This window comes from Poecilia mexicana, unplaced genomic scaffold (genome assembly GCF_051168715.1).
Source record: "Poecilia mexicana isolate PSO_F unplaced genomic scaffold, ASM5116871v1 scaffold_22, whole genome shotgun sequence".
NCBI classification, from domain to species: domain Eukaryota; kingdom Metazoa; phylum Chordata; class Actinopteri; order Cyprinodontiformes; family Poeciliidae; genus Poecilia; species Poecilia mexicana.
The window spans coordinates 16034401-16142260 of record NW_028263391.1 but is presented as its reverse complement, the minus strand read 5'-3'; the positions used below and the strand labels follow the sequence as shown (position 1 = coordinate 16142260).

Sequence of the window (107860 nt, the reverse complement as noted above, 5' to 3'; positions counted from 1 at the left end):
TTGCTTAAGATGAAGACATTAAGATGTAACCAAACGTTTCAGGCCACGGGACAAGAAAACTGGTCAAACTGAAATTGAAAACAAAACATTTTGCTTGTCTGCTGCAGGACGCAGTTAGTCCTAACTGGCCACCCGTATTGTCAAAAAAGAAAAACGATATCGTGCATATTTGAATTTTCTTATTTTGTTATTGTCCATTCATTTATAATTTACAACCAAGTGTACACTGACAGTATAGGAGAGCTTGGATTTCTGCTGGAATTTGATTAAAAACAGGTGACAAGAGAAGAAAAAGCCCTCTGGCCAGAGGTCAGCTATGTCACCAGATGCATCTGTCTGGATGCTTGTTTTTGGGAGGGCAGTTTGTATCTGCAGTTAAATAAGGTGTAAAAACAAAACAGGAAAAGCTCGCTGAGCATATGACAATGACATGTTCCTCTGTAAACACCAAAAACTTATTTAAAGCAATTTTGGCTTGTAGCTTTAAAAAACAGCTAAGAGCTGTGTGCTAGACATTAAGACACTCAATGACGACAGATGCCCATCATGAATCAGTGCGCCTCGATGTTGAAGGTTTTGTTTTGGGTGTGTGCACAATTAATTAAGTCAAAAGAAACCCACGCTAAGGCAAAGGCAAAGTGGATCAATATATTAGCAGGAGGCAAAAAACACGGGGTGGTGGATGATCCTGACCTGCTGCTCTGCGATCACCGGACGTTGGTAAACTCTAACCTCCTGCTCGCTCGTCAGCACAGAGCGCTTAATTACACCAGACATTAAATGGACAAATCAGCTCCCTGTTTAATCACCGCTTGATTCAACACCATTAATCCAACGCTTCAGGTCACTGACGAGAGCATCTGTTTTTCAGGCGTGGTCCTCCTCTTTTATTTATGTATTTTTTTTTTACTTCTGCCCTGTAAAGAGAGATTTTAAGAGCAAATAAAGTTATGTTTGTTTTAGGACATGAACTTGTTTGCAGCTGTTGAAGCTTGCTCCTTAAAGAAGATTACTCTCTTTACAGGCACTTACTGAGGTCTTCAGCAGCCGAGTCCCGACACGGCCCTCATTGTGCTCCTTTGTGTCGAAATGCAAACCATTTAAGGTTGTGCACTCCACCCAACAATGTGAGAATGGCTTCACAGTTTGAAATATAAAGCATCTATTAGCGAGCCTAGATGTCTTCTTTCTATCTGGGTGTGAAACCAGTTTTAATTTGATTCAGGAGCACAATTTACAAACCGCATCTCCAAATTCACACGTTTTCACACCGATGTAGCTTCCATCAAAAAAAAAAAAAAAAAAGTGTTAGTTAGTTTAAAACTGGTCTGATCTGACTGACATTAATGAAAAGAAGCCCTTACGTAACCAAAGTTGCAGATTAATTCTTAATTCTGCTAATTTTAACGAGATTAGGAGAAAGTAGGTTAATCTTTCAAGTAATCTTTGGTGTCGAGGTCGACGCACGTCGCCTTTACGTCTGAGAATTGCAGTCAGAACAATGAAGACATCAAACTAGCCTGGATGTGACCCCTGACTTAAATGCTGACCTCAGTCATCTTGCATGTATTGTGATATGTTAGTAAGTAATCTTTAATTTCTGTGCTGTGTGGGTTTTTTGAGATAATTAGGGTGGGGTGGCATGTATCAAAATCTCACTCAAGTAGCCTTAGCTTTGGAGAGTCAAATATCTAGAGATGTAAAAAATAAAAAATAACTAGAAAAAGCATTTCTAGTGACATTTGTAACATTGATCTTAATTTTGGTTCAAACTATTTAAAAGTAATATAAGGTTTTCTGTAAACACATCAGAAAACATACAGGGATAAGTCTAATTGCCAAGCCTGGTAAAGTGGTAAAGTGACCTTTCTGTTTACATTTTCTGCCCACTGGTTGCTTTTCTTAGCTCTTATTTCCTTCCCCTGTTCAAAGACATGCAACACTGAGGTCAACCTGAACAGGATGTAACAAACTGCTAGCCCTAATGACTTCACTGACTGCAAAAGTTATCAAAATGTACAATGCAGATAAATAAAAAATAGTTACTTTGTGTAAAGCCAAGAGCTGTGAAGTTATATGTTTCAGTAATGTTTTTTTTTTCATTGTACAAAATTATGCTTAAATAACTATGTATCATTCCTGCTGATCTGAAGTCAGACTAGGGCGATACTAAGTAACTTTGGCCAAAAATAACCTGAAATCAGTTATCTATATTTATAAGAACAGTTGGTTTATCTTTTGTAAGATGTGGATGGAAGTTCAACAACAGAAAGAAACTAATAATACAAGACATGAGGTTTGGCCAACAGTGTGCACACAGGGTTTTTTTTTTTTTTTTTTTTTAAAAAGGGTGACATGAACCCCATGAACAACATACGAAGTAAGATGACAGTTTCCAAAGTTGGGGAATTTGGAGATCCTCCTGAAAAATCTAAATAAATAACAATGATATAAAAGTGAAAGAAGATTTGTGCAATAAATGTTGCAAATGGGTAAGACAAACAAAATGCCCACAACCTTGTCAGGTTGCAATAGCAGCTCCAGGAAACCTTGATGAAACACGGCAGGCCAAAAACCAGCGGAGAGCTGTGCCTGATCCACTGAAGCACTGACGCCAGCCACTGTTCACACCTTGTGAATTTCCCACAAACTCTGTAATGGGTTTAACGTGGAAATCCTCTCAATGATGCTATTGCATAAGGACACTTTTTCCCGCCACCTAATTTTCCAATCAAAAGCTTGGCAGCAGCACTCAGTGGAACCAGACTGTTTAGCCAAGACCTTTTGTGACTTATCCTCGCTGTAAAGGACTGTCTGGTAGACTACTGTCTTCCCTAAGCTCATATAAGCTATGACTCAACTTTTATGGATTAAAGTGTTTTTTTGTTTGTTTTTGTTGCTGCTAGTCTCGTGTAGCATTTGAATTATTTGATAAATTAAGTTGTAGGTTTTTACAACTGTAAGCCATAATTAAAAAGAAAAAAAATCCTGGATGTTATCAGACTGTGTGCAATGAATCTCTAATTTTTCAACTGAATTATTATTATTATTTTTTTAAATTACGTTTCTGAATCATATTCCACTTTACTGAACTGCAAACGTTAGGTCTATCATCTTTTTAGAAACACGCGTTTTTGCCACGAGAATAAATCTCCCTTACATTTAATTTACAATTGTACCCTGACATTGTCGTTATCATCCTTAATAGGAGTGAAACAGTTATAGTAAATCTGTTGTGGCCATGACTGGTGCTGCATACCGGGGCGGGGTTCTGCGCGCCTCCCCCACGTCTCTGATGCAAATAAAGGGGCTTTACCCGGATCTACCGCAGCAGACATTGCTGCGGCTGCGGCTCCTCCCTGCGCTTTTATCGCCATATAACAGGATATCTCACTGGCGCGAAAAACGCACAGTGGGGCTCTCTATTGTGAGGCGGGCGGGTCTTGCGTGTGTCGTCTGAGCCCCGGTGGTGTTTTCTCTGCTTTTTAATTTAAAGTCGTATTTCTTTAATTGCAAACTGAAACAGATTTCCAGACAGCGTCCTTTTTCGCCGCCGCTTTACAATCGATGGTGTCAGCTTCTTGTGACTTCATCCGCTGAAACAGGCGGATTTTAATGTGCTGAGTTGCGCTTTTGGAACCTGCAGAGATCCGGTGAGTACTTTTAATTCTTACACGTTGAGTTTCTGGTGAGGAAATGGAGCTCCTTTGATGTGTTTTAACCCGGTCTCTGCTCACTTTTTCCTTTTTTTTTTCCTCTAGTGCTTTAGTTCCGAACAAAGATCTAACTGCATTTCAGGAAATGCTTTACTTTGGCTTTGAGATTTCTCAACGCCATTCTTTATTCACCAAATTAACCGTGATTTGAATTTAAACATAAGATAACGTGAGATATAATACGTGTGTGTGTGTGTGTGTGTTATTATATGCAGTAAGCTTTTTCAATAAAAGCCTGTATCCATTACTGCAAAGAGCGTATCCGCAAGATGGGATTAATAATTAATGTGGTCCCATTTGTTGGAAGTCAGCTGTTCCAGGAATGATGTCCCATTAGATGGATATTTGATCAGTCGGACGGGAGAAACTTTTAGATGTAACGTGATTAATGATATCTTTCTCTGGCCTTCACAGGATCTCCCTCATTTCTGGGATTAACGTGGATTTGTTTTTTGTTTTTGTTTTTTTATCAGCCTAAACATGGAGTTTGATTGTTTCCAGTCTTATTTTTTCCACGATTTCGACACCGAGGAGGATTTTTATAAGTCCACTGCGCCCAGTGAGGATATCTGGAAAAAGTTCGAGCTGCTGCCCACCCCTCCCATGTCCCCCCACAGGACTCTGTGTGACGCTGCCCTGCACTTCTCTCCGGGGGACAAGTTAAACTGGCTGACCAAGGTGCTGGGGCCGGATGAGGTGTGTGAGGGCGCGTTCACGCCCGACCCCACGGAGCTTTTTGATAACCTCAGCGCGCACATCATTCAGGACTGCATGTGGAGTAGTTCCGAGAAAGTGTCGGCGGCTGCGGCGCAGACCCCGGCTCCCCAACAGATCTCAGTCCGGGCCACCAAGACGCAGTGCGCCTCATCGGGTGGTCTCATCTCCGCGGCTATAGACTGCGTGGACCCCGCCGCCGTTCTCACCTTCCCCGCCAGCAGCTGCAGGAAGCCGGCGTCGTCTGGCTCAGAGTCTCGCTCTGATTCCTCCGGTAAGGACGGCCCCACCCTGCCCTGCCTCTGGGCTATATTGTGCCCACCAACAATGGGTTATTTGGAAAAAGCAAGGCGGCACCGAGGCAAAGTGGTTGTACAGATCAACCTCAAATAAGACTTGTTTTCTTTTTTTTTACTCTCTCTTTCTCTTTCTTTGACAAAAAGCGCATTCTGCTTGCGCTGAACGGGTCATGCTTCCTTTTAAAAACCGCGCCCCTATCACTTTAAGGCAAACAGACCTCGGTTCTTTATCTATGGTTGCAGTTGGAGGGGCGGATTTACTCTGTCTTCATAATTTATTGCCATTGCGCACAGGGGCGTCTCCAGGAAGTTTTGTGAGGGATGACCAAATGGGGGCTACTAATGTCACTGGATGGCACACACTACAATCAAAAGCCAAGTTGTTTTGCTGCCATAAACCATGATAACAAAAGAAGAAGAAGAAGAAAACCCTAGATTCTACCTCCATAAATTTATAGTTTCGAGTAGTTTTTTTTAATCAAAATTGATGCTTGCATGTTTTTCCATCCATGTCAATCTTAGTTTATTATTTTAATTTTTTTTTTATCCAAAGTATTTAATCTTGATGTTAGAGTATGGGGCCAGAAAAGTATGATACCTTTTCAAAATAACAGTGTAAAAAATATATTATAAAAAAATCATAATACCCAGTGATTTCCCAGATTTGTATTAATTTTGTACCAATTATCCATTTTGTTTTAGAAATAACATTAGCAAGTACAACTAGATTAAACAAGGTACATTTGTTGCAACAGGAATAAATTTTTACTAAAGGGCATTCTGTGTTATTATCTGAAACTGCTACTTTCACTTAGCTTGGTTTTGATTCCCATTTAGCCTTCTGACTCAGGTCACATAAGTATGAACCCAGATCCACTCAAAAATAATCTCAAGCTCCTGCTGACGGACGCTATTTACTGGATTCATGCAGCCACATTTTCTTGCCTCAGCTCTAAATACGTCAGATGTATCAGTGAGTCGCTTCATTTTTGTTTTCTGGTGTAGCTCAGAAACTGCTGCATCACGAGCTATGAGCCTAGCATAGTTACTACAGAATCACTTTTGATTGGTTGAAGAAATACTTTTGAAATACTGCCAAGAAAGCAGTTGGGTCACAAATCTCTAGGAAAGCCTAACCACCCTCCCCACCACCCCATTTTGGTACCACCCCTGCACCTCCGCTTCCTGAACACCTTGCAGAGTGAAGTTAAACATTTACCAGCTTAATTAATGCCATCTACCTTTGAATCTCATTTAGATTATTGAATAGCCACTGATTGAAGCCTCGTTATTGCGAATGTTTCTTCCTTGTTGCTGTTTTAGTTACACTTTAATCCACTTTGTAGAAACCCGTTGTTTTAGGATGACTGTGCAATGCCCTCAGATAAACCTTCCCACTGGGAATTCATGAGTTATTTTCTTCTGCGATGACAGATGACGAGGAAGAAATCGATGTGGTCACCGTGGAGAGCAAGCAGAACCGCGTGCGGCTGCTGAGTGGAAGGAAACCGGTCACCATCAGGGTCCGTGCGGACCCCTGCCCCAAAAGCTTCCACGTGTCCATCCATCAGCAGCAGCACAACTACGCCGCCCGCTCGCCGGACAGCGACCCAGAAGAGGACGAGGAGGACGACGACGACTACGAAGAGGAGCCCCTGAGCAAGCGTGCCTGCACGACGTCCCACCAGCTGCCGCCCTCCCCCTCAGACACCCCGCTGAACTCGGACGCGGAGGACTCTGACCGCAGGCGAAACCACAACTTTCTGGAGCGGAAGAGGAGGAACGACCTCAGGTCCCGCTTCACCGCCCTGCGGGATCAGATCCCCAGCCTCGAGTCGGCCAAGGCCCCCAAGGTGGCTATCCTGACCCAGGCGACGGATTACCTGGAGGAGCTGCATCTCAGCGAGAGGCGGCACCTGCAGGAGAAGAAGCGCCTCCGATCCAGGCAGCAGCAGCTTCTCCGCAAATTATCTGAACTCAAACGCTCCTGAGACTTAATCACAACTGCCTCATTGACAGCAGATAACTTCTACCCTCACAAAAAAAAAATAATTACTTGTCACTTTCAAAGAAAGCTATTCTTTTATAAGCGCAACTTGCCTCATGTAAATAGCTGTGAAATACTTTCTGAATGAAATCATATGGCTGTGGGCTTCCTGTCAAATCCACTGCCACGCCCTGTGAACCTGCTGTGGGGAGGATCAGTTTGCTATGATGTGCTGTTTGTTGTTGTTTTTTTGTTTTTTTTGCACAGTTTTGAACAATGGGTCATAATTGTTTTGTTTTTTTTTATTATTGCTAATGCAAAGCTATTTCCAGGTATGCTGTGATAAGAAATATTTTATATTTTACAAACGTTTAAAGCAGTGAGGCAGTCAGGACGAGTAAATAAAAAGAAAATCGTGGATTTCATGTTTTCATTTCATCGTTGCACATTGAATATATGTGTGAATGCCTTTCTGTTTGCAAGCGTGAATGAATAATGACTTGATGTATAAATCCTTTTGTAAATAATAGCATATTTCTCCGGGTAAAGGAGACAAAGCCAGGGTTTGTCTTACAACTTTGCTCCTCTGTGCCACCAGACTTCTATTTTTTGTTAAGAAAGTAGGAAAATAATGATAAAAAAGGAAAAAAGTAGCACCGCTGTACTTTATATTCACACGTCACTTTGTGATTTCAATGCTTTTCTGATTGTTGTTGTTTGTTTTTTGTTTTTTTTAAAGCATGATAACCTCAAAGCATCATTAAATTTTTATACCATATTTGCATACAAACAATATTGTCTTATTGTTTTTGTTCCAAACAAGCAAATGCTATGATTTTATTTTGGCCTCACCATGTGATTAGGTTTGCACACATTTCAGCCATTACTAGTTCCCACAGAAACGGCACTCAGCCTGAGCTGGCGTCACTGAAAGCTTATTTCGAATATTTAATGCGTAAGTAGCGAATTACACTGATTTATCATCCTCCCCAAATAGCTTCCACCACACTCTCTACTTCATCTGAGGCAAAACAAATGTATTTGAATAGTGCCCTTTGTACACCAAGTAATTCAGAAAAAATATTTTTTAAAAACTGAAAATTCTTCCCATTATTTAAGACACAATAGCTTAAAATCCCACCCACTTTTCCATATGATCAACTATATGTTATCAACTATGTCAAACGGAGCAACAAGATGCTCTGATATTCAGACCAAATTACAAAGATGTACTGTGTCATTTAAAACTCTCACCAAAGGAGTCCCAGGGTTGTGCTTTGATCACAAACCTGTTGTTTCTTTTTTTAATTATTATTACCAGAAAAGAGTAAATCTTTGACTCATTGACTGTTACGGACTTTAATCATGTGGTAAACATAAAGTTGTGTATCATCAACAAATGAATGGTGACCGGTATTGTAAAGTTACATAATCTGGTTTAAGGAGGTTATAAACACACTAAATGAAAGTGGCCCAAGAATTAGACCCTGAGGAACTCCACATAATATGATATTTGCTCTCTTTTATATTTACTATAAAGGTAAAAAATATATATATAAATAAATAAAATCACAATTCCAGAACATCACCTGCGTTAAATACAGCCCCAAAATCCAAAAATGCCAACACAGACTTTTTTGATACAACCTTTTTTTTCTGTTTCTCTCTTTTTGAAGCATCATTATTATAATGTGTAGCTTTTAAAACTTTATGTCATGCTGTCCAAAATCAGTGTAAATAGCACTGATGCCAGTGTTTTTTTTTATTTATTTATTAATTTTTTTTAAACAATGGATCAATTTGTTGATGGACTGTCTTTTCCCATTCAGAAAACACATTATCATAATTACCCTAAGTATTTTGACGTGTGTCGCCAGCTGCTGCTCCTAAGGAGGTTGAGACTCTGCCCTTCAGATTTGCCCTTGAGGGGAGACCGCATTTGTGTGGCGGTGTTGTGGATCCTCCCCTCTGCAGTGGCTGCTGCATGCTGGCCACCTGATGTGCTCAGGAAGTAGGTCACACTCACATAAATACAATCAGTATCTTCGGAGGAATGCCCCTTGTGTGAAGTGCTACTTGAATCCGTTGCAGGGGAGGAACGCTTCAAATATCCACACCGACAAAACCGAGCACCAAAAAACACTTTTGGGCTTAAATTTGCTGCATGCTGTATCGTCAGCTATTTACTGATCATTAAAATGTAGTTCTGGACATCTACAGGCAGTCCTGCTTGTCACAGCAGCGAATGCAGATCCATACAAAAGTCTGTAACTACACCAGTGTGGTCTGATTTGGCTAAGGTTGTCTGAGACTGTTTCGCCACGCTAAGACAGGATATAGCTGACCCGTAAGCAGGTCATTTCCCAAACAGCCTCCAGATGCCTGGAAGGGAGTCAGTGTATCAGGGAGTGAGCATTCTTGCTATGTTGTGAATAGATGGGAAGACAGAACCGCTTCCTCCCTGCTGCTGTTAACTCACTGTGACCGTGACCCAGACGGTTGTAAACAGCACAAAAGCAGCTCCGTAGATTAATAAACCGGTGAAAAATTGAGCAAACACACAGAAAGCAAAATGAAAGTATTTAGAAAGCACACCGTGTATGTAAACACAAGATAACTAATTATCAGTAACCTTGTGCTGATAAAAATGTTAAACAGCCCGAAGTCCGATTCTGATAATATTTACAATGCTCTTGATTGCAATGATTACAGCAACACCAGATAAAATATTATAAATTATCTGTCGGTTGTGCTCTGAACTTGTTTTTTTTTTTTATTATTATTGTTTTTATTTCGCTCCTTCGTTGTTATCTGTTGCAGTCAATGGGAAGTTGGTGCCCCCACATTTTGAGCAGGTGTCCACTGTCAGCTGCTTACTTTGTTTGGGACCGCACTGGATTATATCCCATTCCAGTATCTCAGATATGTTCTGGATTTTAATTGGTTGGTGGGTGGCAGAAGGAGGTGTCAAGCTGGGTATTTTTCACACACGTCTCTATTTACCCAAACAAAAACAAAAACAAACAAACAAACTGTGAATTATCTGATTTTTGTTGCTGGTGTGCACACATTTTTCAACTCACTTTAAATTATCGGATAAACCAGTGAACACAAAAGGGGTCTTGTGTGGTATTGCATATAAATTTTAAATTCAATATCTTCTGTTAGCTACAACTCCAAACGTTAGTGGATTTCATTTGGATTGTATGGGAAACAAGTAAGAAATAGAAAGTAAATTTAGCATAGTTTTTATAATTTCTTTAAAAGTATATTGTGTTCAGCCCTCCTTATTCTGATACCCTGAAATAAAACACAAAGTGAGGTACTTCTGTTTGAAGATTTGTGGTTTTACCTTATCAGTAGGAACCAAATCTCACGTTTCCACTTGCATTTTCTCTATTAAACCTTCAGCAGAACATCATCTGTTGTTTTTTTTTTCAGGTTGCAGAGTTCAGCATAGCCTTAATTGAATTCCCATTACAGAGTGACTTCATGCGTTTGAGTTTCTGCTGGCTTCACAATGACTTCAGCAATGATGAGCCTCTGCAGGCCTGAATGAGTCATCTCTGATCTCCTGTCATTTCTTTAGTTAACTTGGAGCAGCCATGTGGTGCAGGTAGTCTAGCCTGACAGAGGAGGCCGACACACCCTGAACTCCAACCGTCTTGGGAATGGTTTGTTGTTTTACCCGTTTTGTGTTCACTTTCTCCTTTTGCAACTGTTCTGATGCACAAGATTTCATTCCCCCTGTTTAACTGGCATCTGAACCCAAGGGATTTTGTTGAAAGTAATAAAAGACACTAACAATATCATAAAATCAAGTTCGTAAGCCATTTTTTAGTGTTTCTCTATGGAAAGTCAAATAGAATATCAGATAAAACTAACCTGATGCGCAGCAGTTTTAGTAAGCACCCAGATCCTTCCTAAGATTGTCCTAAACTGCCACTATCGGGAAGTGAAAATGATGCTCAAATGTCAGGTTTTGAAGCAGATAGCAGCAAACCTGTCTAACACATTTCCTGTTGCGAAACAACCACAAAATTCATCCAAATCAAGAAATAATCTGGATGTCAATGCTGGTGACAAAAGTTTTCTACGGTCTCGTCAAGAGATGTGCTTTGCATGTGATGACCTTTTTTAACAAGCAATATGCAAAGTGCTTATTTCACAGTGAGGTGGACGTAGACGAAAATTAATAAAGGTCCGGAGCAAAAGATCACATCTTACTGCATGTGCTTTTTGTTTCTGGAGAAGTGAAAACGAAAAGGTTCCTTTTACGAGGTCCGTTACAAGGAAATGCTTGTGAAAAGGCTTCAGATCAGACGCAAAAATCGAGAAAGCATTTTACTATTCAAGTGGGGGTCTTAGCTCGTCCCATGTGTGCAAATGTTGACAAGAGAAACTCTTGAGTTCCTTTGTCATTGTGTCAAACAGACGTTCTTCTTAGAAAAAGAGGATGGAAGATGATCTCTTTATCCCATCGTTTTTGTGCAGCTTTGACGGTTAACTTGCCAGACCAGATTTTCTGGCCACTCTGAACTGCTGAAGTGAATGGGTGATTGCTTGTGTACATTTTCTCCTGTGCCCTCTCAGAGCACCCTTTCATATTAGGGTGCATACTTCTAGCTAAGAAGTCACCCTAATAGATCACATAGACGGTTGGGAAAAGCACAAACAAGGAGGAGAATGTAGAAAATTGATGATTTGGTAGAGTGGATAGTTCTCCAAGTTAATTCGTACAAATGTTCTAACATATTTTAGGTGATTGGCTTCTGCAATGTACTGAAGAAGCGAATCATGAAAGCATGCACGAACTAAGTAATGAGTACGTCTACTCTGCCTCTGCATTTTGGACCTAAGACCGTTTCAAACCTGTAAATCTGGCTGAAAAACCACAGAAACAGATGAGCACATCATGTTTCTGGCGTGCGTCCAAGACTGGGAAAATTACTCGTTGTTCTCGTCGATCTGGCATTGCTCACAGATAAACCGGTTACAAGATAAACGCAGTGAAAACCTGCAGTCTTTTCCTGTCGCCCGCTATGCAGAGCTTTTCACTGAGAAAATATGTGTATAAAAAAAAAGATTAAAAAAATAAATCAACAACATCGTGTCTTCATTCCTGAAACGTGTGAGATTGTCGTCAACTTTCGCAACTGTTAACATCCTCTTGCTGGTGCAGTGGAGATTCTCCTACCTCTGCAGTTTTGCTTTTTTTTTTTTTTTTTTTTTCGGAGGAATAAGGCAAACACATTGAGCAATATTTGTACCGTCTCTGAGTGGGTGTGTTCAGGTCTGTATGTTATGAGTGTAGTTATTGTGTGTGCTAAGACAGCAGAGCAAAGACGGAAACAGACCATAAACTCTCTGCACGGGTTTATGGGTTTAAGGCGCAGGTACAACTAGTTGCTTATCTCTGACCCACATGCTGACAGTAAACAGGGCGATGTGATAAAGATCAAGGAGAAAAAGGTGAAAGTTTAACCGACAAATGAGCTTTAAAAGGGAATGACTACTAGATTTACAGTTTATCACACAGAGATCTTATTTTTCTTTATAGCAGGGGCATATAAACTGTGGTTCTCAGGCTATTTGTGGCAGGCGGTTCATTCAGACGGATACTTTTATGTACGTTTAAGGAAGTGATTTACATTGAGGCCTTTCTAAGGTGGTGATGAAAAATTTAAATCTTTTAAAACAGAAAAATACTGGGTACCAAACAAAGTGTTGCTTTTACTTTAAATCCCCCACAAGGCACAACCACAAACATCCCGACATGGATGGCATTCATTCATAACATTTGACTAAATACAGGAATCACTTACAAAAAAAAAAAAAGTTTATAGATTAAATTTTGCAATAAAAATCTCTTATCCCACACAGATGATCAGGAATTTTCAAATTGTGATCATTTTTGTGACATTAAAGTGTAATGCTGAAAACGTGAGGTCTAAATGAATGTCAGGATAATGCAAGCTACGTTTTATATGAATTATTTCACTTTACAAATTTAAAACTTAAGATACACCGTAAAGTAATTACAGCAATTGCATAAATGTTAATATCAAATAACGATAATGAGAGTACAAACCAACCACAATTTTAAAATAATTATTTAATTGAAAAAAAAAAGTTAAATTGAATTTATTGTTTTTAAGGAAAAATCTTTCCCGCCTGTCCGTTTGTGAAAAAGATAATTTCACCCCTTGTCAAAGCATGAATTTACAGTGACTAACCACACTTTCTCTTTGATTTTACTCACCACACCCAACCCTGATTACTACCAGACATTTATAATTGAGAAATCACTTAAAAAGAAGCTGACTCCAGCAAACCACATTGAGGCCCATTATCCCCAAATAGGGCAGACACTGAGCAGCAGTGAACCTCCCCCAGGAACAGTCGTCTTAATAAAATCAGCACAAAAGTATCCAGAACGTTAAGGCCTTACGTGCGACAGTTAAGTTCAATGGTGATTCAACGATTACAAAGAGGCTGGGCAAAAATGGTCTTGAAGAGAGTTTCTGTGAAAAAACTACTTCTAAGCAAAAAGGAAAAGGAAGACGTCCTACGTTTACCCTCCAAATTTTTAATGATCCTCAAATCAAACATGGTGGTGGTAGAAGTGGGATGCTTTTGTTTGCCTGTGCTGCCTGGGGACTTGGATTAAAAGCCATTGTTGAAACACACCAGGAGGTCCTCCTCCTCTGAGGATCCCCAACACCCCCCAAAAATCAACCAGTTGCAGGTTTTATAGTGGGCTAATCAAAGTCTGGACCTATTGCAGCATATATTCAGCTGCAATACAGCCTGACTTGAGAAGATCTCAACTGGTTGACACAGTCTTCACTGTCATTGCATATGGCAGAAGAAAAGCAAAGTAGATGCAAATAGATTTTTGTCGCAATGTCACTTTAACCAGCAGAGGCTCAATATTTAAAAGGAGGCATGGCAACAAAAATAAGGTTGAGGTGAATTTATTTAAAATTTGCAGGTCATTATACAGTGACAGCAAAAATTGGCTTTTATGTTGTCAGCAGTTTTAAATCTCAAGGAAAATACCAAGAATCAATGATAATAATAAAACAAGAAATAAACATAATTTGTAAATCAATTAGACACAACATAATATTAATAATCTTATTCCATTAGTGATTAAATCATTTGTCTCAATCGCACAGAACAACAGGAGAAAACATTGGCAAATATCAGGGGCAGGCTGAACAAAGCAGGCTGCGTCGTTCACCTGTCATGGTTCCATCATATAACACCTGACTCTTTCCTTTTTAAAACGTTGTTTGGTGTAACTTATCAAGTTTCTTTAGGTCAAAGGGATCAGATCATACTGAAATTGAGTCATTGGAGCGGAGGTCCAAAGTCTTTAATGATTTTATCAAGCCAAGTATATGGCCATTTAATTTTTAACTCGAGTCCGACTTTAAAGTCATTTGAATTGACTCAACACAGCCACTTTGGTGTACCTGTTAACATGCTTCAGTATCCTCTGTGGATGAATTATCAATAATTCTGCCAAGCATAGTGGGGCAAATTTTGTGTAAAGGACTCATTGCCAGCTATTACAAACACTTGATAGCAGTAGTTAATGCCAAGAGTGATGCAACAACCCATTATGTTTGGAAAATTATTTTTCCACATTTTCCCAATTTTGGTTTTGACAAAGCTTTATACTTAAATGAAATTATTTGAGAACTTCACTTTGTGCTTACTCATGTTATGTTGGTCCCATAAATGTAAAATCAGAAGAACTCTGTGCAGTGCAAATGCTTTTACACTACACAGCAATTCAAAGGGGCTTCTCCATGTTGCAAATCAGTTTGTAGAGCTCTGAACACAGGAGAAGTGGACACAGTCATCCCTCTCTTACTCAATTCAGAACACACACACACACCCTTCCCCTTATTCTATTTTCAAGCAGCTGACCGTCAAGGAAGATGTGGAAAACACAAGCGGGAAAAGACACACAGATGGCCAGGAGTGTGCGCTCCACACATACCCACACCAGCACTTGTAACAAAACTTTCCCCGGCCCGGTCTCAGTTGTCAAATTCTGCTGCCTACTGACCCACATTCCTGCCCGCTTGTGTCACTGTAGCTCACAACCACTCAGATGCTGTTTTCCAGCAAAGCAGAAACCACATGTTGGCATGGAAACTCATCACATTTTTCTTCGTCTTACTTTAATCCGATTCCATGTCTTTCTCTTTAACCCGGCTTTTCCATGTTTGCCTCCCTCTCCTCAGGTACTTATCTCCACCATTTGGTGATCTAGGTCAGTGGTCTGTTTTGGGTTTCACTCCCCTTTCATTCTATATGCCCTCCCCTTGCTAAGGCCCAAGTTACATAACAGTGATGATTCAGACTCTGCATGTTCCTCTCGGATACATCTGGCCCCAGCTGATTACTCTCAAATCTGTGTTTTACTTTAAACCTTAAACAAACAAGTAAATGGATCCACTGTGAAGTCAAATAATCATGAGGGGCACGTGTAGTGTAATATGTCAAACCTTTTATGTTTTTCTGGAGGATTTTTAATTTCTTTAACCTTTTACAGCGTCTCTTGCTTGGAAGGTAAGGTTAGTAGTTTCAGAGTCAAACTCAAGAAGGTAATAATCTAATCTAAAGCTAATCCTAATCCTGTTAGTGCAAACGCTTGTGCCATCTGGGTCCAGACACACTCTAATTATAAAAAAAACCCTTCAAAAGTTCTTCAAGTCATTCCCCTCTGGAGCTCCCAGGGACTTATCTTCATATTCAACTTGAACAAAAAAAAAAAAGGCTTAGGGGTATTTTTTTAGGGATTGTGTGAATCTCCCATACTTTATTACTTTATCCCACATTTTATTTCATTAAGATTTTTTTTTTTTTTTTTTACAAATTTTACATGATAAACTAACTCAAAATAACAATAACTATATCACTTTGAGTTCAAACAACACAGAGGAAGACAAGTGACCCTCTGAAGGCTGCACTGAATCAGATTTTATCTGAGATAAATAAACTCTGATTCAGATAATAGAATTTCTAAAGTGTGTATGAAAAGAAATAAAACTAAATCCTATTAGAACGACACAGAAATATTGATGAATGTAACACTGGCAACCAAATATACTGAACACAAGATGGTTGATGGCTTTCGGAAACAAAAACTGTAAGAACAGAATTACTTTCTTTTGTTCTTGCAGCCATGGGAGTACACACGTGTTGTTTGTTCTTGCAGAGTATGTTTTAGCCCCTGCTCTTGATGGTGCATTAAATTTCTTAGAGCGCCAGAACTCAGCTATTCTGAAAACCACACTTCCGAGAGAGGAGATGGAGTCTTCACAAGGGACTAATCAACCAACCTGAAGCAGAATTAAGGAAACATGAGAGCTACACCCCGTCTTACAGCCCATCATACACACTTTCTTCAGTTGTCTGAGAGACCTCGTATCGTACTTCCCAAGCTGTCCAGAGTCTATCACTTTAGCCATTGCGACATCTCATCACTACGGCTGTTTTTACATTCAACCTGTTTTAGACATTTACTCATTCCGTTAAATAAAAGAGAAGTTTACTTTAAAATTTTAACAGTAGTGATTTACACTTTATTGTAGAATATTTTAAAGTTTCTGGAATCTTAAATTTACCAAAAACAGACAAATCCGTTGATTTGTCTCATATTTGGAATAAATTTTCTATATATTGGGAACTCTCGTATAAACAGGACAGTAACAAGTAAGGTCGTGAGTTCATTCATTGTAAAAAACAAAATAAAAATAAAAAAACACACACTAAGGGACTGAGTGTTTGCTATGATTAAATCTAACGTTGCCTGACGCCATTCAAATTGCTTAGCCTGCTCATGTAGATGAGAGGTCAAATTCAGATGTGTATGTTTTGGTTTGTCTCAACTTGTGTGTGAACTGCAAACACAGCAAAGTTTTCCATTGTAATGGGAAATAAAAACAACTTGTGGTCTGAATAATTTTGCGTACCCTTGTATGAACACCTAATGTGAGATTTAAAATAAAATAAACATGAAAATGTTATGTTAGGACAAGTGAGTAATCTGTTTTTATGGTGCTTTTGGCCCCCAGAGAGGCAGCAGTAACTTTAGTGATTCAGCCATGATGCTGGTTAATGGATACACTACAGGAAACACAGAGGATTGAATCCTAGCAACCCTTTCTTGCCTCCACTTTTCTTAATGTGAGCACTGACTGGAAGCAAAATTAGTAGCAGAAGGTGGAAAACCCTAAGATAAATGTTTGTTTCATTTTATGCTCCAAATTCTTTTTCTTTCCTGTCATCTACTCAATGTAGATAACTGAGGACTTGTGAGTTATGATTCAGTCACAGATTTTGCCTTGGTAGCCTATTTTGCTTAATCTCATGCTCTTTTTCTTTATGTAAATCATTTAAGCAAGTCTGGCGCTCTCAAAGACAGCCTTACAGTTTAACACCTTTCTATTCTATAAGCGGATGAAAATGCAGCAAACTGCAGACACAGTAAGGTTTTAACAGTTTGAATCGTGTCACCCTGTGCAAGAATATTGTGGAGCAGATCTGCATGTACAAAAATATATTCCACATGTGAATTCTAGCACGAAACTTGGCACCAAAAATAAATCTTGTAAAGTTGATACATACATTTTCGTTAATACAGATTGATTTTTATTTGCCTTTTATAACTTATTGTTATCTAATTCTTTCCAACTGAGAAGTACAGTTACTGAGCAAGTTCAAAACGCAGCTTTCAAAAATGTAACCTAGTGTCTTCCATCGACTAGGTTGCGTCATCAGTCCAGAGTGTTTTCTCAAAAGTCTTAGCAATCATCAATAAACTTTTTAACACATATGAAATATCATAGTAAAGCAAAATGTGAACCATTTCATAATATTAATTAGCCATTAAAAGACCTTTAAAGGTTATTTGCTGACTGATTGTCAACGTCTGTGACAACAGTGTTTGTCATCTCTTCTTACATTTCTTTAGATGGAGGCATGATGTAATGTTTTTGTTGACCTTTTCGAGTACTTCATTCAGTCATCCAGGTTTTACTTACCAGTAATTGATATGTTGACACTTTAGGTGTGACAGTAATCAGCCCTGGGTTAAATCTAATCCGTCCATGAATTGTGCTTGAGTCCTGACTTAAAAATGGTAATTATATTTTCAAGGGTTGGCAAATCTCATCTATTTTTTCCCTAATAGATGAATGGAGCATTTGAAACTTAAAAAAGTAAATAAAATTCTGAGGTTGTCTTTCTTTGTCGTAAAAATGTGTTTGATGATGTGAAACATTTAAGTGTGTGTTTTTGTACGTTTTGTACTTTTGGAAAAGATGCTAACCATATTTTACTTTGAATCCTTCACCGCTGGATCCTCATGTCTTTACCAGTCCTCTTTTTTTTTTTTTCCCCACACAGACGGTAACCACAGAGTTACACATCCCACCACATGGTCCTTCTCAGAAATCTTCAGTTTTACTTTCTGTCTCCGCAGTTTGTCTATTCTTGTGAAGAATATTCTGACTTTGTGGGACCAGTTACGTCTTGTCGACACTGCCAGATGCTTTGTGGATGAACAGTTAGATTAAAAGTTTTCAAAGCAAGTTACAGTGCACACGTGTATGATTTGCATACCCAAAATAGCCACGGCAGCTCTGTCAATTTTTCCAAGTAACACCACTTTGAAAATCTTCAAAATAAAGCTCCAAATAAGTTTAAACCTGTTGCCTCTGCTGAAGAGTGACTGTGGCCCTTCAAAACAGAGCTACTGATGCTCTTATGGTGAGTGTTAAACTTTTGTCAAGCGGGCAGATGTTCCTTTTGTTAGGCCCTGCGGTGTAAGGTTGCTTCAGTTGAGTTTAGGACTCTTTCTGCATCTTTTGAATTTAGCCCCTTTCAGTGCTGTCACCCTCTGACCCCCCTCACTCCCCACTTTGAAGACTTTGCCCTTCCCCCTATCCCCTTTCAACCCCTAACAACCCTCTAAGTTGTTGCTCCTCCACCAACCAACACTTCTCTGCTAGTTTTTACATCTTACTCTGTCAGGAGTCCTGTTTATTTGCGTATTACTGCAGCATTGGGGTGTATTTGCATCATTCTGCAGTTAAATGCCTCACTATATCTTGCTGTATCTTATCACATGGGGAATGCAAGTTGTGTTTAATGGCTCTTTTTGTCTCATTTGGCTGCAGATCCTTCTTCCATGAAACTGCTGTTGTTGTCAGGGCCTCTGATAGATCACCTGCTTATGTAACAATCACTGCCTCTGTTTTCCTTCGCTCACCCCACCGAAGGCTGGCATGTGTGAAACACAAGAAAAGACGCAGCGTAATAAGATCTAGGAAATGCACAAGCTTTGCAGGCTTCCTGTTTTTGTGTTAAACTCATTGGAGGCAGGAAGTGAGGAGGAACCGCTGCTTATTTTGCTCTGTAATGGGTGAAATTTGCCACACTGGCTCCCACTCAGGTGATACCTGTTTTACTGGTAAAATGGATTAGGAGGCTGGGGTAACCCTCAATCTCTGAAAGCTAATAACGACAAATCCAATTATGTGACTGCTGATTGCCTGCGCTGCCAGGTCCGCAAATGACGTTTTTTTTATTTTTTATTATTCTTTAGTTTGGAGATTGAAGGCTGTTCTCAGCAGTAAAAAAGATGAAAGACCTTCACTCGACTTTGGTTATGGTGCATTGCTTAAGCAGAATCCCTTTGAGAACAAAGAATCTAGTGGTGGTGAATATGCCCGAGTAGCTGCTTTAAAGGTCTGATTATGGTTATAATAGTCATTTGGCTTGCTTCAAGCCTCCAGGCTATGTGTTAGGGGGGTGGGGCCACGTAAAGAGTAGGGGGGGGGGGGGTTGTCCAGGCTGCTACCCTCTTTGTTCTGGTCTTCTCCTCCCATGCTCAGTTCTTTGTCTCCACCCACAGCTATCTTTATCTGACTTCCAGTTTAAAGCAGAAACAAGAGGTAGAGTTGCTTTCTTTCTTCCTGCTTCTTTTTTCCATTGACCTTTGTTTCCGAGGTATCCTCTAATGTCTGACATGCTTCCAAGGTACAGCACAGGTTTTCTAAAGCCCACCCAAAACCCGCCTATTACCGCTTTTCTTTCCCGCCAGTGTTTCCCGCCACTACAGGGTGCTTCAGCAGGGGCAGGGAGGGAGGAGTGGCTGCACAGCCGGCATGAAGAAAGACGGCCTACCCTCAGCCTCGCGCCAAAAAGCCGGTGCTATTCAAATCAGCTCTGAGGGTGCGGCCCAACTGTCTCGATGCCCTGCTAACCCCATTTGAGCAATGGGCTCCAACACAAAGACAGACAGAAATAAGAGGGTTGCTTTTTAACTCAGAACTCCAACACTTTTAAGTGGTTTTATAAGTGTTGGAGTTAACGCATTGCCTTTTGATTTTATTTTATTTATTTATTTATTTATTTATTTTGCAAAGATATCCAAGAAGTAATTTTATCTCTACTATTACAGTTAAGCTATTTCTTGTAAATCAGGGAATGTACGTAATATGAAACCATAGATTCAGGATCCCCCTTTTTGTTTGACTCAGCATACTAGTTGAATTTTTAAAGATACTCGAACACAAAGTTTTTTGTCAACTTCCTCTGACAGAGTGTTTCTTTCACATCCTCTTTGTCTACGGCCACCCAAAGGTATGAATGAATCTGAAGCATTCATGGAGGAGCTATTGGCCCTCTGCTGCACTCTAGTGGCTCTAACTATCAACTGCAAGAGATGAGTGTTTACAGAATCAGCTTTTTCAAATTCGCCAATCTTATTTCATTCACTGCGCCATACTTCGTAAAGTTTCTAATAAAAATAATCTATGAAATATGTATTATATATACACAAATTCTGGATCTTTTTATCAAATGTATTAAAACTTTATAAAATTCTTTATAAATTTCATTAAATAATGTATAATTTTTAAAATAATAATATAAAAATATTACTAAACCATTTGTATTTATCACTATCTATATCTATATACCGGTAACATATGGATGTGCTTTTTTTTCTAGTAAAATAAATGTATTTCCCTTGTTTCTTTGAAATACACCTCTGATACATTAGGTATTTTAAAGAAACCAATATATTTGAAATAAGTTTACACTTTTTCTGATGTTTTTTAAATTATTTAACTATATCAGAAATTTAGTTTGTATTTTATACATTTAGTTTTGGTCCAGCACAGAAAGTAACATAAATATCAAAATATATACCAGTTCAATGTTTTATTCTAAAAGTGCTATTTGTATAAAGATGATGCTTGTGATGGTCTGCTATCTTTAAAGGTGTGTCTGTTTTATTTTTTTCTTCCTTTAGTTAATCCGTGGTCCTGCTTAGCATCTCCTGCCAGAAACCACCTTGCCTGTCTGGTTTGATAAAAGCTAAATTAACTCTATTAATGATAATTGAATGCTCTTCAAAGCACAGCATGCACTTTCATCTTTTCTCCTTGCCTCACCTGCTTGTTTCTGGCTCCTGGGGTTGGAGGATGATGTATTTCAAATGGAGTCCATGCAGCCAATCAGATGTATAGAACGTATGGGAGTGTCCCATTTGCTTCGACTCCACGCTTGTTGCCTGGAAACTGGGACTGCTGCTTTGTAACTCAGTCCCTGCGACAACCTGGCGAGCTTTCAGGAAGCAATAAACGAGAGAGCCAAGATGGACTGCAGTTCCCACAATGCTATGCAGGATTATGAAATAGTTTATCTTAGAGTATACAGTGCACCTTTTGCTGTAATACTTAACACCTTCTGATGAACAAATTGTGAGTCAGCTGTTACATGAGGGGAGGTGAAAGTATCAGGACACTCAGACGGTTAATGTCCCATAGTGCGCAGCAACCGGTTGTCATCCAGATTAAATCACATGCTCTGCTATGACTCAGGGGAGTCTGACACTGAAAGAGTTAACGGTGGGAGGATGCAGAATGGCTTGAAGTCAGGACAGAGTGTGCAAAAGAGGAGAGCATAGCGCAGCACAGAAGACCCCATCCAGGATTTCCCTCCAAACGATGGTGGACATATCAAACCAAGGTCACAGCTTGAATCTTGTCTGCATCCTCTGTCTTTTCTGCAGCATGTCATATTTTTATATCCGAGTGCCTCAGGAGCTCCAAAATTATTGAGCTCACGTGCTGATGGCTGCAAGACTGCATTCAATTTGGGGAGAGTGAATTTTGTTTGGAGCTTTTGCTATATAAGAGTATTTTAAAGTATATTTAAATAAGAGGGGATCACACTGGGACTCGGTGTGATCCTGAGTGTGAGCTGTGAACTGAAGCAGCACAATGAGTCGAAGCAGCATTCAGACTCTGACAATCAGTGGACAAGATGTGGTGGTCAAGAACGGCAGCCAGAACTCATCGGAAGATGCTAAGGCACTTTTGAAGCCATCCACACCCTCAAAAAAAACGGTGAGTATCTCTCATCATCCCTAATACAGGCTGGGCTACAGCATAAAAAGGTTTGCTGAGGGTAGTTGTTATATGAGGTCAAAATGAAGTCAGACATAGTTCATTGAACTGCGTCGAATAATTTCAGAGTGGCCGTCATTTATTGTAGCTTAGACAAGAGCAACAAAGAGAATATCCAAATTCCATCTAAAATGTATTTTACTGAAAAGTTTGAAACTGGTGTTAGTAGCCAATTAATTATTTAAAGGTTCCAGCTCATTGTAAATAAAATTGCATAGTGATGATGCTATGTGAAACAGGATCGGATGCTCCGTTGTACCAGCTTACAAACGAGCAAGCTGCAGAGGTCGGGTTTCAGATCAGGAGGGTAGATAACGACAAGCGGTGACCTGAGTGTGACCGGCTAAAGCAGCTCACATTCGGGCGCAGACCAGCTTCTGCACCTCAAAGTAAATATTCACATTTAATTGAGATCATTTCCAGGATTACAATTTATAACTGAAAATCCCACTTCTCAATAAAATAAATTAGGTATAGCATAGAAATATCAGCTCAGTTTGTGTAGTGCACAGTATGTGCACCCAATAGTTGCCTGACGGTTACTTTACATGACTTATTACACCAGTGCAGCCCAGAACAAAGGCAATCATAAACTTCTGGGTAAAGCAACATAAGGGAAATTTTGATTTGTTTGGTCATGTGAGCAGGTGTTATGTCATACTGGAAAAATAACACACGTCCATAAAGTTTGTCAGAGGAATGGAAGCATGAAATTGTCTAGAATCTTCTGGAAAATAAAAAAACAAACAAACAAACAAAAAACATTTTATTATGCAGCTTTTTATTTTTATCACAGTTTTTCCTTCCACTCAACCGTCCAATGACATACTTGGATAGAGCGTGCTTAGCACTAACCTTTATTGTCTTAATCTCATCCCTGTGAAAAGTGTCAGTGAGTATCTGCTCGATGACTGTCCAAACCAATATTATTTGTCATAATTGTGTGAAAATGTTATGGTGAATTCCAATAAATGAGCAACATATGCCCCATAAAAAAATTAAAACACAACCCTAAAAAAATGGATGTTTATTACATTTGTTGTCTCATCCAGCAAACATATTAAAGCTGCAGTTGAGACGATATTTTAAAATTCTCATAAAAATGTGTTCAAGTGTAATCAAATGAATGCTACAGTGGGCAGCAGACACTCAAAGAGTTAACGGGTTCAAAACTCTGGTATGTGAAGCAGCATTATCAGCATTGGGAGGCATTTCATGTCACACTCACTTTCAGTCACAGCAGTTCTCTCGCTTTACTTTTGTTCTGTTTGTTCTTCTCAGCGTAGATTTGGATAATTAAGTAGAAGTATCAGGTCCAGTTTAAAATGACGTGTGTTAAACCTGCGACCCTCCAGCCCAAGCCAGAGAACTCTATCACCATCGCGGTGTCGTCCAGAGTCCTGTTCAACATGGATAAGGAGCAGCAGATCTTCGAGCAGCAGGGCATGGAGGAGTACATCAAGTATCAGGTGGCGCATGAAACCGAGCCTTTCAGTCCCGGACCTGCCTTCTCCTTTGTCAAGGTCAGAGGGCCGTCGAATGAAAGTTGATTTTCAAAGCCAGTGTTTGGTGTGTCGTTGTTTTGATTCCCTTTACATCTGATTTGGTTTTATTGCCAGGCCCTGGAGGCAGTCAACACTCAGCTGAGGGACCTTTATCCTGAGAGTGAGGAGCTCTTTGACGTTGTTCTCATCACCAACAACCACGCTTATGTCGGTCTGAGACTCATCAATACCATCAATCATCACCGTAAGTCGTTGATACACAGATCATTCCTAGCATGTGAAACTTTCCCCTCTTTTGACTTAACCTACAGGGCAACTTGATGCTTTTATTCTCCTTTACAACCCTCCAAAACTCCCTTCAACAACCACACAGAGACAGGATACATATTAATTAAAAGATGAGTGAAAGCTAAAAGTACAGTGTCTAAACCTCAATCAAGTATTAAGTGAAAAAAATAAATAAATTAAAAATATTTTCTGGTCTTATATAATAATTTCTAATCCTCCGAGAAACAGAGTTTTGTGTTTTATTAGACACAATCATCAAAAGCAACAGCTTGCAAAATAAATAGCACTCTGTGAAAAAAATTCCTTATATGAGCTTGACTTTTAAACCATATAAGTGAAACAAATATGTTTTTGATAATATTCTAATTTGTCTAGAAAGAAATGCAAAAAAAAAAAAAAAGGATTTGGTTATATTTTTAAATATTTTATGCCATCATCCTGACCAGTGCTGCTTTTCATTAAGATTAAGTTGTTTGTTTTACACTGAGCATGAACACAAGTTTAATTTTTTTACCTACTTCTTTTTGCTAGTGTGAGGTCAGAAAGAAGTCTCAAAATAAATGGCTCTTTGGATTAAATTAAGTAATTTAAATTATTATTATTACTGTTATTTTAAACCTGCTTAATTTTAATCTGTTTGATTAAATTATATTTGAAAGAAAAAATAATTTAGATATAAATTGGTGCATTTAAAAACAAGCAGGTGTGCAGAACGAACAGAAAGTAGGTTGAGATTTCTAAAATAGAGCAAAAACTGATTATCATGTATTGTCCTTTATACATTCCTGTCTCTTGCCATCACTTCAGCCATTATCCTGTCTACTGTGGAGTCAATTAAATATTCATGATGCCTCACTTTATCCTGCTAAGTGTGTTTGCTCAAGTAAGCAGGATCATCCATTTCGCTGCTAAACCTGCTGACCAAAACATTTGAAAGCAACAGAAGCAATTTTAACAGAATCAGATCCTTAAAAAGCAAAACAGTCATGTTTTCACAAACATTCAGAGATTTTTTTTACCTCATTCATAAAGTTATGTACAAATCTGCAAAAAAAAAAAAAAAACCCTCCATAGAGAGATATTATCTCTTTATGTAGCTCTCTTAAAATGTGCTCACAGTAACCTCACTGACTGCTTTTACGTTCTTCGCGCATCACGGAAGTTAGAGTCAAAAATGAAACAGGACAGCAAACAAAAACCTGCAGATGTGTTGGGAGAGCTTGGTGATGAATTGGGTTTTATTCAGGACACTAAGCAGGTGATAAGTGATTTACAAAAGGCTTGGAAACAGATCTGTGACTGAGATTAAACTGCCACAGTTTGACCCGGGTTAGCCCTTCCACTTAGAGATTATTTTCACATTAATCTGAGGGAATGAAAATATTACATTTAGATGGTATGCTTATTTTATTCTTCAGGACTGGCTGTAGCTCTGAGTTAGAATAGTCTCTGGATCCATCTTCCGCTGTATAAAAGCAGAGTGCCTCAGCAGCTGGGTCTTTCTATTCCCTCATAAATTCTCTTCAGATCAGTAATGAAATATTATAAATCAAGTCCAGATGGTGCTGCTGACTAAAGATGACCACAAAAACAGAAATAAACTGACTGTGATTTAAAAATACACTGTGGAACAGCTATTTTTGAACTATTAAATGACTTTTTAAAGCCTCGATTGTTCACAGTCTCCCAGTTCCTGTGTTGACGTGCGTGTGAAATTGTTGTGGTGTTTCCTGCTGGCTGAACTGGGACTGACTGTCGTAACAGTGGGATCTTTCTCATGGTTCACACACCACAATGCAACACAAAGAAATAAATCCTACAAGCTTCGAGAGTGATTTTCTGTCGTGTCTGTGCTAATTTTGATTATAAAGGCAGCATTATGTTGGAGTCTTAGTTATGGAGCCCAACTCAGTTGCTTCAGATGAACAGCAGTGGTATAACTGGACAACTTGAATCTGCATGTTTAAGTTTGCACTGGAATCATACTACTGAGCAAAATTTGACCACAATTGCATTTTTGCATAGTTTTTAGTTTGGCCTGTGTCAAACTGTGGCAGTTTGACCCATGTGTACAAATGCAGATTTGTGCACATTTATTACGTTTCTTCTCTTCCAGAGTTGTTCATTGAGAGATTCTGTATGACTGGAGGAAACAGTCCCATCGGTTACTTAAAGGCCTACAACACTAACCTCTACTTGTCTTCTGACCCAGTCAAAGTTCGCGAGGCTCTGGAACAAGGTATCATGATCACAGAGGGACCTGCACTCTAAGTCTCCAAATACGACATTTGACTTGTTTATGTTTGACGAGTTATGTGTGTGAACCAGGTATAGCAGCGGCCACCATGTTTACCCCGGAGAGGATGACGGAAGTGTCAGAGACTCAGCTCCGCGTTGCTTTTGATGGTGATGCCGTGCTCTTCTCAGATGAATCGGAGCAGATTTATAAGGCTCACGGACTGGACAAGTTCTTTGAGCATGAGAAGGCTCACGAGAACAAGCCTCTGGACCATGTAAAGTACACCAAATGGGGCACTTATCATTGTCATAAACCTGTTTTTGTATAGTTACATAAATGATAAAGCAACACTGATGCTTGTTTTCATTATTCCTAAATTGGTGCATAGTATTATGGAAACAGTGCAAATATTTGAGTATCTACAGAGAGCTTTTATACTCTGAAGAGAGTCTATTAAGTGCATCTCTCTTTCTTTGAAGCTTTTAAAGTCAAATGCAAATGTTTTGGCCAAATGCAGAATTTCAGAGTGAGTAATATACCATCTACTTTCATCTACTCTTCCCTCAGGGACCGTTGAAAGGCTTCCTGGAGGTTTTAGGAAAGCTCCAGAAGAAGTTTTATGCCAAAGGCCAGCGCATGGACTGCCCCGTTAGGACCTACCTGGTGACGGCTCGCAGTGCAGCCAGTTCCGGGGCCAGAGCCCTAAAAACTCTGCGGTCGTGGGGTCTAGAGATCGACGAGGCCCTGTTTCTCGCAGGGGCACCCAAGGGTCCCATCTTAGAGAAGATAAGGCCGCACATCTTCTTTGACGACCAGATGTTTCACGTGGAAGGAGCAGCTGAAATGGGAACAGTGGCATGCCATGTGCCCTATGGGATCGCTCAAAGGGTCCCAGAGAGAAAAGGACTAAATGACAAAGAGGTTTCTTCAATTAAGTAGCAGAAATGCAGCATTTCAGAAGTTCAGGAGTCCATGAGGAACTAATTTTCTGCTGCATGATAAGTGTAATAACTGTTTAAAAGGGGAAAAAAAATCATTTTAAAATCTAACTGATGCACTTTCTTATATGTATCATTACGTCAACCAAAAAATACTTATAGTAATAACCTTACCAGCACCTTGAGTAGATATGTAGTTGATAAATGTTTATTATTAAATGTATTAGATGTATGTCCTAAAGCAACATTAAGCCATTTGACAAAGAAATGTTTGCATATTAATATTAATTCACCAACATTCATTTGTAATCATTTTGCCAATTTGTGGTAAAGAAATTAAACAGATTTTAATACACTTTTTGAAAAGAATAAAAAATTTGCTAATATTGCTAAAATGAGGAAATAAGCTATAGGATTCCTCATTATTTCATTACTGAGTAAAAGCTGACCTGGAAATAATCATTTCCAGGTTAACAAATACATTTCAAGTATTTATTAACAGCCTCAGTGACCACAATAAATGTTTTATAAGGTTATTTTAAATTGGAAATGTGCCTGATATACAAAAAGTATGTATTTTTCTGGCTTTTTATACTTTTCCCCCCATCAAGAGATAAAAAATTTAATAAAAAAAATAAATATAGATGTAGTAAAACTGAAAGATCTATCAATTCCAGTATTTATCGAGAAATAGGAAAAAGGAAATCATGACTATTTTTGTAAGTTCCAGTTTTATGCAAATTAGGAGATTTGTGCAATTCTACTTCATAAAGTGTGCCTTTTATCCCAGTTCTTTCCTTTATGTAATACTGCTTTGCTTTGTGCTTTGTTTGTTTTTGTGCATTATACTTGTTGCAAAAATAATTAATGTTCATGTTTGTTTCAAAACATGAAATCGTGTGCAAATGTCACTTTTGAATTTGTTTGCCCTTGATAAATAGATTATGCAGGCCACAGAAGCTTCAGCGTTTGTTAAAATCAGCGCTACATTCTTCATGTTTGCTGCTTGTTTCTGAATGTTAACCATGTCCAATGCTAAAGCCTGCCTTACGTGACGTTTAAATGTTATGGCACTTATTGTTCTGGCAATGAATCAACACAGGCTTGTGGTGAAGGTAATGTTTGCTGTTAAATGTGGACTTTGTGTCAGTTTCTGTAAAGGAGTGTGCAGTATCTTCTCTTTAAAAACCAAATAAGTTTATTAAACAAATCATTGTAGCCAGTTCTCTCATCAGAAAGCTGATTTTATTTATTTGCTTATTTATTAATTGCTGTGGAAATTAGCTTCACTTCATCTTTATAAGGAAATTATTTAAATAAAGATCAAGAGAGAAACTCCTTGAAAGAGTTTTCACAAATATACCAAAGGGATTTTGTCTAAATATTTGCACTTCTTTTCTATTGTCAGCAGGGGGAGACAGAGCTCTGTTTTTCAAAGGTCATTAATTACGTCAGGCTTCTCTGTAAAACATCTGCAAAAGCCTGAAATGGACATTCAGTGGCCTCAGTGACCACTAAGACCACTTTTCATCCTACTTAATGAGTCTTGAAATCATCAGAGCTGGATATCCACCAGTACTTCACGTTGTTCCCTTGCTTCAACGTCCTATGATGGTGGATCAGAAAATGCTGCTTTTTAAGTTTATCTGGCATAGACAAGACTTAGACCACCGTGGCTCAGTAGAAAGAATGATTTTGTGATCTGTAAGTTGTGATTTCATCTTCCTCCTCTCACATGTACTCCTGAGCAAGGCACTTAACCCCAAGTTGCCTGCAGTTTTTCCTATTGATGTGTGTTTGTATATTTTGAAAAGAGCTTTGGGAGCACTTTATTGAAAAGTGGAGCTAGAAAGGTTCTTCCCTGTTGTTGAATCAGAAACAATGAGCATAAATGAATCAAAATCTGGTTTAGATGTGTTCTGTTTTCTTTTTATATATGTAACAACTGGGTGATCATTTTGGGATGTCAAATCACTCTAGGATAGTTTTCCCCATGTGGATAATGTCTTTCTAACTCTGACCAAACTCTGTTCTTCAATTTCTTTAAGTTTTTTTTTCATTTGTTCTTTAACATCCTTCCTGTTGTCAGACAGGTTCTTTTTAGGTCATGTCTTGAATATGCAAGTCGGATGCTTATCATCCAAAATTCAGCTCAGCTTTAAAGAAAATGAGGTTAATGATAGTTAGATCATGACGTGATTTAACAATTGGTGTAATTATGTTCCCAAATAGGGCAAAATGAATATCTATGTCCTCAGATGACTGAAACTATCATTTGAACTACATTTTGAATTTCAGTATGTTTGCTTAATATTAAAATCTGCTTGATGACACAAAACCTCTAACTGTGACAAAACATAAAAAAATTGAAACGTCTGCTCAAATGCTTTTGTTGCAGCACTGCAGGAAACCACAATTGTGTTGAGTATCAACATGGGAAGTAAAAGCTAAATTTAAACACAATTACCTGCTGACTGTAAGATATACTAGACTTCCTGCTGCCATTCCTCCTCCATTAGCAACAGCATGACATCATCCTGCAGCCTGCTGTTGTTATTGAGGTGTTATGATGTACCATAGTATTTGCACCAGAAATATTATTTTTCTGTACTTATTAGAAAAGTAAGTTAAATAAACAACAACAAAAAACTCACTTGTTTCCAAAGCCATCAGCCATCATTTGTCATGTTGACTAAGAGAAAGTAAAAGCTGTTTTAAATCTTTACCTCCCAGTCAAATTATCTTCACTGTTATAGCAAGTCAAGGTGCTGAGAGTAAGATATAGTAGAGATGAGGTTAACTTGTTTCTGTTATAAAAAAAAAGTTTTTCAAACTGATACACTTAAAAGACTGCAACCACAAAAACTTTCAATAAGACTTTAATTGCTCTTTCATTTTGTAACAGACTGTTTACATTTTGTGAAATAGAGAAAAACTTTGTCTTGTTTCAAATTCCACTCAAGCAACTTTTTTTTAATATATAGGTCATAATGCAAAACAATGCTTCAGGAGTATTAGCACATACCTACACTCCCCTACACATAAACAATATATTTTGTATTTTGTAGGCGATTTTCAGCCGAAGAAGCTGGCCACCCACCCTGCTGCGGCTCCTGCACCGGCTACAGCTGCACTGGCGGCACCTGACAAACCAGCAGCACCTGCAACATTTGACATTGATGTTTGACAAGTAAAAACAGTATCTCAAGCAGCCTCAAACATTTATGGTATATTGTTATAAAGAGAATCTTGCAGCTTTGGCCAAGAACAATAGGAGCAAGCAGGACCTGGAACCAACCTATGTGGAATAAATTCAAACGGAAATATGTCACCACCTCTCATGGCATATACCCTATTGAACTGATAAGGAACGTCAAAACACGCTATTTCATATAGAGGAATATGGCAAGACTTCTCTTTTTACAGATGAAAAATGAACAGGATCTTAACAAAATGCACTTTTAAATAAATATATATTTTTAATAACAGCTTGTATTACTGGTTTTCTGCTATGCCTTTTAAACCAGGCACTGCATTTTCTTAAATTCCTGTTGCTGAAAACATATAATTTACATGGCCATACATTTCTAATGAAGCAATTATGATACAGAAATAGTAATTAAAAATGTTTTAGACACTTTAGCACCCTAGAACAAATGAATTTCTTAAAAACGTAGAACTGTACATTGCCTCGTTGAAATAAAGTTTATTATTATTATTGTCATTATTACTATAAAAAAGGTAGATGTGACACAGTCGTTAAACCATAATTATGCAGTCTAAAGAAAAGGCATGGAAAAGATGATTGAAGTACTGTCACATTGGACACTTGAAACGGCGGTGAAAAAGGTAATTTCTTCATTACTTTGCCAAAAGCAACACATGTTTAGAAGCTAAATGAAGGTCTTACATTTTTTTAACACATGAATTAATAGAACAGAAAAGCTAAATCTGTTCTATCACGACTGGCAAATATGATAACCCATCACATTCCTCATGATTCCTAGAGGCCACTCCCACTTATTCAGGTTTTCATTCATAATATACAGATCTTTACTAGTGACAATAAAATATATATATATATTCCCAGTTTTTAAGGTTTATTGGCTCTAGTGGCCTCAATTTGAAAGTGGTCAGTCAGGAAAGTGGGTAATGGGTGCGGGCGAAGACATGCATCAAGGACATGCATAAGGCATCCAAACACGGGTTGTGCTTTGCCCCTGTGCCACCATCACACCCTCCAGATTTCATATCGAAATATGGCTTTTATGTCATGTCTTTATATCACTTATGCTTATGAGCTCTGTGTGCAGATTGGCTGCTGACATCTGCACCTTCGGGTTTTAACTAAACAGGATCTCAAGTCTCACAGCAATCTGTTGAGAAGAGCCTTCTCACAATTTGACTTGTAAATATTAGTACACCTGTGCTGTTCTTCAGTACAAGACAATGTGAAATTTGTACTCTAATAAGAAATAAATACAGTTGTTTACTTCTAAAGTACTATAAGAGTACTTTAGAAATAAACACTTCTTGGATAAATTAAGTTTTACCTCAACAAAACAGAAGTAGACCGGATCATACCAACTTTTCAGCTCACAATTACAAGGACCTCCCACTGTGGTTTTACTATAAGTTGGACCTTGCTGTCAGTGTTTTAGCAGAACCAGTTAGACCAGCCTCAGGTAAGGAGAAATGTAAAAGCTCTACATAATGCACTTTGAAATTTGTAATTCTGAGTTTGTTAACTGCTATAGGTGTTTTTTAGTGATTGCCAAAATATTTTTAACCCGGCTTTTGAGGTACTGTTTTGATAAAACTGCAATCTGCCTTTTTGCATTGTGAAACATTTAATATCGAGCTTCCTTTTGAAGCTCGATATTAAATCGAGTTAAGATCTTCTGCTGGAAATCACAATACCGTAGATTTCCAACAATGTTAATAGTCTTCAAAAAGAAAGCAACCAAGGGCTAAAGTTGTGAAAATATAAAATTCTGTTTACCAGAAACTACCACAAAAAATATATCCCTGAATGAGATTCCCTGCCATATCTCATATTCTTCAAAAAGAAAAAGGAAAAGATGAAAAACCCAGCATTAATTTCATGTCAAATAGAAAGTTGAATGAATCATTTAAAAAGAGGAGCAGACCTGATGTGAAAGTTCTCCCTCTTCATCCACCATGTTGCTTTCTTGTTAAAATCTGAAACACCTTTATCGTGTTGAACATGTTATCTGAATCACTGAAGGGCTAAATGTGATTTGTATTGGTTTATTAGACTAAGCAAAGAAATGACTGCTTATTTTCAGAGGTTTTAGTTTCTTCCATAGACCTGTGTTGTAAGAGTTTTCTTTAACATTTTAGAGACTACATCCCCTGATGTTACTTTAAAATTCACAATCTGCAGGTAACACAAAACGCAGATATGGACTCTGAAACCATAGAAGAAATGTGTAAGTAATGACGAATGTAAATATTGTTCATTTATATTCATGTCCTCACTTTCTACCATTGTTTTTTGTGTTTTTATCTACTTTTTGTGTTTTGCAAAAAGGTAAGGCCATCATTACGGCATTTTCAGTCGGTAAGTATTTAAACACTTGCAATCCAACCACAACCATAAAGACCCCAGGCTGGGATTCAAACAAAGGACCTGCTTTTGCTCCAATGCCACCAAGTGACCCAATACCACCATTTGCTGAAAAATAAACTGAAATATTTTTTTCCTCTGCTGTGTTCCTGCAGGAGGTGTTGTGATTATGAGTCCTGCTCTTCTGGCTTGGCTTGGCTTCACCTCAACTGGTATAGCAAGAGGCTCCTTTGCTGCATATCTGATGTCACTGTTTGGACCAACCTGGCTGATATCTATGTTACAGTCAGCTGGTAAATTAAATATTGATCTTTTCAAAACAAAAAAATTATTAAAAACATTTCTACATTGTGATGAACTGTATGATAAAGTTCTGCAGCTGAGAGAACTAAAATATATGTTTGTTTTTAGGTGCTGCTGGATTAGGATGGTTTGGCATATCAATTTCTGCTCTGGTTGGAAATACTATGGGGAAGATCATATCAACTGTTTGCAACGTAACTGTAAAAAATGAACTATGATCCCTAATACTGATGTAAGACTGATGGTCTTTTCTCCATAATGTCAAAAAAACGGTTTGTCTTTTTGTTGACATTCTTAGGGAACCACTACAAATAGATGATGCAGTAAATAAAAGATGTTTTTAAGCAACATGTTTGTATCTGCACATTTGGACACCACTTTCAGTCTTAAATAAAAAGAAATGATTTTGATGATTCTCCAGGGTTTTTCTTTTTAAATAAGAGATGAGATTTTGGGATCAATGCGCCTAAACAATAGAAACATTGTAAATCTGAATAAAGTGTAAAGATGTGAGAAGAAAACTAAGGTTTGTATTTAACCTTGAAGCCGCAGTATGTAATTGTAAAATGTATTTTTACATATTTGTTCAAACACCATCTCTTATGACGCAGATAATCTTTGAAAAGATTGAGCTCCTCCATCTTCTCCCAGTGCTACTGTTCCTGGCTACAAAAATGCACCACACCCGGTCAAAAACAGCCAATCAGAGCCAGGACATACTCCTTAGTGCTGTCAATCAAGCTTGTGCACGCACTGTTTAATGTGCTGATGGCTGAGAAACAACTTACCTTTACAGAAAAATTGTTTATCTAGTATTCATGACAGGCTCAATCTACTCAATATGGTTTAAGTTTACACTTAAAAGAGACTTACATAAAGTAAAAAAAAAAGGTTAATATGTAGATGAGCATGACTGAGAGGTTCAGTATCTGAGGCGATTATCTCATTAAACATTTGTTTTGTGTCTGCAGCTAAAACAATGTACAACACGCCTATAAATGGGTAAATTACAGGAAGAGCACACCCCAGGGCACACCTGTTCTTTTTTTGAAACAAAAACATATTGGCAATTAGTGCTGCTAATTAGTTTCATTTATCAAATTTTCAAAAACAAAAGAAAATATGATTACAATCTGACTATTCTGCTAGCAGCTGACCCAGCTTGTTCCTCAGCTGCTATCAGTTACGCTGCGGAAATGTACAGCAGAACAGGCAGACGTCAAAAAAATAAAAAATAAATAAAAACTTCACACACAGTTTGCAGGCAGAAGAACTGCTGTAGACTGTAAAAAGCTAAATATACCAAACATGTTATCAGATGCTACTTTTTTCCACTCTGTGGTCCATGTCTGCTATTGACCCAAAGCAGAAAGAGATTGTTTGAATCCTAACATTCACCATCATTATGATATATTTCAGGTTTTCTTTATGTGCTGCAGCCTTACATGAGCATTGCAAAACCCAGTGCTGACTGCGAACATAATACTCACTCTTACATATACATATTATTTTAAAGCAATAATTAAACTTACACAAGACTGACAGTCATTCTTCAGGCTAGTTTGCCAGAATTTAAAAATGCCTATGCAATTTTTACCTCAGTTCTTTTGGTACTGAGGTAAAAATCTTGTTTAATTTATTTATTTTCTTATTATAAATGTCAAAAGTGCTTTATTTGTTATGACATTTAAAGTAGATAAAATTTAAGAGAAAAAATTCTTTAAAATAAGATTGCTCAACATGCTCATACCAAAAAACCTAGAGCAGTTTTCAATTATATATTTGGTGCCGAGACTATTCAAAAAGGGCAACAAGATGTTCTGGTAAAGTCATTAATAAGAAACAGATAGGTTTTGTGCTTTAAAAAAAAAAAATTCAACAGACATTATCAGATGCTACTTTTTATTTGCATTATTTCCACATGGGATCATTGACTACCAGTATCATCACAAGTTTTCTTAATGTCCTGCTGATCTTCATGTAACCTGTGTAAAAACCACCACAGGCTGTAAACACTCACTGACGCCCTATCTTTACACATTGCCAGGTTTTAAAACTGACTGTAATTTTTACCTCAGTTCTTTTAATTTCACATCTTGTTGCTTGTAAGTTTATTAGGAGTGCCGAATACACTTCACCGCATCTTGACATCACGAACAAAGCAATTGTAGTCAATGAGTGGTGCTTATTTTACTTGTAAGCTACATTTAATTAAAATCAATGAAGCTTGCTCATCAGTTTATACAGCTGAATCCAGAAGAGTACAAACACAATATAAAAAGACACATAATGAATATTTTGAAGTGTCTGAAGTGATGTCAGAATACAGCTCTCTTGTTTTAGGTCAGTTAGTAGAACCACTTTTTTTTTCTACCTGCTAAATGCCAGAATAACGGCATTTAAAGCAAAAACATAATTTATCAATATTGTTGCAGATAAACAGATAACTAAATGCTTGACCCAAGTCATGCAGTTGAAAAGCAGTTCTGCAAAAATAATTAGTAAATGTAGGTAAAATTCTGACTTCGGGAAAAAATAATCACATTTAAAAAATGCTTTAAGATTAAATACTAAAAACATATTTTGATAATGAACTCACTTTAAGCTGCTTGTTTTTTATTGACCTCACAGCTGTAAGTCGCTTTAGGGTTCTTGGAGGAAACTACTTGTATTGATGCACATATTAGGCAGGGGAGCATTGTGACAAAGAAAACCTGAAATATGGCATTCTTCTCAAATCATTGTACACATAAACATCATGAATGCATGTCTTGTTTTTGACATCAACATTTCTTATCTACTGGACTGACATGTTTTTTTACATTCTTTAGGTTTTCTTGATAATCGAAACATAAGCACCGTGTTTACAGGTTGGTGACTCAACGCAACTGACAACACAGCAGAATCCTGCAGAGCCACAATAATGACACATGTACAATATGGCTACATTTTAAGTTCATTTGAAATATAAACTTAAAAAAAGTGGATAAATCTTTACATTGGAGTATAAGTACAAATATTTTTTTCTGTATAAATTTAAAAGCTAAATATACCCAACAGTCAAGATCTCTGTTCCAGTTTGGCGCTGAAAATGTTCAAGAACACAAATGTAAAAGTTATTACTGGGATTTTTTTTTCCTTTACTAAAGCAAATGTTTTGTCACATGTTACTTTTTGAAGTTTTTGGTTCTGTTTCTCATCCAAAGCATAAAACAGTTGGTGCACATTTTATTTTTATAATCAGATTATATCATCATAGCAGCATCCATCATCATAGTATCAGATCAAATATCACAAATTTACTTAGTATCCTTGTCAGGGACCAGACAGTACAAAGTGCAGAACACAGGTGTTGAATTCAAAAAAGGTGGGTTTTTATTTACTCAAAAAATATGAACAAAGGTTAACATAGCAATTATACAGGCATGCCAATAAAAGAGGTCAACATAAATTACTAGACTCAAGACATAACTGACAAAACAACAAACTGACCTAATTGAAATGACACAGAAGGGGATTTAAACACTGGTTTAGCTAAACCCCATGTGGACACAATAGGGGAAAACAAAATGGCTGCCACCTGACAACTAACACAAACAATGAAATAAACCCCAAAAATATCCCCCCAGCACGACACAGGTGGTTCAGTCCAATGAGGCCATCAGCAGTATTTTAAGAACCTCAGCCCTTTGCCACTCCTTTTGTCCACCAGGGAGGGGAGCCAAACACCCAGGTAACAAAGAAAACAAAGAAAACAATATTAATACAACATAACTGAATTTCGACCTTGCATTGTTAATATGTGTGCACTCCATATAAACATTGTAAGGTGGAAGAATATAAATACTTAAACTTACAAAACAAACTAAGGTGAAAGGCAACTTATGAGGTGTGGATCTTACCCTGTGTGGCTTGCCATCACAATCCTGCAGCCTAACATGTGAGCATTATAAAACTATCACTGACAATAAACATGCCCCTCACTGTAAGACTGTAAGACTATCTAACAATTTGAATGCAATGACTCAACCCACAGAAGACTGACAGCCATTCTTCACACTGAGAAAGCAGGTTTTAAAATTGTCTCTGTAATTCGTACCTCAGCTCTTTTTATTTCACGGTCTCTCGTTGCACTTTTATTTTCATTTTCCCGATGTGGGCAGCAAGAAAGGTGCTTTTTGTTGAATCATGAGGAGATCAAATTTAAGTTAAGACGCCCTTTAAAATATATTTGCTGAATACGTTCTACTGCCAAAAGATTCAGGCAGTTTGGCGTCACAAGCGGTAGAAAATGGGTGCAGTTTATTTAACTTTAAATATGTAAGTAAACGTAATGAACTTTACTCTTTACTAGATGTTCCTCTCAACTCAGATTGGAACATTTTAACATGAAGTTTTACAATCCCAGAATGGATCCATTGATAACAATAAGTGAGCATTCATAACGACATTGGATGAATGTCCATAAAAGCTACAAAATGAGTGAAAAATGTCTGCAAATAGAAAAACTTTTATTCAATCAGCACCTTATGTATCTGGTGCTAACGTTTACTTAAACAGCGTTTACTTTTAGTCCATTATATTTTGTACAAGAAAGAAAGAGGCAAACAAATGACAAAAACCCTCAGTAAATACTTCTCGAATGCTTTTATTTAGAATCATTCATTTAACAACATTGTTTGCCTTGAGTTCAAATTGATTTTCATTTGGAAAGTTTTTTTTTATTTTCATATGAATGATGTGCGTCTTAAAAAATGAGGGCCGCAAGTCCTGTAAGCACCCCTCCCGCACCGGCCACCGCAGATGTGGCGGCAGTCCCCATTCCAGCCATTCCTGCAGGGAAACACCACATAAGCATTAGCAAACACACCTAACTCTGATTAGTCACATTTAATTCTTTTTTTTTTTTTTGTGAGACAACTTGCACGGCATAACCCAATTTTAGGCTTTTACCGACTGACTGCAGGACAGCCACCGCGCTCCCTGCTGCCACGCCGCCCCCATTAGCGACCGCGGCCGCTGACATCATCGATGCCGCATACGACCCCGCCGCTATCCCCACGCCGGTGAACCCGATGGCTCCCAGCACCACCGGGGCTGCTATGACCGCCCCACCTTATGAGGGCAAGAGGAAAATGCTTTCGTCATTTTTATTTTAAATACACCGTAAAAACATCATTATAGCGATGAACTGAACACAAGATTTTCAGAAGACTCACCAGCACCGAGAGCCGAAGCTGCTGCGATTGTTACTAAAAATGAAGGAAAGGCAGAAAACACCTTCATCAATCCAAAGCAAAGCAAGTATTTAAAAAAAAAACAAACCAAAAACAATAACAACCAGAAAATATATATATACATATACTCACAGAGACCCATGGTTTGGGATTTCTGAACGTCCGGAGTTTAGTCTGGGCTTTAAATAGGATGCCTACCAAAAAAAAAAAATCCTGGAAATAAAAAACCTCCCTTCTCCCTTCAGAGCCTTCTGCTCCCCCTGCTGTTTAGATCACTCAATTTCCTGAGAAACGAAACCTTATCTATAGAGCCCAGCCTCTTTCCCTTACGTCATCGAAAAAATAGCATTTTAAAAAACCCTGTTTATGCTTATTTAACAGGTAAATATGCCACTAAGGGTGCACCTAATGACCTGACTTTATGTTTTTCTTAAATGACACTTTTTTTTTTTTTAATAACTCGGAAGTCTTACCGGGAAAAATTTTAATTAGTCATGTTTTTTGGGGGCAGGAGGTGTAGCTACTGTAACTCTGACTCTTGTTCTTCTGGCTGCACTCCAGCTGGAATAGCAGCAGGAGGCTCATGTTTTTTTTTTTTTTTTTACTTCACAGCTGTACAATGCTTTAGGATTGTTGGAGGGGAACTTATAGCACAAAACATGCTTTGTTTTTGATGCTATATAAGTCATAAATGGCTGAAGGGAAAGAAAAAAAAAAACAAGTCAGATTTAAATTAAAATGCATTTTAAATTAAGAGTGTTGAATACACTCCACTGCCAAAAACCAGAGCAGCTTAAGGTCACAGTCAGCGCCATTTATTTGACTTATAAGCAAATTTTATAAACAGCTATGCTCATCCTTCTTTGGTCTTATTAACTCAGATTCAATCCTTTTAACATGAACACTAAGAATCCTGACCCTGAACGGACCTATTGATAGGGTGTGCTTTCCTGATGACACTGGATTAATGTTCAAAAAGTAACATGTTCTCTCACTGATACATGTTTAATTTCTACATTTTGTTTATGGCACAAATTCAACACAGCAGTGAACCACTAGCAAAAAAATAAAATAAAAAAATAAATAAATAAAAAGTAACTAAATTAAAAATCAAGGAAAATAGAAACATTTTCTTGAAGGAGTCATTTGGATATTTGTTCCTCTAGCACCGCCCATTGTGTGTCTACTATCACATTGCTCATCATGGAGATAAGATATTAATATGCCACATTCATGCAACAGAAAGTTGAATGAAACCTTTGAACACAGATCTAATATTCATCTTCAGAAATATATTTTAAAAGAGGCAAAAAAAACAAAACAACCTTGACACAATATCACCAGTCAAAACTTGTTAAATCATTTTATTGACTCATTTGATAGGATTGTTTACAATACAACTTGAACTCAATAGAATATTTGTAGATTTTTTTGTCCTCTCTGTAAAATGGCAGAATGGTGTCTGTCTTAAATAATAAGGGCGAGGAGTCCTCCAACAGCTCCGCCGGTACCTGCCACACCGGCAGTTGCAGCTGTCCCTAGACCAGCCATCCCTGCAGGTAAACACGAAGATGATCAGAACTCCATGTCAGTCTTACGGATTTATTTTCTTTTGTAAAATAAGTTTTAAAGGAAAACCCAATTTTCATTCTTTACCGGCTGACTGTAGAATAGCCACCAGGCTTCCAGCTGCAACCCCTCCTCCGTTAGCGATGGCAGCTGAGGACATCATACCGGCTGCGTAGGAACCCGCAGCGATACCGATAGACGTGAAGCCCACGGCGCCCAGAACCACAGGCGCAGCCAGCGCAGCCCCACCTTATGGGCACAAGAGGAACATTTATTTATCACTATCTGAAGAAACAGTTTTGAAAAATTCCTTAAAAATTTTATTGCAGATGAAATTCTATGTAATCTCACCAGCGCCGACCAAAGAACATGCAGCAACTGTAACTAAAATGAAGAAAAGACAGAAAAAATAGCATCAATTTAAAGCAAAGCAAGTATTAAAAAAACAAAAAATAAAACAAAACAAAAAAAACGACAGACTGTAATAACTTGAAAAATACTCACGCAGACCCATGGCTTGTTACGACTCAAATGAAAGTCCAAAGTCAGGTACGGGCAGTAAATAGGACGTTTAAAAAGCTCTTGGAGTTTAAAGATTCTCGCCCTTATTCCGCCTTCTGCTGCCTCCTGCTGTCCCATGTTGGTAATTGCTCCCATTTCCTGATAAATGAAACCTATTAAATCCTCCTAAATCAGACAGAAGAACAGCACATCGACCCAGGAAGAATGGGGGAAGAAATCTGTGAGAATATACATTTTTATATACACGTAGTTGTTGTTGGTATATGTGACTTACTTTGCTGTTTATTTAAATCGATAGGTAAATACATCGTTATAGGTGCAGGTAAGTCACTGCCACGCTATTTTTAAACTATTTTTTTTAATGAATCTCTTAAAATTGCTCTTGGCTTCACCAAGCAAGTGGAATTGAATTGCAGCAGGCTCCATCGCTGCAAAGATGATGCTTGACTAAAACCAGATGGTTTGGTTTGTTCATTCAGTGCAATGTAGCATGTGGTCCTTCTGCTGAATAAACATTTTTTTCAGAATTATGACAATAGCATTCAGTATCAAACTTGATGCTAATTTTAAGGGAAATGATGATCTTTATGACATTTTGTCTTTTCATATATTGGTCTAGGTGCAGATAGGTTTCATAAACATTAACATTAAACCTGGGTTCTGTTTTGAGAATCGAGTTGTTCTTTTTGAAAATGATGCTAAATTTAGGCTAAACTTAAAAGATGTTTGAAGATTTAAAGGTCCAAAGTAAAGGTTGCCTCAAGCTACAAAAGTTAAATGCTGACTTTTTCCTCAAATGTATTGTTTCATTACAGGTATGGCAGGATTAGGATGGCTTGGAGCTGGAACAGCGGCTGGTACTGGAAGTATGGTAGCGTGGATGATATCAAGCATCTGTAATGTAACTGTAAAAGTGCAAGACAGTCCATAGCACAGAGAAGGAATATATTTTTCATCTCCAGTAGAGTTAAAGTCATGTTGCTCTTATCTAATATGTTTTAAAGAGTAGATTCTGAAATTCAAACATGTATAATCTGAGTATGAATGAATTTTTTTTTTGCTGTGAACATGTCTTGGTAAAGGTCATTGGGATTTGTGGATAATGCTGCTGGCATTTTTTAAATTTTGAGGAAATGCTATTTCTACTCATTCTGAGAGCGGAATAAAAAAAAAACTTTGTACATGTGTGCATCAGTTCTAAAACTTCAACCTGTACTAAATATTTGCACTCAATAGATAAATAAGTAAATAATATATCAATAAATCCAGAAAAGGTGTTTCAATATATTGTGGTATTTGTTTCTCTCTTTGCTGATACATTTGGGGAAATAACTGGGGCCCAGGCAACATTAGACCCTTACCAGTCATGCTGTTAAGTCTTGAACTTTTCAGGACTTAGTGGTTACTTTACAAAACTTTCCAAATATTTGTCCAGTGTTTATGGAACTTAATGGCCACTGTTCTTGAACATAGAGGTTTCTTTTGAAACTTTCCATTTATTTTTTCCTCAAACTTACAAGGAACTTTCTTGAAATGTTCATGTAACTTATTAAATACCAAATATTTTTTTATGATATACATTGGCTCTGGAGCATATTTAGAAAGTTCCAAAAACAAATATCCAGTAAGTTTTTAAATTAAAATTTTTAAATTTCATGACCAGTTAGACTGTGATGTAATGTCAGTTCATTTATATAGAAACTGTCAATTAAAAATATATATACAGACCATTAATTCTGAGACAAGGATACAAAACAACCAGACAAGTAAACAAAACAGTGTTATATTAATTCTAATTCTTCCTATTTTTCATTTTTGTCTTTTTCTTCTTTTCCCAACTGATCATTTTTCCTCTCCTCCCTCTTTGGTGTGCTTGTTTTTCCTGCCAGTCGCCCTACAGCAGCTCCAACACCAGCTCCGACACTGGCCACAACAGCAGAGGCTGCACCTGAGAGACCAGCAGCACCTGCAGAAACCCAAACATCAACAGTTTGGTTCAAATGATCAAGTAGTAGATGAGCTCTGACGGGTGCCACTTGAAACAAATGAAACGCAGACTATGGATAGCAGGCTATACAACATTTAAGACTTAACTTACATTTAAGCTGAAAAGGACTAGCCATTTAAAAATATGTTTTTATTTGCCCTTTATTAAAAAAAAGGAATGCCCCAATTTATTTACACACTTTTTAATGATAATAGAAAAGATTTTCACTGCTATTTTGGGTGATGAGCTCCAAGTGTAGCTACAACTCACTGATTTTTCCATCTTTCTCGAGGCTCTGTGAGGTGGTCAGGAAAAGCTTACTGATATTACATTTTTATTTTTGGGGCATAGTAATCTAAAATACAAGACACAATCCTAGAAGTATTTTACTATGTGTCATAAATGTATATGTGAGTTTAACTTTTTTAAATGAATGCCATTGACATTTTTTATGACATTGTAATTTTGAGATGTATTTGTATTTTTTTAGAGATAAAAAGAGAAATGGCAAAGGATTATATAATAGGACAAACTGAAACAAAACCAATTTGCCTGGTCCTGACATTTAGCATAATTATCCCTTAAAATGAAGGATGAATTCTACACTGAATAAGAATTTATTTCTTTACATTTTGTGTTCTAATCAGTATTTATTTTATTGTATTGTATAGTGCAGTTCTAGCTGGAGCTAATTGTTTTGATTATGTAAAACCCCAACTAGAGACAAGAGTTGAAAGTAGGTGTAAGCTCTGTGTACAACGTATATGTTGCACTCTAAGAATTGTCGCTACGTTTATCTGTACTGTTACTATAAAAGGACAATTCTATTATTATGATCAAGTGGCAGCATTTTGGATTCACAGTACATTTTAGCAGATTAATGTGTTCAGAGGTCTCAGTCTTGAAGCGTTAGTAAACACACTGAGCCTTGTTTGTAAGTCATAGCCAAATATGTCACATCAAAAATGGATGTGACAATTTTAATAATGCTCAATTACTGAAAATTATTGAGCATTTTCAAAAATGCTATTGAAAATCCTTTTTCAATAATAGCATTTCATTGATAAAATCCAGGAAGAGGGCTGTTATAGCAACTAAGCAACTATTCAGTTAGCTTCTTAGTCACCATTTGCTTCCTTCGTCTCTGACGTGGTTTGAATTGATGCAGCCTTTTAAACTATCAGAGGAAGCGACTCCTCTCCAAAACTAATTCCAAATTTTTAGGTTTGCCATGTAAATCAAAGTGTAAGAGAGCTCCCAGTTACAGACTTCCTGTATCACCCATAGCACCAACTAAATTAGTGTTACCACTGGACTTTTTTTTTTTTTTTTTAGACCCAAATTTACTTTCATCTTTTGCAACAACATACCTGCAGATTGTAAAACTGCCACCAGGCCTCCTGCTGCCACCCCTCCTCCGTTGGTAATGGCTGCAGCAGACATCATGCTCGCAGCGAAGGAGCTTGCTGCTATCCCAGCTGAGGTGAAACCGATGGCCCCCAAGGCCCCTGGAGCTAGGGCAACTGCACCCACACTTCCTACAACTTATGAACAAGATACAAAATACTTATGAACAATAAACATTTGGTATTAACATGTTAATTTAATTAAACCGAAAAAAAAAACATGGAGATATAATGAGCAGGAGTTTTCTTTAAGCAATATATGAGTCTCACATCACTGTGAATGAATTTTGTCCCACTTTTATTTTTAAAAATTTCGTTTTATCTGCACAACTTTCTTACGGACTCTCAGCAAGATTCCTCGCTGTAGAATTGTGTGCGTCATATCCTTTCCCATTCTAATGGGCAGCGACGCTTGTTGAAGTCATTGCTGATGTCTTTACACCTTGAGGTGCCAGGTATGCTACAAACAAGTGGTCAAAATTGTGAAATGATTTATCTTTTTTCTGAAAACTTGTAGAAGGAGAAATAAAATCATTATTTTTCTATTTGTCAATGAATGACACCATAAAAAAGTTTTGTACTTACAAACTATCCCAACAAAATCAGCATTTCTGATATTTTGTCACACCGTTTATATGTGAATTGTACTGGAGCATGAGCAATTCCTAAAGGCAATAGTCATAATTTTGTGGCCAGTTTACAATTATTCAATAGATCAAAAACAAAACTACACTACAAAAAAATATTTTTTTCCTACTTTCTAAGTAAATAAAAAAGTAATAAAATCTTTTTTGTTTTGTATGCAAAGGCATTGGTGGCCAAGGTGATAGGATCTATTTATTGTCAGACTTAAACATCATGACTCATTGGCATGCAGGAACAGCTGCCTATTTCAAGATAACAAGCATAAAAAAAACAGAAGTCATACCTGCACCTCCTGTAATGACAAGAACCTTTCCTGAAACACAAGCAGATCATTATAAGTTTATTACCTAGCCTTTTTACCAACTGTAATATTTACGACTACAATTACACGAAGCTGAAGTTGTACAATTACCTAATAAAAGCTATGTAAAGAACACTACGGAGAATTTAAAATGATCACGAAGTACGTTCAAAAGGATTTGTCATTCGTTTGTTTTTCTCTTTGTTTAATCTTTAATGCGAACATATTTCAAACCAACGCTTTAAAATCAAGAAACGCATTGCGATGTACTTACTGAGACTCATAGTTTAACCACAGACCTAACTAGAAGTTCAGGTTTGAGACGGAACACTGTATGTTTTGCGTTTAATAGAGATGGAGAGAAAATGAAACTTCCTGTTGGTGCGTTCACTGTCACTCGGAGGTAAAATCAAAACGATCTCACCCTTTATTTCAACAAATAATTATCTCACAATTTTTCCTTCTCTCAATTGACGATATATATTAAAGCATATTTTGGTCCGCATTGTGCGACCTGTTTGCACACTCGTCCGCACCCCTGAAAAAATTTGAAATTCCAGCTGCCCACGAATGCAGCACCGCGTTCTGGGTCAAAGCTACAGTCCAAACCTACAAAAGCACAACAAGCTGAATCTTACGTTGTGGTATGATAAATACCACAATGTAAGAGGGAAAGTTCCAGAAAGTAATCATAAAGTTATGTGAAACACGTTATTTGATGGAGGAATACTATATATTTCATAGATGTTCATTTTAACACTTATATCAAACTTCTGGAAACAGTACAGTTTCCTGAACCTCAGACATTTTTCATGTTGTTCAGTAGACTAAGTAATCGCCTAGGCTTTATAGTCCTACTCAAATGAAACAGAATCTAATCTCTGCTAATGTTGCTGTGTTTTTATGTTGAGTCACACAAGCTGTTGTAAATATCTGGTGAGAAAATAATAAAATACTAAGTTGGGATGTGAATTTAAAAAAAAGTAATTTATCACCACCTGCTTTCCAAGTGCTTACAAGACTGTTAAAATTTTCATCACTAAGCTCAACAATCTGCATTTTCAGATTTTTGAGGAACCACCGAAAAGGTTGATGACCAACTATACATTTTGTTTTTCTTTTAAGACAAACACAGTACTACAAAACCATATTTTAAAAATTACAAGTTTATTACACAAACAATTTAAAAGCAACAAAACAGGATGATTGCTGTAGATTTTGGGATTTTGTCTCAGTTCTTGCTGAAACAAAGTCCAACATGAAGGCAAGAAAACATGTTAATGCAAAACAGTAGTTATTTATATAATGTACTAATAATTTCATAGTTAAATGAGTAACAATTGTGTTTCAACAATATTAGAAGTTGTGTGGTGTGAGGTCTCTTGAATTACATAACCAGTGAGTAGTAAATGTAAAGATGGACTGTCAATACTGAGACAACTTGATGCAGATTAGCAAGTGGGAAAAATATTCATGTGATGACAAGAATAGGAACAACATTTTTCTAGTTCTTGTCGTTTTTCCATCATCCTTTTATCTTATCCTTTTTTCTTCTACTTCTATTTTTTCTTCTTGTTCTCTCCCTCTGACTCCTCTTCTTCCTCACTCTTCTCCTCTTCCTCCTCATTCTTCTCTTCCTTATCCTTGTTCTGCCCCTCATTCTTCTCATCCTTATCCTTCTTATCTTTGTCTTCCTTGTTCACCTCCTCTTGGTTGTTGGTGCTGCCTGCCAGCAGCCCTGCAGTGGCTCCAATACCAGCTCCAACACCAGCTCCAACACCAGCCACAGCTGTAGAGGCGGCCGCTGAGAGACCAACAGCACCTGCAGGAAATGTCAAATGTCAAATGTGGGATGGTCTGATGGGTACAGGATGAACTGACTTCAACAAGTCTCGGGATTGAGCTGTTCACTCCATGCAATTAATGCTCGTCTTGAACCAACACGTTTTTTAACAAGTACTCAAAGTACACCAGCAGACCAACAGCTTCTTTTGTTTCTTGGACCTCTTCATATGTTTACTTCAATCATGTGTTTAATCATGTTTCATCGTATGAACAACCTGGAGTGACTAATTTCTATCAAGGACATTACCTAATCCCATGAGCGATGTTGGAGTGCTACTATTTTGAACAGTACTGTACTTTATCCTGTTTTATTACAGCAAGTAAATTAAGTAGCTACAACTAGAATCAAGTCAAAGCACCTGCAGATTGTAGAATCGCCACCAGGCTTCCTGCTGCCACCCCTCCTCCGTTGGCGACAGCAGCAGTAGACATCATGCTTGCAGCTAAGGAGCCCGCTGCTATTCCAGCTGAGGTGAAACCAACGGCCCCCAGAGCAACAGGAGCCAGCGCCACAGCACCGATTCCCCCCAAGACTTAGAACAAAGATTTGACATAAACATGTTATTAAAGTATAATAAAAGAAGGTTAAGACAACTATATATATTTTGTCTACTCTGTGGTTAAATTACAAACTGTCTAAACAAAATAAAACATTGATTTTAGAAAACAAAAATGTTTCTGCAGCCTAGGTGGCAAGATCTATTTATGGTCAGTGCTAAACTTCATAATTTTTTTGATCACACAATCACTTTACTGAGAACATCTCAGTATGTCAAGATAACAAGCATAAAAGGAAGAAAAAATGTCATACCTGCAGATCCTGCTAGGAATAATTTTCCTGAAACACAACACCAACATAAAATGTTAGTTTTCACCAGAGGCCAGAAATAGATTGACCTGTATTAATCAGCAGCAGTTCTACCTCCATCAGAAATCAGTGCTGACCACAGAAAGTCAGATCAGTGAATCTCTAAACACTGTCTTAATGGTTTTTACCTTAAAGCACCATTAAAAACACAACAAAAATAGGGATTTTTTTTTGTAGAGTTTTATTATCTTCTGTGAGATGTCTTTCTCCTTTCAAAAAATTAAAATAACTTTGTGATTCATTAAAATAATTTTGAAAACTTAATCTAATAGGGTATGAATAATTTTGGGGTTCAGTTTGCATACTTAAATCAGCCAGATTTTATTGTTGCAGTCCGGTCTTTTAAAGTTTCTGACCATCTACATCAAGCATCAGCATTAAAGACATTATCTATCCAGTTTCAACACATTTTCCATCAGTTCTGTTTTAATAAAGAATTATGATAATGTGTCAATGTGAAAATATAAATAAGTAGTAGGAGATAACTTGATCCTGTTACCTTAGTGTAGGACAATATTTGACCAGTTATAGTAAAGGTTTCTCTGAGCAAATTACTTCCTCCTTGAGCAATATTTTTATAGAGATAAGGTCCAGATCGTGCAACTTGTATCTCTACCTGAGAAGAAGTTTCGTTTGCCATTTCCTGATGGTGAACCAGCAGGACTCTGACCCTCCATCTCAGCAGAGCCATGAGCTGGTGGGTCCTGTTGCTTCTGAGGATCTAAAAGAGAAAAAAAGTCTAATTCAGAGGGAGACAATCTTTCAAATACATGTTCCTTTCTGTGATATTACCAATCTTCTGTTTACGGCAGGGGTGTCAAACTCCAGTCCTCAGTCCTGCAGTTTTTAGATTTGCCACAGGTACAAAACACTGGAATGAAATGGCTTAATTGCCTCCTTCTTGTGTAGATCAGTTCTCCACAGCCTTCCTAATGACCTAATTATTCTATTTAGGTGTGGTGCAGCAGAGGCACATTTAAAGGTTGCAGGGCAGTGACCCTTCAGGACTGGAGTTTGACAGAGGAAGAGTTACTTCCTCTGTTCCTGTAAACCACAGGAACAGACCCTGGTTTGTTCCTGTGGTTTATTTTCCTTGGTTTATTTTCAGATAGATAAACAATCTTTATCTGAACACTAGTGAAAAAACATAAATGTAAAAGATATATATTATAAAGAACTTCATTAGAACAAAAATTTCTAATTTCATGTAACTTTTGGAGAGCATTTTCTTTTTGTTAAAGGTGAAAACAGATTTCCTAGTTTTGAAAGTGGGCCACGAAGAAAAGTACAGTAACACCCCATATTTTCACGCAAAATGAAACCATGTTAGTGCTGCCTTGATTGCTGGTTCTGAAGTGTAGGCTGACCAAGGGAACATTTGTACATAAATTGCTTCACGTTACTCGAGTCTCAGAACTATTTTTATATCTGATATGAGTGGAGAAACCTCTCCGGCTAATCAGTGCTCACCTTATAAGTTAACATCTTTTTGAACGTACCAGGGTTTCATTGTCTTAAGGATTGTGTATTTATCAGTTTCAATAAACCTTCATCTATTTGTTTACATAGGTCTCTGTATGACACATCAGAACTAAAATACTGTAAGAGAGACTTGTCCCCCATGAAGCCTAAAGTCTCTGTTTCTGAGGGGAAACAAAGTTGCAGCATTATTTAATCAAAAATAAAAAATCAGGTCACACACTAGAAGAGGGACTCCTCTTACCATTTTCTCTTACTGTAGGTGATTCTGCTGGTGTTGCAGCAGTGGAGGCACTTGCTGAAGAGCCATCCCTGTCCGTCTGGGACATGTGGGTGTGAGTGTCACTGTCCAGGTGCGAAGGTGATTGAGTACTGACATTGTTGGCTGTATGTGTTGGCCTCAAGGGAATGTCTGTATCAGGAGGAGCTGATTCCCGGTCTGAATAGTTGGGCATAGGGGATCCAGACTGACTGGCTGATGCATCATGTGTTCTTAGAGGCGTGGTTGGGTCATCTCCAGCTGCACCATCTTTAGAGGCGAGCAGGTCACTAATCAGGTCATCCAAGAGAAGCAGCTGGGTCATGCCTTCATCCTCCAATGAGCTCAGTTTTTCACTTCTGATGAAGTCAACAATCAGGTTGTACAGTTCTGGAACACTTAAAACATCAACGTTATTTACAGGACCATCATCAATTAAAGACGCAATCACTTGTAGTTGATCTCTACTCAAAGAAAAAAGCTTTTTCTGGAGGCTGAATATCAGTGCTTGCCGTTGAGTGCTGTTGGCCATGTTGACGTCTCACAGATTGCTTCAGGTCACTGGATGATATATTCAATGCAGCCTTTCCTGAAGTTTCATCAACCGTCTCCTATTGTCTCAGTGCCAACCTCTCACAACAGGAGACTCAAAATCCCGGACGAGACCCCAGTTATTACTGCTGCCAAACCTAGGGGATATCTGAACCAGTACCAAGCAGCACAGTGGCAAGAGAGGACTGTGGACTGTGTAGCCAATACACCGAACACACTGTGGATCACAGAGAGAGAGAACTTGTTTATTCTGAGACGCACTCTCTATGCATAGTACACTTGTCACAGAAATACAACCAAACAAGGTCCTGAGTGCTCATTACTTGCAAAAAAGAAAATCTAAACACAAGAAAAAGAAGAAATAATTAAAATTGAAAGTACAACACCTAGTCGCATGATTTTGCAATGGGCTAAAGCCCATCTCCAGCAGCCATTGGGTGACTGCTGGATAAACTATAAACATCAAAATTATATTTTACAAACGAAAATCAGTATCAATTAACCTTAAATTAAAATAATTTAACAGAGAAAGGGTATTACATTTACTATACAAGACTAAATTGCTGGATGATACGAGTTAGGAGATTTAATTACCCTTTGCCATAAAGAAAGTATTTTTGAAGTGAATTAAGTTATGTCAGTATGTAAAATCACCGTGCCTGTGCTAAGCTTGAAAGAATGCTTAGCAGAGGCATTGGAATGACACAAACAGAAGTCTATTAACACTTAGCAGTAAATAGATAAATTCGTTTATGCCTTGGTTAAGTTCACGGGAATAAAATCAGCTTATTTTGGTGCCTTGAGTTGAACCATCTATTCTAAATAAATATCTCAATTCTCTTCTTCACAACACCAACATATAAAACTTACAAAAATGGACCGATCAAACCAGTTATTTAGACAGATTTAGATCTCTTCTAAACTTTAGATGTACTCACCCTCATGAGACAGTTCTTATTTCCGGCTGCAGTCTAATAAGCTGAACGTCAGCTTCTCACAGACATAAATACTCGCACAGTCATATGTGCTGCTACTGACGTTTTATTGTGCTGCTCCCTGCGTGAGAAAACCAAACAAATATGGTTGCTCCATTCACTAAACCTCGAAAGTCGGACTACGACGTGATAAAAGTCCGTTAACCTACAGGAATGTTAAAAACAGGAACTAAAAGAATCGAGCTCTCGATTGCCATTGAACGCATCATAAAGAAGCCAAAGTCTAAAAATTACTGCTACTTCGGTTTGTCTGAGTTTCGATTTCCTGACCCAGAGGTGGAGCGTCCGAAACTAATTCAACATATTTTTATTCAAGAGAAAGTAAAAAGTAGCCGTCCAAGAAATTTTTCAGTCATAAAAAAGTTTTCCGTAAAACTCAAATACTGAATTGAACTAATCATAAGACTTAATGTTTAATGACATAATCATAAGAACTAAACGTATGAAGTTAGCTTTATATTTTTTGTTATCAAATTATCAAATGAAGTTCCTTATAAGAGTAGATTATGTAGAAATTTTTACAAAATTAAAAGTAAGTTTATTAAAATTGCTCCTAAAAGTAAATGTCTTTCAAAAAATTACTCAAGTAAATGTAACTGTTACAACTGATATTAATAGGCATCATTATGAGTATCTGAGCGACAATGACACAAAATTCAATCATATGCCTTGTTTTTTTTAACCAGTTTTATTCAGGAATTTTTTTGCAAATTTTATTGGAAAAGCAAATCCAAATAATGCTGTTTCAAAATTCAGTGGTGCATCAATGTGTTAAATAACTCCTGTTGTGTTTTTGTCCTTTCACTTCCTCTTTTCCCAACCTTTCCTCTACCATCTACTTGAGACACATTCATTAAACTCTGATCAACTTTGAAGTTGATCAGAGTTTAATGAAGGCTGTTGACTTGTAGTGGTGTGGTCGTTTCTAATTCGCAAACACATTAAACATGATTGCTGATTATTGTGACAATTACCAATAAGTAGTGCTGCTTCACAGTCCTTTTAAACTGTAGGCCAGTCAAAATGACATTTCCAAATTTCACATAACCTTTTGCTATTTCAACAGATCAATTTTTAAGTACTCTTTAAATCTGGACTTCCCCATGGGAGGGAGGCCAAACTCCACTTTACACGACACTCCTTACCATTTACCAGAATACATATTTTCTTTATTCAGGTAGTAGGGGATTATTTTCCTTCAAGAATCCATTTACAGTTGAAACCAGAAGTTTACATATTATTTGCTACGTGTAAACTTCTGGTTTCAACTGAAAAAAATCAAAATCAAAATGTAATTTAAAATCTGCAGTGAAAGGCAGTTCAAGAAAAAAAATTACAGACCAAGAGGGGAGTGGATACAAATTTAGTTTTACGGTGTAGCCAATTGGAAATCCATGAATCATGTTTCTTCTATTTCACAACTATGCTTTGTATTGATGTATCACAGGGTATTAATATATTTTAAACCTTCTGTAAAGAATTTAATGAAAGTTGGGTTTTGTCTTATTTTGTTTAACTGGAGCACCAATGAAGCAGAAATGGGATGATGAAGTGGCTCTTTTAGTTCCCCACCACTGAAATGTATAACGTGAGGTCACCGATACTGAGAAAGCAAAAATAATAATTAGCGTTTTGACCACAAAAATAAAGCTCCTGCAGCGATGCCAAACAGAACGGCTCCCATCGCTTCCTCCCTTCTTTTTTGTTCGTTTCGTTTCTGAAAGATGTTTGACAGCCATTCCACTGCAGCTCCAACACAGGTTCCAAGAGCACCTCCAATGCTGGCCAGAACTGTGTTGGCGGACGCTGTAAAACCGGATGCACCTGCAGGAAAAAAGACGCATACACTAACCAAACAGGATTATTGAAGATGTAAGGGGAAAAAACATAAGCTCTAGGGTTTCTTTTTTTTTTTAAGCAGTTTGGGAAGCTGAAGTCAGGTTACAGTAAACATAGTAGTGTGATCAGCCTTATCAATGCCAATGTAAATTTCAAATGTTCCCCTTTTGATGTGAACAAGAAGAAATGTGCTGCTTCCTTATCTTTGGATGCTGGAAAAAAGTGCAATATTAACAAACACATTAAGAGATAAGGGAGTGTTAACAACTGTATAAAGTTTTATGAAATAAATCACTTCTGTTTGCTACTACTACTTGAAAAGTAGCTACTATTTTGAGCAGAACTGTATTTTATCTTTTCTAAAATGGCAAGCAAAACTCTTAAAACTAGAGTCAAGTCAACTAGCGTTGACTACAGCGTTAGGTACCTGCAGATTGTAGAATCGCCACCAGGCTTCCTGCTGCCACCCCGCCTCCGTTAGCAGTGGCAGCAGCCGACATCATGTTTGCAGCGTAGGAGCCCGCTGTTATCCCAGCTGAGGTGAAGCCGATGGCGCTCAAGGCCACAGGGGCCATGAGCACCATACCCACTGCTCCTACTGCATGCAAAAGCACATATTACTGATGTTAGAATATATGCTGATATTCCTGTGAGTTCACCAAGAAAATCATTAGCCACACAGAGTTGATGCTTTATTTCAGGGAAGCTCTAAATGTAACATGTATCCCGAGTGACCTTTGATAGGTCCTCATCTCATCAGGATGAAATATAAAAAAGATTTTGTCGTTGCACCTGTAATCAGACGTTCACACTTTTTTCTTTTAAAAGATGGACAAACTTAAAATTATCAAACTTTTTTTCACAAGGTTGCAAAACTACATATTGCAAATAATATATGCGTAGCCCCATTTGTCTTATGGCATGAAGAAATAGATAAACCAGGGCATCTGAAACCTACCTGCTCCTGTGATGGCAGCAGTTTGTGCTAAAAAAGAAAAAGAAAATAGAAAATGTAATGTGTAGCAAAATAATAATAGATTCATATACAAATTGTATGATAATATAAATTATATAAGGAATCTTTGTATAAACTGTGTAATTGGTTCCCTGGAGATGATAACAAGAAAATTCTGGATAACCCTGACCATCTTCTTCAGAAGACTGTCAATGAAAAACAGTGCCTTCAGTCAGAGGCTTCTTCAAATTCAAAGTAATACAGACAACACAGACATCTACAGGATATCTTTCCTGCCCACAGCCATCAGAATATACAATAACTTCTTAATTATATGAGTTACAACTACATTTAATTTCCCTTTGGGATCAACAAAGTATTTTTTGAATTTGATTGAACTCAATTTGAAATACATAGAAAACAGTCAAGTTCAAATTAAACAAAATTTTATTTGCTACAATTTAATACAATTGTTTTGTCACATGAAAATCCCATAAGTCAAAATTAATGCAATAATAATAAAATACCTTCAGGTAAAATGTTGTACTGAAGGGTTAGTTTACACCTTGAGCATGTGCTCTACAGCAGGAGTTGTATCTTGAGACACAGAACTGCACCTTTATATTGCAATATAATGTACTATAAAATAATCTATTTTTTATATCACAATACAATACAACAGGGCCGTGCAGAGACCACTAAAGGGGCAGGTGTTAAAAAAAGGGCACATCTAACTGCATTTTAGGACAGAATATTAACAAAGTCACAGCTTTCAGAGTTTAATAAACAATGATAAATTACAAATTGTGAGATATACAACTAGATTTATTACACTAATCTGAACCTGAGTACAATACATGTCCTGATCGTCTCACGTCTTCAAAACACTTGGAGCCCCTATTAGTAGTCTAACAACTTCTGACAAATAAATAAGGTATCTATATCGTTGCAAAGAATAAAGTATATTCTACTCAACACACTTACCAACACCCATGACTTGCTCTTAAACAGTTTGTTTGTTCCTAGCAGACAGAGAAACCTGTTCTCGCAACCGACAAATGCTATTTTAGAGACAACTGCTCTAATTCTTGTTGCATTCAATGCAACTCGGAATTCTGAAACAAAGCAAAAACATGTTGCTAGTCGAGGATAAAAGGTCTACATTGATTTTTATTCAGTGTAGAACAATAAACACTTTCTAAAAAAATGTTAAATGTATAACAAAGCCATCTAGCATGAACAGGTAATTTCATTTATTTATTTTAGATTGTTTCCAATGCTCTCAAATACAACTGAAATATTAGTTATCCTAATAAAAAAAAACAGAGGAGACACGCTCTCCTTTGCTAATATAATATCCCATTTTTTTATTCTTATTTCTTTTTTATTGACTGTTTGGCTGCAAAGGAACTTGCGTCAAACTTTTAGCACACATTCAGATTATTTTAAAGTATATGTGTGGTTTTCTGAGGAGCAGGAATTGAACATATATGTTGTTTTACTCATAGATATGAGTAAACAGCAGAAAAAACAAACCTGCTGTTTTCATACGTAAGCCTGATCACATGGTAGATTGTGCGCATGCGCTGCTCGTTGATGGAGTAAATATGGCCACTGGTACCATAAGCTGGTAGCGCAGCAGAGCCCAAAGCTGCCGCTGTTTGCTGCAGAAACCACCGACTGTCAGCTGTCCGTCACCCGCTGCAGCTTGTCAGGACACCCGGGGCTCGATGTCTGTGGCCAATGCAAAACACACCGTTCTGGATCCGGTAAGAGGTTTCGCTTAATGTTGATGTTCACAGCCGTTCCTAATGAACTCCCGTAATTTCTCAGTTTAAGCCGCTGCCATTCTCATTTGATTAATCTGTCTCGCATCTGAGGGATGTTTTAGCTCTCAGATATTAAGCAGAAGCCAGACTGTCAGTGTGGATGGAGAGGTTTTAATCTTACCTTCCCTTTTAGGTGATCCCGTACACTGGTCCCATACCTGGAGGCCTGCATCCAGGGGAGATCATCATCATACAGGGGACTGTGCCACCAGAAGCTGACAGGTGATTTTTCCAGTCAAACCGAGCATATAGCACTTATAGAGCTGTCTGTTGTGTTGCATAAATTAAAAATATATTTGAAAACTTGATTTAGTTAAGAAAAAAGGGGAATTGCAACAAAAGTATGCCAGCCTACTAAAAAGTGTGATGACACTGTGGAGAGTATACACTCTCAATATGAGGCTCCTGTTGCATGAATTACTGCATCAGTGCAGCATGGCACCATCAGCCTGTGGCACTACTGAGAAGTTTAAATATGTATATTCCTGAGCCTGTGTTTATAACTTTAACCTTGACTTGTGTGTTCGTCCTCTCTGCAGGTTTCAGGTGGACCTGTCAAGCGGCTGCAGCACCAAACCACGCTCAGACGTCGCTCTCCACTTCAGCCCTCGCTTCAGTGACTCCCCCTGTGTGGTCTGTAACTCCCTGCTGCAGGAGGAGTGGGGTAACGAGGAGACGCTCCACCAGCTGCCCTACAAACGCGGAGCCCCCTTCGAGACCATCATTCTAGTGCACAAGAATGGCTTTAAGGTGAAGCAGCCCTTCACCAGCCTGTGTGCTGTAGCTGAAGAACATAAACTAACTGAATGTCTGGCTTTACCTGTAGGTGGCAGTAAATGGTACTCACCTGCTGGAATACAAACACAGAACTCCTCTGACCAGGGTCGACACGTTTTCTATTTCTGGGAATGTCAGGGTCCACGCTATTGGCTATATCCCAAACTCAGTAATTAACTCCTTTCTAATTTTCTTGTTTGTTTGTTTTTTCCTCTCTTTTTCTTCTGAATCACTTCTAAACATGTTTTTTCTTTCTTAGGCAATATATTCAGAGTCAGGTGATTTGGTGAGTTTCCTCTGTTTTTTTTTTTTTTTTTTTTTAGCGGGTCCATGAAGTTAGAATTTTCTTGGTGTCTTACGATGCAATAAAAACCGCATCACACGTCCTGAATGTTTATGGGTCCGTGGTCACCCATGCTTATTCACCATGCTGTAGATTTTATTACAGTTTATTTGGGCCTGTATTCTCAATGAATCCTAAGACTAAACATAGCTTTACTCCTTAATTTTATGGTCGTTTCACCAGATCAGGCAAGCAGGCAGTCACAGTAAACAGCTGACAGCTGAGGGCTTATTATTAAATAGATGTAGTAAAAATAACCAGCATGGCAAGAAGCTGTTACAAATCAAAGTAACGATGATGTAAATAAGCTATAATTGCTGTGGTTGTTGCGTGGTGAATAATTCAATTTTGCAAAGTTTTATCATCAGGCTATTTTTAAAAAAAACCTAGTCTAAACTCAGTAATTGGTTAATTTTCACTATTTTGTCGTTTTGTCTGTATCAACCGTAGAAGACAGTGTCACGCGGTCCATCACACGTCCTTCACTAAGATGGGAATTTCTGTTGACTCATCGCTCAAACTCACTCTCAGCAGCTGACTCGGTCACTCAACCTAAAATTCTGAGAATATAGGCCCTTAACTTTATATTTTCGCCACGTGTAAATAGCGGACGCGCTGTGCATCCGGAAAGGATGCACAGCGCTTTGTTTTGCCTTAATTTCTTACATTACAAACTTATTCCTAATTGTAATAAATTAATCTGTTGCCTAAAAATTCTACACACCAAATACCCCATTATGACACTGTGGTGCTTTTTGAGATTTTTGCAAAAATATAAAACCAAGAAATCACATTAATTCACAGCCTTTTAAACTTTTTTTCCCCCACATTGTCACAATGGAGCCTTTGTATGTAGAATTTTGAGGCATGAGTACAATTTGGAATAAGACTGTGACATAAAATGAAGCGCTGTGAATACTTTCCATATGCACTACTGTATACAGCGCAGTCATAGAAGCTCATGTGACAATCTTGGAGAAAAATAATAACATTGTTGTTACAGGGTCTTCCCTACAAAGGCAGTATACTCAAAGGACTGAACCCAGGACAGCACATCACAATAAAAGGACAGGTCAGCATGTACCCTCACAGGTAAACAAACTATTAATAATATGCAAATATATAAAAATTTTTTTGTATTTTTCATTTATCACAATTATTAACATTCTATGTGTTTTAATGGGACTTTGTTAAACACAAAACAGTTTATAATTGCACAGAAGGAAAATAGTAAACAAATAAAATGACAGCTGTAAGTATTTTTCATGTTTTCATGCTTTGAACATCCAAGAGACTGAAACGTTTGACCGCAAAGTTGCTCAAGCTCAGTTTAATCAATTTTTGCAGCATCAGTTTTTAGGGCTTGTAACATGTGCATATTTTGATCTACGTCTGGGCTTTGATTAGGCCATTCCAACACACGATTATGCTTCAATTAGGGACGTTGTTCTGCTAGAAGGTGAAAATCAACCACAGCCTCATGACTTTAGCAGCCTGCAGGAGGGTTTTCCACTGATGTTTGTGGATGTCACATGACAAAATATGAGAAAGTTCAAGGTTGATGAAAACGTCTGCAAGATGCTGAATGATTGATTTAGTGAAATTAAACATGACTGTTTTACTGTTCAGGGATTGTAACTGATACGGGAAAAAAAAAATCAATCTTCCAATTAAGCTTTTAACCAGGTGGGAATGGAATAATACAAATTGTGTGATGTAGCTGAATTATTTTAGTAATTTTTTTTTCTAAATCTAATATCTATTACGTTCTGTTAAAGAAAAATAAACAAATATTTATACCTCTGTTCCAGTTTCACCGTCAACCTCTGCAACAGCAAGATGGAGAACATCGCTCTCCATCTGAACCCCCGGATGAAGTCGGGCGTGTTCATCAGGAACTCGTACCTGGACGGATCCTGGGGTCAGGAGGAGAGGGAGCTGCCCTTCTTTCCCTTCTCGCCGGGCGAATACTTTGAGGTAGGAGCAACCAGCAACGTTCAAGATTTTAGAGACACACAAACTAGTTTTCCCATTTTTTTTTTATCTTAAGAGCCATCATTGACCACATTTATGTTACAAATTAAAACAGAACCATTCACTGACCAGAAAAAAAAAAAAAATGTCCCAATTCTGGTCAGTCCATCTTTGAACTTTCACCTCGGTGCATTCTGGATTAGCATTCCTCAACATTTCCTCCCCCTCCAGATCCTCCTGCTCTGTCAGCCCCATCAGTTCAAGCTGGCAGTGAACGGGTCGCACCTGTTCGAGTTCAGGCACCGGGTGCAGGACCTGAGCAGCATCGACCAGCTGGAGATCATGGGAGACCTGGAGCTCAATGATGTGAAGTTATGGTGACTCGAAGCCAACGCGTTGTTGGTCGGGGTTCAGTTAGTTTACAGTGACCCACATGATGGACGTCAGGTTTGAATTTCAGGTCTAAGCTAATCTAGCACTGTTACTGTGGTTGATGAGGTTCGTCTTTGTGGTCCTGATTGGACAGATTCATGGGTGACAGAAAACAGGACACGCGTATTTAAGCACTTAAGCTTAGCTTATAATTTAAATTATATGCAGGTCTTAAACTGAGACAGTGGATATTCGTTTTTTTTTTTGTTTTGTGTTTTTTGGTGCAATGTGCAATACAGAAAAAAAAAATCTCATCTTTGCACCATCATTGTGCATGATTGTATTTTACATTTCATTAATGGTATTTTATCAAAAAACTAATTTTCTAATTTAAAAGAGCCCATTCTTTATCCTTTTCAAATAAACTTAATTTCTGTAGAAATATCAGATTCACTTCATACAACGACTAATCATGTGAAAACTCAGTCAGTATTAAATCATCTATGGTCCAGGGTGGCTATTCAAAATCTAATATATCTCTAAAGTCAGAAATAAATATTAATTCTGGATTGTCTGTATTACCTTCTGTAGTGAAGAAGAGAAATATCTCTTGTATCCTCCATGTTTTGATAAATAAAAGACAACTGAATGTCTTACTTACATTTTGTATTCGAGTTTAAGCTTTATAAGGAACAGCTGCTGCTACACAACGGCACAACTCTTCAGTTGTGTGCTTTTACCACAAACTGGAAGGTCCAAGGTGAAATGCAGAATCATTGAACTCTACAGCTCTCTGCTTTGACTGAACGTTTCTGTACTGCTTACTTTATTGCTTAGCTTAATACATGTTTACTAACCAATTCTAAACTCAGCCTAGCAGAAATGTTGATTTTGGAAAAACTGCAGATTTAACTGTGAAACACAGACTTCAACGTGAAACCTGCAAACACAGAAGACAGGAAAGACAGAAAAGGGACGGACAAGAAGGATGAACACAATACGGTAGATTTTTTTTTACACACACAAAAAAAAATGTGTGAAAGTTCTTATATCCTTTGTCAATTTTAAAATATGAAATGTTCAATATGAAATTATAGCAGGTTTTTAACATGGGACATCGAAAATCTAGAAACTGGAAGGATGACTGGATACAAGGATGAAAGGCAAAGGGGGACCACAAGCACAAAGGAAAATGATTATATATATATATATAAAGGAGGGGAGGTCACAACATTTTGACAAAGGGAGAGAATAAAGAATGGGGATAAAAATATTTATCCAGATCTGGCTGTGTGAAATGGTGAAAATCCATATTTCTTTGGTTTGGAAGACAGAAGTGATGAAGGATGAAAAACATGGAATAATTAAAGTGGAATAAAGGTTATAACGTTTAGAAAGCGTGTCAGGACATAAAAATCGTTCTCGCTGCTCTGTCCATGTACCACACCTGGGAAAAAAATAAATCCGTTTCAAACTTCTCCAGAAAGCAGAACAACCAGAGAGGAGAGCCAACAGATCTACACGCAGCAGACAAGACATACTCACTGATCCTGAGGTTAGATCCTGAGCTGAAAGGGAACATCTCTATATTTAACCCTGCTGATACAAACAACGCTGTTATCTGCAGTACGTCTGATCAACCACAAAGTGGCAGCAGAGAGCTAATAACCGTTTTTACCTTCTTCTGGAAACTACTGGAAAATGATCGCAGACAGTGGGCACAAGACGAGCTCACCATACACACTCATGCTTTCAATTTATATGCACCAGAATCTGGTAAAAAGTTGGTGTTTTATTAATATCCACAGGAAATATAATTTGTAAGAGTTGTAGTAACTATGGTACAGTACAACAGTCTTTGATTTCTTTTACATAGAAAAAGCAGGATGATATGCAACATAATGACAAAAACCATCACAATGCTGAGAATAAAGGCAGGAGACATGGTCAGATCAGCAACAGGCAAGTCGGTTCAATTATATTTAACAAAAATCCGGTCCAATCCAGTGGCAGAAATGCAGCTTTCAGACCTGAAGTGTTGAATCAGTTCCTTTGTTTTTGCTCGAAATGGCTTACGGACGTAGATACCGCTTCGAAAACCAAAGTCCAGTTTGCAGATTATCAAATTAAAGTTGTCTAATCTTCCCTTGAAGTACAAAATAAACCCAACAGTTTATCTCTGAGTGGTCGCACACAAACTGTAACTTTTCTCTCACAGTTCCAGCAGACAGGTTTGGCAACATGATGGCTGAGAACACGTTTTCTTCACTTCAGATAGCTTCAACACAGTTTCTAGCAGCTGGAGTCTGTAACTCAAGAGGGAGTCAGCCAATACCAAAGCAGCTCAGGAGAGTTTTAAGTCTTCAGAAGGAGTTGGGTTTATATATCCCACTGTCAGACAGAGCTGAGCTTCACCAACCCCCTGACCGAGTCCTCGTGTAGAGAGTCTTGGCTGGCTGGGTTGTAAAAACTGGTCTGCACGGTGTGGCTGTGGCCCAGCGGGCTGCCGCAGTGTAGCATGCCCGGTGGCGACGGCACTTCCTCTGGCGTGAGATAGTGATGGAGCGCTGCCTGCTCCTGGAGGGGGTGGGTGTGGTTTAGTGCGTGTCCGTGGATCGGCAGCATGTCTGTGGCCTCGTGGCAGCTCAGGCTGGGGGTGGACGTCGGCGGGGTCGGCTGGCCGAGGGGCAGCGAGGAGCAAGGCCCGCCCAGGGTAAGGGAGGCCCGGGCGGGCAGAGACGTCCCGTTTTCAGGGGAAGACGTTATGATGACTGGCTCGCTGCTATGCTGCTGTAGGAGAGGGGTGGTGGCAGCCTGCAAAACGAATTTGGTGCTCTGAATGCACTGGTCTTGATCACACTGAGGGAAAAACAAAACGGCGACATGCAAGGGAGTGGCGGGGGTGTACAACGCACAGAGACAGACAAGACACCAGACAGATGACAGGAGAAATAAAGAAAAGCAGAACATGAAGGGGGAGGTGATTGGATAAGAGGGAGAAAGAGAAATAAATGTTAGTAGTTAGAAATGCAGAAAACACAAAAGAGAAACCACAAAGACAGAGCTATTCGATCCCCACTTCATGGCTTATTTATCTGTAACGTATCGGTCTGGCTTAAGACTTCAACTTTGTCACAGAATTAGCTTAAAGCCCAACAAACAGTTATCACCAGAGTGTAATCATCAGCTGAGCAAAGGTGACAGCCCTTCATCCCACAGCACTCCCAGAGACCTTCTGACGAAAAGAGCAAAGGTCGGGCCTCAACTGCTCACCTTTCTGTCTCAATGTCACATGTCACCTAAAAAGAACAGATGACACTTGTGACTCCAAAACAAACAAAACTTGTTCTTTTTCCTCCCAACAACATCTCTATTCATGGCTCTTATAAGTTTTCACATGTTGTAGTCAGATGGATGTAACTGGGATTTTCACCAACAAACTTGTACATTGTTGTGAACTAGAAGCAAAGGAATACAAGGTTTTTAAAAATGTTTTTCAAAATTAAATTCACCTCCATTTACTCTGATGTTCCCAAAATGAAATCCAGAGCAAGTTTCAGAACTCATCTATGTTGCAAAAACACCCGGGCCACGTAGCAGGTCAGGAATAAAGCTGTGGAGGAGTTTTTAAAAACAACATCCCAATCTCTGAATCTCTCAGAGCTTTGTTCAATCATCTAGACAGAGCACGGCATCTTAAAATGGGCATCAACATAAACTTAGAGGCTTAGCAAGAAGAGCTTCATTAAGAGAAACAGAAACTGATTGTTTTAGCCTATATACAAAATCCCTACTGTATGTAGGGAAAATAAAACACTGCACGTCGCAGGGAATAAAGTGTTAGATGCTACGGAAGATTTAGTTCTGCGGGGAAGCGTTTGAAGTACCCATAACTACAACAGAGTGGTTTAGATCAAAGCATGTTCATAGTTCTTGTCAAAGTACAGACACAACGGGCAACAATTTCAGCTCCAATGTGCAAATTGATGAAGATATACCCCAAAAGTACCTGTGGCTATTATATTAGCAATAGGTCAGTGTTCATTTATTTTTCAACAGTGAGTGGAAAACAAATGGACCTCACAGTATTTGGATTTTTATTTGTTAAAAAAATTGACACAGCCATGAACATTTGTTTATTCCCTACACAATTATGGACTATACTTTGTGTTTTTCTTCACACATGAAATCCAAACAAAATGCAGGCAAGTTTGTGGTTTTTAATGTTATGAAAAGTGCCGCGTCCTGCGTGCAATACAGACACCTCAGTCTGCCGTGTTCGCACCTTTAAGTAGCAAAAGGAAAAAAAAAAAAAGAAAGTCAAACATCACTTAGTTTTACTTTCCTTAAAAACAATATTAACCAAGCGCCTCAGCACTTGCCCTTAGAAGGAATCAACAGAACAAGAAGGGACAAGACTGCTCAGACCAGCCTTGAACTGCAGGTGATCCAGAGAAAATGTGTTTTGGTTTGCCGACACGCAGCCATGACGACAACAAACGTTTATACTTAAGAACTTAAGCTTCTAGTTATGGTTCTACTCTGCATCCCGACTACACCCAGTTTCACCGATTACCCTTAGAAAACGGCAAAGTGAGACTGCAGCATGTCATTCACTTCTCAGTATTTATTTTTGCTTCCTCATAGATCGTTGTGATGCGTCCGATTGCTTCAGAGTCGTAAGTTGAGATCCAAGGTATTCATTTGAAAAGATCACTTAAAAACTGCATTACAAAGGTTTCTGTTGAAGATATATATATTTTTTAATCTATTCTAAATATCTCCATATACTTAATAGTAAGTATAATATATTCTGCAGAGGTATGTTGCCATTTTAAAGCTCTGGCTTGTGGCTGCACTTCTTTTACTTCAACTCCTTTTACATAGTAAGTTTGATCAGATTCATACATCTTATTAAAATCTGTAAAAGATTTTCAAGCCAAACCTTGTATATAAATTCTCTTGAGAGGGTTTGAGAAAGACAACATACTCAGCAATACAATCCCTTTGACATGTTTATTTGTTGCTGTATCTTATGGGCTTTGAGGAATTAATACCACCAATAAATTTCACTGAGAATAAAAAAAAAAAAAAAAAAGAAAAAATGGCAAAAAATATGATGCGACAAGTCAGATGTTCACACTTCAGAGCTATTATTACAAGGTTTTGAAATCAGACCAATTTTAATTAAATTAACTGAACTAATAATGCAGTGGTGAATAATGTAAGATGACTATGTTGATTTTAATTGCCTAAAACATTCAATAAATCAGTTTTAGCAGCAGTGGAGAAAGCTGCATTTCTGGGAATGAATTTTTGTTTCCTTCATTCTCACAGCAGAACATCCATATACCTCTGACAGAACTAGAAACCATTAAATTTGCTTTTTAAATTAGTTATTTTTCCTTACAAATATACAAATTCAATGTTTCTACAAATATAATTTAAGACCTAGTATTAATAACTTGCCTCCATTTCATTAGAATTATTAAATGTGATATCTTTTTGCAAGATCTTGCAGAAATCCTGTGGTCCAATATGTTTGTTCCCCATTTATTTACTTATTAGTTTGTAGTTACTCAATTTAGAAAGGTCTCAATATGAGACAAACCTCACAGAGTCCAGCCTGAGCAAGAAACCAGGATTAAAAACTGAGAGACGTTTTGTTTCACTAAAGATCTGAGCTGTTATTACGAGAAAGAAAAAGTCATGCAACTGAAGGAAGGAAATTGGGTGGTAAAACTGAAAATGATGTGGGTTTAACAGTCTCTTATGGTGAAATGATCAACACGGAAATAGTGGTTGACCACACTGGTCTCTGGGTGTGAGAGGAAGAGAAACGAAGAAGGGTAAAAACTGCATCATGATTTAAACAACAGTTTATTTCCATCCCACTCAGAGCTCATAGATGTTTAGATTCTATCTTATTAAAGACGAGTCAATGTTCAGACGGCGACACACAGATGTGCTTAGGCTTCTCCTCAACTGAGGCGAATCCAGACCGGAGGGGTTTGTTATCAAGGTGTGACGTGCCTTCATATTATCCATCGTTACCATAGCAACAGCTTAAAAGGCCTCTCTCTGCATGGCACGCTGTCAGGCTTCTGAGCAGCATCGCAGACAAAACACATCACAAGGAAGCGGAGCTTTCATCGCCAGACAAATGGAAACATCTAGATGCGTTTTGAAACTCCGCGAAAAATGGCAAACCCAACATGCGACAAAAACAGGGGAACAGATGCGCTTTGTTTACTTGGCTCCAAACACATCTTGGTGTTACCTAACAGAAGTGGACAATTGTCTGGATGACTGATAAGAACTTTTGTAACGCGACGCAAGGTTTACAGGCCAGCTGTAGCGGACAGACGGCCGTTATTTCTGGATGCGTTAACGTAGGGGAACGCACCTTCGGCTTACATCCCAACGCACACTTCCGACGTCAAGACGGCTCACGCTCGCGTAAAATAAAGTATGACGAGGTCAAGATTGGGCGAGAACAAAGGACGACTGTGGTGCACAGTGGGAGAAGTGAAACAGCGAGATTGCAATGTGTGAGGTAAACACCGGTTGCCTCCATTCAGGCGTCAAGAGTGACACAAGGTCGCCTGAACAACACCAAGCATTCTCCCAGGCTGACGCTACTTTAAAGAAAAGGGTTGTTGACTTTTGGAGCACAATGGACCGACTCATTCTCCAGCTCATGTCGCTCTGCAATGTGGAGATTTTCAGCGTGGTGGCAGGGAAAAAAAACAAAAATAAATAAATAATAAAAAAAAAACACTCAGCACTGCTTCTGTTGACCTAATTTACAAGCAACACTGAACGTCTCCTACTCAGCTGAAATTATTGCTGACTTGCTCGCTGGAATCCAGAGCAAAACCATCAATTTAAATCTAGAGAGAAACAGCAACTAGATTTACTTTCTCTGATGTGAGCAATACAGACGAGTGGAGTTCGTTGTGTGGTGGGTTATTTAAAGAAATTAACCACATGTGGACAAGTAGCTTAAATTATCTCGGGTTGTTTCGAAAAAAAAAAAAAAAAAAAAAAAGCGCAACATCTTCGGATTTAAACACGTCTTTTCCTGTTTTCGGTCAGTTAAGATCACCAAAATTATTTATATTTGCTAAATGCTAGAATAATGAGATAACTTGTTGCTTGCACGCTAAAATTAACCCACCTTTACACAACTTGTAAAATCCCAGATGATGTCACTGATAAAATAATCCAAATTATTTGAGTTTATCAGAGGCACACCTCAAACACACTCCTTCCTTGTGATATCAACTAAAAACAAGAAAACCAAAGAAATCAGCTAAAACACCAGGAAAAAAAAGTCATGGCTCCAAACACGTGTGGTTCAACAATAAATTAATTATCTAGCTGTGAACAATACACAGAGTGTGTGTAGCCTTAGAAGTGTTTTCTCATTTTACTGTACTTAGAGTTCTCCAAAACCAGTAACACCTTTATGAAATGTCGTCATGTTCCCTCCACAAACCTCAGTGTGTTGCGTTAGGATTTGTGTCATAGCTCAACACAAAGTAGAGCATCATTTTGAATTGAAAGAATGCATAAATTGTTTTACAAATAAAAAAATATCTGAAGTGAGGACATATTTATATTTTATACGTTGCAAAACAACCTTTCACAGCAGTTACAGATGCAAGGTCTAAGCAATTCTAACATGAATATGCTTTGATCTAAACCAAAATCAAAAAACTAGAGGCATTTCCGCCTTTGGTTCAGCTAAACATAATGTGCTCAGAAGCAATAGAACTCTGAAAAACATAGCTTATTTTTAATCGTACCCACGATACGAAGATTGAAATTTTTCAAGTAAGGAACAATTTTATTCTAGTTTTTAGTTTTCAAACATTTTTCTTCAAAAGAATATTCAATCTTTAAAAAAAATTGCTTTGCAAAAAAGGGAATATTCCTTACACAATTGGTGTCATTCTTTATGGAAATGGTTGTTTGAAAACACCATAGATACACTGCTAAAGTTAGGATTTAATTTTAACGATCTTCACATTTTAAAACTCAATTCTTTGACCAGAAGTAACCAAGAGAGACGGGACTAAAACATCACATGCAGGTTGCAGGTCTGTACAACAGATTAGAAAAGATTTGTCCAATTAAAGTAGTGAGATGGCAAAGGGATCCTGTTCTCACCTCCGCTCCATTTCTGACAAAACTCTGCACATAAACAAGCTGAGCACAAACTGTATAAACATCCACATCAACTGGTGAAACTCAAATCTGTATTTTCCCACTTTTATTAAATCTCCCTGAGGAAACAAGAGTGGTCTCAGGTCTGTGTCTTACCATGTGGCTTTGCTGGGACTGGGTGGCACCATACATGGTGATGCCGTTGGTCGGTGGTGCCATCTGTGGTGCGTCTGCTTCGATGAAGCCTCGTCTGTCAATGAGACTGCAGAGAAATGAGAGAATAGATGAGCTAAAAGGCTCCATTGACACACAGCAAACAGCATAACAGAGCAACAGGATTCCAAGATTATCTTTATTAAAACCACAACAACGTAACAAGACATTAAAGTCAGATAAACTGTCATAATTCCTTCAAGGTGGAGAGAATTATGACAGGTGAAATGACCCTTGATGTGCCCACACTGTAAATACTTTGATGCATGAAGTTGTGCACAAACTCTATTATTCAAGTCTTGACCAAGAGAGAGGCTGAGAGAGTGCAGACCCCCATATTTCCACCAACAGAGATCCATAAAACCAGAACTTGGTGATAAATCACTGCAGTCCTGCAGTGGGGCAGCGGAGTGAATCATTGTTTCTGTCCCGTCGTTAATGCTGCAGAGCCCTGACGCGGCTGCTTAGACAACAACCTGCTGAACTCTGGTATGCACATGCACACGTGAGCGCTAATGGGCTACGTACAGCGAACGGAGGCCATTTATCAGCCAGACAGAGGTTGATCAGACACAGAGCAATATCTAGCAGACAAGCATGCAGCCAGAGAGGTGTTAAACAGCATAAACGGGATAATCATTTCACACAAGGAAGCCTGGACAGACGGTTTCAGTGGGGCTGAGCTGGCTGCAGGGAAAAATGTGTTTCTCAGAATCAGAAATCAACTAAAGGGAGAACGCAGCAGCAGCCCGAGTTGCATTAAAAGACACATATAAAGGCACCATTCAAGGTGTCAGCAGAGAATGCTACACGGCGATCTGCGCATGAGAACGTGAGAGGCGGTGATGCTTGCTTGGACTTTAGACGAGGGAAGACGTTCCCATAATACTGCTGGATCCAGCTGCACGGCGCCTGTGGCTACAAACACAGACACAGATGCCCAGATGGCAGCCACCTGTGCACTGAGGACTCTCCTCACCACCCACAGGAATCATTACTGGAGATTTATTGCTCGAGACGGCCAGAGCACAGTGCACCCAAATGGCTTATTAGGAAAGTCTCTAAAAGGCTTCGGCAGAACTTTTCTTAGTTTGCATTATGGCGTGGGCATCTATGGATACATTTATATGACAGACATATTACAGAACCACAAGATCTTGGGCGTTTTTATTCATTTCAGAGCACTTTCAGATTTTCAAGGATTCAGATTTTTGTCACAACCAGTAATCACCACTGTGGTAAATTACCAAAGGGAGCTTTTACATCCCTGTGTACGGTACTGGACTGTTTAGCGTCCAATTATCCTGACTTCCTTCTTCCTTTTAATAGCTATAAATCTTTACCTAATGACCTTGGTAGCTCTACTTTTGTCTTGGATGAACACTACAGGATGCGCTGATGGCAGAATTAACAGGTTCTACCATCAGTGCCATCAGCACCACTAAGTGTGTCACTCCTCTCCAACTTTAAGCTGTGCTTTTTCTTTTTGTTTTTATATATCTCAGTTTCGGACATCAAAGCTAATACAAGGTTAAGCAGAACTGAAAAGAAAAAGTTGTAAAATTATTGTCTATGCTCTTTAGGAACATAAAAATGCAGAGAATCAAAACTTTAATTATTTCTTTTACATCTTTTGAGTCTCATTTCTTCATATAAAAAAGGGAACAGCAGCCAGAAAAGACACTCACTTCCAGGTATCTGTTCAGTTAGTGCTCAGAGTAATCGGGGAAAGGCCACCAAGAACCACAGCTTCAAAGAAATGTGAACGGTTGTTCAAACTACTGAAGCTATGAGGATATCGGCGACGCTTAAGGTCACATGGAGAGGAGAACATAGCTGTGACAGATGGCTCGTAAATGACCAGAAAAAGGATGAAATCTAACATGTCTAAAAAGCTTTGATCTGGGATGTGGTTAGAATAGGCCTGAAATTGTTTACGCTCTTCCTGTGTCGTCTTTGCTAAGTTTAGAAAAAAGCTGCCGGGAGGCTCATTTCAAAGAAGTTCCTCACATCAAACAGAGTCTTAACGGACCGTTTCAAAGTTGGCCTCTGGGGAAAACTAAAAATTACAATGAGGGGGAAAAAGGAGTTAATTATTTCAGTAAAAAGAGGGAAAAAAATATATGAAATAAGACCGACAAGGATCTCAAAATCCAGGACATCTCTTTAAATGTCACTTTCACAGCGGGGTTGCGAAATAGATTGGCTCTGTTTATATATGGCGGGTGACAACCATGTATATGCTGAACAAGTAATGTGGGCATCTGGAAATTTGCAAACACACACACACACACTAGTCATACCTTGGTGGCAGGGGTCCACAAAGTGCCACACAGCAGTTGGTGAATATATTACCAGAGCTGTAAGGGTTGTAGTTGTCCTTCCCTCTTTTGGAAGACCACGACCCTTTTATCTGGAAGAGATGACACATTTTAAACAACAAGACATTTAGAGTCATGTCCAAGCAGAACATGTGATGCATTTGTGTTGAAACTGAAAGTGTTGGTGGCACATACATACAGAGTTCAAGTAAGGGTCCTTGACATTATTAACAACATGCAGCGGCGAGCAGAGTGGACTGCACCAAGCTGCGATAACATTTTCTCTGCTCCGAGTTGAAAAGAATCCAGAGCTCAAGCTGCGTGCACATGTTAGGAGTGAGCACCAACAAACTATATTCCTCGTGGAGCCTATCTTACGGCAAGGTTACCCATGTCAAGTAAATAAACAAAAGCTAAGGATACATTCTGAGAAGACTTTTGCATAAAACATGAGTTTTTACGCTTTAAATAAGTGGTTCCCAAACCTTTCACACTCTGGCACCTGCAATAGCAGTGGAACCCTGTTGTAACCAGGGGTTGACACCAGAAACATCATCAATTATTAATATTCCATTTATTCTTTTGGGAGTACTCATTTATTTTTATTTGTTATAACGGATCTGGGTACATCCAGCCATTTAAAGGTTTTCAATCTGCCAGCATTAATATATATATATATATATATATATATATATATATATATATATATATATAAACATAATTCTGAACACAACTCCAAATATCCTACTTTAATTTAGAAAAAAAGCTTTTATTTTGTTTATTTCATTTCGATTTAAAATTACTTAATACAGAAACATAAACCTAAAGAGCAAAACATGTTGATTTGTGATCGATCACAAATCGTCTTGAATAAATACTTTTGTAAAACTCATTCAACGTTCATACTCACATCTTCGTTTGTGGTCTGATTGGAGCTGATCAGGTAGGTATGGAAGCCTGAGAGGCCCACTATGGACCAGACAGAGAAAAAACACACCACCACCTCCAGCACAGTGACACCATCAAGGTTAAGGAATCATTTTCAACAACACTACAGACAACAATGTTAAAAGCTCATAGACCGGTACAGAACAGACCCATTTGGAGCCAAGATGGACTATAAAAATGCAGCTGTAGCAGAGAGTATACTGACCTACAGCCTGAGGGCCGCCCACTTGCTAACACTTCCCTGTTAGCAGTTCATTTGGCTCTAGCTGTAGACCTCAACTCAATTCATGTGCTCACTTGAGAGCCCACAATACATAAACACTTGGAGAAAATCATTTCACATTAACAGAACTCAATGTCAAAGACCCCTTAGGACATGTACTACATCTTAGGATAGTCTCTGTAAGAGTGTATTTTATTCTAAAAAGACACAAAGATTCAGATCGTGCTACTTCATAATTTAGTGTCTCAAAGAAGTGCCTGAGGTGGTTACTCACAGACATGGAGTCTGTACTTTAAAATCGTCCAAAACTCAATTAATCTTTAACCTTGTTTTTTTTCCCCCCACCCATCAATATCAAAAAAAAAAAAAAGTTCTCACTCAAGCACAGAGAAAAGGGATATTTAAATGTTTAAACATGCAGCATAAAGTTAATAGAGAAGCAAAAATAATAGAAATTTGATTTAGAGTAACTGGAAATATATCAGGAAGATGATGAAGGTGTAGACAAAGCTACATATGGCTGCCATAAATGTAGTAGGTACTAAAATGGAAACAAAGCTAAAGAAAGAAAAACATGCATTTTATCCGAGTGAAAATAACAACATACCGTATGTAGCATCCTCCAAAACAGACCTAATATGATCAATTTAATTCAAGATGTTTTAGAATACTGCGACAGACTGGCGACCTGTCCAGGGTGAACCCCGCCTCTCGCCCGTAACGTTAGCTGGAGATAGACACCAGCACCCCTCCCGACCCCACTGAGGGACAAGGGTGTAAAGAAAATGGATGGATGGATGGATGGATGGATGTTTTAGAATAAAATCTATTGCAACTTTTAAAGAAAAATGTTGCTGACTGTCAAGCAAACAGAATATATAGTAATGTGAAGACAGGACTTTGTTTAAAGTCATGATAGATATTTTTAAACTTTGAAGTCTGAATCTAATATTATTTTAGGGGGGAAAAATCTATTATTGGTTGTTTAACAAACCACCGCTCGGTTTGCCACAAGTCCTCTCCTGATTGGCTGATCAGGTCTTTCGGCTGTCTCCTCCCCTGGAAGGTCCAGATCCTAAGACTCAATCTCCATCAGACACTGCATTTATTTTTGAATAAAGAACTGTGCATGTCTGTCTCTGCATACCATAAAGACACCCAGACTACTGAACCACGCAGAAGTTTTGAATGAAACGACAGCAGCAGCTCGAACCAAGATTTCTGCATTAGTCAAGCTGCAGATAGCAGAGAGGGAACCACAGCACAAATGTTTCTGTAAATGACACCACAGGCCAATTTCAGGTCATGTAAATCACTCTTCAGTTCTATTCCTGCTATTCTGGTGCTTAAAGCTGATGAAACAAATTATTTTGAAGCCTCGGTCATCTCCCTTTTTAGTTTCCCTTCTTAAATAAATGCAGAGCTTAGACATAAAATGAGGCCCGTGGGGGTTCCAGTCCTCGACGCAGTCACCAGGGGGTTTGATTCCCGACCCTCGGACATCTGCTCCGTGTCTTCTCTCTCTCTGCCCATTTCCTGTTAGATCACTGCCAATAAAGACCACCATCATCACAAAAAGAGTCCAGAAAACCCATTCATTCACACTAATAAAAAACTGAAGCTCTATGTTTCATCAGTTTAGAGAATATTCTAGACATTACTTCTCTAATCATAAAACTTCCATTTGACCTGGTAGTTTTGGAGTATAAATAGTTTGGTCTTTCTTAAGGTGGTGTTCTTTTTTTTTAAATTAATTAATAATGAATACAATCTAATAATAATAATTCCTTGTTGATTCTTATTTTCTCAGTTGAAGTATAATTATCCTTTGTTGGATTTAAATAAATTCCATTCTGAAAATTAGAAGGAAATCTCAACGTTTCTCTGTAAATATGTCAGATTGTTTGATCAAAGGGTCAACAATTCATGTATCAGACTGATGTGAACTGATTGAGACAGATTGTGGGATTGGCCGGGTTTAAAGTCATAATGTAATTTAAGGAAACTTAATCATACAACAGCCATTATGTTTTTTCTCTGGAAGCTGCAAAGCCAATTATTTCTGGCATTGGCAAAATGAATTAAAATGTTCAGCGGTATAACTTTGCATACAGTTTGATGTCCATATTCAAACCTGAAAAAAAAAGCTGCTGCAAAACACTGTCAATAATTAAAAATATATCCTATCAGTCATTTTCTTTAGATTCTTTGCAGTTAGTGCAAAATAAAATTCTACTGGTCTTTTTCCATTGGATTAGAATTTTATCTGCTGCTTGGTTTATCTATGAAACTGCAGAAAAACAGTTTTTTCCCCCCAAAAGTATTAGAATTAGCAGTAATAAGGCAATCATCAGACAACGTCAAAGAAATCCCTCTTATAAAGCAGATATTCATCAGCTCACACTGTTCACAGTTTGGCAAAAGGATATCTTGCAGGACTTTCTTTAAGTGCAGTGAGGAATCCCTTTTGATATGAACCTGTGAACACAGAAAATCACTTTCTGTTAGACATTTAATGCAGTTGCTTTTCGGGAGCATGTGCAAAAGATCTGGATGCAGTGCTCACTTATAGTATTGTGAAGCAGTAAGTATTCCCCCCCCTAAAAGTTTCTTCTATTTTTGAAGAAAAAAAAAAATCACTCCTGCATGTTTCAGATCAAACATTTTTTTATGAGACAAAAATAACCCGAGTAAACACAAAATTATGCCAGTTAGTCTTTTGCCTCACTTTATTTTAACACATTCTTCTTACTGAACCACACTGAATGGTGCTCAAGCATGAATAATTACTACTTAATTAGATTTAAGTCCAGGCTTTGACTTATAATTGTTTTGTTTTTTTCCAGAGTCATTCAGATGCAAACTTGCTTCGGATCATTGTTCTGCTGCATAATCCTTAAATCTATGAACTGATGTCTGGACACACTCCAGCAGGATTTTTTGCAAGAGAGCAGGATTTATAGTTCTACAGCAAGTTGTCTGGAGCAGTAAAGCAGACCCAAACCTTCAGATGACCAGCACCAGGGTTTGATTGTCTCCATCACGTTTTTTTTTTTTCTCATATTCTCCATCGTTTTCCGATTTCTTTTTTTTTTTTTTGTTAGAACTGACACTGTCAGGTGTTATAAAGGTCACAATACACCTTCATTGTTCCAGTCTTATTTTATTGAAAAACATCTAGATAGCAGGATTCATAGTTCTACAGCAAGTTGCCTGAAGCGGGATCTGTCAGTCAGCCCTCCCTCATGGCAGAGCAAAAGGGGACAGTGGCTGACATTCACACCTTTGTACAGGTAGATAAGATCGCTTTTAGATGCAAGTATCAGCCGATCACCCAAAACGTGAGGAAACAGAGAGCCGATCAATCGATGGTGTAAATAGCAGGCAGGCTCTTGTTCAGTTGCCCGACTGTGGCAGCTGTGTGTGAACTTAAAGGACCTCAAAGGTCTCCTTCCTACTGAATTCCTCTATTTTCTCTTGTCCAAACTTTCTGGTCAGATTTAAGGAAGGTATTCAGAGCGCAGAACCTGCTCCAGTAAGAATACACTTCAGAGAAAGACACTAATGAAGTGCTTGATAAAATAGTCTTCCCTATTGCAACATATAATAGTCTATTATCTGTTTTAATATTTCCAGAATATAGAAAAGTTTATTACTGTTCCAAGTTTTCACCTTTTATGCATCGTGTCTTGCTGAGTGGTTCGCCGAAGTCCCAAATCTTTTTAAAGGACTTTTAAACTCCTTCCAGTCTGACAGAGGTAATGACTTGGTTTCCCTTGCATTCTTGAAGAAATCTGGATTTAGGCAATGCCGTGGCTTTTTGACATATTTTAGCCTACTTCAGCTGAACTCAGCTTTTGACAAAATGAGAAAAAAAATTACTTAGAACGTGTTTTCCACTTTATATATCGAACCAGTGTTTACTACTGTTTGATGATCTGAAAGCCATAAATCTTTCAGCTGTGGCAAGAAACGCAAACAGAGAAAATCTGTAAGGAGGCAAATACTTTAGCTTTACTCTAGCTTTAGGAGACACTTTAAGGTCAATTTTATAAAAATTTTTTAAAAAACTCCAAAAGTTAAGCGCTATTTAAACATCAACTAATATTCCACTACCCATGAGTGGTGGATAATCTAGGTAGGTTTTATCACGACTACATATAACAAATGTAGGACTGAGCTGTGACTCATGGGATCCAGTGGGAGTATGAAAAATACAAATCTATAAGTTCCATTTGCTCTTAAGAGTTTATTATGAATTTTTTTCCTCTTTTTTTCCCCTCCATCCTCAGATCAGGTTTACACCATAAAGTATGATTCGAAACCACAAAACCAAAAAGGACGACGCACCGAGCCGTCCACCGGCTGCTCCCAGCTGGAAGGCCGGTAACGAGCCAGAACTCTGCAGCTTTTCACACCGCCCACTTACAACCTGCTGGCTTGAAATACACTGAGAGCGCAGTCAGGAGGAGAGTGTGTGTCTGCGCTGTGCCAGTGAGCTACTTACTTAAAATGATGTGTGTGATGACAAAGGCGAAGATGAAGATGGTGAGGAAGGAGAGGGAGAGGATGAACATGTAGAAGAAACGGTAGTTCCTCCTTCCCACACAGTTTCCCACCCAGGGACAGTGGTGGTCGAAACGCTCTGCAAGGACACAGAGAGGGAGATCAGGAAGTTATTGAAGTTACACAATGAAGACACTGAAGTTTGAGCTTTAAAAACAAAAAAGAGAGAAAAAACAAGATTATAGATGATTATATAACCCTTGCTGAGAATTTGTGTAAACCAAAGCCTCACTGCAAATTAAGCTTTACTGAGTGGAGAAAGGGATGCCCCCATCTCGGCAGAGAGATGCACATAAGAAAAGTTTAAGACTGACGAGTTGATCTGAAATTCTGAATAAATCTGAATATTTGTGAAAATAAAAAGAAATATATATTTAAAAATTACAGATGCCAACACTGGCGAGGTTATCACGGGACAGAAATTCACCACTGTGAAACAATCAAGACGACGCTTTCACAACAAATGAAGTGGTAGTCTTGGTACGTCAATCTGCGAAAAATTTGATCACATGAGAGATAAAAACAAACCAAGTAAAAAGTGTTTCAAAAATATCCCACTGAGCTGAAAAGACGGTTTATGTGGCGTTTCATAGATCAGCAGTGTTTTATTTCATCATTGAGCCATTTCATTACTCTTATTTCACTGATTTCTCTGAGGGAGAAGTATTTGGTGTTGTTATTTAATCCCCACGAGTAACGCAGCCTAATCTCTGAGTGCAGACTACGTGCCGTGCTCAGCGGTAGCTACTTAACTAATTAATTAGCTCCATTATTAGCTTAGTGAGGTGAAATGACCTGCTTTGGTCTCCGCTGATCAATGCCTGACTGAAACACGTCTGGAGCTGGAGCCTCTGGCCCATGGGAAAGGACAGCTACAACTAGTCGAAGCCAATTGCGACAGTCCGTCAGAATTTTTATGATCAAGTGACCAATGCAACTAGATGAGAAAGTGAAGCTTTTATTGACAGATTCTTCTCCTACTTTCTCTGGAAACCGTAAACATTTTATGTTATTATATCATAAAAACCAATGCTGAAACTACTCTGTAGCAATATATGCTTTTAAAAGGGAACTGATGCCTCTAAATGGCTTCATAATAATGCAATATATTCATATTTATTTACCAGAATTCTTTTGATGCATTTATTTTCTGCTTACATAACTACACAAATCCCCCAAAGGGCTTATTGCAGCTATGAATGTCCTCAAACTGAAGCACATCAAAAGAGCAATAAAATTACCATTAAAATCAATTATTCAATTCCAACCCTCTGTTAACTCAGACAAGCAGCAGCGTTCATCCAGACTTAAAAACACAGATAGCTGCCAGTTTAAACCACACAGGCAATAGCATGTCATAATTCTGTGCATGCCATAACCTTCTTCTATCACACCCAAAGGGATAGAAGAACCTTAATAAAAAGGCAGTGAATCTTCCATGTTATTATCCGGGACAGCCACTGGGGTGAGGATATCCATTTTGGCGTCTTACTTATTTAACAGCATGTTATCCCTCTGGCTTTTACAACACCACAAGCAGAAAAACTTAGAAACACATTCCTTACTTTGTTATCGGAACAAGAAAACTCTTTAAATTTTAGAAGAAATATCACCGCGCTTGTTCTTTACGACAAACACATGACCTAAAGCTGATAAAATTTTACAGTTACTACATGTTTAGAAATGAAGGTGTGTAAGTTTTTGGGAAATCTACAATAAAAAAAAAGCATTCTTGAAATTGCAACTTATAAAGAGAAAAACATTTAAAAACATATTCAAGCTGCTGAGTTGGAATACTTACTGCCTTTTTAACTAAAAACGCATTTTACTTTTAAAGCAAGTATTTTTACACTTGTACCTGCATCAGTACCATTTCACCCCATATCCCTAATAAACGTTTAGAAGACATGGTAGAGTTGAACTGCAGTTTAAGAAACTGGCCACAAAAACTCAGATCTTTTAACAACAAGTCGGATCTCTCTATTCTTCTCAACCCAGCGGATGTGCTGTCCAGGATTTCCAAAATGGTCTAAAAATAGTTTTCAGCTTTAGCCCTGAGAAGGCAGCTGCATGTCTGGTTTTTGTTTATATGTGTTATTTGTCTTTGGCTGGCAGAGCTAAGACTTGAAGCTCTGACTTCAGAGATGGAATGTGTTTACTGGGAACAGTTTTCTGCAGGGATTCTGAACTCATGCTTATAAACCCATTAGAGTCAATATAATGTCCATTTAAATTCAGTTCTGCCCAAAGGCCAGCAGATTACAACCTACTGTTGTTTTTTTTGCTATTTCTGTTATTAATCTTGTCCCTGTCAAACATTTTTAAAAGTTGTAATGCTGATTCTGTAGAGCTTCAGGAAATTTAGTAAATTTACCACCAGAAATTGTGACATTTGTTTCACCCGGCTTTTACATGGACTGAAAAACGGAAATAATGAACTTTCAGATCACAACAGTTATCTTTTTCATTCATTATCCCAGTTTTCATAAATAAAAAAATTATTACACATACACACACCCACACGGTTCCAGTCATTTCTTTTAAATCTGTGTTTATATTCATGTTTTATATTGTATAATTACTTTTTAAAACTAAGGTTAATGATCATCTCAGTTAAGAGAAGACATATTTGAGACCAGCCTGGAATGCTTTCCCTATAAATAGATTAAAAAGTTATTTTCAGAGGTTGCCGTATCACTCAGCCCAAATAATCTAAATCTAAATCTGTGGCAGACTCTCCTGCTTTGTTTCCCTCCAGCTTCTGCTGAAGGTTTCTTCCTGTTAAAGAGGAGTTTTCCTTTCTGATGTTCGCTGTGAGGAATTGCTGCAAAGTCAGTGACACAATGCAAGAGACACCCCACCACATGCTCACCCAGGAGGAGTGAATGATGCAAATTCAGTGGCTCGATGCAACCAGCACGATTTCCTTAGACAAAAAAGTTTTAACCAATTTAAATAAATTACACTTGACTGCATTGTTAAATAACAAGGAGTGAATATTGGAATACAACTTAAGTTGTATCTGAATCTTTGTATAAGTTTGGATTTAACTGACTGTGTGTATATAAATTGTATGTTTTGTTGTGTGCAAGTGTCTTTAGAGGGCATTCCTTGTGAATCGGTGCAATATCTATCATTTATTTCAACTCACAAACTAAAATCTGCAAAGGCATGGCAACCTGTCCAAGATGTGTACCTCGCCTCTCGCCCAATGGCTGCTAGAGATGAGCTCCAGCCCCCCTGGCAACGCTGCAGGGATAAGTGTGTTTAGATAATGGATGTATGGAAACTAAAATTTGTGTTTAAACAAAGCAGCATACAACTGTAACAATGGAGGCCGTTGTCAATGTCATTTCAGAAATCAATTCATCGGCGCAAACCTCCTGCTCTGTCTCATCTTTAAAAAAACAAAACAAAACCAGAACAGCTGAGTCTCATTAGTTCTTTTTGTTAGACATGAATCATCTGCTTACAAAATTCATAAAATACAACTTTATGTAAGAATATACATTGCCTGTCAGCTGTTCTTCCATCTTCATGAAATCTTCCTTCCTTCCTTCCTTTCTGCCAGTGTGCACAAACTGTCTGATTACCATCTTTTCATCGTTTTCTTTTATAGGCTCTTCATCTTTGTCTCAAATGTTGCCCAACTGCTCCAACAGGGAAACAGACAATGAAATACAGAGCTGACTCTAAAGAGTGGGAAGCCCTGACCAATGAGGCTCCCGATAACCATTTCTTTTAAACATCTTTTGTATAGTGTTTTATAAAAAATTAAAAAATTAAAAAAAACACTGTCAGATCAGATCTGTGATTTTTTTTTGTTTTTTTTTGGTAAAATTAGCGAAAGTATCCAATCAAAAACTGCTGAATATCAAATAATGATAACCTTCGTCAACACAAAATGTTTCCAAATGATTTTATTTAGAGAAAAAGCTAACTAAATCAACCAGACACCACATAGAAACAAATTGCCCACTAAAACTACTGAATACTTCCAATAAATTTCTAACAGGAGTTGTTGAATATGAAAGAGAAACTAAAGAGCAAGAGAATATTTTTTACTGCATGCCTTCATTTACATGTAAAAAAAAAAAAAAAAGAAATTTTGTGTTTTTATACATTTGTTTGGTTTCTTTCCACATTTATTTATTTATTTTTTAAAAAAGAACCTTTCACTGAACTTTTATGTTTAATGTTTATGGTCCAAGTGGAGAAGATTAATTTCCTGACTTTTCTTCGGAAGTGTGATACAAATCGCACTTCTGGAGAACATGCACTTAGATGCTAAAAGCATGCAGGACTCAAACTTCCAGTTAAAACTTAGAAAACGCCAAACTCACCCACACAATTGTCGCAGAGGCTGCAGTGGGAGGCACGTGGTGGTCTGAAGATTTTGCATGTGAAGCAATACTTCAACTTGACTGTCTGGCCGTTGATGACGACCTCTTTGGTCCTGGGAGGAGGCCTGTAGCCTTTGGTGCCGTTGGCCACATCTGGGCAAGAGAAAAGAAAGAGGGAACCAAAGAAAGGCATGAGAATCCATGCAGAGCTCGGTGCATGAGGCTTTAATGTGTGCATGAATATTTTTGTGGGACACAAGTAACACCTAATTTTCTACAGTCCCTAAGATGTAGAGGTGTGATACTGATTGACAGATCAACAGTAATTTCCCTGACGAGTGGGCTTTTGAAAGAACCAAAAGAGACTGGAAACATCACATCTCAAAGCTGGGATGGAGACCCAGTGGGGACTCCTGGAAGTGCTGAGGGGGGGGGGTGTCTCTGTTCAGACTGTTTGGATGCATGACTTTGCCATTAAAGCTGATTTTTTTTTTTTTTTACTGAGGAAAATGTACCAATTCTTTGACTATGTTTTAAACCTATAATGCTGGTTCAGGTCATACTAGCATCAGCTAGAAATATAATAACTGAAACATCACTCTATAACCCCTAAGAAGCTGCTTTAAATGAGTTTAAGACTAAGAAAGCAGTGGTGAGAGACGAAACGGCAAGGATGAAGCGATGATAGTAATTTTTTATGAGATAAAAACTAGAGCATGTATCCTACCACTGCTGTGCCTCCTCAGAGAACTCTTACACCGAGAAAGAAGGAAATAGTGTGTGTAGGAAGATAATTTTGAGATCCCGGTGAAGCCTGTGTCTTTAGAGTAGAATGTGTGCATGTGTGTGTGTGTGTATTGGTGTGGGGATAGGGATTGCAAAGCTTATGTGGGTGTTTGACATTTCTAAAAGAGAGCATTGGAAATGCAGCTTCTATTGAATGTGCCCCTATTGTGAGGAATGCCTACAACACGCTCTCTTCTCTCCTCCGCTCCGATCGCCTGCCCTCGGGACATTCAGAGGGACAATAATGACAAAGTTGAGAGCAATTTGGAGGACGATCTGCTTTCACAGCTCTTGCCAGGCGATGACCATGTTTGGGTTATTATATCAATGTAAAACCAAACCAAAAACCAATTTCTTTCAGAAATATAAATGTCCCTTGAAGTCGTCCACACTTTGTCCTGTTGCAACTGCGAACCTCAATACAATTTTATGGACTATTAGACCAACACAAAGTGATCTATAAATTCTTGAATGAATTTTGAATACAAGTTTCACTTTCTGAAAGGAGCAGCAAAAAAATATTTAAACTTTTTATGATATTAACATTTTTATTTGACTGTACGAATATATACACTGGAAACAAAGCCATCAGTTTTTACATCTTAAGCAGGCAAATGACCATAACAGGTAATTCATGCACAGTGCTGCGTGTGCTCCAATTTCGTTTTTGAATTTGAAAAGGAAATATTTAACATGCACAATGGGATTTTGAGTGATGTGAATTCAGGACCAGGAACAGGGAGAAAACATCACTTGAAGGTAGAATTAATGAGGGTTTTATATTAATTATTCAAGTTGAAATTATTAAGATTTTTTGGTAATAAGTGTTTTACAAATGAGTAGAACATTGTAGTTTCATACACGTGCTGATAAAAGAGGCAAACAAAAGATAAAATTGCACACCACCACCTGATAACCTAATGGAATAAATACTCTGCATGCAATACAGCTTAGAAGATCAAGTTTTATCATTTCTGCAAATCTACAGCATGAACCTTACTGTTGTACTCCTTGGGCAGACTGTCCACATGCAGTGAAATAGTGTGAAAGCGGGGGTGTCAAAGTAGCTTTTCTCCTGATCAAAGCCATTTTGTACACTTAGCTAGCCGGGCAGCCATAGTTTAGCCTTACATCAGTGCCTAGAGGGAGATTCCCTAGAGAGAGAGGCCAGGTCTAAGAGCTTGAAGCTAAAAAAGCAAGGCCAAGTTACAATGGAGAGCGATGTAACAGCACTTATATATGCATGCTCATGGCATACCCACTCATAAGCACAATCATCATTACAGGGTCACATCTCATAGGATTCGGATGCAATCTCATAAACAAGACAACTTAAGTGTCCATTATTATTTGGTAATTTAACAGCCTAGCTAAATTCCTGCTGTTTTAAAAAGACTAAGTTCACCACACACCCTCTAAGTAGCCTTAACATGAAACTACTGTCTTCTGCCTCACCTTACTCCTCACACTGTAAAGGAATGTTGCTCCAGTGGCATTAACAGTAATGGTATAATTAACAATGGCTTTAGCTAATTAAATTACAACAATCATGTTAAGACCTTATGCAACATTGAAGGCTGGACTTTGACCGAGCGACAGAAATACTTTTCTTTTTATTTTCATACACTGTAATGTAAATAAATAGTACCAAGGACTTCATAGTAACTACAACTCCACTTTCCATAGTCACATTCACTATTTTGTTATGTTGCTGAATACAAGGGACCTGCAAAAATGTAAGATTAAAACAATAAAAGTTAAGCCATCTATTCTCAAGTTTATCATTATTTTGAGACTCACAGCTGGATCTAAATATCTAAACTTAGTCGTACAGGGTTGCTGCAGGTATGCATGTTGCCCATTGGTCTCATTGTGATTCCACAAAATGCCTAAAATCCTACCTGCCTATGTTAATTAACTCTAACTCTAATATTTCCCCTTGCACTGACGAAAGGCGTTTCTCATTCAGCTGGAGGTGTCGACTAATAATAAAAACTGAGCAGGTTAGAAAAAAAAGATCAAGTTTTGCTGAACAGTTGCAACAGTGCAAAGCTTGTGGGATGCCATTTTATTTAATCGTTTTTCCATGAGGATTCCTGATTACTGTTTGCTGAGCTAATTAGATTTTTCTGTGCTTGCGCTGATGTGCCCACACTGCATACAAAAAAGGTAGCATTTATAAAAGCTCCTGAAAAAGCTCAACTGAGCATTGTTTTCAGAGGTGATTAAACAAAAAGGCTTATGTTTTTTTAGTTGTTTTTTTTTTTTTTTTACAGATTTTCAATGTAGTAAATCATCAACTAATTGCTCTCTGAACCAGCCATCTTGTTGCGTACAGTTTATACTTTAAACCCAATTTACCATATAAATATATAAGATATACACACGTCTCATTATATTGGGGGACAGAATGAAAAGAAAGACGGCATAAATAAATCCAGCATCCGTGAGAGCCTTCTGTCCAGAATACTACAGAGTCAGGATTGTCGTCCTCTGGTCCACAAGGTCTCAAGGGAGAAATATCTCAACTGAGACCTCGGTTCAGTCATTAGACCAGAGGGAAGGGGCATGTTGTTCTGAAAAGGATGCCACTGAAGGTGGCTTCATGCTGAACATCTATCTGGATAAAAGAATGAAAAGCTTAAAGTCTCGGTTAATATATATGATGTTTACTGCAGGTATACTTTGTGTTTCAGCTTAAATAAATATTAGATGCGTCTTGCTCGAAGATAAAACGGCTGATTTAGAGAATATTTGCTGATAAGCATCTCCTCTCAGTCCAGACCAGTTCAATTTTTTCTAACAAGTTTTTACTTAAACAGCTCTACAGTGACAGCTCTATTCTTATGCTTCCCCCAGCAGCAGCTCTGTCACAAACAATATTCATTTTTCAGTCCATCTTTTTCATGTTCCCGTCACTGCAAATCCAACAACACAGAAGAGAAGGAGTGAAAAAGAAAACAGCCATTTCTTACTCATGCGCTTTCAAGACTGTAGAACGGATGATAAAGAGTGTCAGTAGTCCTTTAAAATTAAAGGATTATTGATGTACCGGTGTCTATGCAAAATAATATTGTGTCTGATGATGAAACTTCATCTCAGACAAGAAATCGCAAATGAGCCTTTGAATTAAAAGCGGCATTTTTCTCAATGAGAATAAAACACTCCAAGTACTACAAAATGCTCAGCGTTGCGTTTCTTTCAAAAATGCTTATAATAGAAGTCAAGTACTTAAAGCCTCGTCTTCCATCCCACAACAGCATTGCATTGCAGAGTGGCCCTGTGCCACCAAGAGGCTTCAACAACCCTGAGAATGGAATTCAACTTTTAGTGGAGCAGGCTTGAATTCACAACTTTGATTTATGATAAAATTTCCTTCCATAAAAATTCAGTCCGAGTTTACAACTAAGATGAAAAGGTTTTGCACAAAGAAAATGCAGAAAAGCATCATTTCTTTATATTCATGGCAATTAATCAGACATTATTTTTAGCAGCTGAAGAAGCTCTAGTCTTCTATATTCACATTTTAAAGTTATAAGTTAGCCACTAGCTGTTAAAGGAAACTATGGTGGACATTGCTATTTGACATTATAAAGTAAAGGGATCACAGTGGTGGAGGAAAGATCAACATTAATTATTAATCGTGATTGGACGGGCATTAAACAGGTCAGACCGGTGCTCAATAAAACACCACGTAAATCCCCATATGCTCAGTTACCGAGAGGCTCATGTGATCTCATCATAAAGTCAATCATTTATTCTGACTGGAATATTTTACCAATTTATCACACAAGGCTCAAAAGAACAGGATACAATCAGGTGACTCACCAAAATAAACTTTGACATCAATAAAATTTGTGATCAACACATATTCATTATATGGCAATTCAACTTGCCATATAACTCAAATCAACTCAATGTTGGCTATTATATTTTACCAACCCAATGAAATGGTTGCAACATGTCTGCAACAAAAATCCTCTTCATTATTGGACCAATGTAATATTTGTTAGACTCAAGCCATGATATTAAAAATGAACACACTTGAAATACGTCACTCTGTACGTATTAAATAACTGAATCGATATTTTCTTGATATTTTACGTCATTGAAATTTCCTTATAAGTAAAATTCTTGAAAAAATGCATGACATTTAGTTCTTACACACACAGATGACTCAAAGTCAACCACTTTAACACATCTGTGCTGTGGTCTCAAAAATCCAGCCAGAGCAAATTCAAGATTTAGACCTACAAGGTTTTTAAATCCAACAAGCTTCTTTACAGACTCACTGCAACAGAAAAAAAACTGCATCTAATACCATAAAACTGTCTCTGCTCTCTGAAAAAGAGCAGAGAGGATATGGATTCAGTATGGATTCAAATATGGCATCTGAAATAGTTTTCCTACAAGAAAATGAAGCAAAACAAAAGACAAGTTTTAACAGGAAAATGATTTTTTAAATTCGAAATGTTAAAATCTTAGCTTGTTCCACCTGCAAATCAAATCCCACGTGTCAAGATCTATTTCCTCCAATGGCAACAGAAAAAAAAAAAAACTGTATTTGTGCTGGAAAATCAAAGGGAGGCTCTGACCATTTCAGAGTAAAGAAAGAAACAAGCAGTCTGATCCATCCTTCTCTCTGATTGCTGCTTCAGAGAGGATTTTGAATCTGGCATATGGAAGTTGAAATCACGCCAGCCTGTCTCGCTCCGACACATCGAGCCAGACATGCATGGGCATCAAATGCAGTAGGGCAAGGGGAAACTCGGCATGTTTTTTTTTAAACAAATATTAAACAATATTGGCCACATTTTTTCTTGTGATCCTTAATTGCTCTGCACAATTTTTTTTTTCTATTGCATTCAGTTCAGTGACAGGATGGAATAGTAAGACATGTTGAATATATACTTAGTTATCCACTCTAACATGAAGCTGAGTGTTTGGCAGTCATCAAGTTTCCCTTCTGGGATATGGAATGTGAGAGACCTGAATGTCCCTGTACTGTTCACAGATTAGGCCCAACACCGCTTAGTCAACAGATCGATAAGATGTGTGCTGAACCTGAGCCTTGTGGCATTTTGTTTTGAAAACATTGTCATCTACTTACAGGGCAGGTCTACTCCACAATGACAGGAGGGTTACGGAGAACAAAATCTGCTCAATGCAGCGCAAAGACTAGCCGATAAGAACGGGAATCTGATTTTAAGATTAAAGATACAAATCCATCAACATCCACACCGCCTACGTAGAATTACAATTTATACTAATACACATGGCCAAAACTGCTTTTGTTCTGCAGATCCTCAACATTCAAGGTGTATTTGGACCCATTTTAAAGGAACCTGACCATGAATCCACACCGTTACATCCAAAGCAGCATGCAGACACCTGATGTTAAGAGAAGAAAGTAGGAATTGAGGGAGTTTATGGGCTACCGAAAGGCCAGAGGTGTGGTTAGAAATGTGAAACTAGTGCAAATGCGTTTAAATGCTAGATAATGGTTTTCATCTGGAAATACTTAGAATTTTATGTGCAAAATTAACATGTGGTTCATCGAGCAGGCATGTTCTCATGGCAGCACAATTCAACAGGCAAATACCAGCATGCTAACAAAAACAATTTAACACCAGTAGAAAAAGATGGTTAGGGGTTTTTTCAGACTTCTGAGGGAAAATTAAAAGCTAATGGATGTCCACAATTAAGAAGAAGTTGGAATCACAATTATTTCTTTATTAACATAACACTGAGAAGCATGGTTGAGAACAAAGATGGTTGAAGAATGGAAAGTGAATTCATATCATAGTGTAAAAATATGTTGTGGCTCTACTTTAAGCACCAAAGCAATCATTAACACATACTTGTAGCAGCCAAACACATTTTTATAGAAATCTTAGAAATGAAAACTACTTTGCTAAAAAGCAAGACAAGATATTTGGGGGAAAAATAAATAAATATTTGACAGGTCTTGTTTAATTTCAGTTGCAGACAACAATACTCAAAGGAAAAGGAAAAATACTCAACAACCAAAGGCTTTCAGATTTAAGTCAGAATATTTTAATTCCTTTGTTATTTAAAAAAAATAAAATAAATTTCACCATAAAATGGTACTTCTGCACTTTAATGTCTCTGCCGCTGCTACAGGTTTTCGGTACTCTAACTTTCCTCCAAAGGCTTTTAAGTCTCCTAATGAGATTAATTAAGCTAGGCCAGAGTTTGTTTAATGAGGCCCTAATGGCCTTAAGCACAGAAGAGGATGATGGCTGAGAAAAGTTTCACATTCCAAGCAAAGCTATACAATTACACAGAACACTTTAAGTCAGCTAAACTAGTGAGCTAAGCTGTGATAATCCATTTAGCTACTGGGCAGCAGGGCACCTACCGATCCTTGAGTGTTGGTCACTAAACCAGCACTGATGTTTGAAACATGACATCCCTGGTAAAGTCAGAGAAGCAGAAAATGTAAAGTAAAAACAGGAGAACAAAAACCCACTGGGAGTCACTGATACTGAATATATGTTTTTGCAACGATGACAGTCACTAACGTCTTACAAAGAATTTTAGCAAACCACAATAAATCCTAGAAATGAAGTCAACGGGCGGATGGATTCTTGCTTGTACTGACAACAAATGTTGACCCTCTTGTTAACTTACTGTGAAGGAACTTTCCCGCAGCTAATCATTAAAAGGATATTTACTATCTTTAACAGCCAAGAGACTAACCTCTAAGGATGACATCCCTTTGTGCTTTACACACTGTCCTTTTTCTGGCCCTCAAATCTTCCTGACATCACCTCAAGCCAAGGCAACATCCATTTGAGATGAGCCATCATTATTATCATCTGCTTCTGTCTATTTATAAAGCAGTACATTTAGCACTGTGATTTTTTATTGTGTGTGACTAGTAGGAAAAAAAAAATGTTTCCTGATCTGGTCACTGCTTTGTCTTTTCCTGCAACATTTCATAAGATTGATCTCTAGATCATCCAATCCTGTCTTACACGGTTTAGTTCAATGGCCAAGGAAAAAGGTTGAATTTGTGCCTGGTTAACCATTCTGAGTAAATTCGGTCATTTGTTATGGATCATTAACCTGTGGTAAGACCCGGTGACGACCCAATGGCAGCGTTTGTTCTTCTTTAAAACCTTGAGCTATTTCAAATAGTCTGATGTCATGCAGTCCAAAGTTAGGAACCGGTCCATCAAAGAAGTTTCCAACTACTCATTCTTTGTTTCTCGTCACACCCACCTGGAGTGTTTGTAGAAAATCTGCAGTCTCAGCTCAAGTCCCAGTGATCTTTATCAAACTCATCATTTTCATATTTGTGATGATTGAACAGAAAAGGATTTTTGTTTTCCTTGTATCACTCCCACACAACAGGCACGTACACACTGTCTAATGGTTGTTATGGACACTTGGTGACCCCCAAGATGCTGTTCTTTGCTTCAGTTCTCCCATAATGAGCTATGAAGATTTTTATTACCCCTTTTCCCTTCCTGCTTACTGTGCAAGGTGGTAAAGTAAATACAGGCCCTCATGCGATCTAGTTTCCTGTGACTAAGTGATGGGCCTCCATGTCATGTCACCCTTCTAGGACAAGAGGACAGAACGATGTTCTTAGAAATTAAGCTCAACTTCAGAAACAATCCTACAGCTGAACACATTTTAAAGGGATTAATAATTACACAAGGAAGATTATTTCATTTTATGAATTGTTTCCTAATATGGGATTTGTTTTCCAGACTGAACAAATTTACTAAAATTAAGTATTGAATTTTTCTGAAAATCCTCTTAACTCCTGTTAATTCAGTTAGTTCAACATTAGTGCTTCCTAATTCACCAATAGTTTTACTTGTGCCAACATATATTAGATAAGGTATTTATCAAATGACAATTTATGACCAAGTAATCCATCAGAAAGGGGTATTTGGAGAAGCTTTTTTTTTTTAAATAAAAAGATCGGAGGCCATTTGTGCAGAGCAGTTCAGTGCAGTACCAATAATTCATCCCAGCAAAGACAAAGAGAACCTTTAAAGTCAATTGAAGCCCCTATTTCTTTGGCTGTGCAGATTTACTAAGTACACCTCCTCCTGTTAATGTGTCAGGGAGGCAGTAAACACCCACACAAAAGCTGAATCCAGCTACGCATGGAACATTTTCTCAGATAGGGGAGATGAGACGGATGGGAGCTGTGTAAACAGGACATGCACAAAAGAACATACAAAGGAGAATCACTAAAGGATCCCACATCCTTCATCTGATGCCGAACAGTCGACACACAGTCACACGGTTGCAAACTGTTTGTTTTCGCATACACCTTTCATACAGACCACCTGGGGGACATTCCTCCTGCTTCAGTAAACGTCCTTACTCACCAGGGTTCTCCCTGCTTCCCTGCAATCCTTGGTTTTGTTTTTATGTAGCAGTCACAGAGAGAGCGTCGCACTTTCTACACACAGCCTCCTCTGTGGAAAACAATGTTACAGTTTCCATCCAAGAGTCATTAGCCGTTTGCTAGTCTTGTTTTTCTAGGAGATTTTTGGTGAGGAACCGTACAAATGTACATAATTTCTCATCACGTCTGACGAATGTTCCTCAAAAAAAAAAAAAAATTAGTGTCTCCTGCTGCAAGATGGTGGAAGCAGAATAGTTTAATGGAAATATCAACATTGCTGTCCGAGCCCATTTCGGTATAAAACACGGCAACTAGCTTCTGACCAGTCACGCAACACTTTGCACAGAGAGCAAAGTGTTGCTCTCTGGTTCAAACTCTACTCTCAGGAGTAGAGTTTGGTAGGCGGATGCTTCTCTTGGAACAAAATGACACAATTTTCATCACGCGTTTACATTGAGAGCTTATTTCAGCACTTTGGAGTAAGTATGTTGGACCTCAATACATTTGTGGCACTATATACTGGCACAAAAGCAATAAAAAAAACATAAGGAGAGAAACCCCAAAATGCAGATTTTAAAATAGACTTTGTTCTTCTATATATATATATATATATATATATATATATTAAAAAAAAAAAAAAATTGAAATGAAATCTCTTACCTATTTGTCTCTCCAAATCCGCTGCCTCGTCAGGGGTGGCCCTAGGCAGGACGCCGGGGTCACTGAAGCTGGTTCTCAATAGAGTCCCCAGTACAAACAAAAACAGAGCTCCTCCTAGGACTGGAATGATGGGGGTCAGCTGCTGTGCCAGGAACGGACAACTGGTGAAATAAAAGCAGATGATGAAGAAAGAGCAGCAACAAAGCATAAGCAGAAATGCAGAATTCTGATAGACTAAAAGAAAAGCTAAAAGTTGAAGTTTTATGTTCCAGCACATCAAAACTTCATGTACCCCCATTTCAACATTAGCACAAAAGACAACACTTGGAAATCACTGAGGAAGGTATTTAGGTTAAGGAAAGTAACATTCTTGCTCAACAACTAAAGGAAAATAACCACAAAACAGAGTGGTTTTATATATATATATATATATATATATATATATATATATATATATATATATATATATATATATATATATATATATAACTGTACAAGGAAACATGGATAAACTGTTGAATTTTGATTTATTTTTCCTGCACTTTCACAATTATGTTCCACCCTATGTTCATCCATCACATAAAAGACCTCCCATAACACAGAAAAGTTAAAAAGTTATGACTTTTTTTTAAATACACTGCAGCTGGTTAGGGCACAAATCACATTAAGTACCACAGGGATGGGCCTAGGTTTACGAGTTTCTGGTATTTTATTAAACTGATGCTGTCTTTTTCCCATGATGCATTACAGGTTTCCAATGGATACAACACAAATATATCACATATTTTTCTCAAAAACATTGAACATTTATTCTGATGAAACTGGCAAAAGAATATTTAGGTTTCCTGTGCTGACTGCTAATGATTGCTAAAGACAGGCGTCAACACCCTCCACCTAAGGAACGAACTGTCCCAATACTGGTTCATCAAGTTCTGCAGAGATAATGATTCGAGTACCTCGATTACTAAAATTCCTCGAGGAGAATTTACCTGCCTCGAAGCTTCGTTAATTTATGTTTTATTAGTTAGCGCACCGTGTTCCGGCCGGGACTTCATTTGCGTTGCGCGGAGCTCTCACTTCCGCCTCTGAGTTGTTGACAAAAGCTAAGTCTCAGCGGCATAAAGTCCAATCTTCAAGATTGGCCCGTGGGGATTTTATTGATTGATGATAATGCCCGACTTTTTATCGTTTTTGGGGAACCAATAAGCATCCTTAAAATGACTGGGGGGATGCCTGGAGTACGGCAGCATTTCTCCTCCGGGGCTGCTGGTTGAAAGCGAACGGCGGGAAGAGCGCTGAGGTGAGCGGATAGCCTGAACAGGGCGGGCGGCTGAGTAGCTGATGCTTACCGTGTAAATGTAGCTTTACCGACGAACCGCACAATAAATTTCATATCCCGGTCTGAAGAAACGGGTGGCGGAGCGCATCGTACATGGCTGGTAGATGAGTTTCTGAGTGTGGCCAGTGAAGGTGTCGTAAATATCCCGTATTGCTTCCCCCCGTGTTCGTCCCCCGGTCTAACGGTTCGTCAGTCCGCTGGTCTATTTCCTCCCCTCCACCCCATGTTCGTTCATTCGCCCTCTCCTCCCACTCCAGGCGGCATTTCCCGTATTTTCAAACCCAAAGCGTGACAGGTTAGGTGGCAAGGTGAGTTTAATTAATCTATTAAACTAACTGAAGATGAATATATAAACTAAAAGCTGGATTGTAGACATTTTTTATAAGCATATTTCTGAGCCTGCCTCTTTGTTATTAAATTCAATAGAATTTCAGATTTTTCTATAACTTTTCTTCTGGTTAACTTAGAAAGTGAGCCATTATTGTTACAGGTTAGTTTTCTAAACTACAAAAAAGCAACTGTTAGGGATGCTCAAATATGAAAAATTGGACTGATATTGATATCTGATAGTAACACCGGTATTATGCCAGATTTACCAATATTTCATTTTATAATTTTTTTTATCCGATTACTCGATTAATCGTAAGAATAATCGATAGATTACTCGATTACTAAAATATTCGTTTACAACAGCCCTAGCAGAGATCAATCTAAACTTGCAGTATACCTTACAGCCACAACGCAAACATGCAACCACACTGAATACAAAAGTATTGCAACGCTTAACCTGTTTTCCAAGCCAGTTAAATATGGAAGAGAATGAATCATTTATGAATCACACCTAAATGTGAAGCTGGTCAGCAAAATGTGTTTAGAGAAGTTAAAAAAATAAAAATAAAAAAATAAAATAAAAAAACTGAAAATATAATCCTAACATCTCTATGAACATTGACCTGTAGAAACCTGAGTGGAAAGAGGCAATCCAGCTGCTCTCTACAAATTAAGTGACATTGAACTAAGAGGAAAAAAATGTCTGGGACATCAGCAGGGGGAAGCAGGCAGGGCAACACAGTTCAGCAAAAACATTGTTTTAAGTTTAAAAAAAGAAATGGCCATTTTTTTGTGTCATTTCTAAGCTATTGGTTGCATTTGCTCAAACAGCCTCCACATCTGATTTGGTGGTTTGGCATCATGATTTTTTTTTTAAATCAAGATACTGAAACCAGACATTGCTCCCTATTTTGAGATGTATGAGTGCCTCACAACTTCTGATGAAATGGCTTTAAACATTAAGATTTACAACCCACAGTTATTTGTGCAGACAAAAAAAATTAAATAAAAAGGTATTAAATGTGATAACCTGGCAAACTGTGGCTACTTGCAGTTAAAAGTGTAGAAAGGCCTGAAATGCAAGCAAATATTCACTTTTCTTTCCATTTTCCGTCAGAGGATGTAAACAAACTTTTTCAAACTTATTTTTAACAGGAGTAAAGCCAAAATATAAGCACAGATATCATCTGTACTGATTTATGGCATGACATTATGTTTGTAAAAACAAAAGCTGCTGATCCACTGATCCCAAATCTGTTTGGCAGTGTCATTAACCGAGTCCTCGCATGTCTGCGTTACAACATCATCTCAGGCCACAGTAGATGAAAAGCAAACACTGTGGGAAGTTGTGGCAACTCCTCGCGAAAAACCATCTGAAAATCTGATCTGAAAAAGATCAAAGCGTAATCAGCAAAATGGCCAATGCAGATCAGCGATGAGTGCAACAACAGATATAAAAGCAACTACTACTTAAACAACTAGCTTGCAGTAAATATAACATAGCTAAACATATGTAGAAAGCCTTCTTCTTAAGTAATGGTTTTAACGTTTTAGCTAAAATGTATATTCATTCGTCTGTTGCAATAATCCCACATATTTTCCTGCAAAGTTCTGGCATTTATCCAGCTGTCTGCAACTCCGCTTAAATGTCAACAGAAGCTCAAATTTAGCAGCTTCAACAAGCGTACATTAATTTGCACCAAAAGTGAGTTTGAATTACTCCTGCAATACGCCGTGATTCAGTTTACCTTGATTACAAGGAGGATAAAAATAAACATGTCTCTAAATCTAATCAGAAACGCAAACACAGAAACTACGACAGGTAAACAGAAGACACTTCATCAAACTAAGAAACTAAGTTATATTTTTATTTACCTTGACAGTGTAGCTGTATTGTTCAGAGTCTAACTGAGCTCCATATCGGTCTGGAGTCAGACAAGGTTGTGCCCGACTTCCTTCAACAAAACTTTACCAGCTTTATAACCGAGTACATACCGATTCAGAACTTTTTAGGTTGTTCAAAGCTTATCCCATCAATAGGAATAGCGTACAAAGCAGCTAATTAAGCTAGCATTGATAATCAGTGGCAATTTATCCAGGTGGCCCTTGCAATTTTTAAGAAATGGAGGCCAAGCTTTGCTTAGTTTCCTGATGTTTTCATTAGCATTTGCTCTGTGAAATACCATTTGTTCACATGTTGGTCCAGAAGTTATGAACATAATTATTTACAAAGCACAAAGGATTGTAGAAATAAGGTGGACTGTGTCAGAAGCTGTGTGTTTTTCCTGATTGCCTTTTCAAGGCATAAGCGTTTGTGACTTTGCTGTTGGGTTTAGATACCAAAGGTAGAGAGGGCCCAGTCCACTTCGAGACTGTCTCAATGTGAAAAGCAGGATTTACTTGTAAGTCAAGATGGCAGGATCCTGTTCTTAAGAACAAGTTTCACAAGACATTCAGTGGCTACAACACTGCTTAAATGGGAATTACAGGAATCACCAGTTTGTACAGTTCCTCGGAAAACACTCCTCCCCACCAAAGAGTCTGAACAATGACGAAAACGGGAAATCTAATAATCCAAAAAATGATGAACATAAAAACTTCAGTTGGACACTTTAGGGTTAGTCTTTACACACGCAATGAAATTAAGTGGCGACAATTAAACATTACTAGAAGCAACACCTAGTTAAAAGTAGGAACTGTACCTTACTTACACTTGTTTTTCTAATTAGCCGGCTGCCATTTACCATGGTTAATTTTGCATCATGGTATTGCATATTAAAAGGTGAAGAAACAAACGGCAGACTACTTTGCAAAACTCTGTTCTGTGTAAACCATCATTAAATTCAGAAGTATCTGTTGCAAAAGGAAACTTCAGTTACAAAATCTGTATATTTTTTCAGCCAGTTACTATTGGTTCCCTGCTGATCAAGGCACTAACCTTGATAAAACAAAATAAAGCAATAAAGCAGAAGAAGTTACCCACAAAAAGTGGCTGGCTAAACATTGGTTTTCTAAATTTAGACATGTTTTAGTTAGTGTTTCAAATATTAATGCACCTCACCTTACCTTACCACAAAGTCCTCCCCAATAATTCCCCAATATAACTTCTGAATTTTAAAATCTTAAATAGGACATTAGTGAAGGCTAAAATCTACAGCTTTTTTTAACTGCCAGTAATCAGCAATTACAGCACAAAAAAAAAAAAAAACATATTTTGAAAGTAACTCCACACATGGAAGGGACAGCTTTTTAAAGACAACATAGATCATGGATAAAAGTAATGATTTGGCAAGAAATATACTGAATCCAGCATTGGAACTACAATTAATACTATATACTTTGTTGAAAAGATGTAGTGTTCAACCTCCTGTAAGGTAAAAATCCTGTCATACTTCAAAACCTATCCACTGACATACAGATGGTTTAAAAGAAAGTGGGGGGAAAAAATACGCTACAAGCAACAGCATCTGTACTTTAAGAGCGACGTCTCAACGAGTCGGATATCAGTAACATCATGAAAACGTGATCAAGTGTGGCATAAGGCGACATTTGACACAGATTAAACACCAAACCCACCTGGGAGAAAGGACATATCCATTAACCCCATGCCTCCTGTGAATCTAAAACAGGTATGTCTATGCGGTGCAGGTATACAAAAACATGCCCAGTCAAGCCCCCTCAAATGAAACATCTCCAACATTTGTCTTCATCTTTCGAGGAGCAGCTACTTCGGCAGCTCCCGTTCCTGATAAGACTTTAAGAGAGCAGAAATGAACAAAGTCACATTGTCGTTTTTATTTGCTTCCAATCCACTTCTTATATTTACAGAGACTTTGGAGGCATCGTTGCCATAGAGACGGACGGCATGCAATGTCAGACATGGTAAGTTTCAAAAGCGGTTATGGTTACCCTGGACACAGCCACATCAGTGAGTTGAAGCCTCATAGGAAAGGAGCAGCAGACTTTAACCAATTTTATTAGTCTGTCTTGTTGAAAGAAAAAATATTTTAGTGAAGAAACAAGAAGGACATCTAATAAGGCCAAAACCAATGAATACAGCCAGAGGCTGAAGTGAAGACTAAAAAAGGACAAACCTAAGAGTTGAGAAGCTTTTTGCACTAATTGCACCAAGTCAGGGTTGCAGAAAAGCTGCATCTTTAATGGTCACAGTCTCATCACCGATACATCAGGTGAAGGAGAAATCAGAATTAGGGATGCACAGATATGAAAATTTGTGCCAACATTGATATCTGATAATAATATTGTTGTTGTTGAGGTCGATATTCGATATTGACCTACGTATACATTTCACAACCCTCGCCATACTTTGGGGAGAAAGGGAAACTACATTGCTGACTTCACTACTGCTTTTCTGATTCAGCTAAACTCCCCACAATCCTGTGCTGACTGCGTCACTGTCGGTCACATGAAAAAATACCACATGACCAGGAGCAAATACCAAAATGGAAATACATATTGGTTAGTAATATTAGCCCAGTCGTATTTATCAGACCAATATCGGTATGACCAACATCGACTGATACTGACGTCATTGCCAATCCCTTGTGCAATCCCACATTATTATAGCAGCTACATCTGAAAGTTGGTCCATTTAAGTGGAAAAAATATATACAGGACAGCGACAGTTAAAAATGTATTTTGGTATGATATGCAAAAGACAGCCTTTTTTCACCACAGAGTACTCATTATATTGTTTTGTAATGGAAACATAATACTATTGTGGATGTAGACAAGGAAAGGTCATATATTGTCACTGGGAAACTTTCAGCTATTCCTGCAGAATATACAATTGACACCCACTTATTCAGTGTTGAGTATTTAGTTGTTGTTTTTTTTATGAGGAACATGACTCCAAATTTTTTTGATTTGTTGTAGAGGACATATAAAGTTATCAAAAAAAAAAAAATCCAGCTTGGGAACATGAAATAGGTGTAATTATACTTGACATGTTATTGGCAAGATTTTGCAAAGCACCCAATTCAGGAATACAAATTTGTGGATGTTAGCTTCTGTGGTAGCCTATTAAACTAGGCAGCTATCAGCATTTTTAAAAGTGGTTATTCGTGAGTTTCAGCTATTCATGCCTGGCTGTGGTCGCTAACCCACATGACCCTTCACTGCACTGGAGATTGGAAATATAGAAGTATTTTCAAATACATTTTGAAATATTTGACCAGTGTTTAAGAAACAAAACAAAAAAAGATCTGCATCTTTAGGGTAACGTTGAATGAAGAATAAACTTGAGCCCTTTTCCAAGTGTTTTCATCTCCCTAATGGAAAAAGCAATAAGTAAGAGATAAAAGTTAGGGTGCAGCAACAGGATCGCAAAACTCAATTGCCAAATGGAACAAGTTAAAATATGGTAGACTTTGCCAAGTCTGAAGAGCAAAAGTAATGCTTCACTTCAGTAAAATCTCACAAAGTCATATGTTTTTGCTTTCCAACTGGTTAAACAAGTTATCATTGAATGTGCTTACAATGCAAACAATCATGACTCAAATATAATGTCATCAAGCTAGACAAGACTCAGCTGGGAGTTAATCATTGAGGACTTTTGCCTGAGCTTTATTTAATCAAGTAAAACTTGCTTCACTCTGCACTGTTCCCAGCTTGTCCTCACAATGTCCTCCGAGATTAACAGACCTCTTTTTTTCTTATGGTAACTCTAAGAACAGCGATGCACTGATCTGTGAAAAACAAAATGTTTGTCATGCAAAGTTAACAGCTGCTATCTGAATCTGCACTCATTTTTCAGGGTGATTACCGGATAAGAAATGTCAACATTAACACTCAAAGGAACTTCAAATATGTTTAATGCCGTGTTAAAATACCTCTCTGGCCTTTCGGGTTACAGTATCATTAATCATCCGTGTTATACGACAACAAAGGCTTTGTCTGCTTTTATAACATTTTGATTGGGTTTGATAGCAGACAAGGGCAGAATATCAATCTCCTCATAGCCATAGGCCACCTCATTTGTCTGCAAAACAAGAGAACATGACAAGCTTTTGCAAACAATTGCATTTTTTGTTTGTACCCAAACTCCTCCACAGTCTCCAGAGATTTTCATCCAGATTTCAGACAGATGCCAATGGTGTACTGTGAAACATGTGTCACTCATGTTTTCCAGAGACCTACAAATTCTTGAGGTGTAACCATTCAGCCTCGGCCTTGCACTCAATCACCCCTGGAAGAAGGGACTGGATGTAGCTTGGAGGAGGGGGTTGACAAACAGAGTGCAGGACTGATTAAAGACTTGAAGCAAGCCGGAGAAAGAAATCACGCAATGCACACACACAAAAAAGGGAGAGGCCGGTGGAACTGGTCGTGGTATTGGAGTATCAGAAAAAGAAGTATGCTTGTATTACATTATTCTACAATAATCTACATCTGCAAGTCTAACTTTTAAAGTTTCAAGTTTGATAACTCACTCAAAAGAACATCAACTTGTTTTTTTTCCCCACCACATTCAACCACCGATCTGAAAAAGCATAAGGCAGTGAGACAAGATTTGGAGTGGCACTGTACTGGTGTGAGAGGAATGTTTTTTGTTTCCTTATGCCTGGCAATGGGTGTGACTGTTTGAGTTATGTGGACAAAGTCTGTTTCGCAACCATTTGCCTGACAACACTCAAAAAATGACTTATTTCTTGATCACCCATGCCGCAAACCTTTTTTCCACCCATTCTTTCAGGGAATTTTCTACAAACAGCCAACAATGTCGAGGACAAGAAAAAGCACGAATTTTTCCTTTTTTTTTTTTTTTTTTTTTTTTTAAGTGCATGTTTGCAAAGGCATCTTGAGAGTAATTGTATTCATACAATGCGTTGGGTTCATTAAACAGATTTTCTTTCATGCACTTTGGGGCATGTTTCAAAGGAGCTACACCTGAAAGTACTTTAAAGCGTTTTTAACAACCCTCTTAATCAAAACTGAAGGCAGAGCCTATTTGTTTGGTTGAGAGAGTTACTGGGCAAATGTGAAATGTGGGCAGTTTTAGCTTCAACAGCCTCCAAAACATTTCAGCTGCATGGATTAGCCACAAGAGCAAACCTGTCAAACACATGGAAAAAAAATTAAGTACTCCATCCATATTTCAAGAACACTGTTGCCCAAAGCTAATCGGTTCTGTTAAGAGTTTGATGTAAGTTAATGCTCATCAAAGCGCTGCTTATTTTAGCCTTTTTAATACATGTACCTGATGGGAATTATAACAGGATCGCTGTAACTCTGCATCTGTCAGGCAGATGAAAAGCAGAATAGACAGCTACCCATAAATTAGGTTGAAGGGGAGCAAAAAAAAAAAGCTGACTTGCAGCGACATTTTTGTAAATGTTTTATGCAGCTGTCAACCTTTTTGCTATAATGCAGTTAAAAAGAAAAAACAGGATACCCTAAAAACTAATAAAGCCAGGCTTTTTTATGAATCTGCCACACAGACGACTGATTTCTGCACCTTTTCTTGCACACCAGGAGGATGCATTTCTTCCTGAATGAAGTGTGTCAGACAGCAGTCTTAAACACTGTTCAGTTCCCAACAGGCTCTATAAATAAGCGGCTGCAGTGTTTACTGGGGGCATTAAAAAAAAAGCCGTACAAATGTACAAAACACTAAATGTAAACTTTAAAGCATTTCTGTACCATGTAGCTGCACAGATGTTTATAGAATGCACCGTGAAAACAGCGATTCCCGAATTGCGGATTTAATTTTCTGCTTTGTTCTTGAATATCAGATAAAAATAACCTCAAACTGTTTTCAAATTATGACTTTATTTACTAAGGGAAAAGACAACTATCCAAAGCAACCTGGCCTGACATAAAAAAAAGATTATCCCATTTGTTCAATCATTATTTACCTGCAATTACCCTACTCCTTGAGTTCAGTTTCATTAGAAAATCCAAATCTAACGACTGCCAGACCTGTAAAATGAAGAAACCACTTGAACAGAGCACATCTGACAACATGAAATAGGACAAAAGATCTCAAAAGCAACACGGTCAAGAATTGATATTTGCTGAAATCATCGACATTTACTGGCCTGCAAAGTCTTACAAAGACATTTCTAAAGTTTTGAACATAGAAAGGGAAGAAAGCTAAAAGGTAGAAAAAAAGTGTCAAGTGTTCTGCAACAACCAGCAGAGTAAAAAATGAACAAAGACTTCAACCGTTTAACTTTTTTTTACATATCTGAACAAAATAGCTCAAGAGACATTATTTTTCCAGTGCTCAGAGAAAAGTGAACCAAACTGGGTGGACGTTTCTTTTAGCAGGTAACACCACCAAGATGATGGGGGCAGAATATGAAAAATAGTCTGAAACCTTAGCAGCTTCTGTTATAAATCTGTAATCTGTCTTTCACAGCAGATACTTCACCGAGTTATCTGGACTGCACCAAATTATGAACAAATAAGGCTCTTTGCTCTTTGATAATTCTCATGTTGAGATAGCATAGTTTTCCTCGTGTTGAGAGGAAAAAAATCATCCATTGGCAAAGCTTCATCAGTCAGTGTGTATTTGGACTGGTCACAGATTGTTGGAGGCAGGACAAGCCCACATAGACAGACAAAAGGCAAAGTTAATCAGTTTTATGGTTCTTGTTTAAGAACTTGTTTACCATTTCGCATGCAAAGCATTTAACTCTGTTTAACCCCTTAACTGTCACCTCCAAGATGCCTACATGTTCGCTAATGGGTCCTTAATGGGTGACAGCTGACAGATGGTGACAGCTGAATGATTACCTTTGTTACCAGATAAAGGATTGTGTCCATTAAAAACCCTGATATTTTCGACAAACTCTCAGCACTGAGGTGAAAAAAAATAATGCCACACCAACTGTTAAGAAAAAAATTATATATGGTGATGGTACATACATAATGCAGAGAAACATGCAAATTTAGGAAGTCTGTTCAAAGTTGTGTGTATGTTGACCCTGTATTTACCCTAGTAGAAAAAAAAAGTGAATCACAGAGATGTGTTGTATTTCTGTCTCCAGTTCATATGCAAAGAGTTTGGAAAGACTAATCCATATCCGTCTTGCTTTGTCATTTTTCTGCTTCCATTAAACTTCAAACAAAATCTCAATAAATTATGCGACTGAAAAGCAAGTGTAGACAGTGTCAAAACAAAACACAAACTGTAATTCTTTTAATCTTTTGGAGTCATGCACAGATTTAAACGTGCTCTGGATCCTCTTTTGAGCGTTGAAATTGTTAATGTCGACATTGCCATCTTCTGATGTTAAATGTGCAGTTTTTTTTTTATTTAAGTCCCAGACAGAGAAAAATTTTGTTTATCCACAGTACAGCTGCCAGAGCCTAAATCATATTTGCTGCTCAATTCATGAATATGAATGTTGGATTGCCAAGCCAATCAACAAGAAACACTGTATAAAAAAGGAAGTTTATAGGCTGGATTTATGACAAAATGTTTGCAAGAAACAAATGCGCACACCGAAATGGTAAGTAAATACCGTCAGAGAACAGAAATGTTTAGAAATTCAGAATACAAAAGACAAGTTCCAACAAGTTAGTAGTGTTAAAAAAAACACATAAAAATTAGAAAAGGATCAGTTGCGAAACTCCTGCAGCATAGCATGATAAAAAAAAAAAAAAAGTTATAGCACTACACTCACCACTAGGTTCAAACACATTTTCCAGCTTTTCTTACTCATTCAGGCTTAAATTTGAAAAATAAGCATGCATTTGAATATTTTAACACAAAACCTGTACCTAGATGGGTTTTACTGTCTGCATGTCCTGCTAACAGTGAAAGCAAACTATACTCGAGTTGGTTTCCAATTTTGTAAGATGGTAAAGGGGCATTTCATGGCTCTACTCTCCTTATTTGCCATCTGGAATGCCTCAAATCAACACCCTTTCAGATATAACACTGATTAGGAAAAAAACACTTTCCTAACTGAACATATGATAATACTACACAGATTATTTGAAGCACGTCCTGTGTCCTTTGATAGCGTCGTTTTGTTCTGTTTGGACTCTAAAACAGACCTATTTTAAGAACAAAATGTCAATTTGAAAACCCTGATCTATGAAGCACTGCGGCTCTCAAAAGCATTGAAATTATCCTTTTTTGTGGGTTCTGTGTCAGAAACTGGCGGCGGGAGGGATCAGAGTCTCTCCCCAACAGTCATGTCCCTTTAGCTTTCCAATTTTCCTCCTCATCTCCAGCCGAGATGAAAGACAAACTGTTAGGCACCAATAATAAGGAAGGCTGCACAATCCCAGTCCAATTAGTGAGATTCATAAGGTGGCTTTTCACATTGGAAAAATAAAGAAAAAGCCACAATTATAGGAGTAACGTTGTTGAGTCAGCAAAAGCAAAATACCGAGATCATTCACAAGGATGGTGTGAATTTGCAAACCAAGCTGAAAACATTCTTACACAAGGAGAAAAATAATCATTGCAAACCCAGATCTGGTGGCGAATATCCATGAAGTAGATTAGTGGCTTCATATCCTGTGCAATTACTCTTACTGTTAGTCTCATCACATCTGGAGATTGCTTAATACTGATGTGAAAAAATACTCTGGCAGTAATTTTCAACAAAGCTTGTATATGAAATGATCGCTGTTCATGAATAAGCTGTTGAGGACTAGTACATTTCCTGTGGCAATATCTAATATATCCATGAACAGCAACTTCTATCTGCAGCCCTGACGGAACTGGAGTCTTTACCTTAAAGAGGGAAATAATCAGAGGAATCTAATTTTGAGACATTAACTCTGAACCCCATATCAAAAGTCCAAGCCAGCATAAAGATTTATCACCAGGAAAAAAAAAAAGCTTCACACCCAACATGTTTTTACTCAATAAATTACAACTAGTGATCAAACGTTCAGTTTTTCCAACCTGGAAAAATGCTCAAACTGTTCTTCAGACATTGGCCTCAGTGAACTTTTATGACACATATGGGACAGAAAGCAACATGTGAAACAACAAGGCACATAGGCATCTGGGGGGGGGGGGGGGGACCAGAAACAGAATAATAAACAGGCCGGTTTATTGTACATGGCTGAGCACCCCTCAGACAGAAGGAAAGAAAACAAGTATAAAGAAAGACTGCAAATGGCCTCATCCCTAAGATTTGTTTCTGCAGAATATGATCCGGCAGCGTGATGGGAAACATTGTGCAAAAGAGGAAAGCTCTGCAAAGTGAATGAGTAGCTGCAATCCACTATGCTGACAACTAGTGAATGAGCTTAGGTATACACAACTAATCGAAACACATTACTGTTAATGACAACATAAGCCAATGTGCGGGTCTGCTGACCATCGCCCTGTCTGATGAATGTCTCCCTTCAGCTGATGGGAGAGGGGTGGGAAAGTCAGGAGGACTCAGCCAGCCTTGGGGCACGGGGCAATGCTTAGCTGAAACGTTGTTTTATGGTGTTCCTGTAAAATGTCCCTGTGTAGTCACAACAAACATAAGATAGAATGAAGAGTCCTGCTCAGACTGTAGGAAATGAAGCCATCTGTGGAAGCAGCAGGAGAGGTATCATCAGGAAGCATCTGACATCCTACATGTAGATGCAGAGTAACTTCCAGGTTTACATAAAAAGCTCCACAAAGTCCATCTCCCCCCTTTTTTTTTTTCTTAGGCGTTTCATGTTCAGGGTAGTTTAGTCTCAGATCTTGCAGTGCTGTGGCAGGCTGCCCTTTGGTCATGGGTTATGTTCGTATCTATGCTAAAGTGACAATGCACTGAAAGCTGAAGTGGTCCAGGGGTCACTGTTGATGGATGTACAGCATTGAGGTTGGGAGACTTTAAACACAAGCCATACAACACAGATAGGCAGAAATGAATTTCAAAGGGCATACATATACTGTACCTACAGCAGTTTGGTTTGTGTTTTATCTATTAAAACAAATAATCTCTCTAAACTGCAGAGCTGTAAAACATTTAAAAAAAAACCCCAAAAAAACAGCACATATTAATACTATCGCTAAATCCTGAATTGAGGATATCAATTATAACCGACAGGTTCATTTCTGTCTTTTCCTCGGTTCCTTGACAATAAAACTAAAGTATCAAGGAACTGAATAAAAAACTGCATTCAAGCAATTCATTGCGTTTCCAAAAATTTATATTGTAATGTTGATTACAGTCTATTGTTTACCGCAGCTCTACCAGAAAACAATACACATTAATGTTCTCTGTATAGAAAGTACCAAAAAAATGTGTAAATTGACTCATACAAGATTGAATTTTCAATGTCCTGCAATTTATTGATCTAAGTTCAGAATTCTGCTAAGAACAAATCCTTCTCTTCTTCATTTTTTAGCTGACTAACCTATTTTAACAGCACTGCAAGCTGCTAAGCTTAACAAATCACTAATGAGATTATTCCATGTAGCTCTTTTCTTAAAGCAACATAATTCTGATCAGATTCCAAGTATAGGCCATATCCTTAGCCAGCCAGGCGTTCCGTGGATGGATAATGAAATCAAAGTTGTTTTTGCTTTCCACGGCTTGTTGTAAAAAAGTTTAATGGAGGTTCAATCTATATGCAGTGGATGATCTAAAAAAAAAAAAAAAAACTGGACTCCATCAATGGCCTCCACCCTCTCTACCAGGAACAAAAACGTCAAGTAAGATAATATTTAACCATGTGATTTATATGCAAACTTGTTACACACTTTATTTATTTGGACTAAATTAACCCTTTAACTATCACTCTCAAAACGGCAGCATGCAATTCAATGGGTAGACGAGGACACTGGTGTGTCCTGATGACATTTAAGGAGTTTTTAAACTAATAATACTCAGTTGTACAAAGTAATACAATTGGTTCCACTTTTGGCACAATAACATCATCAATGATGATACACCAATTTATTTGTACAAAAGAATTGTGATACAAACCTTTTGCAAAACTACATCCCTACACATGTATCGAAAAAAGTTTAAATTTAAAGTTCATGCTTGGCGAAGTCCGAATTAAAAAATAAAATAAAAAAAATCATGAATGGGGGCACCTAATTTACTCACATGGTTTCAGAGCAGTAGAATTTCAGAAATAAATCTAAAAAAAATTGGAGGTCGGGTACAAATATAGTGTAATGTAGTATAGGCTGTCTTTGCTGTGCAGACAGGGTGCAGGAGGCTTCGACCACAGCACATTTCCCTCCATAAAACATCCTCACTTTGCCGTGATGAAAACACCGACCAACTCCACAACAATTCTCATGACAGAGCAGGACTCTTATCTACTATAGAAAGGGGTTTCTGACATGATAGATGACAGACTGATGGGCTAACGACCGGAGAAAGAATGCACACTCGCTTGTCAGACTCTCCAGCGATGGCAGCACATCAGCCTTTATACACATACTGCTTTATGCAGTCCACTCAGTGGAAAGATGAGGACATCTGGGGCGAGAGTAGCATGTAGAGGGACACACTGTACGTTTATTAACAATTGTTTTAAGTGTAAAAGAGGAACAATGCTCTTTTAATGACGCTGGGAATGTAATTAACTGAACCCATGTAGCACCAATACAGAAAGATCAGCTTTCTGAGCATTTATTACGGCATAGAGATGCATCAGAAAAAGAAAAAAAAAAAAATATTATATTTTCCTTTACACCTGTACAGGACTTTGGTTTTAGAAGTTTCATAAATAAGTGAATTAAAATTTTTGATCTTAGTCAGACAAAATCTTGAGATAGCACCTGAGCAAATGTCTAACCGCTGATAAGTAACTGCACTCTCTCAACGCTTTGTGGCCTACTATAGACACTTAAAGGGGCTGTATTCTGTACTTTTTAGGGACATTATAGCACAATTAAGTAACTATATTACTTTCCGTATTACTTTCCGTTATTAAAATGCTGTACATATCAAGCACAACTTGAAATTTAGTCTATGTCCCTTTAAAAAGCTCCAACTCTTTCAGACACTCAGCACGTTATAATTAATAATGCTTCTCATTACAACCGTTCTTACGATCATTTGGCTGATCCAAGGAGGATATTTGTGGAAATAGGTGACGTTTTCTGGGAGCCAGCGTTTAGGCACCTCCGATTAATTGATTTAGAGGAATAGTACAAGTAGGAATAGAAAAACTTTTCAGTTAGTTTAGACAAACTTGATAACTGTATGTTAATTTAAGAGGAAAACAGTTGCAAATTTTTTATAATTGCAGAGGATATGAAGTACAATAAATCTGTCAGCAATGGCCAGAATGTGTTTTTTTGTTTGTTTCAAATTTCATTTTGTTCCACTTTTCCATGATGAACTGCAACAAAATAGGCCAACATTTTTAGATGTTGCCTTTGGCTCTGGAGCCCCAAGTGCCTTTTTGGACCCTCCACAATGGCATTAAACTTCATGAAGATTTTAGAAATACTTCCACAACAGAAGAGAAGTTACAGAAATATTATTTTAGATTATTTTCTTGTCATTAGGTTAGAAACTATTTGATTTTGTCTGACAAACATCCCACAGCAGAAAAGGTTTTGTTTTTCTTCATTTTAAAACCTTAAAATAAAAAATGAAAATGGTGGTTCTTTAAAGATGTCAACACATTTTATAGAGTAGATATTAACCAAAAAAAATATCAGGAAATTGCTCTAAATGAGTTTGCTTCAGCTGGCCTGGGGGAGAAAATGGCACTTTGGGTTGTAGGCACTGAAATATTAACATATTGGTTGCAGTTTCCACATGCAACTCTTATGAAAATCCTCTTGCACAAAAGGCATATGAGATACTTTAATCTCCAACCAGTTTATACTGACATCTCCCTAAAGCAGGTCAGATAAAGGGAAACATGCTCACTCCAGACCCAGGCAATGATTTGTGTACAACTTCCTCTTCTGGCATCTGAGCCTTTGAGATGAAATCCCTAATCCACACTGTCATCTTGCACAACCAAGTACCAGATGTGAGCAGACAATACTTACTCAAAGGTGAAAAACAGTCCACAGGTTACAAGGATGAGGACCAGGGTGAGGTAGAAAACCCCCGTCTGTTTGGCCATCATAATCCTCCCATCACAGTAAAATTTATTCCGACCTGGGAAGGTCTCCCATTTCTTCCTCTTTGGGGTCCTTTTCTTGTAGGGGGTCTCCATTGGCGTGGAGCTGCGAGTGCTGATTTGACTGTACTCGCACTCTCTCATGGACTCCCCAAGATGCATCAATTACAGCAAAAATAAAAATAAAAAATAAGGAGTTGAAAAAATCCAGCGCCAGGACAGCCTCTGCGGAGAAGAGAGGTTCAGCTTAGTTCAACTTGTAAGGTGGTATAGAAGTAAAGTTTGAGAGCACAGCACTTCCTGTTATTAAAAAAAAAATACCTCTGCTAACCTTAACGTTTCGATTGTAGCTTTCAGTTCGCCACATGTCATTAAATGTAATCTTTTTTTTTGTAAATACAATAAAGGCAAACCTAACAAGCAAGTCTTAAAAGCTCTAATTAAAGTTTATATTGCCTTTGCAAGCAAGGAACATTGCTAGTTTCATCTAACTAAATAAATAAAGTGTCGCTAACAGGCTAGCGTGGCTAACAAGTTGAGGAGATACATTTAAGTTGATATAAGCCTGTGCATTCAAATGTTAGCACCATGTTCGTTCAAATATAGTGAAAAGCTTTGAATTAACTATTTGGCATTAGTGTTTCCCGCTGAAAGTGAGCAAGGAAGAAGAAGGTTTAAATCTAGCTTTCAGCGGCGCTGTCAACCATGAATCACAAACAGGCAGCGAGGCGTCGCATCCCGGCTGCTTTCGTCTGGTCTGCCCGCTGAAGCGCTGCCTTACCGGGGGGAAAGTAACACTAGCCGTCCTTGGTAGGGGTGTTGTCGTGGAGCTTCTCCCGTCGTTATCCCGGTTTGTTTCGAGCCAAAGCGAAGAAGACCATTTTTGGAAGTTTAGAGATGAACAAATGAGTTGGAAAGGGTCTCGTCGCCGAGGGGGAACTTCGTCGTTTTTTTTTTTTTCTGAACGGGGAAGGAGAATCCAGAAAAAGCGCCCTCAGACGAGATCCAAAATCCCGGACTGGCCGTCAGTCAAGAGAGGCGAGTCAAACATGATCATACAGCCATATGGCAAAGCGGTTCATAGTAATAATCGATGAGACATTATCTTAATTCTTCATTATTCAGCCTCGTATTCGGAGGGGTGGGGGCAAAGTTGCAGCTTTCCTCAATAAAGCGTCTTGCCAGGCCACTCGACAACCCTCCGTCAATCCCCGTCCACACACGGCAATGCCACCCTCGCAAACAAACATCAACATGGGAGCAGAGAAGAGCCTCCGCCGCCTGCTCCTCCCCCTTCAGCCGGGGCTGAAGTCATGAAGGTGCAGAGACAGGAAGCGCCGATTAAGGGTTTCCCAAAACGGGGTGCGGAGACCACTAGAGGGTCCACTCAAGGAGTCGGGGGATCCTCCGCTGCAAAAGCTGAAGATCAAGTTCCTATATATTTTTTAAAACCCAAACCCGAAGCTACAGTTGTACAGTTGGAAAAATCAGAAATGGGATGCCTTCTCTAGTAGTTTGAGTGGGATCAACTTCAGTTACCCCCAGTTATGACTTGCAAGGCCAACTTTGCATTTCAGTTTGGTTACTCCTTGCAATAGCAAAGTGTGGTGGAAACATGTTTATTTTACAAAACACACATGTAAGTTACTGCATACGTGTTTAAATTTTTTCTGACTGTCAAGTGATAGAGAACAACCCTGTTTTTATAGT

The 107860-nt window shown here is 38.1% G+C and overlaps 10 protein-coding genes across 13 annotated transcripts; 4 read left to right on the top strand and 6 right to left on the bottom strand.

Moving 5' to 3' along the window:
• The first annotated feature begins 3334 nt into the window (after positions 1–3334).
• LOC106913901 (protein L-Myc-1b-like) lies at positions 3335–7509 on the top strand. Of its 2 annotated transcripts, none has more exons than XM_088002598.1 (3): positions 3335–3653; positions 4190–4704; positions 6164–7509. In XM_088002598.1, exons 2-3 carry the CDS (start codon positions 4197–4199, stop codon positions 6718–6720), a joined length of 1065 nt encoding a protein of 354 aa, XP_087858724.1. In that variant the 5' UTR covers positions 3335–3653; positions 4190–4196; the 3' UTR covers positions 6721–7509. The 2 variants fall into 2 exon arrangements, with proteins under 2 accessions (XP_087858724.1, XP_014835824.1); XM_014980338.2 differs by having other exon boundaries at positions 3336–3653; positions 4131–4704.
• A 13568-nt stretch (positions 7510–21077) lies between these two features.
• Positions 21078–29036, top strand: LOC106913894 (cytosolic 5'-nucleotidase 1A-like). Its single transcript, XM_014980331.2, has 6 exons — positions 21078–22159; positions 23575–23742; positions 23839–23968; positions 26129–26251; positions 26341–26525; positions 26819–29036. The coding sequence occupies exons 1-6, from the start codon at positions 22034–22036 to the stop codon at positions 27188–27190; spliced, it is 1104 nt and encodes a 367-aa protein (XP_014835817.2). The 5' UTR covers positions 21078–22033; the 3' UTR covers positions 27191–29036.
• Positions 29037–30990: 1954 nt separating this feature from the next.
• LOC148152827 (uncharacterized) lies at positions 30991–33492 on the top strand. Its single transcript, XM_088002841.1, has 6 exons — positions 30991–31038; positions 31854–31874; positions 32597–32642; positions 32744–32773; positions 32935–33072; positions 33191–33492. Exons 1-6 carry the CDS (start codon positions 30991–30993, stop codon positions 33298–33300), a joined length of 393 nt encoding a protein of 130 aa, XP_087858967.1. The 3' UTR covers positions 33301–33492.
• Positions 33493–37714: 4222 nt separating this feature from the next.
• LOC106913897 (interferon alpha-inducible protein 27-like protein 2A) lies at positions 37715–38605 on the bottom strand. Its single transcript, XM_014980335.2, has 4 exons — positions 38452–38605; positions 38302–38334; positions 38036–38197; positions 37715–37915 (listed from the first exon to the last, which is right to left on the bottom strand). The coding sequence occupies exons 1-4, from the start codon at positions 38459–38461 to the stop codon at positions 37830–37832; spliced, it is 291 nt and encodes a 96-aa protein (XP_014835821.1). The 5' UTR covers positions 38462–38605; the 3' UTR covers positions 37715–37829.
• A 1051-nt stretch (positions 38606–39656) lies between these two features.
• Positions 39657–40542, bottom strand: LOC106913898 (interferon alpha-inducible protein 27-like protein 2A). Its single transcript, XM_014980336.2, has 4 exons — positions 40393–40542; positions 40240–40272; positions 39976–40137; positions 39657–39872 (listed from the first exon to the last, which is right to left on the bottom strand). The coding sequence occupies exons 1-4, from the start codon at positions 40400–40402 to the stop codon at positions 39787–39789; spliced, it is 291 nt and encodes a 96-aa protein (XP_014835822.2). The 5' UTR covers positions 40403–40542; the 3' UTR covers positions 39657–39786.
• A 1544-nt stretch (positions 40543–42086) lies between these two features.
• LOC148152826 (interferon alpha-inducible protein 27-like protein 1) lies at positions 42087–45144 on the bottom strand. Its single transcript, XM_088002460.1, has 4 exons — positions 45024–45144; positions 44732–44761; positions 43768–43941; positions 42087–42376 (listed from the first exon to the last, which is right to left on the bottom strand). The coding sequence occupies exons 1-4, from the start codon at positions 45031–45033 to the stop codon at positions 42213–42215; spliced, it is 378 nt and encodes a 125-aa protein (XP_087858586.1). The 5' UTR covers positions 45034–45144; the 3' UTR covers positions 42087–42212.
• A 751-nt stretch (positions 45145–45895) lies between these two features.
• On the bottom strand, positions 45896–50905 carry LOC106913895 (uncharacterized). 2 transcript variants are annotated; one of them, XM_088002458.1, is made up of 6 exons: positions 50691–50904; positions 49186–49969; positions 48079–48183; positions 47406–47432; positions 46954–47127; positions 45896–46571 (listed from the first exon to the last, which is right to left on the bottom strand). In XM_088002458.1, exons 2-6 carry the CDS (start codon positions 49730–49732, stop codon positions 46309–46311), a joined length of 1116 nt encoding a protein of 371 aa, XP_087858584.1. In that variant the 5' UTR covers positions 49733–49969; positions 50691–50904; the 3' UTR covers positions 45896–46308. The 2 variants fall into 2 exon arrangements, with proteins under 2 accessions (XP_087858584.1, XP_087858585.1); XM_088002459.1 differs by lacking the exon at positions 47406–47432 and having other exon boundaries at positions 50691–50905.
• Positions 50906–51416: 511 nt separating this feature from the next.
• LOC106913896 (interferon alpha-inducible protein 27-like protein 2A) lies at positions 51417–54623 on the bottom strand. The gene is made up of 4 exons (XM_014980334.2): positions 54526–54623; positions 53545–53571; positions 53014–53184; positions 51417–52571 (listed from the first exon to the last, which is right to left on the bottom strand). The coding sequence occupies exons 1-4, from the start codon at positions 54533–54535 to the stop codon at positions 52372–52374; spliced, it is 408 nt and encodes a 135-aa protein (XP_014835820.2). The 5' UTR covers positions 54536–54623; the 3' UTR covers positions 51417–52371.
• A 499-nt stretch (positions 54624–55122) lies between these two features.
• On the top strand, positions 55123–59498 carry LOC106913892 (galectin-8-like). The gene is made up of 8 exons (XM_014980329.2): positions 55123–55310; positions 55504–55592; positions 55910–56120; positions 56197–56316; positions 56407–56433; positions 57494–57582; positions 58302–58467; positions 58696–59498. Exons 1-8 carry the CDS (start codon positions 55272–55274, stop codon positions 58843–58845), a joined length of 891 nt encoding a protein of 296 aa, XP_014835815.2. The 5' UTR covers positions 55123–55271; the 3' UTR covers positions 58846–59498.
• Positions 59499–60608: 1110 nt separating this feature from the next.
• On the bottom strand, positions 60609–107447 carry LOC106913891 (palmitoyltransferase ZDHHC14-like). 2 transcript variants are annotated; one of them, XM_088002639.1, is made up of 10 exons: positions 106932–107447; positions 106077–106375; positions 89464–89624; positions 79623–79775; positions 75221–75358; positions 73143–73191; positions 70453–70555; positions 69525–69634; positions 67165–67270; positions 60609–61695 (listed from the first exon to the last, which is right to left on the bottom strand). In XM_088002639.1, the coding sequence occupies exons 2-10, from the start codon at positions 106310–106312 to the stop codon at positions 61231–61233; spliced, it is 1521 nt and encodes a 506-aa protein (XP_087858765.1). In that variant the 5' UTR covers positions 106313–106375; positions 106932–107447; the 3' UTR covers positions 60609–61230. The 2 variants fall into 2 exon arrangements, with proteins under 2 accessions (XP_087858765.1, XP_087858766.1); XM_088002640.1 differs by having other exon boundaries at positions 60609–61650.
• Positions 107448–107860: the final 413 nt, after the last annotated feature.

Excerpts from the sequence above, each read along its gene's own strand:
- LOC106913897 (XM_014980335.2), bottom strand. Across the intron at positions 38,198-38,301 it reads AGCTTCGGCTCTCGGTGCTG|GTGGGGCGGTCATAGCAGCC; the intron begins GTGAGTCTTCTG and ends TGCCCTCATAAG. Across the intron at positions 37,916-38,035 it reads GGCTGTCCTGCAGTCAGTCG|GAATGGCTGGAATGGGGACT; the intron begins GTAAAAGCCTAA and ends GTTTCCCTGCAG.
- LOC106913896 (XM_014980334.2), bottom strand. Across the intron at positions 53,185-53,544 it reads TGCTGCCATCACAGGAGCAG|TAGGAGCAGTGGGTATGGTG; the intron begins GTAGGTTTCAGA and ends TTTTGCATGCAG. Across the intron at positions 52,572-53,013 it reads GGCGATTCTACAATCTGCAG|GTGCATCCGGTTTTACAGCG; the intron begins GTACCTAACGCT and ends TTTTTCCTGCAG.
- LOC106913891 (XM_088002639.1), bottom strand. The coding sequence starts at position 106,312 with ATGCATCTTGGGGAGTCCATGAGAGAGTGCGAGTACAGTCAAATCAGC. Across the intron at positions 89,625-106,076 it reads GGACTGTTTTTCACCTTTGA|TTGTCCGTTCCTGGCACAGC; the intron begins GTAAGTATTGTC and ends TTATTTCACCAG. Across the intron at positions 73,192-75,220 it reads CATCACACACATCATTTTAA|GTTCATATCAAAAGGGATTC; the intron begins GTAAGTAGCTCA and ends CTGTGTTCACAG.
- LOC148152827 (XM_088002841.1), top strand. The coding sequence starts at position 30,991 with ATGATTGAAGTACTGTCACATTGGACACTTGAAACGGCGGTGAAAAAG. Across the intron at positions 31,875-32,596 it reads ACCAGTTAGACCAGCCTCAG|GTAACACAAAACGCAGATAT; the intron begins GTAAGGAGAAAT and ends CACAATCTGCAG. Across the intron at positions 32,774-32,934 it reads CATTACGGCATTTTCAGTCG|GAGGTGTTGTGATTATGAGT; the intron begins GTAAGTATTTAA and ends GTGTTCCTGCAG.
- LOC106913895 (XM_088002458.1), bottom strand. The coding sequence starts at position 49,732 with ATGGCCAACAGCACTCAACGGCAAGCACTGATATTCAGCCTCCAGAAA. Across the intron at positions 48,184-49,185 it reads ACCTACAGTAAGAGAAAATG|ATCCTCAGAAGCAACAGGAC; the intron begins GTAAGAGGAGTC and ends TTTCTCTTTTAG. Across the intron at positions 47,433-48,078 it reads CAAACGAAACTTCTTCTCAG|GAAAATTATTCCTAGCAGGA; the intron begins GTAGAGATACAA and ends GTTGTGTTTCAG.
- LOC106913892 (XM_014980329.2), top strand. The coding sequence starts at position 55,272 with ATGTCTGTGGCCAATGCAAAACACACCGTTCTGGATCCG. Across the intron at positions 55,593-55,909 it reads GTGCCACCAGAAGCTGACAG|GTTTCAGGTGGACCTGTCAA; the intron begins GTGATTTTTCCA and ends TCCTCTCTGCAG. Across the intron at positions 56,434-57,493 it reads ATTCAGAGTCAGGTGATTTG|GGTCTTCCCTACAAAGGCAG; the intron begins GTGAGTTTCCTC and ends TTGTTGTTACAG.
- LOC106913894 (XM_014980331.2), top strand. The coding sequence starts at position 22,034 with ATGAGTCGAAGCAGCATTCAGACTCTGACAATCAGTGGACAAGATGTG. Across the intron at positions 23,743-23,838 it reads CTGCCTTCTCCTTTGTCAAG|GCCCTGGAGGCAGTCAACAC; the intron begins GTCAGAGGGCCG and ends TTTTATTGCCAG. Across the intron at positions 23,969-26,128 it reads CAATACCATCAATCATCACC|AGTTGTTCATTGAGAGATTC; the intron begins GTAAGTCGTTGA and ends CTTCTCTTCCAG.
- LOC106913898 (XM_014980336.2), bottom strand. Across the intron at positions 40,138-40,239 it reads ATGTTCTTTGGTCGGCGCTG|GTGGGGCTGCGCTGGCTGCG; the intron begins GTGAGATTACAT and ends TGTGCCCATAAG. Across the intron at positions 39,873-39,975 it reads GGCTATTCTACAGTCAGCCG|GGATGGCTGGTCTAGGGACA; the intron begins GTAAAGAATGAA and ends GTTTACCTGCAG.
- LOC106913901 (XM_088002598.1), top strand. The coding sequence starts at position 4,197 with ATGGAGTTTGATTGTTTCCAGTCTTATTTTTTCCACGATTTCGACACC. Across the intron at positions 4,705-6,163 it reads GTCTCGCTCTGATTCCTCCG|ATGACGAGGAAGAAATCGAT; the intron begins GTAAGGACGGCC and ends CTGCGATGACAG.
- LOC148152826 (XM_088002460.1), bottom strand. Across the intron at positions 43,942-44,731 it reads TGTCATTACAGGAGGTGCAG|TTGTAGGAAGTGTGGGTGCA; the intron begins GTATGACTTCTG and ends CTTGTTCATAAG. Across the intron at positions 42,377-43,767 it reads GGCAGTTTTACAATCTGCAG|GTGCTGCTGGTCTCTCAGGT; the intron begins GTATGTTGTTGC and ends GGGTTTCTGCAG.